At 37.8% G+C, this 125,529-nt stretch overlaps 1 protein-coding gene across 2 annotated transcripts; it reads right to left on the bottom strand.

Annotated features, from left to right (window-relative positions):
* Positions 1–3,998: 3,998 nt before the first annotated feature.
* Positions 3,999–85,200, bottom strand: LOC101746812 (lachesin). Of its 2 annotated transcripts, XM_012694114.4 has the most exons (9): positions 84,790–85,200; positions 66,817–67,115; positions 52,023–52,150; positions 50,048–50,233; positions 21,747–21,936; positions 13,131–13,262; positions 6,588–6,716; positions 5,953–6,123; positions 3,999–5,866 (listed from the first exon to the last, which is right to left on the bottom strand). In XM_012694114.4, the coding sequence occupies exons 2-9, from the start codon at positions 66,911–66,913 to the stop codon at positions 5,502–5,504; spliced, it is 1,398 nt and encodes a 465-aa protein (XP_012549568.1). In that variant the 5' UTR covers positions 66,914–67,115; positions 84,790–85,200; the 3' UTR covers positions 3,999–5,501. The 2 variants fall into 2 exon arrangements, with proteins under 2 accessions (XP_012549568.1, XP_062525074.1); XM_062669090.1 differs by lacking the exons at positions 66,817–67,115; positions 84,790–85,200 and adding an exon at positions 54,979–55,402.
* Positions 85,201–125,529: the final 40,329 nt, after the last annotated feature.

Raw genomic sequence — 125,529 nt, 5'->3', positions numbered from 1 at the left:
GCAAGCGAGAGCGCGCAACGAGCGAAAAAAAAAGGCACAATCGGCCTCCGCGTTCGGCAGCGTTCGACATCTGTCTCTCTCCTACTTGAGTGAGCGATACATCCTCGTGGACAGCTGCCATACAATAATACATGTTATCGTCAAGTGTGAAGTTCAATGAAAAGTGAATGTGGTGTCAATTGTCCATAAAAAATATGTATCAAACAAATAAAATTAAAATTTTCTTTTGAAAAATGAAACCATTCCATCAGTATTTTCTTATGATTTTGTCACGTTCAACTATCGTCAGTAAACCGACTTTACCGACAACCTATTTTTTTTTAAACAATATAGATAGTAGTTGGGGCCATTTTCGAATATCAACGAATAGAAACTTATTCGTTCGCGATCACGAAAACTGTTATGTATTCAAAACTTCGCGGTCCTCTCATGTTTCCAATCATTTCGTTACAAAATCAAACATTTGTATAAAACAAAACGAGTGCACGAAACTAATTAATCCAAGTCAATGTTTGTTTCCTTCATACCGTTAGCTGAATGCTTCAATGCCCAATTGAACTGTGCGAACTCGTACGATCCGAAATAAGATAATATGAGCTCAATTTACGAAAGGTGCAGGTACGAATAAGTTGCATTCGGACTGAGAGAGTGACATACCGGGGAGCTCTTCGGAGCGAGTGCCGGAATATTGATCAGCCGAATATCTCATACCGCAGTGCCAGATGCTCCCAGCAAAATTACTTTCGAATAAATCCGGTGAACTTGTTACAAGCGCGACGTTTCCTACTTCTCGTGCTGAATCGCAATGAAAATTATAATTAAGTTACGAATCGACGAGTGTGTCTTCGTTCAACTTAATAACTTATTCATAGCGAAATAAGAATCTTACGTCACGAAATGAGGTTCAGAATGTTCTTGTCACTAGATCTCGTTAGGGGAAATAATAAATTAGACAATCTATGACGCTTTCCTTTTAACAACTTAGGCGTTAAACCTTAAGTGAGAAGTCGAGAGTCACTTGTCACATTACGCCAAAAACATTATTTGAAGTGCCAACAATAACTCTTGAATTGAATTTAGAATCTGTCCGATAACCGATGGTCTAACGTATAATGCAGGCAAACATAAATAAATAAATAATAAATAAACATAAACCAAATTCTAAGTAATTTATTTAAAGATAGACAATAATTGGAAAATTCAATAAATGTGAAGTTCCTTATTAAGATAATGGTGAAGACACATCCTGTACTATGGTACAATATTAACATAAGCGGAAAACCGTTGCTTAAAACGGCTTAATATAAAAAAATCTAGTGAATTTAAACTTTAAATTATTTCGTGTGTATTTTATTGGCATAAAAACAAAATAAATTGTTTTTCTATAGTATGGTGATTGAAATGAAAAATAAAATTTCGTAACGATATACGGCATAACGATTCGTAATTAGATAGTGTGTGAGCTACGCTCATTTTTGTGATCCACTTGATATGAGGAAGTACATCGTAATTGACTGTGAAAATAACTTAAAATTCATGAATATCATCACAGCAACAGTATTAAGAACTAACCGTTCCATTACTATTAAAATTACACCTGAATTGAATATCAAAGCGAACTAGGTCAGTGACTTTACTCCGCATCCACATAAATCTTGCAGTTAGTATGTATGAATAATTGAACCGAACATTTGTTGGTTGTTTCTGTCTATTAGCTTATTTTCCAGGTTAGATTTTTCTACTAACATTTATGACCAGTTTAGTTTATGATCCACGAGATGTTAAGAAATTACTGTAGTTCATCACAATGTGATTCCCTCCGTTTTACAGTTAGGAGGACAAAGCCCTAATCATGGCTATCCTAAAACGTATCGATGCTTCATACCGGAAATAGACAGAAAAAGACGATGATACGAAACTACACTACCATCAAGGAGTTAAGAAGCAATTGTAGTACCTTGAAAATTCCATCGAGTGTTGCCATAATAAATTCGTTATCATGATAGATTATCTAGCCATAACAATCTATACGTACCGTTGGTCAAATTCAACGACCAGCGAACATTCCCAATATTACGCCGGACTCGAGGCAGCGTGAATCGGAAGCGCGACCTTCCGTCCTCTCGCTAGGATTGGTAAATTGGCAAACATTCCCACAACCAACAGCGTACACCACATTTAAAAAAATCATAAGTCTAATCTGTGCTACTTTGCAGTTCTGCTTGAAGTGTGTGGTTTTCATACCATAATAACAATATTAATTTTCTAAATTTTACATAAGAACGTAATCAATTCGATTAATAAAAATATCGGTAACCTAATATTTAAATTATAATACAATATTTTTTTTATTATCCTAGCGTTCCTAATCAGGATCAGGTCGAAGTGATAAAGTAATTTTGTCATTGGTCTGTGGTATGACTGCAAATTTAGGATGTCTTAAAGTCGTCGTGGCCTAAAGGATAAGATGTCTGGTGCATTGGTATGAAGCGATGCAACGATGTTCGAATCCCGCAGGCGGGTACCAATTTTTTTGATGAAATACATAGGTACTTAAGATATCCTCACGATTAACTTCCACGGTGAAGGAATAACACCGTGTAATAAACATCAAACTCGCAAAATTATAATTTGGGTAATTACTAGTGGTAGGACCTCTTGTGAGTCCGCACGTGTAGGTACAACTGCCCTGCCGATTTCTGCCGTGAAGCAGTAATGCGTCTCGGTTTGAAGGATGGAGCATCCGTTGTAACTATACTGAAATCTTATAACTTAAATCTCAAGGTGAGTGGCGGCATTAAAAAAAAGTTAACAATTACGCTGAAAATTTCCGATACATAGACACCGATACGTAAAAGATAAATACCTACACGCTAGTTAAAGCATATCAAGGATCTATTCAGTTCTGCACGAAATAGTTGCCCTTGTGCTGCCAAGGCTCCGTTGCAGTTAACCCTCAGCCACAGCCCACTGAGTTTCTCGCCGGATCTTTTCAGTGGGTCGCGTTTCCTATGCGGTGGTAGATCCTGCGAAGCACGGCTCTTGCTAGGGTTCGTGTTAGCAACGTCGTCAGGTTTGAGTCCCGTGAGCTCACCTACTAATGAAGGTACTACTAATTAACTACTTACTAATTAATTACTACTACTACTACTAACTAATTAAGGTTACGCTGAAATAGCCTCTCAAGGCTATCAGCTTAGGTAGCAAAAAAAACAGCTCCTTTGCAGCGCTCGGAATGCTGTCGGCGAACCCCACCACTCCTGGCTAAGCCCGTTCCACTATTACTTAGCATATTTATTGTACATCAAAACTACTATAATAAAGTTAATTTGGATTAAAAGTTTCAATATCGAGGTCGCTGGTATCAAGCAACAGCCATACATTCCCGAAGTTTCAACACAACTGGGTGAACGATGCAGGAACGCGTTGAAGGAGCAAACGAAGCAATTCTAATGTTAATTTTCATTGACGTGCCTAAGTTACGCAGTATCAAGATAATTTTGGATGCTTTTATAGCATCGAACTACCATCGATGTTACGGTGCAACCGTAAAATTTTGATTTGTGAACATTGTATATTTCAGGAGTTGATTCAAGCCGCTACCAGCTATTGAGAAATATTTTCAAACCTTATTACACCTTTTTGAATCTTATTTGTGTCTTCTGCTTCTTTGGCTAAAGGTTTCGTTTTGTCTTTTAAAGTTGAAAGTTGGGGAAAAATTGTTTTAATTTATAACATAATTCTGATGACGTTTATTTAAATAGTTGGATTTTATGAATATGCTACCTATTACCTTTCAAAACATTGCTTCTAAGATCTATCCAATGAACTAGCGAGAATATATTTTTTATTTTCAAAACTAAATGCTTCTAACTTCTAAATTTATTACTGCAGCTTATGCACAGGTGTGTAGTTATAATGCAGTGGTTTTTTCCACTAAATCGATTTTCTCAAAACGACATTTTCCTTTTTTGAGGACTTAAAATGAATGAACACTATAGATTACATTTTTTATTTTCAAATATCATAAAATGATATTAACATCTTATATTTAACATTGATAAATAATCGCCCACGTACTTCGAGTGATATATTAATTACATGGGTCTGATATTTACAAATACAGTATTAATCTTTACTATTTCATTATTTATTATCGATTAAATTTATTTTAATAAAACATTATTCGAATTAAAAATAACAAACCATATAGTGTTTGAAATTTAAAACAACTTTTACATTTACGAATCAAAGCTGTGAACAAATTTTAATAAAACTAACAAACGTTCAGCTGTCGCAACATTATTGTCATAATAACTATTCGATACGTCAAATACAATTTAATTTTTTTTTAATATTTACGAGACACGCAACATTACTCGTACATTTTCCGCACAATTTACAGTTTCATGCTTAAAATTTAATACGTCCTCTAAACATTCATAATACTACAATAAATTCTTTGACGTTACTTACAAAGTCTACTCTCACACATCATTCAGCATCATCCAAAAGGGACTATAATATATATTATATATTACCACAATTGAAACATATAAATTTTGAATGAGCCAAATTACATTTTAATACACTAACCGGAAGACATAAATTTATTAATAACGAGTATTATATCATATTTTTAAATCTAAATTTTGTCCAAGAAATTAATTACTTATATTTTTATGTTACATACGTTAATATATTATGTGTTAATTTATAATATAAATATTTTTTAAAAACGCTAGCATAAATTATTATTGTTGTCGATATTTAAAAAAAAAAAAACCATACAATATCGTATAAAAGAATCGTGGTTTTCCAAAATTCATTAATAAATCTCTACTACGCCTACATTTTTTTAAATTATTATTAAATTTCTAAACAACATTTTAATGCTTTATTTGTTCGTTGTAATTACTGTCATTGTAAACAGTATCCCAAATTGTATATCATATAGTATTGTCATTTCACTTGTAATAACGTCTCAATGACCCAACAAACTAATTTATTATACTTATGTATGTATATTGTTCGCTATCTTACGTCTAAAGTCTATTGTCTTTTCAATTTTATTGTCACATACAAATCTAACGTTTTCTAATTACCTCACATTATTAACAGTATAATATAATAAGCATCGTAAGTTTTAGTTTAATAATAATAATAATAATAATGTAATACAGGAAATATTTTTATTTCATCTAAGATAAACATTTTGAAATCAAAATTCGCATTAAATCTGATATGACAATATGATATTAATGTGAAATATTTTGTATATAAGTTATATGAAGATTAATCAGAAGACGGTTCGACATTTAGAGCCGCTACCGTTTTATTGTCTCGATTCACGTCATAAGGCCGATAAATGTTCTTCATAAACATTACATAACAATACCGTTAAAAACTTTACAACAACTTCAAAATAGTACAATATAAAATTCAACAGCCACATCTTTATTATATATAATTAAACAGCTGAATAATAAAACAAAGTGTGTCTATACGATGTGTTTTAGTAGAATGAATAATACGAGTGAAGTTAGTTTTTGTTTGTTAGCGCTGCTGTAGGAGATGTAATGTCGCGGAGAGCCGGTCGGTCGAGTCTTCTGTCTCTCGGTTCGTTGAGAGTAATCATTGTTAGTCGTGTTGGGAATGAAAACGTTGACGTTGTAAAAGTTGAAGGCGTTATTGAGCTCGACTTGCCGCGGATCCGCGTCCAGCGCGTTCTGGTTGGCGCGGTCATGCGGCTTCTTCACGTGGACCTTGGAGGGGCGGGTCGTCGACGCTGTGGTGGTGGACGGTCGCGTGGTCGTGGTCGTCGTGGTTGTTGTGCTCGTAGTTGTGGTCGTCTTCTGTGGTGTTTCTGGAAAATTAAAAGTTTATCGTTCAAAATCACTCGATAACTACTCTTAATATTTATTTTGAGCTGTTTAAACGAATTAAATTTACCTTTTAAATTAATAGCTCCATCTGCTCTTCCATATCCGTTGACAGCCGAGCACGTGTAGTCGCCGAAGTCATTCTTCTTAAGACGAGTTATAGTCAAGTTCATACGCAACGCGTACTCGTTCAATATCTCTTCGGATATAACGTATTTGGAGCTGTTCAAAAGTTTCCCACCTATGACAAAGTTTGTTATTTGTTTGAGAAAAGAATATCAGATTCTTTATTTTAGACTTTTTATTAGAATTTTTATATAATACTAGCTGTACCCGTCTGCTTCGTAGGACATCTTAAATTAACATTATTATTTCTCACCCCCACAAAGATTCTCATCACCAACGCCCCCTCAACTGGTGTAGGGAGTCCAACACTCATATAAATATTAGCCTATCCATTAAGTACATGTATTTTCTACATGGACACCAAGTTTCAAGTCAATCCGATGCATGGTTCAGTAGTCATAACGGAAAATCCGTAAAATCCACTGTAGATTTATATATTAGTATAGATATAGACATAGATGATAAGGATATAAAAGAAAAACCTAGTAATAAATTAGATTTATTGAAGCTAATACAAACGTGTTTACTTTAGATACCTTTTGGAATAAATCGGTGATTATAAACCGGAGCTATACGTACTGTTGTGTGATTTTCCTCTCTGCCATGTATTTAGAGATTTAGGAGACGACTCAACGTAGCACTGCAGCGTAACTTGCATGTCTGTTGATCTCAGCACAACTGGACTCGCCACCCGAACTATAGGTTCAACTGTACGCAAAGAATTAGAAAGCTTATGTGAGATTTACCACAAACACGATAACCACTGTCCGGATTCGATTCACGATTCAGAGCGTATTTTTTATAGATATCACTATTAAAAGATATATTTTCGAGAAAGATAGAAAGATATGTCATTGTTTGAGATCGAAGTGAATTTTTCTTGCCTTGCACGCTCGCGGACACACAAGAAAAGCCCTAACTTGGGGCGGATGACTTTTGTTATTGCTTATGTGGGTGGACGAGCTCACGGTCCACCCTATATTAAGTGGTTACTGGAGCCGATAGACATCTACAACGTAAATGCCGCCACCTATCTTGAGATATAAGTTCTAAGGTCTCAGTATAGTTACAGCGGGTGCCCCAACCTTCAAACCCAAACGCATTACTGCTTCACGGCAGAAATAGGCGGGGTGGTGGTACCTACCCGTGCGGACTCACAAGAAGTCCTACCACCAGTGATTACGCAAATTAGAATTTTGCGGGTTTGATTTCTATTACACGATGTTATTCCTTCACCGTGGAAGTCAATCGTGAACATTTGTTAAGTACATATTTCATTAGAAAAATTAGTACCCGCCTGAGAATCGAACACCGGTGCATCGCTGAACACGAATGCACCGGACGACTTATCCTTTAGGCCACGACGACTTTAATACCTTATAGATCATTCCGATAGAGGCACCCGTCACGTGCGGACGTGCTCATCGACCACTCGTTCGCCCGGTCTTTGTTCGCCCGGCTTTTGTTAGCCCGGCCATTGTTCGCGCGGCCTGTGATCGTGATACATCTGCCGACCAAGTGTTTTTCCTGGAAGCTTTTATTTGTTTCGTTTTAGTTATTTTTGTGTTCGTGATACATTTGCCGACAAAGTGGTTTCCTGCAAGTATTTATTTGTTTTGTTTCTTTTTGTTATTTCTGATTTGTTTTGCTTTTTCTTTGTCCTGTAGTAATCGCGCCGCATTGCCACCTGTGTTCAATAGAACCGCTCAGGTCCGAGAAGTTGGGGCCTCGCCGCAAGGCGAGTGTTTTCAAGACCCGGGGCCGCCCCACCTGGGTACACAGCGATCATGGACGCTGTATTCGCGGAATTCCTCCGACTTCACCACCCACAGCTCGCCTCAGAGTTTCTGGCCTTCAAGGCCAATCACACTGCGAGCCCTCTCGAGGACTCCGCCGCGCTCGCTGCTCCTGCGTCGCCTGTACCTGCGTGCAAAGCTTCTGCATTGAGCAACGCAGCCTCCGTCGTGCCTGCCGCTCCCGTGTCGCCTATACTGGCGAGTAAAGCTGCTGCGTCGTCCGCTGTGACCATCGTTTCAGCTGAGCGATCATCCGCGGCCTCCGTCGCGCCCTCTAAAACACCTACACTTGCTTGTAGGTCGCCTGCACCCGCCTCCTCGTGCTCCGACTCTGACTCGGACATGGAGGTTGACCTCGCCCCCGCCTCATCGACGGATGGATTCACCCTGGTACAGAAGGGTAAGAAGCGTGCCGCGGAGTCCCGAGCTCCCGCGGCCGCTAAAATTAGCAAAGCCGCGAACGCGTCGCGCCCCCGCCCTCAGACTCCCGTTGCGCCCCCAGCCCGTGCCACTCCGTCGCCGCGTCCGGTGGCACAAAATAAAACCCAGACCCCTCCCCCGGTTATCCTTCAGGAGAAGGCAGCTTGGGATCGAGTTTGCCTGGCCCTTAAGGCCAAAAATATAAATTTCACGTATGCCCGTAACCTCGCGAACGGCATTCAAATTAAGGTTCAAACACCCGACGACCATAGGGCCCTCTCTTCTTACCTCCGTAAGGAACGTATAAGTTTCCATACGTATACGCTCCAGGAGGACCGCGAACTCCGCGTTGTAATACGCGGAATCCCTAAAGAGTTAGATGTAGAGCTCGTCAAGGCCGATCTGTTAGAACAGGGCTTTCCAGTGAATTCTGTGCACCGTATGCACACCGGTCGCGGTAGGGAGCCATATAATATGGTTCTAGTCACCCTCGAGCCTACCCCCGAGGGTAAGAAAATCTTCAACACACAGGCCGTCTGTAGGCTCTCCGGTATCGCCGTCGAAGCCCCCCATAAAAAAGGCACTCCTAGCCAGTGCCATAACTGTCAACTGTACGGGCACTCTTCCCGTAACTGTCACGCGCGCCCCCGATGTGTTAAGTGTTTGGGCGATCACGCCACGGCCCTCTGCGCTCGCGACCAAAAAACCGCGACGGAACCGCCTAGCTGCGTCCTGTGTCAAACACAGGGTCACCCCGCAAATTACCGCGGATGCCCCCGAGCCCCGAAAATAAATCGCCGCGTCGCCCGCCAAAACCGCCTCCGAGCTTCCGGCCCAGACATCAAAGCCTCGGCACCCTCTGTGTCGCAGGCTAAGCCAGCGTTCGTTCCGGCGCCGGTGCCCAGTGTCTCGGCCTGGGCGAAACCGCTGCCGTATATGAACACGGCTACAATTCCCTCCTCCGCGATTCGTCCCGCCCCCGCGACTCGTCCCACCCCCGCGACTCGTCCCGCCCCCGCGACTCGTCCCTCTCCCGCGACTTGCCCTCCGACCGCGTCCGACAATCTCGCTTTAGCGATCGACTTCTTTCAGTCGATCAACTTTGAGCGCGTTAACGCTTTGGGCGACGCCATTCGCGCTGCCTCCACTGCACAACACTTTATCGCCGTTGTGCAAGAATACGCCGACGTATACGCGTCATTAAATACGTACGTCCTCCCCTCACTCCGCCGGTAATCAATGGCGTATATAAGTAGAGTAAAGCCCCTATCCGTAACGATAGGATTTTTTAACGCTTACGGTCTCGCAAATCAACGTAATCAGGTTTCTGACTTTTTGCGTGACCATCAAATTGATATATTTTTAGTGCAGGAGACCCTACTTAAGCCCGCGCGCCGTGACCCTAAAATCGCGAACTATAACATGGTCAGGAACGACAGGCTCTCTGCTCGTGGTGGTGGTACCGTCATTTACTATAGAAGAGCCCTGCATTGCGTCCCGCTCGATCCTCCCGCGCTCGCTAATATCGAAGCATCAGTGTGCCGAATCTCACTGACGGGACACGCGCCGATCGTTATCGCGTCCGTTTATCTTCCACCGGATAAGATCGTTCTAAGCAGTGATATCGAGGCGCTGCTCAGCATGGGGAGCTCTGTCATTCTGGCGGGCGACCTAAATTGTAAACACATCAGGTGGAACTCACACACCACAACCCCGAATGGCAGGCGGCTTGACGCGTTAGTCGATGATCTCGCCTTCGATATCGTCGCTCCGCTAACCCCGACTCACTACCCGCTAAATATCGCACATCGACCGGATATACTCGACATAGCGTTATTAAAAAACGTAACTCTGCGCTTACACTCGATCGAAGTCGTTTCAGAGTTAGATTCAGACCACCGTCCCGTCGTTATGAAGCTCGGTCGCGCTCCCGATTCCGTTCCCGTCACGAGGACTGTGGTGGATTGGCACACGCTGGGCGTCAGCCTGGCTGAATCTGATCCACCATCGCTCCCGTTTAGCCCGGACTCTACCCCGTCTCCTCAGGATACCGCTGAAGCCATAGACATCTTAACGTCACACATCACCTCGACATTAGATAGGTCATCGAAACAAGTTGTAGTGGAGGACTTCCTTCACCGCTTCAAATTGTCCGACGATATTAGGGAGCTCCTAAGAGCTAAGAACGCCTCAATACGCGCCTACGACAGGTATCCTACCGCGGAAAATCGTATTCGAATGCGTGCCCTACAACGCGACGTAAAGTCTCGCATCGCCGAAGTCCGAGATGCCAGATGGTCTGATTTCTTAGAAGGACTCGCGCCCTCCCAAAGGTCTTACTACCGCTTAGCTCGTACTCTCAAATCGGATACGGTAGTAACTATGCCCCCCCTCGTAGGCCCCTCAGGCCGACTCGCGGCGTTCGATGATGACGAAAAAGCAGAGCTGCTGGCCGATACATTGCAAACCCAGTGTACGCCCAGCACTCAATCCGTGGACCCTGTTCATGTAGAATTAGTAGACAGTGAGGTAGAACGCAGAGCCTCCTTGCCACCCTCGGATGCGTTACCACCCGTCACCCCGATGGAAGTTAAAGACTTGATCAAAGACCTACGTCCTCGCAAGGCTCCCGGTTCCGACGGTATATCCAACCGCGTTATTAAACTTCTACCCGTCCAACTCATCGTGATGTTGGCATCTATTTTCAATGCCGCTATGGCGAACTGTATCTTTCCCGCGGTGTGGAAAGAAGCGGACGTTATCGGCATACATAAACCCGGTAAACCAAAAAATCATCCGACGAGCTACCGCCCGATCAGCCTCCTCATGTCTCTAGGCAAACTGTATGAGCGTCTGCTCTACAAACGCCTCAGAGACTTCGTCTCATCCAAGGGCATTCTCATCGATGAACAATTCGGATTCCGTACAAATCACTCATGCGTTCAACAGGTGCACCGCCTCACGGAGCACATTCTTGTGGGGCTTAATCGACCAAAACCGTTATACACGGGAGCTCTCTTCTTCGACGTCGCAAAAGCGTTCGACAAAGTCTGGCACAATGGTTTGATTTTCAAACTATTCAACATGGGCGTGCCGGATAGTCTCGTGCTCATCATACGGGACTTCTTGTCGAACCGCTCTTTTCGATATCGAGTCGAGGGAACCCGCTCCTCCCCACGACCTCTCACAGCTGGAGTCCCGCAAGGCTCTGTCCTCTCACCCCTCCTATTTAGCTTATTCGTCAACGATATTCCCCGGTCGCCGCCGACCCATTTAGCTTTATTCGCCGACGACACGACTGTTTACTATTCTAGTAGAAATAAGTCCCTAATCGCGAAGAAGCTTCAGAGCGCAGCCCTAGCCCTAGGACAGTGGTTCCGAAAATGGCGCATAGACATCAACCCAGCGAAAAGTACTGCGGTGCTATTTCAGAGGGGAAGCTCCACACGGATTTCCTCCCGGATTAGGAGGAGGAATCTCACACCCCCGATTACTCTCTTTAGACAACCCATACCCTGGGCCAGGAAGGTCAAGTACCTGGGAGTCACCCTGGATGCATCCATGACATTCCGCCCACACATAAAAACAGTCCGCGACCGTGCCGCATTCATTCTCGGCAGACTCTATCCCATGATCTGTAAGCGGAGTAAAATGTCCCTTCGGAACAAGGTGACACTTTACAAAACTTGCATAAGGCCCGTCATGACTTACGCGAGTGTGGTGTTCGCTCACGCGGCCCGCACACACATAGACACCCTCCAATCCCTACAATCCCGCTTTTGCAGGTTAGCTGTCGGGGCTCCGTGGTTCGTGAGGAACGTTGACCTACACGACGACCTGGGCCTCGAATCAATTCGGAAATACATGAAGTCAGCGTCGGAACGATACTTCGATAAGGCTATGCGTCATGATAATCGCCTTATCGTTGCCGCCGCTGACTACTCCCCGAATCCTGATCATGCAGGAGCCAGTCACCGTCGACGCCCTAGACACGTCATTACGGATCCATCAGATCCAATAACCTTTGCATTAGATGCCTTCAGCTCTAATACTAGGGGCAGGCTTAGGGACCCCGGTAACCGTACTCGTCGAACTCGACAAAGAGGTCGACTTGCAACCTAACCCATGCATCAGCCCGCTGAGTTTCTCGCCGGATCTTCTCAGCGGGTCGCGATTCCGATCCGGTAGTAGATTCATTCGCGAAACAATTGCTCTTGAGTTGTTAGGTCTCCTTCGGAGGCGCTCGGGCAGTTGTTAGCAAATCCCACCCCTCTTGGCTGAGCCTTTGCTCGCCCACCTGTCATGGTGAAACTGGAAAGGCCTTCGGGCCACCAGTAATGCTTCAATCATAAAAAAAAAAAAAAAAAAAAAAAAAAAAAAAAAAAAAAAAAAAATACCTTATAAAGAATTATATTATTCAGTTAATCTCTTCATACATCTAATTTGTCAGTGAAGTTAATTCTTATAATCCCAGTTCACCTACGAAATCAATTTATAAACATGGCGAACTAAAGTTTTACGCTTTCCAAATTAAGTCCACTCAATTAAGGTGGAGCTTTAAAGCGAGGCAGTTCGGTTGAGGATATAAAGTTGGACAGTTTATTTCCTTGCACGGACAATAACTTCTCTCAATCGATTCCCCTACGAACAAATCGAACGCTACATTTTAGCGTTAACACGAAGCAAAAGTTTTCGTAACTTGCAGACTATAAATTCTCTCGTTTTATGAAGCACTCAGTCATTTCACATAGATGGCTGGCTTCATCAAAAAACCTACGAATAAAATCCTCGGGTGAATCTCAATTGTATTTCTATAGAAGGCGTGTTTTACGATCGCCAATACAACTCTAGATGAGTGAGCGCTTTCCAGTAGGATCGTAAATAAAAGAGTTTTTAGTTTACTCACAGAGTACGGTGACCTCGTAGCGGCGGCTCTTTGTAGGCGGAATGCCGTTGGCTGCGATACACAGATAGGTGCCCATGTCCGAACGCCGCAGGCCTTTCAGCACAAGAGTTGAACCAACATAGCTGTCCACCACTGGACAGACATATAATTTTTTTGTGATAAGGAGCTATGAAATTCTATAACAATAATAACTCTTTATTTGACACCACATGTAGTGAGTAAGCATATAAAACAAATAATAATAGGTGACACAAATTGGCGGCCTTATCGCTGAAAGCGATCTCTTCCAGGCAACCTTGCAAGGAGAGGAATAAGCAAACTAGCATGAACGGTGCTATATCTTAATAAAATTACATAAAAATATATACTTATATACACATGTGAAAAATAAATACAATACAAGATGGACTTCCATACGATACATTCACGATACAATCTATTTTAATAATTAAAAATAAAAAGTATTTAAATTAATAATTTTTAAGTTCCTTCGTATTTATTAACAATTATATAATTTAGGCGGATGGACCTACGTAAATACCGCTATATATCGCACATACGGTGCTATAAAGTCACGATCACAGCCCACTGAGTTTCTCGCCGGTTCTTCTCAGTGGGTCGCGTTTCCGATCCGGTGGTAGATTCTGCGAAGCACTGCTCTTCCTAGGGTCAGTGTTAGCAACTCTCCGGTTTGAGCCCCGCGAGCTCACCTACAAACGCTAGGGCGAAGCTGAAATAGCCTCTCAAGGCTATCAGCATAGGTAGGAAAAAAAAAAGTCACTTATGCAATTTTTGTTAACACTGAACTGAGTATGAGAAAATACATTTTTTAATAGTTATTAGTGAGCTCGTTTCAGATGTTTGCTTTTACTGATGAAGTTTAAAGTTGTAGTTTAAATATTATTTTATTTCTATAGTCTAGCAGAACTATATAAGAATTATTAACGTGTTGAATTTTCCAACGTTTCTCATAAAAATTACATAAATTAATTTGCATAAGTGACGTTATCGCACCGTATGTGCGATATTATGAGATATAAGATTGTAAAAGTACAACAGCTAACTTTTTAATCAATTCTTAAGAAATTAGTGATTAAGTTAGGATAAATGATAATAATACTCTTGCTATAGAAGGATGTTGAGAAGGTACAAGCAGTAGCTTGAAAATGTCGGGGCTGACTACCCGCTTCTGATTAGTAGCCGGATAGACCATTATTATCATCGAATCCTCTGACCTACTTTCTAATTCAAACGAAACTAACATTTAGTTTGAACAATTGATATTTCCAAACGTCGATTGTCTCTTATCAGTAATAGGTTTAAGTTCCGTTCTATGCAATTTAACACCAAAAAAGGACAACGTAAATACAGACTAAACAAGCAAATATATTCAGTCTTTGAAAAACTCTGTTAAACAACCTTTCTGTTTTTTACCAACCAAAAACCAATCGACTGGACCCGGAATTGTTTCATGGTAAGTAAAATACAGGTTTCTAGGTATTTGTGCATTTTTGAGTCCCAATTTGAATTGGTACAATTAGGTAATCAACAATGATGCTTCAGTGCGTTTTATTTGAAAAATAACTACGTAAGAGATGAAAGATAACTTTTCATTTGACATTTTAAAACTATTTGGGAACACACTTCAAAGGCTAAAAATCTAAAAACTCAATACATCAGGTCGGAGGATTACTTGGTGATAAAATAATACGTGTGCAGTCCACATGCGGTTCAAGTCTTCGGTATTATTGTATCTCATTCTCGCGCAGGCTAAATGCTATACTATGTTTAATATATGTATCTCTTTTTAGTGTCGTTTTTTTTGGTTCATAAAGTGTCAAATCAGAGCGGTGCTGACGTTTTCTTAACTGTTCAATAATGAGCCATGCCATTCATCCGATAATACTGGTACAAGTGTACTAGCCCGGACAACTTCTAACTGTTGATAGTAGCATCTCAATTACCTTCTCCCTGTCGTTGCTTTTCGGTCAATGTCCTTAATTATCGCCTGATTTTACTATCGGTAAGTATCCGTGTATTTCGATACGAAGGGTTAAACCTTAGGTCTTTTACATCATAATAATACTAAGGTTTCTTTCTCATATCTCAAAATGAGCCATGGCACTCACATTGGAATATGCGTAAGATCTAAACCACAGTAAAATACGTAATAAAATTTCAACTTCATAATGACAAATAAAAAATGAGTTGATTTTATATCATTATTTTTCACATAAGAAAACTTCGAAAAAACGAATTAACAAATTGAATACTACAATATATTTTTTTGTTTACTCGTTCACGTATTTTCAAATAACCTTTTCAATTTTACTAAATGTAACCTTTAGAAATTAGGTCTTCGAGTGCTTCAACAAAATGGAATTAGCCTGTTAACCAAAAACAGGCTTGGAAACGTTGGCTGCATTTAATGTTAGATTGTACACAACGACAGAACCACGCGAGGGGCCCACTGAAATAGTATGATTTATCGTCAGGAGAAAATTGGCGTTTACCCAATTGTGTAGACGCGGCTGATGGCTGATAAATAGGTTTTAGTTAACACAACTTTTTTTTGATAATGCATTATTTTTACGAAACGATTAGTCCTAAGTTACAATTAAATCGCTTTACTTGTAGCTTTTCTATTTTGTACACATCGCCTTCTTTATCGTGAGCATCGTGAGGTAATCGTTGAGTATTCAATTGTCGATATAGATCTCAAAACTCTTCAACATTTCCTTGTTTTTGTGGTTTTGGTCCAGTGGGCCACCAATTGCCGAGTTGGCTGCCAATTACCGATTCCATGTGTTCTGTCCTTGGCACAGGTGTCGCTGTTATTCCTTGATGATATCGCGCCATTATGCGATAACGAACACACAGGGGTTGAGAACATTGTCCTTTGCTTTTCTACTGAGTAATCACGGTTTCCGTTTTTAAAAGTGGGGCAACCGATAGATAAAATAGCGGCTGGACCTCATGCCTTAAGGTAGATGGACGTTGTGAAGTCTTTGTGCTCCGATAACCACTTAACACCAAGTGGGTCGTGACCTCGTCCACCTATCTTAGCAATAAGCTAGTATTTCCTAGCTATAAATTTTCTATGCAGTTCATTCAAAATTGTGCCCCGTGTAATTCCAAAAACTTCAATTAAGGCATTATGCTGAAGTTTGAAGTTCCAAGTGACATGGAGGCTGGAGGCTTGGAAAGCGAAACACAATCGGATACCGTAAATGGTCTAACTTACTCAACAAACTCCACGGTGGACTTATTCGGTGAGGAATTCCGTCCTTACAACCAAAGCACGTTACTGTTTAAATAACCACCAAAGATACCCGAGAAAATAGTTAATTCCTTCTAGATAAAGAAGCTATTAATAAAAATGTAGAGTAGCTTTTAATAAGACTTTAAAGCCACATTCAAACTTTGGGTTAGAGTGAACAAACAACAAATAATTGTACAATCCAGCCTTTGCTAGTCTTGTTATACTTTGATAGAGAATGTTTACCTTAGAAATACATTACCATTATAGGAACTTTCTTTTCTACACTTTTGACGGGCAAAATAAAACATTTACAACATCAAATACCACGTTAATCTAATAATCGTATCGTAATCGCATTAAGAGATATACAAAATAAATACACGTGTCAAAACGAATAAGAACATTGCTGTTCCCATTGTGTCAGGAAAGCTTATTGTATGAGCTGATAAAAAAAAACAATAGTAATCCGATTTTCATAAAAAATATAAAAGCTCGCAACCATGCTTAAGAAACTTTTTACGATATGATCTTTCTATCATACTTCATCTCATTTTTTATTTTTCTGATTTGCTTAAATAAGCTCACGACCTGTCTGGTGATAAAAGAAACCCATAGACGTCACAAACTGAATGCCACCAGCTACCTTGAATATGAGTTCCAATTGTATTATTACGTACGTATACGGTATTATTTCAACATCATTGAAGACCCATACGAACATTCCTTAGTTACGTTAATATCTGCACTATTTAATCCTGAACATAATTCAATACAATTCGAATATTGATAATAATTAATAATAAGAATTATAATATACCGAACGCCTTATTCTTTTGAGCACTTCAACTATGTAATAATTAAACAGTATGGGCGTGAAAAATAACGTTTAAATTAAATACTGGCTAGGATACGAAATGGATGCTCATGTTTTTATTTCTAAAGAAATAGAGCTTACAATTTCAAATGTTAAGAGGTTCTGGTAACCGTTTTAATCAGAAGATTCGGAATTGACAGATTTGTCCTACCCTTTTGAATATAGGACTATTTCGCCACAGATATTTATTATTTAGCCATAACACACTATTAATAAACATAAACATGTTAATACTCGTGAATAAGCGTACTAAACTATTTATATAGTTTTATTAACGTAAACTATGCTTTGTAATGGTCTAAGCAAAACGTCAAACAATTCACCGAGATCATAAATTAAAGTCGCGGCTAATTTAACAATTGCTGTCAAATTAAATTTAATGTTTATAATTTATCGCTTCACTAAAACACACGAGGCTCCTAAATATCAAGCGCAAATATAAGGATACGTACAGAGAGCGCTTAATATCGAAAGCGGGGCTTGTATGAAATTGTATTTTATTAACGGGTTATAAAGTTGCCTTGCGACATGTCGTTGGCAACTTGTTACGCCAGACGACGGCTGCGATTCAGCAATTCCCCTTTATTATTACGCCGAGACTAATTGTTTTCCGATTTCATTTCTCAGACAAATCATTTTCTACCACTAAACACATTTTAAATGAAAAATGTTTAGTTTCAAACTTGGTCCGAAGTCGATATTTAAATATTATTTTAAACAAATCAAAAAATATATTTTTCATATACATATAAATATAAAACGGAGTATTAGTATTATTATACTTGACAACATATTGCTAACAGATTTTTTCCTAGATTTTAACCTATTTTTTTAAAAAAAAAGAACAAACATAAGAGTTCCCAAACATTAGATATATTCATAATTTATTCACATACTATCCAGCTCTAGTATAACCGCTCTAGTATAACATAATATCCTAACATCTACTAACAACTATCCTGTTTAAAAATAATTTTGAAATAGAGTTCTTAGCGATAGGCAGCGATAAGATATATCTTTAGCATTTATAATATCTGCTTGTGACGTTAGCTACTAAGAATTAGCGTTACAAGTGTGAAAAATGTTCAATAAATATTTTGACGGTAATGTCACCAGTACGTATTGATGATTAAACAACTCATCCGATCGTAATTTCTCAGAATAACTCTTGAGGAACATTAGTCAAAATTAAGATTCTAAGCGCCCACGCGCATAACGCGCATTGTAATGTTTCAAAGAAGATGAACTTTGTTCTTAATGTCTTTTAATGAACTTTTATCGAAGAACCATTCGCGGTGAAATATAAATAACAGACTAATGCAACTGAATCGCTTGACGGCTGCCCTTAGGAGATAGTCTGACCGGTAGCTATAATAGAGAGTAGGATAAAACTAGTATAAACGCCACGATAACCACGATCATGATAATGACCCTTTTAATGTATGGTTACGTATACAAATTCAAACAACAAAGTTAGAGCCGAGCGCAGTGCAAGGGTCTTCCCTTTGTCGTTTCTTGTTTGAAATATTGAACTGAGAATTCAAAATTAAATTGGAAAATCGTAAAACGAAAGCCTGCAACAATTTGATCTTGATCATTACATTTTATTTACTTCGTTAGGCTAATTAATGATCCGTTCGCGATGTTTTATTAAGTGAGTTAATTAAGTTTGCTGACTCCGCTGTTCGCCTCGACGCCGCACTTCACGACACGACATACGTAATTAAATTATCCATTATTTTGCAATACAGTATAAAATCTAACACGCAAATTACCTTGGTACCTTGTCATTATTCATTTTTAATACGCTTTTATTAGCTTCAGACGTATGTATGTTAGTATGTAACGGAATCTTTGAACATGATTTTGACCCCCTTCAAAACGTCGGATTAACTCGTAATTTGGTATACTTACTAAGGACCGATGACAATTCAATATTTAAAAAAAATTCAAAAAAACTTGATATTCAACTAAAAAATGATAAATAAAAAATAGTTTAAAAAAAATACACAAAAAAGCGTGGAGTGCTTTTCAGGATATTATCAAAATAACCCTTCTACTCACATCTGTTCATAAAATATTTATAACTACTAATACCATGCACTCCACGTTTTTTTTACAATAAAATAATTTTTTCTTACACTATTTTTCATTCAAATTTATTAAAATTTATTTTCTAATTTTTAGTTGGATTTTCTATAAAAGCGTATTTTGTTAGTTTTTTTATATTTTGATTTTGTAGTGGCGACTGGATTTTCACTCCATTAAATACACATAAAGCTTCGTTTATTTCAAAGAAACCTCAGAAACTTCTTCAGACATTTACGCTAGCTCGATGTTTCCCCAACAGAAATAAAACGTATATTATAGAAAAAGGAAAACGTGAGGCTACTCGAATGGCAATTCTTATATATTTAGTGAAGCGTGTCTAACATGTCCAATTAATACAAAGGCAGAGCCGGCTCCGCCACTCTGTTAACTATTACAACCTCCCTCCGCTTACTGGGGACTGCCAGTCTTTTGTTTACGCTTAATGGCTTAAATAAAACGAGTCAAATTCGTAAAACACCGAAGCGAAAAGGTTTTAAATAGTCTGTAGGGAACAAGCAATTTTGTGCCTAACACACTCATATTATGGACGATTACGTACAAGATTTGATATTATCAAACACGTTATGTTTACGTGTGGGTTACTACGGCGAGGCCTTTAATTGTTTCAAACTCCCATGTCTTTTCGCCTTGCCTCTCGTCGGAGCCCTAAAACTCGGTCGTTATAGCAAACTATAAAGATAACAAACCTGTTAGAAGCGCGGTCTTCAGTAAGCCGTTCGTTTAATTTCCTGACCAAAACCCAGGCTACCATAATATTTTGTTTAAGTAGTAATTGAGTTCTTTGAACGCGATTTTCCACGGAAATGAATTTCAAGCATTATTCTCGTGCCAGTCACCGTTGCACAACCGACTTGAGACAAATAGCCTCGATTACAATCTTATTTGGAGAACAATCCATCTTTACTAAAGACTTTCGTGCGCTGTCTATCTCTGAAAATTCCGCTTTCGTTTTCTTTTATGATATGATATAACATTACAAAACAATAGTAATTTGTTTAAAAAATTATCTTAAAAATTGAAATTATAATTATAATTTTATTCAAATCTTAGTTTGATAATTTCTTCACACGAATATAAGTTTTTAAGGTGTTTCGGGAACAAAATTAAAGATTAAGTAGACTAGATATTCTGAAAATAGCTTTGCAATTAACAGAATTTTAAGAAAAATGTTATGACAATGTTATTATTAATTTACGGCATCTTTCCAATAATTATCGTTTTATTTATTTATTCTTAAGCAACACATAAATACCAGTTCTATTTAAGGAGTCTATGCAGCTGTATTTTTGATCATTATCACTGGCACAAGATGAAAAGGTGGTTTTAGCTTTTTATACAATTCGCAAAATAATGTATAAATGCTGATACGTATAATCAAGGGGAAACGTGCTCTCGGTCTCCTAGTTCTAAGTGGCTACCACAGTCCGTACATGTCATAATGTGCCCGTCTTTCATCTTAGATGATTCCGGTCATCGTTCTCGTCGAACCCGTCGCTTGCAACGAAGGGCTCTGCGAGTAAATTAACCCACAGACACAGCCCACTGAGTTTCTCGCCGAATCTTCTCAGTGGGTCGCGTTTCCGATCCGGTTGTAGATTCTGCGAAGCACGGCTCTTGCTAGGGCCAGTATTAGCAACAACGTTTGAGCCCCGTGAGCTCGCCCGGTTACGCTGAAGTGGTCTCTCAAGACCATCAGATTAGGTACGAAAAAAAAAATTTTTTTTTGATAATATGTGAACCTCAACTTTTTCGTAAATAACAAGAAATTCAGAAATATTAATTTTGCGTTCACTCTCATCGCTCAATCGAAACGCGTTTATTTCGAGCACAGAATTTCTTTCCAATATCCTAAGGCTATATCTTAATAAATCCTACAAAACTCCAATGTTTTAACCGCGCGGGCACCTGCTCTCGCTCCAGGCAGGCTTTGAATGCAAAATTAGTCTTGTTTCTTTTTTATCACTTAGTTGAATAGCGATGGGCTTCGAATAAAATTTATCGGAGAATTGACATCTTTTTTATTTTACTGTTTTCTAATAATCATCATTGTAGTTAAGAGCTAATGTTGAAAATTGCTTTAATAATCCGTTACAATAATTTGTCAAAACTAAATGTGTTATAATTTTTTATTATTTTATATGCTTTCTTGTTAGATGCAATTTTTATTTCAAATTATATTTTTGTTCGCGTGAACATAGTACATATACTATATTTTTTTTAAATTAAAACTAAGCTTTATTAACAATACACAAAATATTACAAATATTTTATCAATGATAACGTTATTTTCCGTCGAAACCTGTATCTCCTATAAAATGAACTTACTTTGACTCATTTTTTACCACTAAAAATAGCTTTTATCAATTACCTTTCAGTTCCTGTCCATTACTGTCACGCAGGATAATGTTCCTACCCAAGGTCCGCTTCCAAGATATGTTAGGTTCAGGCACCCCGGAAGCTGTACACCGCAGTTCCACCGACCCACCTTCAGGAGCACTTGCTTCCGATCCATCTTCATCGGCTATCTCTGGCGGTATCACCACTGAAAGATGACCCATCTGAAAGGAGTGCAATGTTAATAATACCACAATTAGGATTCCCTTAAAAAAATTTTTACGAAAGAATTTGTTTTACTAACACTTCAAGATTTTGTATTACTAACATTTCATATGGAATTTAATTCTGAAATAAAAAATTATTATTATTATTAATGCCGCAAATGGATACAGAGCATCGTGTCTCACTGGATGTTTCTTATCATCGGATTTTGGAACGAAGTTCCTTATGGAACGATACGGAGCGGTACCCTAACCGGGAAAAAACGTCCGTAACGTAAGATTTTTATTGTACTTTATTACGTACTGGTTAGTAAGGCACATAGTGTACGACTTAACTTTGTAATAACGTACAAAAAATAACCTTTTTTTTTATCATTCATTGACCACGATCTAAGAGCGTTCGTTTGTGCAATACACTAACTCTTATGCAAACAACCGTGAATGAAGTGTACCACAATAAGTTCACACGTTACCGAAAGACCGTGGGTTGATGCCAAACTTCCAGTTTTATTTTCTTAATACCTCGAATAGAATTTAAAATTAATATCTTTATAATAAGGAACACCACGACACCACACATCTTTTTTTTTTGTCTAAATGGCCTGCTAAAGTATTAAATGGTTACCGGATCCCTTTAACATCACAACGTGAATGCTGCGACCCATCTTAAGAGATGATAACACAGTCTCAGTGAACGACTGTCCCATCTTTTAAAATCGGTTCGTTTGACTGCTTCGCGGTAGAAATAGAGTGATGTTGGAACCTACCTGTGCGAGCGGCCTTTTTTTTTTTTTTTTTATTGCTTAGATGGGTGGACGAGCTCACAGCCCACCTGATGTTAAGTGGTTACTGGAGCCCATAGACATCTACAACGTAGACGCGCCACCCACCTTGAGATACAAGTTCTAAAGTCTCAGTATAGTTACAACGGCTACCCCACCCTTCAAACCGAAACGCATTACTGCTTCACGGCAGAAATAAGCAGGGCGGTGGTACCTATCCGCGCGGACTCACAAGAGGTCCTACCACCAGTAATTACGCAAATTATAATTTTGCGGGTTTGATTTTTATTACACGATGTTATTCCTTCACCGTGGAAGTCAATCGTGAACATTTGTTGAGTACATATTTCATTAGAAAAATTGGTACTCGCCTGCGGGATTCGAACACCGGTGCATCGCTTCAACACGAATGCACCGGACGTCTTATCCTTTAGGCCACGACGACGAAAATAAAATCACCCAAAGGACCTCTTGTGAGTCCGCATGGGTAGGTACCACCACCCCGCTTATTTCAGACATGAAGCAGTGACGCGTTTCGGTTTGAAGGGTGGAGCAGCCGTTGTAACTATACTGAGACCTTAGAACTCATATCTCAAGGTGGGTGGCGGCATTTATGTTGTAGATATTGATGGGCTCCGGTGACCACTTAAGACCAGGCAGACTCTGAGCTCGATCACCTATCTATGCAATAAAATAAAAGATGATCCAAGCTTTGATTGCACTATAAATGGACTCCCCTAACTCTTCAAACTAAATACATACATTCTGAACACAAATAGGCAGAACGATAACGCCTGCGCGTGCATTTATACTTGCTCGGAATCATGGTATCAAAGCCAAAGCATAAAATCATCACTCGTATTAAGGGATTCTCAGGGTGGCGGCGACAACTGAGACACTTTACATCCACACGAAATAATATATTGTCTTTAGTACACGTTACGGTGGGTAGAATACGAATGCAGAGATATGCTAAACGCCGGTATTTATACAATCATCTTGACCTATTTAATACAAACTTAGTAGGTAATATTTAAACATTGTTCATCTTAATTATTCTGCTGATTATTTACGTACAATTATTATTTAATAATATCGAATTATGTAACATAAATAACATTAAGGCTTATTGCGCCGTAAGGTTTATTGCGCCGGAACCTGTCAAGCGGAAGGCGCCAATAAAATATTATAAGTATAAAGAAATATGAATGAACTATTTACTTGATTATGAAATTACTAATTATATTATAAGACAATAATAAGTTCTATATATTTCCTAAGTTCGTAAATAATTTATTTTGCGAGGCCGGAAGTGTTGCTCGATAACACTCGATACAAGTATCAGAGGCGTTGCGCGTACAATGACGTCACGGACACTTCTTATACGTTTTTTTTTTATTGTCTTCGAAGACAGACGAAGTATGTCAATACTGTAAACATAATGAACAGTTCTTTCCACTAAATACTATTGTTTCGAATAATTATCTTTATTTTTCGCAATAATGAAATAACACTTTTTTTAAACATACGCTTCGTCAGATAGAGTTTAGAATTATTAATAGTATAATAAAGTATAATTAAATTTAACAGGATCACAAGACATAAATTTTAATTCAATTGTTTTGAAATCTCAGAAGTGACTATTCTACGATTATTTGTACGTAAATAGTACCAAAATCTAATATTTAAAAATATTTACTTGTAAAATTGACACAAAAATGTGTTCGGTTAATCCCCCTCCGCTCACGTACATTTAATAATTGTGGCGTCGGAAACGCACATTAATAATATGTCACATGAATTTTAATTAATAATTTAGGGAAACGTTCGAAGCTGTAATTAAATTACATAGTTCAAATTTTTGTTCTTTTTATTTGTCATGCATTGTCTTTTTCATTATCATAATCATTCACTATGATATTGAAGAAGATCATTCTTCATCTTCTTCATTAGGCTAATGATTCCTTTCAGTTTTAAGGGTACAATTACTGAACGGCTTACATATAGGTCAGTTAAGGTAGCCCTTTTTACGAAAAACATCGCAGGTATGTAAATCGTACACCAGACTTATTATTAAATGAACTATATATTTTTAAGACATCAAAGTATATTTACAAGTATATATATATTTACAAGACATCAAGAAATAGTATAATAATAAATAATCTCTAAATTTAAACACAAGCAGCGGTAGGCAGCGGCTTGGCTCTGCCCCTGGCATTGCTGAAGTCCATGGGCGACGCTAACCACTCACCATCAGGTGGGCCCTATTCTGGTCCAACTACAAGGGCAATAAAAAAAAACACAAGTCTAAAATAGATTTTCGAAATGTTGTATTGAGTTTTATAACTTCGAATATAGTATCGGGATTAAATCCAATATGAAACCGCAGATCTCTACGATGCTAACGTGACCACATGCTACGTGCCAGCTACGGGATACTAGCTCGTAGCAATCCGCTACAAATTGGTACACGGACTCAATTCATTCAAGTTAGTTAATATCTGCAGAAATGGAATGGCCAGCATTGTTACAAGCAGCTAACAGCTCTCAATAAGTATTACAAAATTTCAGATTGTTTGGTAAAAACATGGCAATTTTTATTTATATTAAGTACTTATTGTCTGAATATTGGATAAAATATATTTCAGCTATTGTTAGCGGCCAAGGGAATGATCAAATTGAATTAAGTTAATGATTCATTATTTATTATATTGTATGGTTTTAGTTTAGCTAGTTTGTTTTTCTCGTTATAATATAAAATATATTACTGGTGGTAGGACCTCTTGTGAGTCCGCGCGGGTAGGTACCACCGTCCTGCCTATTTCTGCCGTGAAGCAGTAATGCGTTTCGGTTTGAAAGGTGGGGCAGCCGTTATAACTATAGTGAGATCTTAGAACTTATATCTCAAGGTGGGTGGCGCATTTACGTTGTAGATGTCCATGGGCTCCAGTAACCACTTAACACCAGGTGGGCTGTGAGCTCATCCACCCATCTAAGTACGAAAGAAAAAATAAAGAAATATATATATAGCCTATTTAATAAACTATACACGTTAGGACATGACATGTCTACGAAACAAATAATGACTAAATTTTAGCTTACTTTAATAACCTGCCCTTTGAGCATGGAGAGATACCCTCAAATCTTTGTTCTCATTAGATTAAAGATATGAACGTATTTATCTGTTTGTTGTTATCTGTAGTCATTAATATAATTAGTATCACTTTAAACCTTATAAACCGAACGTTTTTTTCTAATCTAAGTTTTATTCCATTTCTTCAAATACAATATTTTACGACGGTAGACAGACGATAATTAAGCCGATTACAACTTTAGACACAATAACTCAAAGATATGTTTAAGAAACAAATGTTCATTGACAACTAGATTGATCTTTGTGTTTGTTTGTGGTTTGTTCATTTGTATGTATTTTAGTATTGCCTACCAGCTTTAGACTCATTTCTGCGTAAATAGATAGCTTGCAAGGCGTTTCTACCTAATAGTGAAATATATGTACCTATATATGTTAAGCAAATGTGTGTGATGTAGAAGAAAATTTAAATACGAATTAGCGACCATCGAAGCGTGAGCGGGATACAGAACTGAAATTAAACATGATATATAAATTTATAACATTTTCAGACTAATTTTTAAAAATTAAATTATTTTTAATCAAGAATGAAGAGGAGAAATCGTCTAGTACATTCCTCGCGAACTAGATACTTGCATCAACATTAACTAACATAAACAAAAACACTCATTACTAAACAATGCTAAATTAGGATATTGAACAATTCACCGTAACCATTCTAAAAGCTGGGCATTAATTTTTAAGGATATAATGCAACTAGTATTCGATTGATATTAATCAGGGACGTTACGACAACTGTCGGCTGAGCATAGACAAAGGAAAACACGGTCATTACATTGCTTTCTACAGGAAAACCAACCAACTTAACGTCTGCTATCGCCTCCGGGAGCCGAACCAACTATAAACTAGACACCCTCCAGCGCCACACCATAATCTGTACGGATTAAAGGACTTGTATTCGGAATGAATTTTGCTCGGAATGTGTATATTCAGACATTTTGTTCTTGAATTTTATTGTCGAGATTTAAAATGTTTCAGAATAAACTTTTGTTTTTATTTATTTCTTACTCTAAGCTTTTATAGTTTTAATAAACTGATGTGTAATAAAAGTAGAATGTTGATTAAATAATTAAATAATGATTAAATAATGTTGTCGATGTGATGTTTATTTGTCGAATTCACCAATTTCGATATTATATTTATATATTATATCTAACTTGTAGCATATTTATGAGAACCTTACACAAAAACATTAGACCGTAAATTAAACGCATTGTGTCTAAAATCCTTATCAGAATTAGTCTATTAGTAGTGAGCTGGTTCTTTCTAAATTTTCTTTTAAATTCTTTTAAATCTGAGTAATGTAAGAATCTATACTAATATTATAAAGAGGAAAGATTTGTTTGTTTGTTTGTTTCGAATAGGCTCCGAAACTACTGGACCGATTTGAAAAATTCTTTTTCCATTAGAAGCCGACATTGTCCCTGATGAACATAGGCTACTTTTTAAAAAAAAAAATTTAATTTATTTTTTTGGTTTCATGTGTTTTTTAATGTTTCCGAAGCGAAGCGAGGGCGGGTCGCTAGTATGCTTTAAAGTGAACTCAAAATTACCAACGCGACGTAACGGCAAAAATAAAATTCATTTATTAGGTCTAAGTGGTTTTACTAATGCAAAAGTTTATTTAAAAAAATACAGTTTTATTACTTTCACTGTTCATGATCCTTAAATTTAACGCAAAGACAGGAAGCTAAAATCCTTGAAACAACGAATATATTGTATACATACAATATAAAAACTTGTATTAAATTCATCAATCACAATAGATATTCCTGTCTATAAATCGTCTATAATATACTCGTACTGTATCAGAATGTTTGAGGCTTATTTTGTATATGCCCTGTTAACAATGTTATTTTCGACAAGTAAAAATCAAAGTAAATTAATGAAAAACCACGAAACTCTGCTTTTTTACTGGTGCTAGGACCTCTTGTGAGTCCGCACGGGTAGGTACCACCACCCCGCCTATTTCTGCCGTGAAGCAGTAATCCGTTTCGGTTTGAAGGGTGGGGCAGCCGTTGTAGCTATACGGAGACCTTAGAACTTATATCTCCAGGTGGCTGGCGCATTTACGTTGTAGATGTCTATGGGCTCCAGTAACCACTTTACACCAGGTGGGCTGTGAGCTCGTCCACCCATCTAAGCAAAAAAAAAATAACTAAAAACTATATTCCTCTAAATAATCAAGTCTAATCGATATAACCAACTCCACTTTACACACATACAGGAATACGCTTTACACACATACACACACAGGAAATAGGCATATTCTCGTAAGTGCATTGTTTGAATGTTGTGAACAATTTATTAACTAATTTAATGACCCTAACAGAACCAAAGTAACAGAAATGCCACAGCTTATGTAGACAGCTTAGTTTGTAACAATTTAAGAGGCAAAAGCGATAACCATAAATGTTATTTGAAGAACTTTTATTTGAAGAATTTTTAAACGAATTCCATTTATTACATTTGAAGTGTACAGCGATAATAGCAGAGTGCCCCGCTCCAGTCAACTGCTCGAGTCAAGGAAACAGTTAACTTTAACTACTTAGTTAACTAAATAGTAACGATGCGCCGACATCATCGAGGTAATTATTAAATAATAATAATAATAATAATAACAGTTAACTAACGGACATTAAAAATATTTATTCCTTATCATTTACTTGGCTAAGGCCCGTAAATAATAAAAACGTACCAGCGTCTGCTGAGGAAAAAAAGTAAAGAAAAACTATAATAATAATCATTTATTTCAGATCATATGTTTGTCCATATATGAAAATACAATTTGTAGAGACATATATTTATCCCGCCACATGTAGGCGATTCCATGTTAAGAACCCCCGCGTAACACTCGCACCTTGCCAACAACCTCCTAAGGGCACTGATCGATGGACTCAGCAGCACCAAGTCATCAGCGTAAATGCATCAGATAAATGTAGATCAAACCAATTCTATGCGATTCTAAGCCGTTACCCGATTGTGATGAAACTTGGTATTTGTTGACACTCTAGGGAAAGTTACTGTCCCAGTGCCATTAACGTGCAATAAGAGGCGATCGAGTATTTTAAAAAAAATCTAAGGTTTTCATTCAACTATCGAAAGTCATAACGGTGTGATCGGAGCATACATACTACATAGTACTTAACTATATTATTAGTATTATAGACACAAAACATAAAAAATGAACTGAGAATACTTTTTTTTAATCGATTTCTGCACTATATTTTGTTTAGAATATAAAATCTCAAACATTTGTTTAGTATAAATCCTCAAACCTCTTGGAACTTGCGACACATATTTGCATAATTCATGTGATACGGAACCTTCTCGAAGAATATACGTTCCAGCTCAAGCAAGAATGGAAAACGTTCAATTTTGTTCGTGTGTTCAATGCAGTGCCAAATCATTTTAACAGTTTTACTTTTGCTGCAGCTTACTTTTACTCTATATCTTTTGTGTTGAAACGATATTATAATGAAGTCCAAAGTAAAATAGTCGAGATAAAATAAAAATCCGGTATCTTTAAAATTTGTGGTATTCATTCAATTGTAATATGGCTACTTTACCGGTGGTAGAACCTCTTGCGAGTCCGTGCGGGTAGGTACCACCACCTTGCCTATTTCTGCCGTGAAGCAGTAATGCGTTTCGGTTTGAAGGGTAAGGCAGCCGTTGTAACTATACTTGAGACCTTAGAACTCATATCTCAAGATGGATGGCGCATTTACGTTGTAGATGTCTATGGGCTCCAGTAACCACTTAACACCAGATGGGCTGTGAGCTCGTCCAACGAACTAAGCAATGAAAAAAAAAAGCAATGAACTCTAAGGCATATTATGCCTTAGGATCTTAATGATAATTTCTCTAGGTATTTATATACAAATACAGATATGTGCCTCTGGCCTGCTAGATCTATTAGTATTCTTCTGACTCTCGCTTACAGTAGCAGTATCCTAATGTTTTTTTCCTACCAACTTAATTCATCGCTCAAGTATTGTAAACCTCACCTATTTTTTTTTATTGCTTAGATGGATGGACGACCTCACAGCCCACCTGATGTTAAGTGGTTACTGGAGCCCATAGACATCTACAACGTAAACGCGCCACCCACCTTGAGATATAAGTTCTGAGGTCTCAGTATAGTTACAACGGCTACCCCACCCTTCGAACCGAAACGCATTACTGCTTCACGGCGGAAATAGGCGGGGTGGTGGTTGGTACCTACCCGTGCGGACTCCCAAGCGGTCTTACCACCAGTGATTACGCAAATTATAATTTTGCGGGTTTTGATTTTTATTACACGATGTTATTCCTTCACCGTGGAAGTCAATCGTGAACATTTGTTAAGTACGTATTTCATTAGAAAAATTGGTACCCGCCTGCGGGATTCGAACACCCGTGCATCGCTTCATACGAATGCACCGGACGTCTTATCCTTTAAGCCACGACGACTTCAAATCTTTAAAATTGGTGGTCTTCATTCAATTGTAATATGGCTACTTTACTGGTGGTAGGACCTCTTGTGAGTCCGTGCGGGTAGGTACCACCACCTTGCCTATTTCTGCCGTGAAGCAGTAATGCGTTTCGGTTTGAAGGGTAAGGCAGCCGTTGTAACTATACTTGGGACCTTAGAACTCATATCTCAGGATGGATGGCGCATTTACGTTGTAGATGTCTATGGGCTCCAGTAACCACTTAACACCAGGTGGGCTGTGAGCTCGTCCAACAAACTAAGCAATGAAAAAAAAAGCAATGAACTCTAAGACATATTATGTCTTAGGATCTTAATGATAATTTCTCTAGGTATTTATATACGAATACAGATATGTGCATCTGGCCTGCTAGATCTATTAGTATTCTTCTGACTCTCGTTTACAGTAGTAGTATCCTAAAGTTTTTTCCTACTAACCCCTAGTTCATCGCTCAAGTATTGTAAACCTCACCTATTTTTTTTTATTGCTTAGATGGATGGACGACCTCACAGCCCACCTGATGTTAAGTGGTTACTGGAGCCCATAGACATCTACAACGTAAACGCGCCACCCACCTTGAGATATAAGTTCTGAGGTCTCAGTATAGTTACAACGGCTACCCCACCCTTCGAACCGAAACGCATTACTGCTTCACGGCGGAAATAGGTGTAGTGGTGGTACCTACCCGTGCGGACTCCCAAGAGGTCCTACTACCAGTGATTATGCAAATTAAAATTTTGCGGGTTTGGTTTTTATTACACGATGTTATTCCTTCACCGTGGAAGTCAATCGTGAACATTTCTTGAGTACGTATTTCATTAGAAAAATTGGTACCCGCCTGCGGGATTCGAACACCGGTGCATCGCTACATACGAATGCACCGGACGTTTTATCCTTTAGGCCACGACGACTACTATTTTGGAGCAAAACAATCTTACGTTCCGATTACAAAGAAATAAGTATTATTTTATACGATGAGATTATTTCATGTCTCATGTCGCATTCCCGTTTTGATGTATATGCACTCCAGTGACCACTCATCCACCATTTACTGCAAAAATAGTTACTAGATACGTGTGAATGAAAGTGGTTCTACTCGCAGAAGTCCCAGTTTCTACTGATTCATAGCCAAATAGACTTACAATCTATACTTAATATTATAAAGAGGAAAGATTTGTTTGTTTGTTTGTTTCGAATAGGCTCCGAAACTACTGGACCGATTTGAAAAATTCTTTTTCCATTAGAAGCCAACATTGTCCCTGATGAACATAGGCTACTTTTTTTTTATTTTTTTTTATTTTATTTTTTTGGTTTCATGTGTGTTTTAATGTTTCCGAAGCAAAGCGAGGGCAGGTCGCTAGTCTTAAATGATTAGACAAATGTAACTAGACGTCATTAATCTGTCACTCTTAAACGATGGTAATTAAAGAGATATATACGACATACGAATACAGTATGACAACTGTAAAACATCTACCTTTAGAGCGTTTAACACTATTACTTTTTTTTTTATTGCCCTTGTAGGCAGATGAGCAATCGGCCCACCTGATGGTGAGTGGTTACCGTCGCCCTTGGACTTCAGCAATGCTAGTAGCAGAGCCAAGCCGCTGCCTACCGCTTAATACTCTCCACAAGCCTCGTTTGAAGAAGGACATGTCATAGCGCTCGGGAAACACCGTGGAGGGGAGCTCATTCCATAGCCAGATGGTACGTGGCAAAAAAGACCTCTGGAAACGCACTGTGGATGACCGCAGTGGCTCCAGGTAGTATGGATGAACTCTACTCCTCTACTACTCTACTACGTTTCCCATCGTCAACTGACAATTTGCAGAAGACTTACACACATACCTACAAATCAGAAAAACTAAATATTTGCAGACGATGATACAACACATAGTTTCAAAAGTAGTAGAAAAACCTTTTCGTTTGATCATACCAAATATATTTACGTACAAAATTTAATACGATTTATTCTAGCAATTTATTCTACATGAGAAATGTATCGCATTTGTTGGTGTCCTTTCGTGCTTTAGCTAGGAATTTACAAGGAATCTTGCACATTCGCGTGCATTTTCTTATTTCCTCTTAACTTGCTTCGCTATGTCCAATAAATGTATGTTTCACATAATGTCTACTAGATTAAATCGTAAATCGAAATCTTAATAAATTACCAATCTGAACTATATTTTTTCCTTTTTTTTTTTTTATTCCTTAGATGGGTGGACGAGCTCACAGCCCACCTGGTGTTAAGTGGTTACTGGAGCCCATAGACATCCACAACGTAAATGCGCCACCCACCTTGAGATACAAGTTCTAAGGTCTCAAGTATAGTTACAACGGTTGCCCCACCTTTCAAACCGAAACGCATTACTGCTTCATGGCAGAAATAGGCAGGGTGGTGGTACCCACCCGCGCGGACTCACAAGAGGTCCTACCACCAGTAATTACGCAAATTATAATGAATCATATGAAACGAATCTACTTTTACTAATTTATCTATGAATTCTATATCATTTATTATAACAAATATATATTTTATATACTGCATGGCTTGGTGAATGATCTTGCGCTCCACCTGTTGTTATCTGGCTGCCGAAGACTAAAGACACCCTTTGAGTTCCATATCCTCCTCCTCTTTCAATCGATCGCTCATTGCTGAGAATCGTGATGCGCGCCCACCTGTGACCTTTTTTTATAATTTGTTGCCACTTATGTCGGTCAGTGGCGCAGTGAAGTGCGTGGCTCACTCTCTGGTCCTCGGTCCTCAATCATATATGCTGGGACACTTGGTCACTCCATCTTTTTTGGCTCCGACCTCTGGATCGTCTTTCATCCACTTTACCCATCACTATGAAGAGTTCCATATACGCCGTCTCAATTAAGGCAATATGGCTATCTCACCCTCACAAACCGGAACCGAAGACAATTATACTACAGAAATAAGTATGACAGTAGTATCTACGCGTGCGAACTCACTTTACACCTTTCGACCATACATACGAAACAATGAAATATTGTCTTTAATCATTTACAATAAATGAGAACTTAATCCAATTTAAAACGCATAATTATGAACTTACAATGCTATGCCTTTGAAAGTGACAAATATAAAGAGAAATAACATTTACGGTTCATACAAGACATATTTCATATTATTAATGTACCGGCACATCACGTTAATCTGTTTAAGCCACGGACGAGGACCCATAATTTCGGACAAAATAAGCGAAAACATTCTACTTAGGTACGACGAGTTCAGCATGAGTAAAGTAAAGTATATTTGAAGAAGAAAAACGTGCGTGGTTGGAAAACTCCCCGTCATGAATAAAGTTCTATATTATCAAAACGGTAAGCATTATCAAATTTCTTAAATTGATGAGTAGATTTAAAATACTCTGTATAAATCATTTAATTAGGTACGTATGTACTGATTACGCAAAATTAATATTTTTATGATTCAATTCTTGTTACATGATGCTATTATTACTTAATTGTGGAAGTCATTCGGGAACATAGGTTTAATACATTTTACATTAGAAAAATTGATACCTACATGCATGATTTGAACACCGACATTGTCGCATCACTCAATACGAGCATACTAGGCATCTTATCCTTTAGGCCATGACGACATCAACTTGAGGTCTAAGTCACAATTGTATATTCTTCAAACACATTACTGTTTCCCGATAGAAAAAAGCAGCATAGTGGACAGAGAAATGTCGGAATTTAACTTAATACGTGACCATTTTTATCATGCAAAGCGCATTAAGGACTTTCGTTAAAAAATCAATAATTATTGGTGGGAGGGCAATTTGTGAGTCAACATTCAAGTTGTGATAACCACTTAACAATAGGTGGTGTCTTCTATCATACGTCAATCGGGTGCAACATAAAAAGTACAACTTTACAACGAAGATTCGCAACGCTAGTAATATCGCATATACGACTTAACTTGTTGTCAAGCGACGTGCGTATCTGTAACCGTTTGATTTCTATTCTATTCGTATCACGACGTGAGTGATGTTATAATAAAAATGACGTCGCGACTTTTAAGCAAGTCACGTTTTAGTTTTCGCATCACGATAGAGTCGGCGGTTAGATTGGCCTCGAGGAAACGCCAAACATCAACAGGTAAGTGAGTCATTTGTTTTCTTGGCTGATATATATCTTCTGAGTTGAGGCCCGACGTGGAACCGGTCCGAATGAGATCACGACAAGGAACTGCGAAACGTAGGAGAGTGCCCATTTTTTCACGCGTACATGAGTAATTCACTCTATAATAATACGAAATGACTGCAGACTGTGCACGTTTTATGATATGATTACTTGCATATAAAAGTCAAAGCGCTCTTTGGCCTCATATGAGTTTGATATTTCATCTGATCTACACACAAATTGCGAAAGTTATGACTCATAAAATATTTTTAAATGTTTGTCCACACTTTAATGAAAATTCCTTGTTTAATATTTCAGTAAAACGTTTAAAATTCTCCCGATATTATGTATTATATATTATTACACACATAAGCATATTTTATTTATTCAAAATTTTAACTTTGGGAGGGCAACGAGATCCGCGAATTGTATTAATTGCGTAATTACTCGGAATAGAGCATACTCTAGGCTCGCTTGACTAGATATAACGGTGCCTAATTCAACAAGAAAAAGTGAATGTTATTGCTTAAATAGGACAATCTCTATTTCACAAAATCACGACTTTCTACTAAACGATTTTCTCGCTGTTATATGTGTGGACAATGATAATTTGAATACTCACGAATCAAGACCGTAAAGAAATGAATCAACTTATTTTGCGGTGGCAATGATCCAAATAAATAAGATGCGTTGAAGCAATTATTTAAAAGTTACGGCCGCCCGGCTTGCAGCCGCCATGATGGACGATTCCCAACAGTTTATTGCCTATTTTTTCAGCCGCTTGACCCTTCGTCGTTGGTTTTTCGGGTGACCGAATTTACGACTCAAAATGTAACGTACTTAGTACAGACGAATTGGTCGTAAAGAATGTACACATACACAAGAATTTATTCGTCCAAACAAAATATTATAAAGTAAGAATGAAACACAAAGATAGGGACACTATAAAAAAATTGATATATGTATTTTGAGACCGCTTTCATGATATTCAGAAGCAGTGACAAACCCTTATGAAAAGTCAAACACTTTCAAGCCGCACCTGTAGCCTCACACAACAAAAGAATGCTGAGTAACGCCTGACGATTTTTCGGTTAAGGAATAATTCACTTGTTGATTCTGCTCTCTAGCCTTCCACTTACTTTCTTTTATGTTTTATTTATTTTACTTCGAACAATCTCGGAATTATCTTCTAACCGTCATTGATACAAATCCACGTTCCAGCATATTTATTCCGGAGTGTGCTCTTGAAAAGTTTGTTCCGTAACAAATCCTAGCCAATAGAAAAGCTACGTCCAATGTTCCACTGAATATTTCCGCTAGCGTTCAGATAATCTTCTAAGTACCATAAATCCAATATAGGAAGATAAACTGTGGCACAAAATTTAGGTATCCCTTTAATTCCGTTTAAAGCTTCGACTTTGTAGCGTTACAAAGATGAAATAATTACGTTGGAGCCAAAACGGATTCCTAATTTACAGCCTAGAGGTGAATTGCTAAAGGCAGTCTAACGAATTCCTCGGAGCGTTGTCTAGTAAGCGTTAAGAACGAGTTTTAGTTGCGACGCCGCAGCAACTATGTGTCGAAGAATGTGTTTATGGTGCCAAGAATGGAGCTCCTTAGTAGCCGGAGCGAACCTCCTCGGTTCAACGCCTCGCTGGCATTTACCTAGCGAGGTAATGTCTTTATTCGCGATACTCCAAATATTTTAGCGAGCAACCATTCAAACTATTTCATTGCATTATAAATTATGTGGATAATATAAATTTTGCCGAAATGTTAAAGACGAATTAAGGTAGTATTTATTTCTTATCTATTAAACAACTATTTTGGTCAACACCTTTTATTACTTAGATGGGTGGACTAGCACACGGCCCACTGGCTGCTAATTAGCGATTCACATACATATCAACAACGTAAGCCGCCACCCGACTTGAGATATGAGTTCTACTAAGTCACAGCTTTACAGAACAACGAATGTCCCCACTTTTGAAATCCAAATACATTACTACTTCACGGCAAAAATAGACAAGGTGGTGGTACCTGTGCGTGCGAGCTCACATAACGCCCTGCCACCAGTAATTACGCAAATTTATAATCGGATTACCTTTTGAAATTATAATTGGAAATTTGAGTTACCAAAATACATATAAATACAAGCTTTGGCAATACAAGATTCAGATAAATCATCTTCATTCGAAATCCTCAACTGACCACATAAATAAAATGCGCAGTAGTTATCTGTTGAACATTGAGCTGCCGTTATGAAAATTCTTCAAATATCATTCTATGGTAGATAGCGGAGCAATTTATTATAAACTTTAGAATTGCAAGGATTCTTTTACTCTTCGTTTTTCATTAGAAGTTATGAGAAATATTTTCATCGAGTTTCATTTGAGAAAGAGAAACGAATACTTAGAGAAGTATTTTACCGGAGCTTATAAACGATAACATACGTTTTCTAACATCATATTTGTGTTTACCTATGAAATTGCTGTTTGGAACACAAAAAGTTAAAGCTACTTTTATTTTATTTTTATTTCTATCAATCTAAACATGCACCGAAGTATCAGCAAGGTATACTTTTTTATTTATTGCTTAGATGTGTGGACAGCCCTGGTGTTAAGTAGTTACTGGAGCCCATAGACATCTACCACGTAAACGCCGCCACCCACCTTGAGATAGGAGTTCTAAGGTATCAGAATAGTTACAACGGCTGCCCCACTCTTCATACCGAAACCCTACTGCTTCACAGCAGAAATAGGCGGGGTGGTGGTACCTACCCGTGCGGAATCACAAGAGGTCCTACCACCAGTAACGGGTGTACCTTATCCACCACCTTAACCACATAAGCGCGTTCGACGCGGTGGCGATAAACCAGTTCGAGCAGCACCCACTTATCAAGGTCATTTACTCTGCCAATCTGACGCCAATGAGCCAATATTGTTTTGGTGTAAACGCTAAAAGCTACGGCTAACTGAACGGTAATATAAGTATAAATATGTTTGAGAAAAGCTACCGGATATCTTCTAGCAAACGTTAAAATCAATTAAATACTAAAATCGAATTTATTGGTTGTTGTTTTTCTTATGCATTGACGGAAAAAAAGGCTCACGGCCTACATGTTATTAAGAGGTTATCCGAACCTATAGAGATCACAACGCAAATGCCCCTTGAGAACTGAGGTCAAAGTCTCCACTCTTCAAAGCAGTACACATCACTGAAGAAATAGACAGGGTAGTGGTAAAAACTAGTGCAAGTTACTATTTAACATTTGGGTATGGATCTCATAATTAAGTTTGTTAAAAAATAACGAATTAAACTTATAGATTTTGTATCTTATCTTATCTTCTCTATATATAAAAATGAATTGCTGATCGTTAGTCTCACTAAAACTCGAGAACGGCTGGACCGATTTGGCTAATTTTGGTCTCAAATTATTTTTATCCAGAGCAGTCCAGAGAAGGTTTAAAAGGTAGATAAATATGAAAATGCTCGGATTGAAATAAAAATAACGAGTTTGTTTTTCCTTTGATGTGTCCCCCGTCGGATGGATTCCTTTTGTTTGTTTTAAGTTTATTTTATACGAAAGATTAGGTACTTTATTTATCGATTGAGGTACTACGAAGTCTGTCGGGTCGGCTAGTCTAAAATGAAACAATTGAATCGAATTTCAACCAACATTACCACAACAGCTGCGGGACACGAGGACTGTGTTTTATGAGTTTTATTTTTAAGTGGTTTTATCGTTTCGACTCGCTTGAATTTAATAACAATAGGAGTCTTATATACGGCAGAGAACGGGTCTAAAGCTGTAAACATTTCGCAAACGGTACTTTAATCCCGGTCATAAAAGTAATCCGCTCATAAAGTTACGCGACGATGGACATAAGGGATGGGATTTTCTCGCACAAAGATTCCGAAGTAATTAAGATAAAATACCATAGTCTTTTTGTGTGTGACCGTTACACTGCCGGATTACACCGTTCATATGCCGAGTTAATCCCGGAGTTTGCAATAAAGCTCCTAAAGTATTTGTGCTCCAAGCGAAATTACCCATATTGAAAATACCCTTCGGTGCTAACAGCCGAATGGTTATTTATACCAGCGTGATCCACTGCTGTTTTCCGTGCATAAAACGCGCGTAACAACCTAAAATCTGAATCCCTCGTAGGAATAAGGGCAAACGAAAGACTACTCAGATTGATGCAACCTTAAATGCAAGAACCTTAAGAATTGTTAAGAGATTGATTGACAATAACTTTGCTTTTTTCATGCAAAACATTGGACATTAGACGATTTGAACCAGCGCCGTCCCAAGTTTAATGATAAAAAATGTTTCTTTGCGCATTTAATCTTCAATGTGTCGAAATACGATCGCACTGAGAGTAGAAAAAGGGTTAGGGTTACAAAAAAGGCGGTCGTCCATCACCGCCTCTGTCAACGAGGCTCGCCATCAATGCCGCAAAAACAATTAGTAGGTCAATATTTATTTGATTGCCCGAAACCGGCTTGGAATGAATGATGACCGTCGTATCGTTTATTAATCTATTTCATTAAAATAAATAATAATTGTCGATAACGTTTTGTAACGATGCATTTTATTTAGATTAAAAACATTTAAATAATGAGCCTTTATGTGTTACAGTGGCTTGATGACATTTATAATATGGGGCAGTATTGTCAAGTAACGGAATTAATTTGGCGAAAACCAGCATGGCGCTAGCAATAATTTCAGATAGTTTTGCACAAGTTCTTTTTTTTTTATTGCTTAATTGAGTGGACGAGCTCACAGCCCACCTGGTGTTAAGTGGTTACTGGAGCCCATAGACATCTACGATGTAAATGCGCCACCCACCTTGAGATATAACTTCTAAGGTCTCAAGAATAGTCACAACGGCTGCCCCACCCTTCAAACCGCAACGCATTACTGCTTCACGGCAGAAATAGGCAGGGTGGTGGTACCTACCCGCGCGGACTCACAAGCGGTCCTACCGCCAGTAACTATATTAAGGGATGTTAGGAAACAGATAGCCACGCACTTATTCTGAAGATCAAATTTACACAAGGAGTCCTACAAAACGACAAAATACAAACGAGCTTTTTGCTGTCGACCCTGGTATTACCGACCTAAGCAAATACTTATCTACGGGGCCGATTGAGCAGTCTTGCTCTAATCAACAAACAGTTTTTACATGAACTATTACGACTCTTTGTTGGAATTTTGGTTTTTAAATGAATTACATATTATATTATTTCATTCTGCTGTTAGTCGAGTTGATTACCCTTTTTTTATTGCCTTTGTAGGCAGACGAGCATACAGCCCATCAGATGGTGAGGGGTTACAGTCGCCCATGGACTTCAGCAATGCTAGTAATGGATTAGATACATTCATACCGTGCAATTAAATTTTGTCGAGGTCGATTTTACAAAAAAATTCGACCAGATTAAATTTATTTCACTACTTTTTTTAATAGATGATGAACGAAATCACGTCCCAATTCGTCTTAAGTGGTTACCGCAGCCCGTAGACATAATACACACCACGACACCATAGTACGCCAAATCGTAGACTAATTTTAAAGTTAAGAACGATTTCTGTTCTTTGGTTAGGTTATTAAAAGAGTGATTAAAAAAAAATTACAGAATTCATGCTCAAAACAAAATCGTATCAGACCAAAAACATTAATCTTAATAGTTCAATCTATTTATGCATTGTGAATTTATAAATAAAGCTAATGACGTAACAGCGATCGGAAAATTTTCTTTTCCTCCTGAAATTACTAAACAGTCTCATGTTTAGAGGAATAAAGTAACGATCAATATCGCAAATCCTTATTCCAGGCTATCCCAACTCTGGAGAATTACAGCAGCTCTCAAAGTCCCCGACATTTGGAAAGTTGTTTCTGTCGCGCATGAAGATGTCACGCCAGAATTCCCCGGCTTTTTGGCGAACGTGCATTCCACGAGAGGAATTCCACCGCGGCCCGGGCATTGTGGCGTTACACCGCAAAGGTAAACTAAACGTGTTTGTCCAATACCTGAATTACATTTGTGAATTTCATTCGCAAAGAAATTTATCGAGGGCAGCAGATACTTTGATCTCTTGCTCGAAACAGATGCCTATCTAGATGTGTCTGGTCACGATGGATTAAAAGAGAGTAAATAATACGTCCATTCAGTTTCAGGGTCCGGTTTATTGTGTAAAAGATGTATTTAGTTACAAGACAGTAAGACAGTAGTGCTGAAGAAGCACTTTAAATAAGGCTGTATACATACTTGAGTGTTTACACACTATACTAGTGTCAGTTTATTATAGTAATCGCTATCGCTTGCTTCTAAGCGAGCAACATTTTCTATCATCGGTCTTTTCGCTTCCACCGCAGAAAGCCCTACAGCCGAACAGATGGTGAATGATTATCGTCACTAATGCAAGTCAGCAAAGCCAGGGCAAAAACACAAAAAACCGTCTATGGAACTTCTATAGAACCTTCCCTAACCTCATTTGCAAAAGCAACTTTTGAAGCACTTTACTATTACTATTTGAAGTCGTCGTTCGTGGCCTAAGGGATAAGACGTCCGGTGCATTCGTGTTGAGCGATGCACCGATGTTCGAATCCCAGGCTGGTACCAATTTTTCTAATGAATTACGCACTCAACAAATGTTCACGATTGACTTCCACGGTGAAGGAATAACATCGTGTAATAAAAATGAAACCCGCAAAATTATAATTTGCGTAATTACTGGTGGTAGGACATCTTGTGAGTCCGCGCGGGTAGGTACCACCACCCTTCCTATTTCCACGGTGAAGCAGTAATGCGTTTCGGTTTGAAGGGCGGGGCAGCCGTTGTAACTATACTGAGGTCTTTGAACTTATATCTCAAAGGGGGTGGCGCATTTACGTTGTAGATGTCTATGGGCTCCAGTAACCACTTAGTACCAGGTGGGCTGTGAGCTCGTCCATTCATCTAAGCAATAAAAAATAAATAAATGAAAAACTTAGAAGGGAAGTTATCTTTCAAAACCAAATGGTACTCAAGAAAAATGCCTCTGAAAACGAATAGTACTACTATGTGAGTGGTGCGATAATAATAGGAAGATAACGGCATCAATTGTATTAATTGTGAAACTTCCCGTAGTAGGATCATTAAAAATCATAGATAGAATCAATGCGCTTTGATTATTTAGTATTAGTAGTACTATTCATCCCATTCCACGAAGCCCTTCGTGCGGCCAATGACCGGAGGCGCTTTCAAAGAGTAAAATCTTGCCCAAATATGATGGTCACGACCCTCAACAGTGAGGAAACAACGCAAGGAGGAGGTACTACTCAAGCAAGTTCCAAACAGCATTCATGACTACCGAATTATTTTCAAACTTCATTATAATGGGAGTCACACGGTATTATTTCCTGGTGATACGACGCAATCACTGACTCTGTTAAATCAGTTCGGATATGTAAAATTGTATGTATTATTATATGTATTTGACTAAATTAAAATAATTAATTAAATAAATAAACGAAATAAAATTAATAATTGACCAGCCCTACGCGTTATTCTCTATTGGCTTGAAGATTCAAACTTTAAATGGCCATTTAAGCCTATAAGCGAGCTCAGAGATGTAAATCTAGCTGAACTTTAAATTTGGCGCTTACTATATTATTATATAGAAATTCATTGACTGTTATTATCAGCTATTCGAGTTCTGATAAGCTTGCAAATATAGATGTACTTGCAAATATAGATGTAGAATTATACAATTAGGGGTATGATTGTTAGGATAACTATTTCTACATATGCTATTTCTAAAATCATACCAGGCTGAAATAACACTTAAAAAATTTTTTATTGTCTTTGTAGGCAGACGAGCGTACGGCCCACCTGATGGTGAGCGGTTACCGTCGCCCATGGACTTTAGCAATGCCAGGGGCAGAGCCAAGCCGCTGCCTACCGCTTTGTAAGAAATACGGACAAAAATACAATTACATCCTCAGATTTTACTTTTAAAATAAATTAAATACTTTTAAAATGTTTGTGATTTCAATACGTTATTTAAAAAACATCATGCTGCCGCAAAACCAGTTCTTCATTTAAACAAATCAGTTCAATGAAATTCAAAGTCACAAACAACACCGAGATCGAGCTTAAGAATTGACTTAGTATTGTGAACAGAATTTGTGGATACTTGCTTAAGAAGCCAGTGTAGATCTTATTTACTGTACGTTATTCGTTCGCGACTCGGAAACGAGAGAAGCCTTCTAAGCCAGTAGATAAATTCGGATCCGTATGATTATTTTTATCCGAATACGTTTTCCTTTGTAATATTCTATTCGTTCTTTGTACAGAGCTTACACGAGCCTCCTTACGACGCATTATACTATTACTGCGATGTTTTATTTTGTAATTTAATTTTTTTTACTGTGTATTCTAAAAAATCGCTCATATTAGAGGCAGACTATCTATACACGCCCTGGCTGAAATGTTTCAAGAAAGTTATCATGAAGCGCTACAGAAACACAAAGAATGAGGCGCGAATAAGCAATCCAAAATTCCAAAAAAATAATTCAATGTACTGTTAATTTGACTATGCGGTTTCAAGTGATAATATTGAACTCTGCTTTTATATAACAACAGAGGCACTCGTAATATTGAATTTAAAATAATAGCAGTATTCAATTTAAGAAGTATTAAATAATTAAACACGTATGCATAACAAACAGTATAGGATAGTTCAAGAACTGAGCACGCTACATCAATAAATTGCAGTTAAAAAGAAATCGCACTGAACTTTATATTTACATTAACAACTAACTTCTGATTATACGTGATGTTTCACTGAACTATCATCTTAAGTATCACTGGTTTAGTGATGCTTAACCTATTGCTTTAACCCACTTTATTGATTCCTCAATTAAATCTTCCCAATATCTAATATATAAAATTCTCGTGTCACAGTTTTCGTTGCCATACTCCTCCGAAACGGCTTGACCGATTTTGATGAAATTTTTTGTGCTTATCCGGTATCTATGAGAATCAGCCAACATCTGTTTTTCATCCCCCTAAATGTTAGGGGTAGTCCACCCCTAAATTTTTATTTTTTATTTTTAGACAAAGAAATTTATTTCTATTTTTTTATGATACAACATACAAAAATACATACAATCCTCAATTTTCACCCTTCTACGATCAACCCTTATTTTTTAATAGCCATTTTAGTAATTTAATCATTTTTCCTCTCCGGTCGAAAACTGATCAATCGTCATTTAATTAGTTATCCCCGCCAGATGTCTACAGGTGTCACTTCTCACCCTGTAAACAGCATGGAGTAGGGGTGTTACCTCTACAGTTTTCGGCTATTATTAGTGTTTATGCTTCAAGCGTAGTAGTTAAACATTTTTAGTTCATCGCCTTGCATGTCAGATGGAAAATCTACAAAAAAAATCCCTAAAGATTTCACTAACGATACAATCACAAATGTCGACGGATATCCAATATATCGTCGAAGGAATACACATAATGGTGGACAATCATTTATTAAAAACATCAGCAACACAGACATTGATATTGACAATCGTTGGGTCGTGCCATATTCGCCCCTGCTGAGCAAAACATACAATGTTCATATTATTTATTACATAATATTAATCTCTTAATGCTGCAGCGTGAACAATATTTTTTGTTAGCCCGTCTTTGGCTAATACAAACAAACTTGATGGTTTACCCACTCGAGAGCATACAACGTATAATTGTCCGTGTGAAAAACATGGTGTGCTCAAATCTAAGCCACAAACAGACATTGTTTGGCCTTGGGATTTATTAATAGTCATTGCAAATGGCAATCTAATCGGAAATTGAATACGCTTAAATTGCATTGACACATCTGTGGGTATAATAGGTATTCGTGCTATCAATATATTTTCACCTCGAAACTTGCCATTTAAAATGGTGCCTTCGATAACTTTTTTCATTAATTTTTAATAACTAATCGCGTACCGTTGCATAGCCGTGGCGGGTTCAAATTACGAAGCAAAATAATTGGAGATCCAACCTTCAATTGTAAGTTATGTGGTGGCATGCCTGGCAAATCCAGTGAGTTCAAAAACTCTGTTGGAAAATTTACAGCTTCAGTGTTATCGCAAACTGTATCAATAGATTTATATGATACCAAGTCCCCTGGCAATAACTGTTGTATCTTCAGATTTAAAATGTCAACATCCACATTTTTTGCAGCTAACATTGCTCTTTCTGCAAGCCACGCGAGATTTATGTAATTCGTGTGTACATCGGGAAATATTTGTTCAATGAGAGCATTTTGCGAATCAATGATAGTGCAGAAATCATTCGCTAATTTTATGTATACAGTTTCAGCTATAGTGACTTTTCCATCGCCGATATCTAAGAGTTGTTTTGAGAATGTTTCAGCGGATGGATCTTGAAGCATTTGAACGCGCGTATTTACTTTCAGCTGTAATATTTCAACATTACGCCACAATGTCGATGATTTTAAGCAGGCGTTGATTTCATCAGCGTATGTTGAACGTGGAATGACGGGAAGTGTTTGTCTGAAGTCACCTGAAAGGACTAACAGAGTGTCATCAAATAGTTTGTCGTTGTTTTTAATATCTTTCAATGTCCTGTTCAAGGCCTCAAGCGAATGTTTGTGTGCCATGGTACATTCATATTTTCCACTCTAAACACCGCCATGTCACTGCCTTTATGGACATACTTGCAAATGTATTTGATGCTCTTCACAGAACTGCAGAACTCAACATTAATATGAACATTGTATGTTTTGCTCAGCAGGGGCGAATATGGCACGACCCAACGATTGTCAATATCAATGTCTGTGTTGCTGATGTTTTTAATAAATGATTGTCCACCATTATGTGTATTCCTTCGACGATATATTGGATATCCGTCGACATTTGTGATTGTATCGTTAGTGAAATCTTTAGGGATTTTTTTTGTAGATTTTCCATCTGACATGCAAGGCGATGAACTAAAAATGTTTAACTACTACGCTTGAAGCATAAACACTAATAATAGCCGAAAACTGTAGAGGTAACACCCCTACTCCATGCTGTTTACAGGGTGAGAAGTGACACCTGTAGACATCTGGCGGGGATAACTAATTAAATGACGATTGATCAGTTTTCGACCGGAGAGGAAAAATGATTAAATTACTAAAATGGCTATTAAAAAATAAGGGTTGATCGTAGAAGGGTGAAAATTGAGGATTGTATGTATTTTTGTATGTTGTATCATAAAAAAATAGAAATAAATTTCTTTGTCTAAAAATAAAAAATAAAAATTTAGGGGTGGACTACCCCTAACATTTAGGGGGATGAAAAACAGATGTTGGCTGATTCTCATAGATACCGGATAAGCACAAAAAATTTCATCAAAATCGGTCAAGCCGTTTCGGAGGAGTATGGCAACGAAAACTGTGACACGAGAATTTTATATATTAGATTATTACTTTTAATAAATTAAAACAATTAATGTTCGGTGTTTTGTTATTTTTAAACAACATTCCCTCATCGTTCACAGCGCTCCAGGCCTTTTTCACTCATATTCCACATCCTTATACACTTCCAATAAGTTAGTATTTTTTTTTTTTTCTACACTAGAAATTCTCTAGAAATATTATATATGGCAAGACAACGTTTGCCGGGTCAGCTAGTAACGTTATAAATTTAAGTATGAAGTTAAATTATTGCTTGATTTTGTAAATCTATTCCCTAATTCAGATTGTAACCCCAATGCAATGATGATGTGGCATTAACTACGATTTTAGTGAGTCGTAGACGTGATTACAACTTTTTCGGTTTAATCTCGCGTTATTATAACCACCAAAACTGTACAGTATTCGAAAGGTCGAATTTTTTTTTTACTGCCCTTGTAGGCAGACGAGCATATAGCCTACCTGATAGTGAGTGGTTACCGTCCCTCATGGACATCAGCAATGCCAGGGGCAGAGCCAAACCGCTGCCCACCGTTAACTAATATAATAATCAAAGGAAATTATATGATGAGAAAAAATTAACGTGAGATTATACCGTAAAAATTTAATTCATTTATAAAATCATAGTGTAAGTTATAAAAAATGCCTATGCCCTTGCAGATTTTACATAAAAATAAAATTCACAACATCTAACTGATACTAACACTATTGAGTAACATATCAACGTCTACAGCATAATCGACGATAGAGATTGATAGAGACTGCTACGAGGGATATGAAAGCGCAGTCGTTTTTGAATCTGTGCCAAAATTGTTACATTAATATCCCATAGACATCACGGAATATTCAATGTACAGATATACAAGAATTTAATAGTATAGAATAGTATTGGAATAGGTAAGAGGATAATAGTTTTGAATATTATTGAAATAGATACAAGAATATAAGACGTAAATGACTGATGAAAAATTTAGGGTAATCTACAAAAAATATTACACTAAAACATGAGAAAAATTGGGATGTACCTGAAAATTATGAGACCAAAAAAAATACAACGTAAAACCCTTCTGAAACAATGCCGATGTTCGCCGACACGATGTACAGATTACGCAAAATAACAGAGCACACACACACACAGTGGCACCCAAAGGCCAGAGACCCAGGTAGGCATTATAATAACATTGTATCAAAGTTGTTTCGCGAACGGCATGTCGGAGTCTCGTCTTTGAACAAATTTCTCCCGTCGCGTTGACATGTTTCAGATGAGGTTACATCTTTGTTTGCGTTTAGTTTGAATAACAATTTCCCGTTCGTCAAAAGTCGCTCAACATGTGTTATTTATTCAAACTAGAACGATCCAACAAAATAATGTCGGCGTCATCGTTTTCCTTGTTTGAATTGGAGAGTTTGAAAAAGTGAAGCGTTGATAAAACTCATTTAATTGAATTACGAAGAACTTAATATAAACATAGCGTTTTTGAACACAGATGGTTAATGGCAATAAATCACACACGGTCATCCGGCCCTAAATTAGGATTCTCTGTGTTATGACAGATGGCAAATTATCTTTGCTATATAATGCTTGGTCCTATCTGGTATCTTATAGTGTATCTGGAACTGGAATAGGTAAATCAAACGCATCTACAGTTACACATATCAAATAAAGAAATCTAAAAGAAAAACGTTTCATAGTCTGATTTTTATAAAAAAAATGACAATGCAAGAAATACGATCACATAATTTAGCTGGTGAAACATTTGGCTCGTGAAATCGGGTGCAGGTCTGCAAGCCTCGGTCGATTGCATAAATTTTAATATTAGAGACGTTACTGCTCAATATCAAAAGCTGGCCAACGGGTTTTGGCTTTTATAGAACATGTAAAATCAAATATAAGTTGGTTAAACAAATTTTAGAAGGGTTAAGGTTAGCCGTTCTTTGAATATAAGTATCCGTAGTGACGATCAATTAAGTTCTGGCCTATTGACATGCATCAGTTCTTTTTACAAAGTTTTAATGATAGCCATAGCTAGGATAGGATTTTGTTGTTGAAAATAAATACACCCTTTATTTACTTATTCATAAAATAATGTCATGTAAGTTAATAAACAAACACAATATAATTGTTAAATAAAATTTTAATTCACGACTTTCAAACGGTACTAAATAGAAGACGATTCAATATTTATTGTTTACACAATCGAATTTATCAAACAAATCGAACGGAAACAAAAAGCCACATTAAATACTATGGGTCCTACTATGTTTTCAGACTGAATAAACATACGGGCGGCGTCCAAACCGAGTCAACGACACGGAAACTGATTGTAATTACCGTCCATAGATAAGCAATGATACCCTAATTAAATGGAGTAATGTGAACCATGTTCAACAACCTATTTACTGTACTATACCTACCTACGAATATAGACACATTCCGTTTTGAACTTTGATGAATACTACTTACATCATCTATACTTCTATATCTATACTAATATTATAAAGAGGAAAGATTTGTTTGTTTGTTTGTATTGAATAGGCCTCGAAACTACTGAACCGATTTGAAAAATTCTATCACTGTTTGGAAGTTAAACTATTCCCGAGTGACATAGGCTATAAACATTTTTTGAAAAAAAAAAAAAAAATAGCGATCCTTACTAAAACTCCAATAAATCCAAGGTGTAAAAAAATTACCTAAAATATTCTTTACATCGCGTGCCCTGCGAAAACTATTTATGATAGAATAAAATAATATACTACGACTTTGTAGAACACATTATTATTTACAAAAAGTGTCGCGACAGCATATGTTTAATTATTATAGTTATGCCGCAATAAGTGTTCTTTTATTTGAAAAAATAAAACAACGTCAAATATCGTTGAGATTTTTGTTAAAGACCCGTGCGGAGCCGGAGCGGGCCGCTAGTAATTAATTGTATTGCTTTAACTGAACTAGTTTTGAAATTTTTATATGATATTACCTATTTAATGCATAATATGTTCGTGTCATAATAAATATGTTCATGTCATATACATTTTGATGTTCTTATGCTACGAAAATAGTAGTACAAATTAGTTATTGTGAGTAATTAATTATACTAGGTAAAAGGTTTCATTTGTAAATACCAAAATTTCTTTTTTAGGAATTTTAGGTTATACTAAGATGATAGGTTTTTTATTCATAAAATTCACAAAGATAATTGATTCTTCTATTTAATTTTAAAACAAATATTGCAGTTTTCATAAATAACAGCAGATTTATTTTATTTAACATTACTGTCCAGTAACGGTGCTCGGGATGAGATATTATGCTTTATCTTAGAATTTTCATATTCCGTACTAAACATATTCTGCTTCGATATTTCCATTACAAGACAAAAAAAAGCTTGCCTTATTTTCGCCTATTGATCAATTGTCTCCATTGTACCTAATACCTCAAGAGAAAACTTAAAGTGATACAAAATTTTATGGAAAGGACAACGCTCGAAGTTTCACTATACTTTTAAAAGAGAAATGAGAAGGTTCGAAAAAAAACTATTGCAGAAACATATCGGTGACATAGAAGGAATAAAATTAAAATATCAACTGCGAGTTTATGAAGCTGATCCCACGACCCAATAGATCACAGAGCTTACAGACTTACCTTCAAGGAGACCAGTATTCAACAGTGAACAATTTTCGGCTAGTGATAATCTATCTATCTATCTATATATATATTAAAATGAATTGCTGTTCGTTCGTTCGCTCGCTAAAACTCGAGAACGGCTGGACCGATTTGGCTAATTTTGGTCTTGAATTATTTCTGGAAGTCCAGAGAAGGTTTAAAAGGTAAATCAATATAAAAATGCTCGGAATTAAATAAAAATGTCAATTTTGTTTTTCCTTTGATGTGTCCCCCATTGGACCGATTTCTTTTGTTTGTTTTAAGTTTATTTTATACAAAAGTAATTCTTTTTAGTACAAAGTTTTTACAAAAGTAAGTCTTTTATTTATCGATTGAGGCACTACGAAGTCTGCCGGGTCAGCTAGTCGATAATAAAAAATTACACCTAACCATCAACAAATCGATAAAACAGCCACTTACCTGACTCATCATTGGATCAGTGTTAATCTGACACATGTAGGTACCAGAGTCTTTGGGCTCCACATTGCTGATATACAACTTCCAAGTGTTGTGCCCGTTGTGTGTAACTGACAGTCGCGGGTTCAGTGTCACCATGTGTGTGTGGATCGCCAGAATCGTCTTCGTGTCCGATTTTATCCAGGCCACCTGTATAGTCCCAAGCTTTTATTGTCCAAAGAGATCTCCAACAAAGTACTCGCTGATATCTATGCACTATTACTACTGATTGAAAGAGAGCACGTGTTAAATGCGATTAAAATATTTGAGGACTGTTTAATTTTTTTAAAACGATCCTTTCCCAACTCTAATAAAAGTAAATAAAATCTTTAGAAGTAAACTAAATGCAGGTTTACCTAAGAATACTTATGAACTTCTTCAGTTGAATGGTACAAGGAAAACTTTACCACAAAACACGGAGAGTTCACAAAGTCGCGGTACAAGATTACGTAAACTACCCACCGTTATCCGTTAAGATAAATCGTCCCATTATTAGAATAACAAACATTTTAATTCTCTTATCGACTTTATCCTCGAACAATACTTCGTTTATGAAAATAGCAACATGATTTTCTACGTATTTCACTAATTAACTCATCGAATCGAATCTTATAATAATCTTATACCTTTAAACGAGCAATTCTTGTATATTAATATAGGTATATGTATATAATCGGAATCTCGTAAAACGGCTCCAACGATTTTCATAAAATGTTGTATCCAGGGGATTTTGGGGGCGATAAATCGATCTAGCTACGATTTATTTTCAGAAAATGTTGTTTTATTCGTGTTTTCAATAATCAACTCTTCCCGACATCTATTAGCGAATAATAATACTATTTTTGTTAATTGAGGGCAACCAACTGCTTTAAAGAAACAACAAGATGGCGTTATTAAAAAAAAACGAGCAAAGCTCGGTCATCATCTATGTTAATATACTTGTTAATAAACTCGATGAGATTTATGTCATTTATTTTTTTGGACATGAGCTTTCCTGTGAAACACAAAACCAGCTATTTATATAACACATATTTTCACCCTACTACTGCAATATGTTTCAATTTATTGGGTACTTAACCATAATAGAAGCTCTACTCACAAGCAATTCTAAGCTACGTATATTTAGCAAAAACTAGATATTTTTTTTAAGATTACATATCGAGGAGTAAAAGGCTATCTGGTTTAAGCGACATTTTTGCAACATTACAGAAGAGGCATTTAAAGTTTAAAATTTGGAAAATATATTATAACAAAAAAACTTCTTCAGCTATTTCAATGGAGTAAGCTTAATTGAAATTAAATTAAAAACATTGAATCGTTGATGCTAATACCAAATAAAACGTACATTTAAAAAAACAAAAAAAATACGCTTTTATAGAAAAACCAACTAAAAAATTGAAAATAAATTTTAATTAATTTGTGTGTAAAAATTAAAATGAGTGGAAAAAAAATGATTTGTTTTGTAAAAAAAAAGCGTGGGGTGCATGGTATCAGTAGTTATAAATATTTTATGAACAGATATGAGTAGAAGGGTTATTTTGATAATATTTTATAGTTCGGTTTTCTATAAAAGCGTATTTTTTTAGTTTTTTTAAACTATTATTTATTTTTCATTTTTTAGTTGAGTTTCAATTTTTTCAAAATATTTTTTTCAATATTGTATTGTCGTCGGTCCTTAATAAGTATGCCAAATTTCGAGTTAATCCGACGTTTTGAAGGGGCTCAAAATCATGTTCAAAGATTCCGTTACATACTAACATACATACGTCTGAAGCTAATAAAAGCGTATTAACAAATATGAATGTCGCGTATTAAGCGAAATGTCGCTTGAACCAAATAATCTTTCACCAAGCGAAATACATATTTTGTATTGTTATTAAGGTAAAAATAGGAAAACGCTGTCTCGTAATATAAAAATACCAATGTAATTGTCGCGTACCTTATAAGTTCCCAAATGATTAACGGTGCAAGTGAAATGAACATCTCTCCCTTGTGCTACGGTCAGATTTTCTAAGGGCGACAGAAATTCTGGCTCCGGCTCGTTATATCCTGACCCTTGTAGTTGACCTTGAACAAAAAACGTTTCATACTTACAAACATCATTTACAATCGTGTGGTTTTTTTTATGATTAAAAGATTACTGGTGGCCCGGAGGCCTTTCTAGTTTCACCAGGATAGGTGGGCGAACAAAAGCTCAGCCAGGAGGGGTGGGATTTGCTAACAACTGCCCGAGCGCCTACGGAAGGAGACCTATTAACTCAAGAGCAATTGCTTCGCGAATGAATCTACTACCAGATCGGAATCGCGACCCGCTGAGAAGATCCGGCGAAAGGAATAATAGAGGAGACATTTACTCTTGAATCCAACGATTGAAAAAAACAATTTGTTCAATTATTTTTAAAGTTCAACCTCACATTTGTATGTCCTCATTGAGTTTTCAGAGCATATTCATCCATTCTTCTTTAGAGTATCCTTATTTACTTAATTCTGCTTTATTAATGCTTAGGGTTTTTTTATTGCCCTTGGAGGCACACGAGCATACAGTCAACCCACTTGATGGTGAGTGATAAGTGGAGGGGAACTGATTGAAAAGCAAGATGGTACGCGGCAAAAACGATATCTGGAAGCGCACTGTGGATGAACGCAGTGGCTCCAGGTAGTATGGTGAACTCTACTCCGGTGGCGGGCGGTGCGATAGGAAAAACGAAATGATGGAATAATCATTGATATCGAGTCAAAACAAAGTATTGTACTCTCTTAAAATCAGAAGCACGACTTGCAGAAAAGCAATTAAGCAATTATGTGTTCCAGCTTTAAAAATGGCACAGCTGTAATGGAATACAACTGAGACTTCAACCTTATACCCGCGGGTGGGTGGCAACATTAACATTTTGATATCTATGGACTTCGGCAATTATTTTACACGAGGAAGACCGTCAGTTCAATAACACCGGAATGCAATTTAAAAAAATACATATGTGGTGTCGTGGGCGTGGGACACCGGATAGTAACGAAGTTCCTATAAAAATATTAATTTTAAGTTCCATTCGAAGTATAAAGAAAATAATTACTCGGGCATACATTTTTTATTATGATTTTTTTATTGATAAAAATAAAAATAATCGCAAGGGTCAACCACTCCACAGTGCAATGGAGCAGCCTCGCCGTGGTGGAACCGCCTGCGTGATCACGGTATCCCCTACGCCAGGTAAATATGATCTAGCAAGAGAAATACGAGAACATCTATCAACTGTGTAACATCTCGTCACCGCGATTCAGGAATTGTTGAATTTACGTGCAGCGACACCTGTTGATAACAAACTAAACAGAAGAAATCTTACGTTACGGACGTTTTTTCCCGGTTAGGGTACCCCTCCGCATCGTCCCATAAGGAACTTCGTTCCAAAAACTTCAAATATTAGGTTAAGTAAGTAGTTTCTTAGTCCACATTTTCCCAACTCAACTATTAGTAGCTTATCGTTTTGGCCTTCTTAAATATTTACTTAATAATCGTACACCCACGAGCCGTAATGTAAAGTTTATGTATACTGTTAACGCGAGAGTGTAGGCGTCTTGTAACTATACAAAAGGCTTGTGCCATTGTAAAGTAAATATAACTCACAATTCAGTACACCACATTGAGCTCACGTCTTTTATTCGTATTAACACGTGATATATTGCTTACCGTAAATAATTCGTATGAAAGGAGTATGTATCACATAATAACTTTATTCACTTGCCAATTTTCGACTTTAATTAAACGTAATAACTATACAATCAAAGTAAAGAAGCTAAGTTAGCTTTTTCATTATAGGTTCTGGGATTTATTACATTCAAGTCTTAAGTTTAGTTCGAAATTTATATCGACGCTTGAAAGGCAAATGTCACTAAGCGACAAAAACTGCTTTGTACATAAACGATAGGCAATAACCATATTCGATGCGCAAAAAAAATATATTTCTAGGTCTATTAAAATCATTTCAGTCCTACAGCTGCTAGCTAGATTCGTTAAAATATTTTTTTTTCAGGTATTTCAACTTTAAATTAGTCTACTGTAAAGTTCACGCATTGTCGCTTAGTCACGTTTGCCTTTCAAGCGTCGATATATTCTTTTATCTAGTCTTAGTTCATGCAGTAGTACGGTGTAACTTTATTTTTACGTAAAACAATAATTACAGCTACTCTTCTTTTATACATATAAATGCGTCTAATTCAAATATTTAGTACTGTTAAATTGGTTGGTACCGGTTTCTTGGTTATTATTGGTGCGTAGCAATCGTGCAGTCTAAATTGCATTTTAGCAAGGTAGTCGTCTCAATGTCAATAAAACTTTCACCTTATCCTATTGGAAGATAGCTTAATATCCTGTGCATCATGAGCTTATTCTGCCTATTAAAATAAAATAAAATCGTTCAATACAGTACTTTTAATACCAAACGAATAACTTTCGCCACTTTGTTAATCTTCTAATTAATGTATTATTAAATGTAAAACTATTTTTAACATTTTTATGTTATGGTATGGTATGGTTTGTAAGTCCGTTCCATTTTACGTTCTTTGAGTTTTACTATAATTGTCATAAAGTCATACTTAGAGCATACGATCTGAAAGTCAATAAATCTCATTGTTAAAGATTATTTTACTTAAGATCGCCTTTGAGGAGGTAACTGTTATTTTTTTAACAATATTTCCCTCCTGGTCGATAAAAGTATAAAATTAGATCTTCTCAGTAGGCGATAATTAAGATGTTCCCTTGGCATTGCCATGAAGTGACAGTAAGAAATTACTATCAGGTCAACTATTGAATGAAAGAAAACCGATTATTTGGTGATTTTACTTGTAATTTCAACGCATTGATAAGAAACAATTCAATTAATATCAAAAAGCAAACTTGCATTTTTTGCGCATATCCAGAACAATTAATTAGCAACCGACCAGGATTCTCCCAATCAACAATTCAGTTGTATCAATGGTCGAATCAGCATTATTTGCCACAGTAGCCAAATACAATCAGAAGAAATACAGGTCGAATCGGCATTTCAAATTGCTTTAAATTGGGTCAGGCCGGCACAAACAAAAATGTAAAATTGCCGAGGTCTGATGCTTAAGGTAATCGATTTGCTTTTATAAAGTGTCATATTACCAATGTAGTGAAATCTATATATTAATACGTGAAGCAAAAACTTTGTATCCCTTTTTACGAAAATTGCGAGGACGGAGGACTATGAAATTTTCCACACTTATACAGAATATAAAGAAGAAGTGCACAATGCTAATACTTTTTCAAAATAATGCACAAAAGATACATTAAATCAATAAAGAAATCATTACACACACTACATACCATGTATTTGACGCACACACGCATGCATACTATTTATTGTCCAACTTTTGTTCTTGACGTCTGTTGTCAAATTGAGAATAGATTAAATATTGTTTTTCTTTATTAATATTTTTTTATAGTGTAGCCTTGGCGAAATTTGTGATTATAAAAGTTTAAAATACAATCATAATAGTGTACAAACTTACAATTCCAAATAATTATAGTCGAATTTCGACTTTTTTTTTTTTTTTTTTTTTTTTTTTTTTTTTTTTTTTTTTTTTTTTTTTTTTTTTTTTTTTTTTTTTTTTTTTTTTTTTTTTATGATTGAAAGTTTACTGGTGGCCCGAAGGCCTTTCCAGTTTCACCAGGACAGGTGGGCGAGCAAAGGCTCAGCCAAGAGGGGTGGGATTTGCTAACAACTGCCCGAGCGCCTCCGAAGGAGACCTAACAACTCAAGAGCAATTGTTTCGCGAATGAATCTACTACCGGATCGGAATCGCGACCCGCTGAGAAGATCCGGCGAGAAACTCAGCGGGCTGATGCATGGGTTAGGTTGCACGTCGACCTCTTTGTCGAGTTCGACGAGTACGGTTACCGGGGTCCCTAAGCCTGCCCCTAGTATTAGAGCTGAAGGCATCTAATGCAAAGGTTATTGGATCTGATGGATCCGTAAGGACGTGTCTAGGGCGTCGACGGTGACTGGCTCCTGCATGATCAGGATTCGGGGAGTAGTCAGCGGCGGCAACGATAAGGCGATTATCATGACGCATAGCCTTATCGAAGTATCGTTCCGACGCTGACTTCATGTATTTCCGAATTGATTCGAGGCCCAGGTCGTCGTGTAGGTCAACGTTCCTCACGAACCACGGAGCCCCGACAGCTAACCTGCAAAAGCGGGATTGTAGGGATTGGAGGGTGTCTATGTGTGTGCGGGCCGCGTGAGCGAACACCACACTCGCGTAAGTCATGACGGGCCTTATGCAAGTTTTGTAAAGTGTCACCTTGTTCCGAAGGGACATTTTACTCCGCTTACAGATCATGGGGTAGAGTCTACCGAGAATAAACGCGGCACGGTCACGGACTGATTTTATATGCGGGCGGAATGTCATCGATGCATCCAGGGTAACGCCCAGGTACTTGACCTTCCTGGCCCAGGGTATGGGTTGTCTAAAGAGAGTAATCGGGGGTGTGAGATTCCTCCTCCTAATCCGGGAGGAAATCCGTGTGGAGCTTCCCCTCTGAAATAGCACCGCAGTACTTTTCGCTGGGTTGATGTCTATGCGCCATTTTCGGAACCACTGTCCTAGGGCTAGGGCTGCGCTCTGAAGCTTCTTCGCGATTAGGGACTTATTTCTACTAGAATAGTAAACAGTCGTGTCGTCGGCGAATAAAGCTAAATGGGTCGGCGGCGACCGGGGAATATCGTTGACGAATAAGCTAAATAGGAGGGGTGAGAGGACAGAGCCTTGCGGGACTCCAGCTGTGAGAGGTCGTGGGGAGGAGCGGGTTCCCTCGACTCGATATCGAAAAGAGCGGTTCGACAAGAAGTCCCGTATGATGAGCACGAGACTATCCGGCACGCCCATGTTGAATAGTTTGAAAATCAAACCATTGTGCCAGACTTTGTCGAACGCTTTTGCGACGTCGAAGAAGAGAGCTCCCGTGTATAACGGTTTTGGTCGATTAAGCCCCACAAGAATGTGCTCCGTGAGGCGGTGCACCTGTTGAACGCATGAGTGATTTGTACGGAATCCGAATTGTTCATCGATAAGAATGCCCTTGGATGAGACGAAGTCTCTGAGGCGTTTGTAGAGCAGACGCTCATACAGTTTGCCTAGAGACATGAGGAGGCTAATCGGGCGGTAGCTCGTCGGATCATTTTTTGGTTTACCGGGTTTATGTATGCCGATAACGTCCGCTTCTTTCCACACCGCGGGAAAGATACAGTTCGCCATAGCGGCATTGAAAATAGATGCCAACATCACGATGAGTTGGACGGGTAGAAGTTTAATAACGCGGTTGGATATACCGTCGGAACCGGGAGCCTTGCGAGGACGTAGGTCTTTGATCAAGTCTTTAACTTCCATCGGGGTAACGGGTGGTAACGCATCAGAGGGTGGCAAGGAGGCTCTGCGTTCTACCTCACTGTCTACTAATTCTACATGAACAGGGTCCACGGATTGAGTGCTGGGCGTGCACTGGGTTTGCAATGTATCGGCCAGCAGCTCTGCTTTTTCGTCATCATCGAACGCCGCGAGTCGGCCTGAGGGGTCTACGAGGGGGGGCATAGTTACTACCGTATCCGATTTAAGAGTACGAGCTAAGCGGTAGTAAGACCTTTGGGAGGGCGCGAGTCCTTCTAAGAAATCAGACCATCTGGCGAATTTCGACTACTGCGGGACCTCTAGTACGAACTAAATACTTGACATTTCTAGTGTCCAAAAATTCTTAATTGACTGAATTTCGCCTCTGTAACAACGTTTACGTTCCATATAAATAATATTATTTTGGTCGTTATTATTTACATACGAAACTTTGTATTTCTATCACTGTACATGGTAATTATCAGAACTGAAATTTCAACCGTACTGTGTCAAAGTGGACGCCAGAGCACACGTAGTAATATCTGCGACGGACCGTAAGCTGATCTGTCTATCTATCATCATACAATTCACTTGAAACGTTCACCTCATGTCGCAAAGTGGGTGACGACATTCATATTGTGATGTCTTTAAGCTTTGAAAACCAGTTAATACCAGATACATCTTGAGCTCGTCCACCGTGTACTAGTGTGTGTAATATGACTTTGAAATATTGAAGCAATAAACACTCTCTATTTCAGATATTCGTACGATACCAATTTCGACCTCTACCGATTAGGACGTGAATGGCATAGACCGGCGCATAAAAAGGGTCACACTAAATGTCCCGTACCGTGACGTCAAAACGATTAATGACATCGCGCGAGATTTCAGAACACCGAACATTTTCATTCAATTCAGTTAATGTGGGAGATGAAATGAATTTTTCCGCTTTTCCCACTGACCGCGTAAAGGATGAATACATTGATGCATGGGCCGACCGCAATTTTGTAAAATTAATCAAAACCCGTGACCCTATATACGGACTAGAAGATGTGGCGATTCTTTTAATAATTCATAATCTACCTATTTCATCTTAAGCCTATTAGCATATTAGCACATGTCAAAAACATATATTTCTACTGCAATTTCAATTCGTTTCAAGAATAGAATATATGTACATATTCTTTTTATTTTTTATTCCTTAGATTGGTGGACGAGCTCACAGACCACCTGGTGTTAAGTGGTTACTGGAGCCCATAGACATCTACAACGTAAATGCGCCACCCACCTTGAGATATAAGTTCTAAGGTCTCAAGTAATAGTTACAACGGCTGGCCCACCCTTCAAGCCGAAACGCATTACTGCTTCACGGCAGAAATAGGCAGGGCGGTGGTACCTACCCGCGCGGACTCACAAGTCCTACCACCAGTACATAAGTAAAATAATAACTGATAATATATCTTAAACTGCGATTTCAATTCGTTTGAAGATTAAAATATACATAAGTAAAATAATAGCTCGTAATTTACCATAAAGACTCATTTTCTTAGAAAGATTGGTAACTTCGTGCGAGATTTCAATTAACAAAATCACATCGCGCGATGCTTACGCGTATCTTATCCTATAGATCGCAACGACACGGAAACCTTTCACTGTTATAAAAACATCCCTATTCTAATTTGCTGTCAACAAGTATATTTTTTTCTTCAGCACTGATATCCTTTTGATAATATTATAGAAGAGAGGCGATATCAGAAGGATTTTTTTTTTCCGTTGGAGGAAAACTGGAGCGTACAGAAATAGCAATGTGAATGCTGCCACCTATCTCGATATCTACACGTGCTGCTTTACATAAATCCTTACCGCTACAAACACCAACTGGGCATCACAGTATGCTAGTGTAATACTTACTCACAGAACACTACTGCCCATTCTCCAGTGAATCCCTTAGTCTCCTCACATGACCCACTCAATGAAAAAGTTACGTAGCCCACACCACACAGCAATCATTACAAAGCTTATTAATCTTTTTAAAAATTAACATTCCTTGAGCACTTTTATATGCTTGCTAAGATATTGAAAACTTTCATGAAAATGCAACAAACTTTTGACGATAAACGTCACATTCAATCCAATTAAACAATGTTCACAGAAAAATGAATGTATTAAAATTCATAACGTAATAAAACAAAAGCCTTCAGTATAATGAATGCCTCAAATTAAGCTCATTGCGGCAACGGAGCCGGTTCTGCGGTTCACCAACTGTTTTCATTATCATCAACAAATAATATTAAATAAATAACGTGAATAACGTGAATTCTTGTACGAGTATTATTGAATACCTACACGGTAAGTTTTGCATTTAGTCATCCAATTGGTTTATATGTTCAATTTTGAATTACTCAATAAAAAAAAATATCATACGTTTTTTTTTTATTGCATAGATGCATGAACGAACTCACGGCCAACCTGGTATTAAGTGGTTGCTGGAGCCCAAAACTTAATCATACGTTTTTTTTTCTTGCTTAGATGCATGGACGAACTCACGGTCAACCTGGTATTACGTAGTTACTGGAGCCCATAAACGTCTACAACGTAAATGTCTCCACCTACCTTGAGATATGAGTTCTGAGGTCTCAGTATAGTAAAAAGGCTGCTCCAGCCTTCAAACCGAGACGCATTACTGCTTCACGGCAGAAATAGGGAAGATGGTGGTACCTACCCGTGCGGACTCACAAGACGTCCTGCCTCCAGTAATTAAGCAAATTATAGTTACGAACTATAATATTATCATAAGTAGTTGTTAGTTACTTGTATTGCTTCCTGAATATATCACGACCACCATAGTAACTACATATTTCTTCTGCGAATCATAGTTTCTATCACAGTCATTATTTTACATCGTGCCACATAATTGATTCTTGATTAAATTACATGACTCGAACCTATCTTAAAATTTAATTGTTTTTATTTTGTTTCAAGCAAATCATTCAAATATCACATTTGGTACTCTTGGTAAATAAATGAAAATCAAATCTATGAAGACCGGTTTAGTTGAAGGATAAATAGCGAAAATAAACAATGGCTGCAAGGGCTTTCGTGTCACCGCTTCATGCGCCTCAGCCCGTCTGTGTCAAACGAAAATTAATAGCTCCCAGATACGCCACGTTCATTAGCTGTCGCTTCGTGAACAATAATTTTAATCGAATATCGACAAACCTGAATTTCGAACGCTTTTCGAATAAGATTTACAAATAGCGAAAATAATAATCTCAGATCGTTTTATAATAAATTTTTATATTATTTTATAATATATATATACGTTTTATAATAAATTTACTGGTGGTAGGACCTCTTGTGAGTCTGCACGGGTAGGTACCACCACCCTGCCTATTTCTGCCGTGAAGCAGTAATGCGTTTCGGTTTGAAGGGTGGGGCAGCCGTTGTAACTATAATTGAGACCTTAGAACTTATATCTCTAGGTGGGTGGCGCATTTACGTTGTAGATGTCTATGGGCTGCAGTAACCACTTAACACCAGGTGGGCTGTGAGCTCGTCCACCCATCTAAGCAATAAAAAAATAAAAAAAACGTTTTTTCGTTGAAAACGATGTGTTAATTAGAATAAGTATTTCGATAGTCATCATCTTGTAGGGTGTTTTTGAAAACTGATATTTATCTGAAATTTTCAGTAACAGCAGCGAACGTTGTGCTCCCGGTCAAGTTATTATCATCGTTCTTTTTCACTATTGTCCTAAAGTAATTATGCTTTCTAGCCATTTTTTATTACATTTCTATAGTATTCATCGGTACGCAATGAATAGAAAGGATCTTAATCTTCTATGCGATAAGTGGAAGGTCTATAATACAACCATGTACTTGCTGAATAAAAAAATTGTATTCAATTTAAACTAAGCCTAAAATAATCCTCTCACCTAAAGTTACAAAACGCATTTTAGGCTAATATGAAAAAAAAAACCGCAATAAGTTTGGACTATCAAACTATTAAGGTATATTAATATGAAACCTATCTCAAGACAGGCAAAATAATAACTCCAGGACCATCGCATCCTTCCGAGTACATTTTTGAGATCTGAGGAGAAGCTGGTGATACTGAGATTACTGATGGTAGGACCTCATGTGAGTCCGCACTGGGAAAGTTCCAACACCGCGCCTATTTCTGCCGTGAAGCAGTAATGCGTTTCGGCTTGAAGGGTGGGGCATCCGTTGTAACTATACTGAGACCTTACAACTTATATCTCAAGGTGGGTGGCGCATTTACGTTGTAAATGTATGTGGGCTCCAGTAGCCAGTTAACACCAGGTGGGCTGTGAGCTTATCCACCCATCTAAGCAATAAAAAAACCCTTTTGATTGTAATAAAAATTGTATCCCTAACTTTGTATTAAAACTTATCAAGAAAATACGAATAGAGCGACATGAAGATACGTAATACACATCAGTTTCCTGATGAATAAAACGAAGTAGAATAAAAAAAACTAAACTTCTCGACGTTGGATCCTTTTCTCTAGTCTAGCTTAAGAATTCCCAACACTTCAGTTTGGAATTTGTTTCATTGATTCTATTCTTCTATTCTATATATTATGTATCTTACTAACACATAAATTGTTACGTTACGATGAGGCTTCACACTAAATTACTTGTATAATTAATATCACAGTACGTGTCGCGAGATTATAGGATTTAATTACACAGAGTATTTCACAGCTATCGAGCTCTATAATTACATTCTGACGGAACAGCGTCGAATTCACCGCGTACCGACACCAATTTCCATACAATCAATCCGATGATTAACTGTACTACAATTTCGGCTTTGGAGACAGTTTGATGAAGTAAATATTATGTTCTTTGTTTAGTATTTTAGTTGGCTGATTAATAACTGTATCAAATTGAGAGTATATTAATCGATCAATTCTTAAGAAAATAGATTGCTGTGTTGCCACTATTACTACTATTATTTTGTGGCCATTTGCCGTATTAGACTATGCCATCAATATAGTATCATCTTTATTGATTACCGTTAATGAGCTGATAAGCTTCCTGCCTACCTGTTTTTTGAAGTTATACTTCTTTAGGCGCGTTATGAAAAATTGATGAGAGTGAAATTTTACGATGCGCGCGCACCGTAACACAAAATTAACAGAATGAAGTTGCCCACTAAATCGCTCATTACAATACGACCGACGTAACTTGGCGAGTCTGAATATAGCCGCAGGTGAACTTTCCGAACCGTACCGAGAATTACCGAATTTATACGATGTCAAGAAAAGGGATGTCCAATATGCATGTTTGAGGATGTTGTTTAATCAATATTTTTTCAAATTGATTAAAAAAAAAAATTGCATAAAAAAAATATATAACTTCTTACGCGCGTACATAAGTACACGCACCCTTTTTTTAAGAATTGGCTCCAACGCCTTGGGCGTTGATTTTGCCAATGTTGAAGTCGAAGAAATAGTGCTCCAAGGTACCCTCATCTTATCCAAACTGACAAAGAGAATGGTCTCGGACTCTAATTTTGGCAAGAAAAACTGGGGAGCTAACATGGCCAAGTCTAAGACGGATAATAGCAATAGACAAATAGACAATTTTTATAATAATGTTAATGTTGCAATTACATTATCAGGTCAATTCTTTTCATTTCCTATCCTTCAACAAAAACGCAAATTACCCAGTGCAAATATCCAGTCAGACACTTTCCTGGGTATTTTCTCGGCATTTGAACAAGTAAGCCTCGGTATTAGTATTTTTTAATTATTAATATTATAAGTGGCCCAAAATTAAAACACAATTATGGCTGTAACTCAACGTGATCATTAAAAAAAAAACTAAAATTAAACTATACAATAGATCAAGTTGATTTACACCGATTGGCAACTCAAGTAGCCGATCCAAATAATACGAATACATTCACAACAATCAAAAATTTCCAGAACAAAGCAACTAGCATTATTTATTTAAGGAGAATGTAAAAGAATGCGTAATTATAACGCTCGGCACGCAGGCCGCGTGAGCTTTTAAACAATTAAAAGAAAGGATGTATAGTGTTTTCAATTAAACTCGGAATCCAGTGGGGTTCTTACGTCTGGTACATGAGGGAATCTGGAGCGACGTTAGTTTAAACTACAAACCGTTTCAGTACACTGCGGTTGAACTGTAACAATAGGAGGTCAACTATTCTGCATAATGTAATCACGTTGAAGCATCACAAGTATTTTAACTAAATAACATTTCAATTTGTTATAATTGTTTACTATTTAGTATCTGGGAAATGGTTATTGAAATGTCGGTCAATGAAGCTCACTACTAGGAAAAATATAGACGTAAATGGATAAAAACAATGAGAAGACTACAAAAAAGATATGATCCTCAAGTAAAGCGAACGACTAAGAAGAAATACCTCTAGTAATCTCTATCAAAGATGAAAAGCTCTCAGTTGAAATTAGGGCAATAGAAATTACAAATCGTTAATAAAAGTCTGCTTTAGAGCAGTTATTTTGTTAACAGATGTTGAACATGGAACCGAAAGCAAATACAAAAACGAAACGTCGGAAATGCAGCTTGACTGACGCAAACATTAAGGTCTGTCAGTAAAACAAATTGAGTGAATTCCTTCTACAAATGTATGTGAACATTCTCGAATACTTGAAAAATAAGCAATTCTTGATTTTAAAATAACACTTAAATATAAGTGTTATTTGCTTAAATACAGACATACACTAAGCTTCCAATACATAGCGTTTTAAACTCTAATGTAACTATATAATAGATAACTGTTTGTATTATATATCTAGATAATAGACACTGCAAAAACCTAAGCAGATTCAAATGGTTTATTTTCTAGATTACGACCTTTGTAATTTATTTTAAACTAGCTGACTCGGCAGACTTCGTAGTGCCTCAATCGATAAATAAGACATAAACTTTTGTATAAAATAAACTTAAAACAAACAAAAGGAATCCGTCCGACGGGAGGGACATCAAAAGAAAAACAAAATTGTTATTTTTATTTAAGTAATTCCGAGCATTTTTATATTTTAAACCTTCTCTGGACTTCCACAAGTAATTTAAGACCAAAATTAGCCAAATCAGTCCAGCCGTTCCCGAGTTTTATCGAGACTAACGAACAGCAATTAATTTTTATATATATACATAGATATTTTTTTATTGTATCGTTTACAGCTAAAATCACCGCTATAATTCACATTAAAAATTATAAGAATGATCGATAGAAAAGTTACGTAATCCAAAATATTAAATTTACGTAATCTGAAAATATGTATATCTGTCATTACTAGTGGTCCCGCAGTAGTCGAAATTCGACTATAATTAATTGAAATTATAAGTTTTAACATTATTATGGTCCTATTGTTACAGATTTCGCCAAGACTACACTATAGGCAAATATTCGTAATATTAAAGATAAACTATACTAACCTCTTTTCAATTTTACTACAGACTTTAAGCAATAACAAAAGTATGACAATACTTCAGTGCAATAAACAAAGAGTATATGTGTGTGTGTCAAATACATGGTAGTGTGTGTAATGTTTTCTTTATTGATTTAATGTATCTTATATGCATAATTTTTAAAAAATATTAGCATTGTGCACTTCTTCTCTATATTCTCTATAAGTGTGGAAAATTTCATACTCCTCCACCCGCACAATTTTCGTATAAAGAGATACAAGGTTTTTGCTTCACGTATTAATATATAGATACTGCGAAACCGTCGTGTTTACGTTTGGCCACTGACATTTGCAAACATTTTAATGTGTCCGAATTAGTTCGTCCGGAGGCAGGAAGAGAAAATTAATGCTTTCAAAGAGGCACGGAATGCTGGATATTAAGCTTTTCATCAAGCTCCCCATTAACGTCCAGGGCTTATTACTACTCGGCTTTCAGTTCGAAAACTTACCGCTGCCTTTAATTTACTAAGCCTTTACCGCGACATCGCGTCGTGAACTGTATTCAGAGCTCTATGCATTTTTGGGCAAAGTGACAATTCATGCTTTTTTTTGTATTTAAACTTATATAATGTAACATCAGAAGATAATGCCGCAGTTTATATGACAAGGACTACAAAGGAGTAAAATGTTATTCAGACAAAATTCCTTAAAACTGTAGTCGAGATATTCACCGCCTTTATTTTCTTTGGTGATCATTGAGTTATTAATTAATGAAATATAAAGTGACAATTTTTATTATAAATTCTTTAAAAATAAAATTGTATTATAATATAGAAGATATCCTACCATAAATATCAATCCCTCGAAACAATATGAGTTGAAGTATAGTGACCGTTTTTCAATAACGTACAGAAAACTTTATCTATTATATTTCCTTTCTGTAAGTTTTTAAGGACAAAACTTACACTCGCTAAACCGTAATTAAAGATTACGATTAAGTGTTAACTATTAGATAAATACTTTTTTTTTAAATTCATAATTCAATCTATACCTAATTAATACGTGAAGGAAAAACTTTGTATACCTTTTTACGAAAATTGCGCCGACGGAGGAATATGAAATTTTCCACACTTATAGAGAATATAGAGAAGAAGTGCAGAATGCTATTTTTTTTTTAAATAATACATAAAAGATACATTAAGTCAATAAAGAAAACATTACACACACTACATACATACACACGCATGCATACTATTTATTTATTTTCAAACTTTTGTTCTTGACATCTGTGGTCAAATTGAGAGTAGATTAAATATTGTTTGTCTTTATTAATATTTTTCTATAGTGTAGTCTTGGCGAAATTCGTGATTATAGAAGTATAATGGTCTTTGAAAATAGAATCATAATAGTGTACAAACTTACAATTTCAATAGTAGTAGGCCCACTAGTATTAATAATTAGATGAGTCTAAGCTCCAAATGAGGCCTAATTGAATTAAGTTTTCAATGAAAAAGATAATGCGCAGTAGTTATTCAGTTTTAAGTAGGTAGTCTTAATTTATAATACAACTTTCGTTTATATACTCGGATCTCTATCCGTAATAATTCGATCTCATATCGTTACCTTATACTCTTATATATTATACTCTTATAGCTTATATATTATACTCTTATAACGTAACGATATGAGATCGAATTATTCACTATATTGTACAACACTTGCCAATAGTACAAACTCCGTAAAGCATAACTAATTCAGGTAGAAACAGATAAGATTGTGATATCAGCCCATGCGGGATCATAGCTCATAATACATACAATCATTGGAATAACACTGCAAGTCTGAATCTGTGAATCAGAAAACTCGGAAACTGCGTTATAAAAACTGTTTCTCACCTGCGACAATAGTGAGCAAAGCAAATGTTGACACTAGAGGTAGTCCGCCGGTTTCCATGGAAACGGCTTTGGTGCGTCTCGGTATATCGCTCAGCATGACGTCACGGGACACGATTATAAATGCTGCCCAGTCTCACATTGCCTTCTTGAAAATTCTTCTCTTTGCTCTTTTGCAAGACTTTTAAATAAATTTAAATAGCATTGTTTCCTCCTCTGCGCTTCAGGTTTTTTTTTATGTAAAGGCTATTGTTAATTATAATAATCTCTTGCTTTTCCTTCGATGTTGCTATTCAATGAATCTGAAACAAACCAACGGATGAGGGTTTAGGAGAAGTTTAATAATAATAAAACAGGTGCACTAACAATACTGCAGTGGGCTGTACGAGAGTGGATGTGTGCAGCACATGGTAGTTTTTTATTAGAGCAGTTTCCGCGGCACAGCGTGCGCAAACTGAGATAAAACAGGAATGATTGCCGCTCTGTCGCGATATTGTTTCAAGTGTTTTGTTCCATTCTGTTGGCTTCTCGGTGTTTTGCTCGTCGCGCCCGAACGGCGAACTCTTCCATAAAAACTATTCAACTGACTAAGCACTTTATAACGTGTTGAGAGATCGACCTTACAAAAAAGTGACAATAAAGTCAAGAAAACTTCTTAACGAACACTATTATTATCGGGACGCTTTTCACCTACGATCACACTCTCTCTTGCATTTGGGCACAACAATTTAAGAACTTTTTTTTTATTGCTTAGATGGGTGGACGATCTCACAGTCCGCCTGGTGTTAAGTGGTTTCTAGAGCCCATGGACATCTACAACGTAAATGCGCCACCTACCTTGAGATATAAGTTCTAAGATCTCAGTATAGTAACAACGGCTGCCCCACCTTTCAAACCGAAACGCAATACTGCTTCATGGCAGAAATAGGCAGGGCGGTGGTACCTACCCGCGCGGACTCACAAGAGGTCCTACCACCAGTAAAACTGCGATAAAAAAACACCAGTACACCAGTAAAAAAGGAACTGCGCGAATAATTAGGTACGGATTGTTCTAGACAATAAGTGTCATAAACTAAGGCAAATAGACATTGAACGAGTATAAGTATTGTTCTAGAGCAAGAACAGAATAGTTCGCCTCGGGGAGTTTTCGACTCCATCAATTGAAACATGGTCTCTGACGACGACGGCATTGGCGGCGTCTTTGCCGTGAGAACGAGCGCCGCGACAATAAACAATACAAACAACCCTGGCCTGCGTTTGACACCAGCCCGTTCGGAGTGGATTAGACCGTTCTACAGGGAGTTCGGCAGCATTTAGGGATCGTAATAGCCTTCCGCCGTGACCTGTTTTAGTTGCGACAAATAGAGATTTACGGGATTGCCGCCCGGGGATTTTACTGAGGTCTCTTTTCTATGTAATAAAACTGAATAGTGTTTGCTCTGCGGTTGTTTTATTCTCTGTAGATATCGCACCATTCCAATTTCGAAACGTTCAACATTTAATATTGGCGAGTTTTCATAACGTCAGAGTCATCCGACTGTCAATCGATTGTAGCCTTCTATCGCTCGACAGATACGGACAAAGTTTCCAACAATTTATTGCCGCTTGAAATATTATCGAAAAAATTACTGACAACTAGTGTAATATGTGTATGAGATATATATTCCGATGAGACGCCATTGTTATTGAGTAAAAATGTATTAAAGTGAAATCTGCGTAAACGATATCACAAAACATAATTAGGTTCCGTCCGAAGTCGGGAATTCGGAGCTAATCGTATCATACCTCATATTAGGAGCGAGTCGCCCTTAACCCTTGATATCGCTGAGCCGAAGCCCCATTTACGACATTCCTTTGCTTTATAATTTGACAAAGACGCCACGTTTTGTTATCGCACGAGTGGCACGCAGCCGATACGAGTTTTAGCAAGCCCCTACTGTTGCTCCTATTGTCGTGTTTACATTGTCTATGCTCATTTCGAAATTCCGATTATAACGCGAACCCGAAATCGCTTTCGCGTAATAATATGGTATTTCTCGAGTCGCTAACTTATCTCCATGCAGGCATTGAACGTGCCTAAATAAATATTGTGGCTTTCATTCTCGGTGCACGATAATATGACTGAACAAGGTTTTCTGCTTTTGTTTAACTTTGTTCGCAGTTTCGAGTTTCTTTGTTGAGGATTTAAGTTCGGAAAAGTTTCGTAAGCAAGTTCGGTTCGCTACAACGGAAAAAAACTAAGATTATGAAGCTCGGGACTCAAATGAAAAGTTTATATTATTTTTTTAACTTCTACAGCTAGTAGATTATTTATTGAAGAAAGCTGCACTGCTATTGCTACTTTTATAATAGTTTTATAACTAAGCAAAGGATCTTTAATGGTGGTAGGACGTCTTATGAGTCCGCATGGGTAGTTACCATCTCTCTGCCTATTTCTGCCATGAAGCAGTAATGCGTTTCGGTTTGAAGGGCGGGGCAGCCGTTGTAACTATACTGAGACCTTAGAACTTATATCTCAAGGTGGGTGGCGCACTTACATTGTAGATGTCCATGGGCTCCAGTAACCACTTAACACCGTGTGGGCTGTGAGCTCGTCCACCAATCTAAGCAATAAATTAAAAAAAAAACATAAAAAATGATTCGATAATAAAAAAAATTATAACGAAGAACGCGTTCGACCTTTGCATTCTACAAATCTCGATTCGCAATTAAAAAAGTTAAATTGTCCGGTTAATTGCCGTCATTGCGGTGGACGGCGTCTGCTTATTATTCAGGATTCTTCCCTAAAATCTGATGAAAAATTTCGCCGAGGAACCGGTTGGTAAATCACAATAAGTAATTAGCTTATCTGTCGTCGTCACGCGGGTGCTCGGCAACGGGGCGGGGGTCGAAGCCGGCGGGTTCATGTCTTACGTTAAGCTCTCAGTATTAATCTTGACTCTGCTTAATAAACGAAGTGAAGAATTTGGATTAAATAAATCACGGCACGTGGATCCGTCGCCGACATTCAACTGTTTGTGTTCAATACGTCATTCTGACGCAATTAGGGTCGATCTTAAAAAAAAAAAGTACAGTACCAAATTTCAAGTGACAAATTTGTATTTTTTATAATTGAAGGAAACACAGCATCGAATGTATTTAATAGAAATAGTATGTTTGAAAATAATTCTTATATATTATAAAACATAAGCGAATTAAAATACAAAACGTTACTAGATAAAAAAACATTTTATTACATTACATTCTTTGTGGGCAAAAACTTCGGTCGTTACCAGTGCTTCTTCTAAATTAGGCTTTAATTAAGTAGCAAATCCTTTTTGTAACTTTGTAAAGAAATCTTATTGTTCTGTCAAAAACACGTCAAAAACGACTTTGGTTTTAAAAGCGTGAACAATCTAAAGATCAATGAGCTGAAATATTTTCTTTAATTGTCTAAGTTCCATTGTATTTGCTCACTCACACAGAAAAAACTTTCGATAGAAAACATTTATAGGAACATGTGGATTAGTATAATATTTGTATATACTGATATATAGTATCATTCGTTAATCTTTTAATTTAAGCTTAAATGAATTATCTACTTTTTTCTTAAGTTTGTGACTACTGGTTGCCCTGAGCCACGCAAGAGCTACCCCGCAAAACCGACTACCGACTAAACCCCATCGAGCCCCACCACTCCGACTCCACGAAACCCACGGTACCGCATAGTGCGCGCCGAAGGCTCGCCGTCGCCGGTACCCATCCTGATAATAGGACGGCACTCCATCCCCGGGAAAATCCTGCAGGACGTCGTCTCGGAGACACAACGTGAGCGGTGCACAGGAGCCACCTTGCGCCACCTCACCACCGGACCGACAGCCAAGTACCGGGCACCCCCGCACCCGGCACCCGACAGCCCCTACAGGAGATGAACGGGAGCTTCGCGCCCGTGCCGCTCACTCCGCCTTCTTCGCTGAGAAGCCGAAGAGGGATCCCACTCCCTTTCGCGCTCCTCAGCCTCACGGAACGCCATGACCAGGTCGCAAAACCTGATCATAGCCTCCCAAGAAAGGGCCCCTATGCCTGCTCCTACCGCTAGAGGTGCACACCTCTAATGAGAATGATAGAATTTATTAATAAGATTACGCTATCGGATTTGGATACACTACATGTCTTCTGAGGATAAATTATCTAGATCTATTCTATTTTCATATAAGAACTTAGGATGACCAGTCTTTTTTTTGTAATCATGATTCAATAGGAACATGTGTTTTGGAACTACAGTTAAAAGAATTAGAAAGTAAGGCACTTTAAAATGACTGACGCTTACACACTGATCATTCAATGCCTTCATGAGCATATTAATATTGGATTACAAATATTACTCAAGTTTATGAGGAAACTACTACACTAACCACTTGCGCTTTAGGGAAACGGTATGTTTTAACTTTTTTAGTTACAGCAACTAAAATTCCCTGTTCGAGCCTCGGATGAAACAAGTCAACTGAGGCAGGCGGGAAGCAAGATGATGCGTTTCGCATCGCTCCTCACTTTCGTAACCCCAACAGATAAGGAACCGGCTGTCGTTGTCAGCACGACTGTCGGCGCTCTGTTGACGGACTATCCGGAGCCCTCCTTAAAATAGATTGTCACGACCACTTAATCTCACATAAAATAATAAAAAAAAAGAATAGAATATATAACAAAACAATTTACCGATCTATGAACAATTAATATTTAAAAAGTGTTTTAACAATGAATGTTCACACATATTAATTATATATATATCTTAATATAGGAGAGAAATAAGCTAACTCAAAAACAACTATAATAACTATTCAGAATATTATGATAATATTCTTTCTTTAAGCTTGGATTGAAATTCTTTGGGTATAGTATATCTTACAAGTTCCAACGTGTCAACGACAAATATTTAATTTATTCTGATAAATTATATTTTTCTGTTTGAAGTTAATAGGGACACCAACTTAATATCAGCACACATAAGGTTCGTTTACCCATTGTACGGTTTCGTGGAAATGTGTTTGAAAACTAATAATATCTTGAAAATGTAATTAAGTAGCCAATATTAATCTATATACATTCTTCGTAAACTAAAATAATATCGGGAAATTGTCGAACTAAAACACGATCCCTCGGAATTCGTCAGTCATGGAAGTGCAGTCCAAATATTGGATCACCACTTGATCCATGATGTCATCTAGGCTCGGAACAAATTCAATTCCATTTGTGAAATTTAAGTTCGCAAACAAGAATACATATTTGTCACGGACTGTTTTATGTTTCAATCTGAAACTCAATACTACCGAAAGTGAATTGTGTTAAAGTTGAAAATTGATTAAAGTTGACAATATGAGCTAATATTTTTAAACGAATGGATCATTAACAACATAGCGCATCCTTGTTAGCATTTAGAATATCGTCGCTGTTAAACTAAAATCTGCTATGTGCAAAAACTCTATTTTGAATTACGAGTAAAAACATTTTCGTATAAAATTTTATATGAATATGATTTTTTAAGAACTATATCAAATGAAAGCTATAGATAAATATGATAGCTGTAGACACATATCAGTATTTTTTTGTACGGTAGATAGGGCTGTGAACTATACAAAAAGCTCAAAAAGTAAAAATCTCAAAAAGTGCACATAGCAGATTTTGGTTTGACAACGACAATATGCTGTTTCACATTTTTTATATTTATCGAGACGTCTACCTTTTGTCTCATGATGGATTTCTTAACTTGCAATATTTTTAAGTCAAATACTGAAAGCTAAATTAAAAACACTTCCTCTTATCTTTATTACTTATTACAATTGAACGTCACGGAGATCCACTTGATGCTTATAACAGAACCGGTCAACATAGCGAACCTTGGAGAATGTTTGTGACCAGCATTAGGGTTAATGAATAGAAGAATAAGCTCACGACACAGCCCGTGATTACCGATGTCCATAAACATCGCAACGTCAACTGGAATGCATGACCAGTTCGCACCAGAAACAGATAGGACCGTGATGATTCCTTCCCGTATGAACTCACACTACGGTCATGCCAGTATTTATGCAGATTTCTAATTTTGGCAGACTTTATTTTTCTTGGTCCGTGTAAATCCTTCATTGTCATTTAGGATGCTACTTAGTGTTAAGAGTTAATCTCTAGAGTCGCAACCGATAACATGTATTTTCATATTTATGTGAAATTCCGACAGATTTCGCTGCGACTTAGCCTTGGTGTCGAAGTGTTGACAAGTTGAGTGGCGGTAATCACGTTGTGATGCTTATGGGTTTAAGTAACCATTCAATACCAGGTCGACAGTGATCTAGTCCGTTCATCTACAATAAGCAACTTTTCTTAACACCGACGCTTGCTGCGAGCTTGTACTATAAATGTGACTGTCGCTATGTTAAAACACCGTTTTAGTACCTAAATTTACGTGCCAGGAGCTTTTAAAAATATATTCGTAAGTATAAAGTAGTTCAATAAATTCTAATAAATACGAATCACATAAGTTCATACATAGCAATACTCGTATAATAAATTTATTATCCAGCCCTATTTCGATATTATATAAATTAGTAGAGTGAAATAAAATATCTACATGAGCATACAAAGAGAATTTTCGCTAATGAATCTATTGAACGAAATATTCATCGTAATTATTTTGTGAGCCAACGTCGTATCTAATCTAAAACAATGATGTCGTTACATATCAATATTCGTCCATCTAAAAAGGTTGTACTTAAATGTATAAGATAGTTAAAATAGCGTATGTCATTGTGAAAATAAAAATAAGTACTACAACTACATTTTCAGTGTGGAAAATTCTGATTTATGTAACTCATTATACCTCTGTTAGTTGATAGGTTTTATGCCAAAATTGTACCTTTAATTCCAACGAAAACTCCATTCGGGTAATGGTAGAACGTACCTCTCCGTGCGGATGTAGGTTTTTAGTGCCTTTGGAGGCAGACGCGCTTAGGATCCATCTGATGTTCAGTGAACACCATCCCTCATAGACGAAGGGAACGGAGTGGAACCACTGCATACTACTAATCAATGCGTCTCAACAATTTTAACTATATCTAAATTGTAGAGCACACAATCTAATTATATACGTTAAATTAACCGGAAATCATAATAACATTTATTTAAATGATAAATTAATTGAAATCGGGTCTCATTGGTATTTGTGGAATGTCGGAAAGGGTTCAAGTGGTTCCCGCAGTATTACGTAGATCGATGATAGAATGAATTCCAACTAAATATATTGAGTATTATCGGACACGGAATTTGGTTTAGCGGAACTTCATACCGCATCCGAAAACCATCCATCCAAATGAAGCTTGTTTACTGATTCTATTGCTCCCAATATTCCAGGTCTTGACGGCCTGTTTGTTGCATATACGGGTACGACACAGTCCTTATACGAGTCTCTCCACATAGGTTCGTATATGTAGACGGCTTGGAGATATTGGGTCTGTGAAGGGTATTGGCCACCTCGTTTTATTATCTGTTGACACTGTATCTGTCCCCAACGCAACAGACTAAATTACCGTACCCCGTATTGTCAAAATCCCCTATATTATTTTCGTTCACTGATTTGTTCGCGAAATTGAATTTATTTTGAGCATTTTTTTTTCGTTAATAACGTACCTTTTCAGCAGTACACTTTTTTGTTTAAGGAAATTCTTTATTATAATCAGAATAATATCTCCTCGATTCGGATTCAACAAACTTGTTCGCTGTGAATCAATGAATTGAAATTTATCTGCGTGTAAAATTGAATTTCAAAGATATTGTAGATCTAATTTACTAAGGAGACTTTTTATTGAGCGTCTTCTAAGAATATTGAATCAATTCGAAGCATTTCATTGTTTTTATCGTTCGGGACGGAATCGAGTACACGTTTGGTTGTTATCTAATATACAGAAGGGGCGGGCTTGTGCCGCCGCCGACGGGGACATCCTATTGGGACATATATTGGAAAATCTTTATGTTATTATTTACGCGGCGAGGAATTTCGCGCCGCTAATACCCGTCGCGTTATACATTTTATTAAAGTTTTTATTACAAAATACCAACCATACTTGATGCCCTTGGCTTAAGAATTCGACTTATCAGTAAATATTTACGTACACCACCGAGGTAGGTACATATCCCTTCAGCAAGAATTTTCGTATTCGAAAATCTCATTAAAATATCATGTTCGACAAGAACCCTTCGTTCGAATAGGATTAGCGTCGAACAGATCAATTATTTGTATTCGGTTTGCCCGTTATTGTTTGTAATACTTAATTTTCTTTTCATTCGTTTGCACTCTTGGCAGAGTGGTCGTGGTCATCAATTTGGGTAGTGGTGCGCTTCACAAGAGACTTCCGTTCTTTCATTTAATTTTAATGTTCACAAAAATTTACATAATATGTATATTTAAAATTATTATAATGAGATATAAAATCTTTATAGGTTAGCTTTAAATTAGACAAACTAAAACTTTTTGAAACGCTATATTTATTTATGTAATCACTGCAACAAACTAAACAGGATATCAAAGTGCTAATAAAAAATATTTGATTCTTCACGTATTGGGTACCAATATATCTATACCTAGTCAGGTCCAGGTTTTGTAGGCGTCCACCGCTTCTTCAGGTGATGAAAATCTCTGTCCACGCAATTTATTCTTTATTTTAGGGAAAGTATAGAAATCATTAGGGCTTAGGTCGGGGCTGTACGGCGGATGGTCTAATAATTCTATGTTTTCTTGCTCTAAAAACTCTTTTGTTCTGTGCGCGGTGTGAGAACTCGCATTGTCGTGATGGAGGATGATGCGGCGGTTGCAGTTCTCTTTACGGAGTTCAGAAACGACCTGTAGCAAACAAATGCTAGCATACCATTCTGCATTAACCGTTCTTTGTCCCTCAAGAGGAATAGTCGTAACATGGCCGGTTTTGGAGACAAACGTGGCCACCATTTTTTTTGTAACACTCCGTGAACGAACAATTTTTGTTGGCTTTAACTCATTTTCGAACACCCAAACTCGTGACTGGTTTTTTGTTTCGGGTTCGTACGCGTATATCCAGGCTTCGTCACCTGATACAATGTTGTATACAGCATTTGAGGATCCTGCGTGGAATCTTTCGAGAGTTCTGACGCACCAAGTAACGCGAGCCGCTTTTTGCTCTTCACAGAGCGAATGCGGTATCCATCGGGAAAACAACTTTTTTACACCTAATTGTTCATGCAAGATTCTTTGTATTTGACTCATGCCAATGTCTGAAGTTGCCTGAATTTCGCGGTATGTCACATGTCGATCTTCCTCAATCAGCTTACGCACACATCAACGTTTTCTTGGGTGACTGCAGTTTTTAGACGACCTTGACGGGGATCATCACTGAGCTTGACACGTCCACGTTGAAACTCAGCAAACCAGCGATAAATTGTGGTTTTGGATGGGGCTTCATCACCAAATGCAGAAATCATCCGGTCAACACACTGTTTTTGTGTTAAACCACTTCGAAAGTCATAATAAATCATCGCTCTTGAATTTTCTCGAGTCATTTCCATTTTCTCAACGACTAAACAAGTTTGACAAAACCTCGTGACAAGACCGAGAATCTTTTTTTAAATAAATAAATGGTATTCGATTTTTAAAACCAAGGAGTTTTCAATTAAAAAGATTTTAATATGACAGGAACAGTGGAAATATTCCATTCCCGATACTTTTAGTGCAGCCCTCGTATATATAAAAATGAATTGCTGTTCGTTAGTTTCGCTAAAACTCATCAACGGCTGGACGGACCGATTTGGCTAATTTTGGTCTTAAATTATTGGTGAGAGTCCAGAGAAGGTTTAAAAGGTAGATAAATATGAAAATGCTCGGAATTTAATAAAAATTACAATTTTGTTTCCTTTTGTTTGTTTTAAGTTTATTTTATACAAAAGTTTAGGTCTTTTGTTTATCGATTGAGGCACTACGAAGTCTGCCGGGTCACAATGATAAAAATACAGCAATCTACATTGCTAAAAATGCAGTACTTTATGTTTGTTTGTATGTTTGTTGTATTTAAAAAGGCAATACTTTATTCAATTTCGTTGCTTTTCTTTTAACCAGTAGTTTTATTCACTGATGAAATTTCAAATTCGTGAGGAATCCTTCTCAGACAGCAACGGTATGCAGCCGTAAAATTATCTTGAAATGAGAGATTTTCCCAAAATACTGTAATTAGAAATTCCGAGTTTGAATCGTATTTTATCCAACACCTCTTTCGTAATCAGCTACCGAGGGTGAGTCCGCAGCCGTCGGAAATTGCGCTAGGTTTCCGATAAAACCTTTCGAAGTTAACCGCGCCGATGCTAGAATTTGCATCTGCGGGATTTTGACAAACGCAACTCTGCGCTTGGCTCAACGAGTGCCCTGTTTCGGCTAATTTGACGAAGTCGATGCCGCTCCTGAGAATATTGTGACCTAGATTATAGTATAGTATAAGATAGTATTAATAAGCTGTGTAATAGTAATAATTTTATGGCATTCTTGGATTCAATTTTTAGCTGGTGGTAGGACCTCTTGTGAGTCCGCACGGGTAGGTACCACCACCCCGCCTGTTTCCACCGTGAAACAGTAATGCGTTTCGGTTTGAAGGGTGGGGGTAGCCGTTGTAACTATACTGAGACCTTAGAACTTATATCTCAAGGTGGGTGGCGCATTTACATTGTAGATGTCTATCGGCTCCAGTAACCACTTAACACCAGGTGGGCTGTGAGCTCGTCCACCCATCTAAGCAATAAATTATCAAAATCCATGAACACCACAACGTTTTCGTAATAAATCAAATGTGTTCGTATATTTTATGAACTTGAAACTAGATATATTTCGCAAATTCTATGATTATGTAAACATATCTGCGATCTGAGTATTTATATATTAATTCATAAAATATTGGCAAATAAGAAATTGATATATCCATGGAACCTTTAAGGTAGCGTCCATTTCTGACTCAACAAGGGATCGTTGACTTCATTTCGTGCCGTCCTATTTTGACGTTACTAAACAAAATCTTTCAATAGAGATAGAAAAGTGAGATCGACTCAAGTAAACATACAATATATAAAATTTACATAAAGATCAGGAACACAAGAACTCAGACAACCATACATCCACATGTTCTGGGGCAAAACTAGAAGGTTTTTCACTCTCTGATGTATATTTTTATTCAATCCATAAACCAGTTAACGATCTCATGGCTCGTCTGGATTTAAGTTGTTTACAGATTATCTTGTAATAATATCATAATAATATCAACTAATTGGGAGTTCTGAGGAAAGTATTGTAATGTATTATAGATTGAAATTAAGATCTGTAATAATTAAATATTTTCTTCAAATCAGCTTAAAAGGAACGGCAGCCAACTTATGTAACTGATTTAAGGCTTATTAAACTCAGGTCAACGACCCTAAAAAATTGGAAACCGCCCCTTAGTTCACGAATTAAAGCCCCGACGAGGCAATTATTGGAATTCCAAAATTATTAACGAAAAAGCCGTTTATGACCGTAATGCACGACCGCTCTGAACAACTATTAATTTAAATTTAATTTTCGATAATTTTTCTGTAATAATTTCGCCTTTCTCAACTTGCTATGCTTTGTATTAAAATATTTATGGATGATTACGAGTAGGTAGTTATAATTGGAGGAAGTAACATTATAAAAATACATAGTTTATTTGAATGAATATATTATCCAATAATTCATAAACTGGATGCGCTTTGGACACAATGCAGAACTATTTTTGAACTCCCTTCGGCAGTGCTAAAAACCGGACGGACCGGTTAAAAAAAAATTAAGCCAGTTATCAACTAAAACACGCACTTTCTCATTGGGTATATTCACTACCCTTACGGAAGATTTTGGGAACTTCAAAATATTGTGGCGTTTCGAGCATACCATGCTTTCTAAAAAAAACCATTAAAAAAACGTGTGCACTCGGGAACTGCCGCGGTAAAGCTATTGCATAGCATTTTTATCAACTTATGCAATTATAATTAGACAATGATAATTTAATATTAAAACAATAATAAAACAAGACCACGCTATATTAAACATTAATAAAAGCAAAACCTTAACTGTCTCCTTCACACTCATAAGCTAGACTGCGCGAGAGAGAGATGAGCAGACTTTTCATGATGCGCATGCAGTGTGACGTCACGCCACGCGCTTATTCACAAACACTACACAGGCGCAACGTGTGCATGTGTTGAACGCGAGCTACATGGTAGGCGGAGTGAGGGGTGTAAGGATTTTTTCGTTACGGAATTTCATGACTCGGTCGCCGCGTTCAAGGCCCGTGATAAAAGCTATGCAATAGCTTAATAACCAAGCGTAACATAACGTTTGCTAAGAAACTTACGTTTCTTTACCTTAGTACCTTTTCAAGAATCGCATCGTGATATACTTTGGCTGATGCCTATTTATTTGAAGCCGTATTTAGTACCCACATTGTTCCTTGCTGACTGACTGTGAAACTTTTGTAGCGCTTTTAACACAAACACGGTCATCCTGCTTATCAGATCATTTACGATTTGCAAAAACCGAAGTAAGTACAGAATTAATATATTACTCAACAGTACAATATATCTTATAAACATTTTTTCTGTGAATTCCCTCGCGTTCCTTCTAAGAAGTTTTTTTATATTTTACCAGCCATTTACCAGCGAATTCAAAAAACAAGGATGTTCTCGATTCGACTTTTTTTTTACCTCTGTCTATTTTCTACATGAACTCATTTTATTATTATTTGAAAGCTGGTGCTTCTCATGTGGTCCCATTTAAATTTGATCAAGATCTGCCCTGTAGTTTTTCGAACTATCCTTAGCAGTGACATCAATTGACTTCGACTACATTGATGATATTCTTATTTTATTTTGTTGAAGCCATTTTTAGAACAAAGTTCCTTATCGGACGATGCGGAGAGTAACCTTAACCAGGAAAAAACGTCCGTAACGTAAGATTTTTATTACTAATGCACACAATGTACGACTTAACTTTGTAATAACGTCGAAATTAGTAATGCGCACAGTGTACGACTTAACTTTGTAATAGCGTACAAAAAATAACATATTTTTTTATCATTCATTGACCACGATCTCAGAGCGTTCGGTTGCGCAATACACTAACTCATTATGCAAACAACCGTGAATGAAGTGTACCACAATAAGTTCGCACGTTACCGAATGACTGTGGGCTGTTGCGAAACCTCCAGTTTTACATTCTTTATACCTCGAATAGAACTTAAAATTAATATTTTTATAATAAGGAACTTCTTTCCTATCCGATGTCCCACGACACCACGCATCTTTGTTTTTGTTGTATTATCTAATTGTTGGTTAAGTAAAAAATAGTGCGTATGTAGTAAGCTACAAAGTTTATCTCATCTTTTATGTCACGCAACATGCTTCAGCGTGCTAAATGCATTCCCATCGATGGAACCTTTTGATTTCGGACAGGGTCGCTTCGAAATCTTTCCTTCGTTGATCTGACTTTGACCATTTTCTATAAAAAATACCATGTAGAAAGACTTTTATTGTTCTGTTTCAAACTTAAGACGTTTTATTACCTGACAATGGCTTGATACACATACTATATTTGATAAAAGGGTTTTTTTTAGAAAAATGCTATAACTACTTAGGGCGATTTTATCTCATAATTCATAATTTCTTTATCATTTTAATCCATTTTAATATCCAAAAAAAAACCTATGAAGTCATCGTAGCCTAAAAGATAAGACAAATTTACATTCGTATCAAGCCATGCGACTGTGCCGGTGTTCGAATCCCGCAGGCGGGTACTAATTTTTCTGATGCTTTACGTACTTAACAAATGTGCACGACTGACTTTCACTGAGTAGCAAACATATTGTAAAAAAAAAAAAACTGGAAATAGGGGGTCTTGTAAACCTGCACGAGTAAGCTCTACCACCCTGCCTACATCTGCTATGCAGCAGTAATAATGCGTTTCAATTTGAAGGGTGGGGCAGCCGATAAACGTCATTTACGTTGTTGTCTAGGTTCCAATGACCATTTAACAGTAGGTGGGACGTAAACTCGTCCACCCGTATTAGCAATAAATATATATATATACTGTTTTAATTGTACCAATATTTACGGCCTAATTTTCAAAACGAAACTAAAGTTAATTTTTTTTTTTTTTTTTTTTATGATTGAACGATTACTGGTGGCCCGGGGGCCTTTCCAGTTTCACCAGGACAGGTGGGCGAGCAATGGCTCAGCCAGGAGAGGTGGGATTTGCTAACAGCTACCCGAGCGCCTTTTTTTTTTTTTTTTTTTTTTTATGATTGAAGGATTACTGGTGGCCCGGAGGCCTTTCCAGTTTCACCAGGACAGGTGGGCGAGCAAAGGCTCAGCCAGGAGGGGTGGGAATTGCTAACAGCTACCCGAGCGCCTCCGAAGGAGACCTAACAGCTCAAGAGCAGCTGCTTCGCGAATGAATCTACTACCGGATCGGAATCGCGACCCGCTGAGAAGATCCGGCGAGAAACTCAGCGAGCTGATTCATGGGTTAGGTTGCACGGCGAACTCTTTGTCGAGTTCGACGAGTACGGTTACCGAGGTCCCTAAGCCTGCTCCTAGAGCTGAAGGCGTCTAGTGCGAAGGTTATTGGATCTGATGGATCCGTAAGGACGTGTCCCGAGCGCCTCCGAAGGAGACCTAACAGCTCAAGAGTAGCTGCTTCGGGAATGAATCTACTACCGGATCGGAATCGCGACCCGCTGAGAAGATCCGGCGAGAAACTCAGCGAGCTGATTCATGGGTTAGGTTGCACGGCGAACTCTTTGTCGAGTTCGACGAGTACGGTTACCGAGGTCCCTAAGCCTGCTCCTAGTGTTAGAGCTGAAGGCGTCTAATGCAAAGGTTATTGGATCTGATGGATCCGTAAGGACGTGTCTAGGGCGTCGACGGTGACTGGCTCCTGCGTGATCAGGATTCGGGGAGTAGTCAGCGGCGGCAACGATAAGGCGATTATCATGACGCATAGCCTTATCGAAGTACCGTTCCGACGCTGACTTCATGTATTTCTGGATAGATTCGAGGCCCAGGTCGTCGTGTAGGTCAACGTTCCTCACGAACCACGGAGCTCCGACGGCTAACCTGCAAAAGCGGGATTGTAAAGATTGGAGGGTGTCTTTGTGTGTGCGGGCCGCGTGAGCGAACACCACACTCGCGTAAGTCATGACGGGCCTAATGCAAGTTTTGTAAAGTGTCACCTTGTTCCGAAGGGACATTTTACTCCGCTTACAGATCATGGGGTAGAGTCTACCGAGAATAAACGCGGCACGGTCACGGACTGATTTTATATGCGGGCGGAATGTCATCGATGCATCCAGGGTAACGCCCAGGTACTTGACCTTCCTGGCCCAGGGTATGGGTTGTCTAAAGAGAGTAATCGGTGGTGAGAGTTAATTTCAGTAAAGTAGTGAAATACTAGATCTTCATTAAATTTGAAAAATAATAAATAATTATCCTCTTAATATACAACAATTAATAATAACCAGCCACGATAATTCCTTCAAGTAAATTTACTTAGTATTTTAGTTCGACTGTCGTGCTTATTTCTCTTTAATTACGAATTCACTTAACAATGGCGCTCAATAACCGTTTATTTCCACTAATAGCAAATGAAACTGATTTAAGAGCTGTTGCCTCTAAATTACGCTGGACAATGAAATTAACATCGTACTCTTGAACTTTATAACGAGGGGATGGTAAAAATTGTCAACCACTTTCATGACCGACCGTACCTAAATGATGTAGTAAAAGTTAACGATTGGCGCTGTCAATTCCGTAATATCTATTTAAAGCTAGTCATTTGTAGGTAATTGTCGTTGCCATTCGCTTAAAGCTGTCCACGGCTGTGTTCAATGTTACAAAATGCGTTCAGATTTTTTTTGCTTAGATGGGTGGACGACCTGACAGCACGCCTGGTGTTATGTAGTTACTGGAGCCTATAGACATCTACAACGTAAATGCCGCCACCCACCTTGACATATGAGTTCTAAGGTCTCAGTTAGTTACAACAGCTGCCCCATCCTTCAAACCGAAACGCATTACTGCTTCACGGCAGAAACGGCATTGGTTGTCGATGTATTAAGTTTTCTTTCTTATTTATTCTTATGTGGTTAGCGAAGCCAAAGACACAAGTTCCAAGTCAGAACAATTTTGTAGCAATGTCTATTTATTGTTAGCGAGATGAACATGCACCCAGCTCACAGGTAAGTAAGTAATCATATATAAATTTATCTATATTATTATTATTAAATGATCCTATCGTATCGTAGAAATTGTTCTTGAACGTACCCGAAAAATATTTAATTCAGTAAATGGCTACATGTCTCAAGATCCAAACTATGATATAGTCACACTACTTGATATGAGTAGAGATACAAATTAGAGCGCGGACGCATGTAATTGATTCCTTCATTCTCGTCGAATGGTTTGCCACCACGGATTGGTATGGAATATAGAGCTCATCCCCAATACGAATAATAAAAACTTTAAGTAGAGGATTAATCAGATCTCGATCTCAGATCCCATCTAGCTTTATGCGATATTTCAACCTATAAACGTCACTTTTTTTTTCTTCCTATGCTGATAGCCGTGAGAGGCTATATCAGCTTTACTCTAACGTGTAGGTGAGTTCTCGGGGCTCAAACTGGAGGTGTTGCTAACACCGACCCTAGCAAGAGGAGTGCTTCGCAGAATATACCATTTGAAACGCCACCCACTGAGAAGATCCGGCGAGAAACTCAGTGGGCTGTGAATGGCTATACCTTGAGACTAGAGGTCCCATGCATTAAAGTTACAACTATCGGTCATGTTATCATTTAAACTTGAATGCATGATTGTTACGAATTTAAAATGGGTAGGCAGATTTATCCCTAAAAAAAAAAGGGCTTCGTAGATGGTTAACCAGCTCACGGGGCTCGCCCGGTATTTAGTAGTTAACGGAGCCCATAGAAATCATAAAGGAAAAGCCGAAACCCAGGCGGAGACAAAAGACTGAAGTTCCAATCCTAGTAAAACGCCAAAAATAAAATTACTGTGGTTTGTTGGGGCCTTTTATTTTACAATAATGTAATTACTTTACTGTAGGATTCACTCAACACGCTCTAGGTGGTACATAATGAAGTCGAAAAATTGATGCAAAGCTCACTTAATATTATTAATACATATTTTTCTTACGTTACTTAGGCAACCAAACATTCAATTCTAAACCTTTGAATTAACTATAGCTACAACATATCCTATTAACTATAATTATGAGATATAAGAATTAACTATAGTAGCTATAACATAGTTCAGTATCTAATGTAGAGCTACAATAATAAGATATAAGATTATAAGATGTAATAATTAACTATAGTAGCTATAGCGTGGTTCAATACCTAACGTAGTAAGTCAAAAACTAGAAGTACTTGTAGACCGGAAACAATTATACATCAATATTATTGCTATAAAAAAGTTAGTCATGCAATTTTTCAAATGCGATAATGGACTTCCAATTTCTTTAAAATTTAATTAATTGAATTTTTAAAGTAATGTCGGTGAGAACGATCCCAAAAAACAAACAAAATGTCAAATACTAATATACTACATTACCAAATATTAATAGTTTGTCAAACTATTTCAGACAAGGTACCTACAACACTTTTGTTTACAACTAAAAGTTGGAAGTGCTGTTAAAAGTTTACAATTATTTCCATTCGGTTACTTATTTATGTATAAAAAATTCTCTTATGTTTTTTATACCAAATAAAGGTGCTACTACTAATCTAAAAAGAAATCAAAAGTATTTAAATTTACATAAAAGAAAAAAAAGTTCGTGAACTAATTTTTTTATGTTGAAAACCAAAAGAAAACAAAGTAGTAATGAAAACTTATTAAGAAACAATTGCATGCACTTACCTCCAGTGCAACGGACATCGTAGACCACGACCACCCGCGCGTTTATTTGTTGCAGCAAGAGAAGCGCGAGGGAGACAGCGAGAAAATCTCCTCAACTTTATAAAGGAGCGCTCGGAACGGAGCGCAGCGCGAGCCGCGGGAACCGGCGATTCATTAAGAACAAGCGTGGAGGCTGCGGCGGGCTCGTCCCGCGCCCCCTCGCCCGCGACAGCCGCGCATGCCCCCGTCGCAACTCCCAATAGCGGCCCTGTTGCTTCTGACGGCCGCGCAATCTCAAAACGTAAACGTTATGAATACGTTTAAATCGCCGCTGAATTTCCTGACAATCGCGATCGTCTACGTTTAGATTAGGACAACTTTTACGGAGGCGACCGACGCCGTATTGTGTTTACGAGAAACAACAGTAGCCGTCTGCTCGTGACGTACGCTTTGATTCGGGGTTTTGTTATTTGAAAACTTTCAAGCGAAATTTTATCTAATTTAATTTAAAACTGATCAGAATCTTCTTTTATGTCGTTAATTCGCTAAAATTTCGCTGTCACGATCGGAATAAAATAATGCAATAAAAATGTAAAAAAAAAAATTGTTGTATTATATAAATTCCATTAATCACCGTATACTTGAAAAACATAAAACCCGTATTCTGTCTGATCTCTTTACCCGTTGAACCTCCATCAGATTCGTACAAGCTAAATCTAAATCCCTTTAAATACATTGCCCAGATATTTATCGTAGGGCTAATAGCTTTAGTTAAGCCGGAGACCAGAACCCAACAATTACTAACGTATTTTCTGCATATAATTTAAAAGACAAAATTATACCACGATACTGTGGCACTGGGGTCATAATGTAAGCCTCATATAAGCGATAGCAGCTATTGTTGTTAATTGTTATTATTATTATCTTTTTTACAGTTGAAACAACGATACAATCTCTACTATACTACGATGGGCTCTAAAGAATCATTTAAAAAATTCGTAGTTTTCAATTCTAAGCCTGCCGCTATCTTTTTATAAAGAAAAATAATCAGATGAATGTAAGCCTCTGAACATTCCAGGATTCTTTTGAAAAAAGATTTTCCAGAGATAAAGACAAACGTGTCTACAAAAATGACGCCACAAAATAAACAATTCAAAAGAATTCTTAACAAATTAAATCTTCGAAAAGATAAGACATCAAAAGCACCTGCGTAATTGCATCTCAGAAAGAATACTCACATTCAATTATCAAGTCTCATTCTGAGACTTGTAAATACAATAAATCTTAAAAGGTCCAAACGTAAATTTGTATTTCATTTTACAGTTAATTGTTGAAAATTATTTTCGTCTTAAAATCGCATTGGTACATTGTATCATTGGTACATGTACCACAACTTACACTATTATAATTTATGATACTAAAACTTCTGGTTTTTAGAGAAATACTTAATCAGCAATGAAGACGTTGTCAGTCAGTATATGACATTTTCAGTTGATTATCAGAGCTTTTGATTGAAATTAATTTCTTACATCTCAAACGAAAAAGCCAAATTTATTAGAATAAGCGAAGTCATAATTACTATAAAAGCAAAAAACGCCCAATTTACTTTGGACTCAGGGTGTTAAAGTAAACGAAGCGAACTAAACACATTAGAAGGGTCAGCTATAAGCACAGGTGTGTAAAATCAAATATAGACACACATGCATAAATAGCTGTTGGGTCGAAACACATTCACTTAATCCTTTGTAGCTTTACAAACTAAAAGGTAACCATGCGAATTTGAATCTAGTAGATGAATAGCATTTCCGAAGTACCGTTTCTATTCATTCTTTTGTAGAAGACACTTTCCATAAGAATAGGAATATGCAGCGAAAGCCTCCGTATATATTTGGGACGTTCGGGCCTGGCTCCCACAAAAACGTAAATTCGTAGGTAATACGGGCAAGTGCTTTAACGTAAAGCAGTATAGACCGCCACATATTTAGATCAACATTGAGCTCTAGGAACTCCGCTCGGGCACAAAGCCTCGCAGATACTCTATCTACTCGCTTCCGATGAACCGTTATGTCTTTATGATTGTTATTCGTACTTTGTTACCTCTGGAATTCAATGTCTTATCAAACGATCGATTCCTTTGAACAAATTGCTCAGGAACTCGATTGTGCGCAACACATTTCATAATCGAAAATTAATTCTGAGAACAGTTTCTCTAGTACGAATAGACAATTAAACTGAAGTTCAATATGCATAAAGCCATTAAGGGCGGAAAAGCTTGCAGCCATCATTTTCTGCTGGAATGTGAAAGGGCACATTGAAAAGGGGACCAATAAAATATGCAGATTTGACTGCGGTCGTATTTTTCTCGGTGTAATCTGCATTATTCAGGCTTTGTCACGAACTTCGACAGTTTAACAGCGTTTATCTCTCGCCTTGCAAATTGAGCTACGACTTTAAGACAAACGGGAGTCACTTTCATTATCATAATGGACCTCGGCCGATTCTTTGTCGGTGAGCCAAGGATGGATTCACGCTGACACTTTTACTACGGATAGATCCTTCTCTTTAGCCCGGCTCCACCTCATTTCTCTTTTGTACCTTTGTCATTCATATTGCGTTACCTAAACAAACCCATGTTTTCCGAGGTAAATTACCTCTGAAATTGAATTTTGAAAACATGATGTATTACTAAATTACTTTTTTTAAACCAAAATCGGATCTTTATAATTACAATATTTTGTTTATTGCATTTATGGACGTTCGAGTTCAACCCAACTCGTGTTAAATTGTTAAAGGTCTTAGAAAATTATCGCAACGGTAATAGCGTTGCCCACCCTAAATCATAAGGTCGTAGTCTCAATTTCATTGGCCCATAAGGACTGTTCTACCCATCACTGGAAGCGGAACAGGGTCGTAGTACTCCCCCATGTGCGTGTACATTACGACATATCAACAGTATGACCATATCACCAAATGCATTATCAAAGTTGTAGACTTTAAAACTAATTATTTTAAGTTTAAATTATAAAATATATTCTCGTCATCACTATTTAAAATAAGCTTTAATTAAATTCTGAACCTACAAAATATAGAGTCGGTCAAGATCCCAAAAAAAAATCCATACAAAAAAGGTTTTCGAAACATCTAGATATACGATCTAACACTTCTGAAATTGTCGAGAAATGTGGATACCATCGCATTTAACTTCATTTCATAGCGGCCGTATTATCGACATTTAAGTAGTAATAGAACAGGCTCCGGCTTCTAACGGCATGGGCACGGCGAGTGTCCACTAGACCAAAACTAATCGCTGATAGAGTGGTACGCGCTTGCCAACGATTTGGCCATTGATTCACTACCAGACCCGATATATCATAGCTAAATGTAACATTTATATGTCGCGAGATTTAGCGTTTAAGTGTGTTGTACTTCGCACGTCTAACAGAAATGGTAACATGCAATGTAAAATGTAGATCTCCTGGAATCAACAACAAAGCTAATTCTTGAAAACCACTGGAGCAGAAGACGTCTACGTGCCAAGAAGACAACTGATTAGAGTCAATCATTACAAAGGAATGAATAGTGAACAAATGTAACAAAGGAAATTAAATTTATTTGATATTATCTTTCAAACTCTTTGAAAACTCTGCAAGAAATACTATTAACAATGAAATACAATACGTTTTGTTTTTAGCAGTATTCTTTATGTCTTAAATTATTTTGATCGAATATAATATTATATTTATTCACTTTATAAATTACAATGCCAAAGTAGCGTTAACAGCGGGTTTTTTTTTCTTTTTAAATTTAAGTACTTAGTTTACTATTACTTTAAATAGTTTTTTTTTTTATCACATAACTTAAGATGTACGATAACTCAACAGAAGTGTGTATAAGATAAACAATTCATGAATTTGAGAGTAGAGTGTGTATTATAAAGTTACAGTTATATTCACCTTTTACATAGGGCTTCTAGTGTGTAATAAAAGCAATCATTGTAATATGTACCTTCGTTCAAACGCTTGTATAGACAGTCGGATAGCTACAACTCCAAGACAATTAATATTCCTTTACCTTATTTTTTACGGTCACTACATAAATATGTATAATAAGTACATCAATTTACAAATATAAACATAATTGTAATTGATTCAGGAGTCATCGGCTAATCAATCCGTTTGTGCAGCTTGCCAAATACGGTCTATATTTTTCTCCTGTACATATTCTACACTAGACTACTTAGCGCTGTTCCGGGTTATAGACACTTCACATTCTACTAGCGTTAATGCTTGCAGACGACTACACAAATTTTATGTAATTGATAAAAGCTAACGAATAGTCACTATCCACTTTTATAGTCTCCTTGATGTATCTTATTTGCCTACTGCAGAGGTTAAATAAAAAAAATGTAGTACCACAAATGTGTTCGACAAGACAAACAGAATTATCAACTGTAATTAAATAAGTAATAACCGAAGACCGGGTAAAGTGGAGGGGCTTAAGCTGGAAAGCGGACATTGCCACTAGACCGGGAAAACTCTAGGAATAAGAAGAATGAAATAAGAAATAAACATATTTTTAAAGGAACGCCAAAATGGTTCACGCGCAAGTTTGACTTTAAAAGTATCAAACGAACTGAAGATCAAAATTATACATAAAATTACTCCCTCACAGAGAATAAGGTTTAACGTAGAAGCCAATCGAAATTCTGCAGCCTAATGAAAACACGAGTGAAATGACTAAAAAACTTTGAATCTCAGATTTGTAACAAAAAATGTGACAAGTCATCAAATCTACATATTTTATTAGTCTCCCTCGCCTAAGACCCTCCGTCGTCGAGTCCGCCCTAGTGACGTTATTATAATTTCCACTTAAAACATATCGATACTAAATAAACCATTCAATATTTTGAAAGATCTAAAAGCTAACATCTTCGTTTGTAAAACTTCTAATTTGAATTAAAATAGTCATTCAAAATAGCGTACGATAAGTTTTGTTCAAAATCTCCACAGATCAGGTAGATAGTTTACTGAACTCCTTTACCGTAAACAAGGACCCGTCATAAAATATCGATAATCGCGGTGTAAATGACAGTGGAGCAGCCCGATATTACAGTACTTTGGAATAGGTATCATCTGGGGTCGACTCTACTACGGTGCTGTGACGCTTCATAAAGAACACTTTTATACTCAAGCCTTTATTTATGACGCCCTTTCACTTTTTGGTTTCGTTTTATTATCTGATATAACAGACTTTATGTCATTGAATTTCCAATACAAACGGGCTTGTAGAGTTTGAGGTTTGCCCTCAATTATTAAAATAGTCTGAAGCCTACATCTGTTTTGATCTAATTTCAAATCTTCAAAAATTATAAACTATCTTAAATTAGACACAATTTCAGTTTGATTCTAATTAAAAAAACATAACACTAATTCTACAACCAAGTATTTAGAGGTAAAAAAAAACGAGGACCTCAACAATAAAGATTATCTTGCTAAGCCGAGAGAATTAAAGAGTTGCTATATATTATTCAAATTGAGAACGGCTGGTTCTTTTACTGCGGAGTGGCGGTTGCGAGGTACATCGCTCCGCACTTCGGGACGTGACCGAGCGGGAGTCGTCCCAAACTTCAAGGATATCACAAGTTACTGGATTAGACTTTTTTTCTTTTTTTTTTATTGCTTAGATAGGATGACGAGCTCACAGCCCACCTGGTGTTAAGTGGTTACCGGAGCCCATAGACATCTGCAACGTAAAATGCGCCACCCACCTTGAGATATAAGTTCTAAGGTCTCAAGTATAGTTACAATGTGCCCCACCCTTCAAACCGAAACGCATTACAGCTTCACGGCAGAAATAGGCAGGGCGGTGGTATCTACCCGCGCGGACTCACAAGAGGTCCTACCACCAGTAATTACGCAAATTATAATTTTGCGGGTTTGATTTTTATTACACGATGTTATTATGGTGTGGATTCGGAGAGGCCTATGTCCAGCAGTGGACGACTGTGGGCTGTTGATGATGATGATGATGATGATGATGATGATGTTATTCCTTCACCGTGGAAGTCAATCGTGAACATTTGTTGAGTACGTATTTCATTAAAAAAATTGGTACCCGCCTGAGATTCGAACACCGGTGCATCGCTCAACACGAATGCACCGGACGTCGTATTCTTTAGGCCACGACGACTGTCTTAAAAATAAGAAAATTTGCTAAAAAACCACTTACATTACTTTAAAAGAACGGCCGAAAAAATCATCGGCTATACAGTCAAACAAAAAAACTAAATTAAATATGAATTTTCCCATACCGAATAAATACAACTCTATTTTTCTTTGAACGTACTGCCTCTGTCACTTTCATGCAAGTGTTGACAACAGTTTCATACGATGAAATGCAATAAGCCATGCACAAAATCGTAGAAAACAGACAAACATTATTGGCAAAGGTACAAAACACACCCAGCACTATTTTAGCACTCATCTACGAAATGTAAATAATATAGCTATAGTTGAGTCGATGAATTATTTTATTTCATATTATTTCGTATTTAAAAAATATTCATTAGCTGTTTCACAAGAGAACTCTGTTCATCTCATTCCATTCTCTTTAGGTCGAATTTTACATTCAGTGAAAATAACATTATATACCAGAACGTTTTCTATACATATAGGTACCTAAAAATCTAAAACTGCTCACAGAATTGACATACAAATTTAAACTTCATAAATTTCCAAATGAGTATGTTGGATTAAAATTTGAAACATTCAAAACCACTTTATCTGAAAACAATTTGCTACACCTATTTAACGCTAAACATAAATTGTTTATTACAATAGTTGTAAAATGCTTTGCTTAGACCTGCTTGTCTGTTTCAATAATACTAATTTAAATCAATCCTTCTATTTCTGACGTAGTAGTCATATTTGATAGGAAGACGTTATACAGATGTAACTGATGCTGATTATATTTTACAAAAATATCTGAAGGTGGATGACTATTTGCTTATGATTGGCGGTAGTTACTCAACATTATGAGGAATATGTGTTCATTTATGTCAATACTACCACTTGATAACATTACAAATTTTATTTTTGTAAATAGAAGACTATACTAATACATCAAATCAATGTATAATGGACGTTCAATGTAATAAATACTCGCAAAGTATTTATAAAGTCGCTCCACTTTATATTTATGTATACCAAACCTTAAGTTTTCTTTAGGTGATACCAAATTATTTGATTAGGATCTATACTGTCCTCGTACCCTTGTCAAAAAATACCCCCGCGATTTCGATCCCGTGACATTTCTCTTATTGGTCGTAATGAATGTAACGGAGGCTCGTATTTTTGGTAACATACAAGTTGACCTTGTCATAAAGTGTAAATAAGCGGTGGGAAAGTTTAGCGTTCGCAATTCACAAGTTGTACCCCATTGCGGCAACTTAGATGAACCCCGAGGCGATACTAAGTTTCGGCACGTATATTGGGACTAGAATGGATGTTTGATGAATACGAATACTAGTTACATGTCGACAACTTAGAAGTTCCTTTGAGTCGAAACGAGACAATTCAACAAACTCTCAGTAACCAGACGTTTGCAACACGGATACTCGGAATTAAACTATGCGACGTTTAATTTAGAAGTTGAAAAAGTAGTTTTCATTTAGTGAATGTATAATCGGGGCGTCGAAATTGGTCGCTGAATTCTGTTGAGCTACGGTTCGATATGGATTTTGTTAGACTCTATTGGAAGAGAGAACAGTAATTTTTTTTTAAATGGAGTTAGTTTTTCGATAAAAATGTTTTCGAGATTTTTTCATGATTACAATCATAAAAATAACGATCGTTTGTTTGTTTATTTATGCTGTGTATAATAAAGAATACTCTCTCTTGTTTATTTATGTTGTGTATAATAAAGAATACACTCTCTTTTCTCTTACCGTTTGTAGAAAAAAAAAACTGTTCGATCCAATCTTAGATATATAATCATTAATCTACAATAACATAGATAATTGCAATATTTCACGGACTAGCGTCGTCACAATTTTCAAACAAATAAATTGCCTATAACTTAAGCCGTTTTTTTTATTTAAAACTAAATTTTACGCATTAATGTGCCGGTGCGAACAAAAATCTATGGCAGTAACTGGCGAACGACGACAGTCATCCGACAGGCCCCAACCGAAGTACCCATTAACGCGCCTTCCGCGTCGGCTACGTTATGCGACGCGACACGATGTACTGCCATAGTTTTGAACCTAATTCAGTAATATAGCTAGCTGGCGATAGAGTTTATTTGAAGGTACACCATTATCCTTAATACAGTCGTAATACATACAGTATTAGTAAGTCGTTGTAGCCTAAAAGATATGACGTCCGGTGCATTCGTGTTGAGCGATGCACCATTCGAATCCCAGGCAGGTACCAATTTTCCTAATGAAATACGTACTCAACAAATGTTCACGATTGACTTCCACGGTGAAGGAATAACATCGTGTAACAAAAATTAAACCCGCAAAATTATAATTTGCGTAATTACTGGTGGTAGGACCTAGAGTCCGTGCGGGTAGATACCACCTTGCCTATTTCTGCCGTGAAGCAGTAATGCGTTTTGGTTTGAAGGGTGGGGCAGCCGTTGGAACTATTATTAGCATTTTTTAAAAAACACTACTATTATCGTAACTATTAATTGCGGTTAATTAAGTGATTGCTATCAATTACGGATTTTCTAAAATTCCAACAGAGAATATGAAGACATTGATAGAGAGCGTGATAAATACTGTCGGAGAACAAGGAAGAATAAAAACCTGCGAAGCAGAATCAGCTTCTTGGTCACTACGACTATATGCAGTTTTCGCTCTCATAGTTCTTTGCAGTGTTCACTTTAGTCGTGCAAATTAATTATGTGCATGGCTTAAGCCAATTTTTCCTTTGACATCTTTTGACGCATTATTTAAGGCATCCACAGCTGTGACCATTTTTCTCGGTCAGCAGCCACTCCTGTCTAAGCGCAACCTGATACCGCCTTTATTTTATAAATTAAACAAAATTAAATGATAAAGCTGGTAATTTTCAGACTTCATTTTGCAAATCTACAAGATCTTTTTGCCTAGGGCCCAGTTTCATCACGCATGCCTGCGCATTAGAGAAGACAATTTCACACAATAGAAGACAATATACACTGGATTACCTGTAGAGGCCTGAACGTCGAACAAAATGGCTTCCACTCTTAACGTTCGCCTTGATTGTCGTATATTATTAACAAAGAAGTGAACTTAAACCACAAAGAACTTCGTATAATATTACGTCGCTATTCAAATATAAGGTTCATAAACTACACATATATACCGGGAACCGACCTTATCAACGAAGCTACCAAAATGTATATCGCATACCCGAAAATAATATGTGCAACTACAAAGCAAATACATTAAAGCTAATGAAAATAGTTGATGCTACGAGCTGTAGCGAGGTCTTGGAAATTTCATATTCAGTTGAAATCGTTTTGAATTTGTATCATTCAGCCGAAATTCGTTAGTAACGTTATTGAAATAAGCTGATTGAAATCTCGGTTATTCCCAATCAAAACTACCTACACAATATTGCTTTATTATTGATCATAAAAGAGGATTATTAATTAATTTACAACGTAATTATCAAAGCTGAAGTTTCAAACTGTATTTGCCGTCATAGGACGTTAAATAATGACGGAATGTGGTTTCATTTATACACCTGTTCATTTGTTCATTTGTCGCAATACCATACAAGTGAGACTTGACCTCATGTCTCAAGATGAGTGGCAGTATCCATGTTGTGATTTTATAAGATTCGGTAACCACTTATCGCTAAGTGTATCGTGAGTACTTTCACCCAAGTACTGAAACAAAAATAAAAAGTTTCAAAACAGAACTCAAATTTTGTTCGGTTCATACCAATCTATTTATCTTTGCGGTTCAACGGTTATATCGACGAATATAAGAAAAACATCACTTGGCCCCGAATAAAAGCGTGTATCGCGAACTTCCGAACCGATCCAATTTACTTACACAGCTTTAATCATACGAGAAATTCATGCCTTCTCTTTGCTACTTGATCCATATACTCGGGCAACGTGAAACCTCGTTCCGAAAAATAACATATCCAACCCTGATTTTATTTAGATTGAATCGAAGGAAAAACTTCAGATGCACAAAAATATATGTTACGTATGTAATTTTATTTTTGTTATTATCAACTATTTAACTGTGAAATAAGTATGTGGTGATATTGAGAATAAAAAAAAAACAATAATTATTGTTTGGATGACCTGGCCATGATCAACATTATTTACTGTTTATTTCACACTATCCCACTCGTCAAAGCGGAAGTCATGATTACTTCGAGATAAGAGTATTATTAAATTATAGAATATAGAAATATAAAATAATATTATAAAGTTATCTTAACATTTGGTTTTTTTTTTCAAATCACAAACGTCCACTGCTGTATAAAAGCCTCTGCCAAGGTTCGCCACAATAACCGGTCCCACGCAATCTGCATCCAGCGGATTCCCGCGACTTTTAGCAGGTCGACAGTCCACCTCGTGGGAGACCTGCCCATGCTGCACTTTCCTGTGCGTGGTCGTCATACGTGAACTTTTCGGCCCCACCAGCCATCTGTGCTACGAGCAATATACCCTACCCACTGTCATTTCAATCTTGAAATCCTTCGGGCTATGTCAGTTACCTTGGTTCTTCTGCGAATCTCCTCATTCCTGATTCGATTTTGCAGGTAAACAAACTCCAAGCATTGCGCTCTCTCTCCGTTGCTCTTTGAGTGACTTTGAGCTTTCTGATAAAGCCCATTGTCAGTGACACGTTTCGCGGCCGTATGTCATTACCGACAACAGACACTGGGCATAGGCTTTTGCCCAGAGACATTTCGGTACAAATACCGAAAGGGTGAGAAGATTTTGCGCAGCTTCCCGAACTCTGCCATCCTAGATGGATTCGACGGATTAATCTATTTCTCGAAGTTGGACCTACTACCTAATTAGACAATTTGTCACAGGTAAACGTACTCGTCTACAGCTTTGAAATTAAGCTTCCAATCATTACTGGAGTGGGCACTACATGGGCATTCGACATAATTTTTGTTTTGTCTAAGCTCATACTAAGGCCCACCTGGACAGAAGCTTTACTAAAATTGTAGAGCATTTTACTCAGGTCCTCCAAGGTCTCAGCCATAATCACGATAGCGCCAGCAAATCGAATATTTTTTACTTTTGTATTCATTAACTTTCACATACTCATGTGTCAATGAGTACTGATTATCACTCTTAATTGTTATGTTTCTTTTCGTAATCGTCATCGTTTAATTAATCCTATTAAAAACAAAGCTATATCTCAACTTAAAACAAACATATTCGTGATTCTAGATAGAAAATATGTTCGCTACATATTATCCAGATCTTCGTATTACTTTTCGTCGACAAAATACTGTATCCCAAAAATAGAAGTCGCGGATGTTCTGTGAGCGCAGGAAATTGAAACAAACATTGCAATCCCCGCTATCGAACATTCCTCATGTACACATTAAAATTTGTTCCGTGTGTGCTACGTACCTACATCTCAGTGTCTTGGAATTTAGGACTTACGAGCTTTTTACTACCAACGAAAAATCTTGGCTCTTTTTTAACTTTCAGTCAGTGCTAGTGAGAAAACGAACTTCCATACATCTACTGTCGAGTAGTTATTGAGAAAATTAGACACGTGTATTCTGGTTACCACACCAAACTAAACGCGTAATTAGCGCACAAGATTATGATACCTATCTGGGCTTACAATATGCTACATCCAATAATTTTGTGTATAGTAGCTAGTCACAGTCGCTCAGGGGTATCGTAAATACCGGTGGTACAACATAAGGACAGCCTATTGACCTACTTCAAAAATCAATTTTCAAAGAATAGCATAAGGGGATTAAAAGGATTGACGTTTTCAATCACAAATGAAGTTATAATAAATAGGCGAGCGCAGAGAGATGCGTCGCTGCACCGTAGAACTTTCGAGATATATCGGCGACATTCGCAAACAAAGCGACGCTGCCACAATAGGTACCACTTGTACAACAACCGCTCTCTCATATTTACGACTGTCCACAACCGTGCATCGCATTTTCATCCCTATGCAAACGTGATAATGTATGAAAAATTGACTCACTCTATTTGCATCTGCATTATTGTGCGGTAGCTTCTCGCTCGTGCTACACGCGTCGTCCCAAGAGATAAGAACACGTCATAAAAGAGCACCCGCCGAAACTTTGCCTTAATTTCAGTATTTTCCATTTTGTAATCGTGCCGTTTTTAACAGGAAACGGTTAGTTTGAATATCTTTGTTTCTACTTTCACGATCGCATGTAGGCTTGATAATTACTGAGAAAATGAGATATTTGCGTATGTATAGAATTACAATAATATTTATTATAATCATAAATATTTAATTATAAAACGATAAATAAATAATTATAAAAAACAGAAAAAATCAAATACAAAAAAATGCATAAAATGTGATGTTTTACTTTTGCATAATTGAATATCTAAATTTTATTGTAAAGGTTTCTAATAATAAAGTCATAGAACCAATGACGGATAAAGTAAAATAAATACATAAAAAAGAACCCAATACGTTCCTCCCTTTGGCACATGCAAATGGATACAGTACGAGAAATATAACCCAAGGATGGACGTCAGACAGGCAGCTGATTTTAAAACTCTTTCCAAATACCTATCCAGCACGATACATGAGAACATGATGCAACGATCCACCTATTGTGGGATAAGTTTACGAAGCAGAAGAGCGTTTCCTATTGTTTCATCAATTTTACAACACTTAAAAAACGATAAATGTTATTGATAGTTGTAGATTAATAATAAACTGTCACGAAGTCATATTACATGAAAACTATGAAACATGTGCAATTATGAACAAGAAACTTTCAATTTCCACAATATACATAGCTACATACATTACAAAACGAAATCTTATATACATACATATTATATTATACGAGTATGTGCGATACACAAAACAAGACGGATCTAACCGCGTGCGGTTAAATACGAAAGAGCGGAGTGTTGTACGCTGCGAAGTTTAACCGGCGGCGCCCGACGCGTATCAGTATTGCTTCCAACATATACGAGCAATGTTTGCTGAAGGAGATTGCAATATTATGTACCAATCTCCAGCCATTCCGACCGGGATACCGATTTGCACAAGTCGGCAACGAGAATATTACCCCATTCAGGTTTTAGCAGCTATTGTGATGTAAAGCCAGTCAGATGCATTCAATTTGAACCGACATAGGGCGGTGGTTGACTTTTGTTAAATTGTATTTTTAAGCTATTGCATAGCTTCTATCGCGGGCCTTGAGCACGGCGACTGAATCAAGAAATTCCGTAACTAAAATAACCTGACACCCCCACTACGCCTACTATGTAGCTCGCGTTCAACACATTCTTACGTTGCGCTTGTGTAGTGTTTGTGAATAAGCGCGCGCCGTAACGGCGCACTGCCGCATGCACATCATGAAAAGTCTGCCCATCTCTCCCTCGCGCGATCTAGGTTATGAGTGTGAAGGGGACAGTTAATGTTTTGCTTTTGTTAATTTTTATAAATATAGCATGGTCTAATTTTATTGTTGTTTTAATATTAAATTATTATTATCGATTTATAATTGCATAAGTTGTTAAAAAATAGCTTTACCGCGGCAGTCTCCGAGTGCCACACGTGTTTTTTTTGCTGTAAATATGCCGTTGATCTCACGGCGTACCGTATATTAAGCGGTCGCCGGAGTCCATAGACAAAGTGAATTCCGTTCAAATGTTTTGCATAACGACTGTCCCATCTGTGTATGACGCGCTACTCGTGCGTGCCTACAATAGGCCCTACCAAAATGCGAGTTTGAGTCGCAGTTTACTGGTAAAGTACTCGAAGAATATTTACTCTTCAAGAGATTTTGTGTACATATTACATAGTACAGGGTATTTTAGGGGCGTTATTAACTTACTACATCGACAAAAGGATACTATTTGATATTTCTAGATGTAGTGAACATCGTGCACATATGTACATACGTATCATACTAAATATATACGTATCGTTTCAAACTAAACACCGCGCTTTGTTGCACATTGTATTTAAACCAAGCTATCCTGTGGCCAAAAATATTGAACAATTCTCTTGAGAAACATATCTAAAACTCAAGTAGTACAGTTGAAACATCTTAAGTTCATACATATAATGTTATTCCGATATTCCCAAACCACGCTCCGTTTTTGAATTACTACTAGAACTCGATGACTGGCCGCGACTACACTTACCACTTAGTATAAGGCTTACCGTGGTTTTTTTTAAATTTACATATAAGTAATAGGGCTCCTACAATGATCGAAACTCAACCTAAATCAAAATTTAGATGAATTTTCTCTAGTTTGACATATTAAAACACCATTAATTTTTATCACTTAAAAAAGTTTAACAGAGGAGAAGAGAGAGAGAGAAATGGTAATTGACATGTTTTTTCTGCTTCTTTATATACATAGATATCATTTTTTTGTTGAGACATCGCATCACTACAATTATTTTCCTTTCTTTCCACTATCACGATGACTGTCAAGTTCATTGTCCTTGTTCGGGAAAGCTGCAGTATGAGCGAACCTAAACGACATGACAAACGGGTTCGCGACCCCAAGTGTAGTAGAGATTTACTAGGGCGTTGTGTTGCGATAACTACCTCTGTTTACACTACATTTAACTTGCGAAGTGACTTGGATGCGCGACTTACAAACGTCCTGCAAATGTAGAGAAAAACTGATTGTGCAATTTCGGACGTATTAAGAAGATAATAGATTTCACCTATGTGCAGGAGACAAAAAATGATATTATTCGTATCAACATAGATTAATGAACAGTAAACATTGTTGTTGTGAGTACTCTGAGGAATTGTTTGAGATGATTCCTTCATTTCGTTTTTACCATCGCACCGCCCGCCACCGGAGTAGAATTTATCCAAACTACCTGGAGCCACTGCGTTCATCCACCGTGTGTTTATAGAGATATTTTTTGCCACAAACCATCCAGTTTTGGAATGAGCTCCCCCCCCACGGTGTTTCACAAGCTTTATGACATGTCCTTCTTCAAAACAAGGCTTGTGGAGAGGACTTAATGATGAGCAGCGGCTTGGCTCTGCCCCTGGGGTTGTTGAAGTCCATGGACAGCGGTAACTACACACCATCAGTTTTCCCGTATGCTTGTCTGTCTACACAGGCAATAAAAAATCATAAAAATAATTTTCAGACAATCCATAGGTCAGCAAAAATAAGCCTATTGTTCAAAGAATATATGGAAGTTTAGGGTATTTAAGCAAATTAAATTTAATGTCCCTTTTGTTTCCTAGAAGTGTCATTAATTAAAATTAAACAGGCCATGAGAATTCACGTGCATTTTTAAATATATAAAATAATTAAATTAATAACATAAACAGGAAAGGCATATATAATTTTATTGTTGTGAGCTGAAGTGTGGTTAAGATTGCTCAATGTTAGATGCATCTACAAAACTATTTACATTATTTATGTACAGTGCAATGTGTATATAAGTTGCACGCACCTAAAAGTAAAATAACCTTACTACATATTACTAGTAGCAAAAATTTTCTGCATCACAAATATTATATAAATCTACTATTTTACATACAAACGAATTTCGGCAACCATACATCACGTACGTACACACAAAGTTGAAACTTGAAGTTAACTACGGAAGTTATCAAAGTTACACACCCGAACAAATATGAGGTCGTGTTGTCAACAACATTATTTCCATACAATGTATATTGAGATCGAAATGGGATTCTAGACATGACGCGATATTATTAATGTACACATAAATGATATGAACAACCGTTAAAAATATAATTAGGATTTAACACACAGTGGATCACAGAATTCCCTGGTAGATTGGATCGCTCATCTAGAGCAATATAAAACGACTTACATTTCAAAATCACTTTACAATTATTTACAAAATTAACATTTGAGATTTCAAAAAAATAATTGAAGCCGTAAATAGATCCACTACAAACGTTCTAAGATATAAACCATAAACGTAATTAAAATACAACCATGGACAAACTTAAAGGAACGTAAAGCGTTTTAAAAACTAAAGATTGTGTGACGATTTAGTTTTTTAATTTAAATTTTGCTTAACATTATTTGTTCATATAAATTGAAGAAGCCGGATGTTGCGTTGTGGTAATGAGCGTGGAGTGTATTTATTGTTTTGAAACATTTATATGACAATTTTTTCTAATGAAATACGTGCTCAACAAATGTTCACGATTGACTTCCACGGTGAAGGAATAACATCGTGTAATTAAAAATGAAAACCGCAAAATTATAATTTGCGTAATTACTGGTGGTAGGAGCTTTTGTGAGTCCGCGCGGCAGGGTACCATCACCCTGTCTATTTCTGCCGTGAAGCAGTAATAATGCGTTTCGGTTTTAAGGGTGGGGCAGCCGTCGTAACTATACTTGAGACCTTAGAACTTATATCTCAAGGTGGGTAGCGCATTTACGTCGTAGATGTCTATGGGCTCCAGTAACCACTTAACACCAGGTGGGCTGTGAGCTCATCCGCGCACCTAAGCAATAAAAAAACATATTTAAGACTTAATATAAGGAAAATATAAAATTGATGCGTTGCTCTTGTCGACTGGATTTGAAAGAGAAAAAGTGTCATGGCGGACGTGCCTCGCTGACATTTTGACGTTCAGAAATTGGACACCGGAAAACCAAAATTAACAGACATCGAAACTAAGAAGCATCAACAATAAAATAAAAATACTTTTGTAATCAGCATTTATCTACTTTTTTCTACTATTCCTTAGAAAAGGCTATAACTAAGAATTTAGTGTTGCCCTCTTTAAATGTCAGAACTGCTTCCAGTCTCCTCGGCATATTCCTAATTAAGATAAGAATAAAATCTTGAAAGATCCATCATTGCTGTAATGTTTTTAATACCGCTCCCATTACAGGTAACAGGATTTATCTTCCAATACGAAACACGATTTATATCAATACACGACTCAAATCAAACCAAATCACACTCCCAAAGGCCCGGTTCAAATAACAATTTTAATTGAATGCACCAGTTTAGTATACGCACGCTTATACCGAACCGCTTATACTGCGATGTAAGTGCAATCGTCATTATTAACTACATACATTTGGTTGTGCACCTTGCCTGTTACAAAGCTTTGACCTACCGAACAAACAAGCGATGGACGCAATAAGCCCGCAATTTCAGTTGGACGCTCGACAAATTTGCCAACCGAAATGAAGTCCCAACTATAGTGCAGCGGACCGCTGTCAACAGACCACGTTTTATTACACACTCGTATCATTGAATTTGGCTGTTCCGTGCCTTGTCTAGACGGCACATCCAATGCACAATATTCAATTACACAGCGCGTCTAAATTTAGAATCACATAGATATTTATTTATTGATGTAAAAGAAATCGGAAAAACTTTTTACCTAATCATTGAAGACCAATTGAATAAAAAACTTACAAACGAATGAAGTTAATCATTACTTAAATTGTTCACTGATTGTAACAGTGGCGTACCTAAGGGGGGGGCGGTGGGTGCGGTCCGCACCGGGCGGCACTTACCCTGGGGCGGCATTTTAGCATTTACTTTTAGTTGTATAAAGAAATTTATTCATTTCATATTTATTTTCTTTCTTGAATAATCAATGATTATTACGATTATTATAAGTTTAATATTTGATTTATATAAATTATGATTAACTATATGATTTCGAATATTATTCATCGGTGTATATAAATGCATATTAGTGTAAATTTTGAATTCTAATTCAAGAACAAGGTAATAATTTGATTTTATTGTATTCATTAAAATTCTTTGAATTCGTAAAAGTATCTTTTCGATTTTGTTCGGCAATTTTTCCTAACTAAAATTTTTTAATATCAGTTTATAAATGTCATTTCTTTTGAAAAGTTTATATGATTACTTTGAAGTAATATATCAATATTTTTTTATTCATCGATTTTTCTTTTGAAAAACAGGGCCGGCGGAAGGCGGTCTGCTAGGTCTGCAAAGCATTAGGGCGCCGGCATAAGAACTGTCTTTTTCAAACAACAAAATCTAAACGAGACAAAACAAAAATACTGATGATGTTACAATTTCAGAACTCGCAAATAGATAAATATTCTCAGTCCGTTTTGAAGAATTGTATTTGGATTGATAAATTGCTTATAAACCATTTTGTTCATTAGCGATTCAATCTTTTAACAGTGAAGAGTGAAACAAATTATTAGGGTGCAAGTGCATTTCGAGAATTTATAATTGTTAAGCATATTTTATTACGTATTGTAGATATAGATGTTATTCAGCGAAGTAAAATGACTTTGCCGTTTTCTATACATAATATACTATTTATTTCGACAAGTTATACTTTTATTATATATCCCTAGGATGAAACGAGTAAAAGAAAGCGGTGCGTCATTTAGAAAGAAAAGAAAGAAAAGGGAGGAAATACAGATTAAAAACACTGGAGCACTACTCAAATACATCTCTCATAAGCCAACTTCTAGTTCTTTTAGTATTGTTGCCTCAAATACGGGTGAAGAAGCAGCGCTCGAAGGCGAAAAAACATTATCCAATGTTGTTCAAGAGGAAAGACCTGCTTCACACACTGGCGAAGAAGTAGAAAGTTTATCAAATCCTGATGAAGAATCTGCTGCACAAATTATTCTGTCTGTTTCTATGAAAGATATTGGATTATGGCCTAACAAATTTGACGACAATACAAGAGTATTTCTGGTACGTCAAGGTCCCTTTTTAATTCAAAATTTAGATGCCGACTTCAGCGAAGGAATAAAACGTTCTAATAATACAAGCAAAGCCAAAGGTGAAACAAGAAAACTGAGTCAGGACTGGTTTTTTTAAAATTTTGCCTAATGGCGAAAAGCTCTTAAGATCGTGGATGGTATATTCACCATCAAAGAAAAGTATTTATTGTTTCTGCTGCAAACTGTTTGATAATCTTTGTCAAGCAGGTTTTAATACGGAAAATGGTTTTAACAAATGGTGGAAACTTAATCCTAAAATTAGTCAACATGAGGTTAGTCCGCTGCACATCCGATCATATTACAAATGGAAGGAATTAGAAATAAGACTTGGAAGTGGAGCAACTATTGACAAACTACAACAACAGAATAAAGAAATAAAAATGGAAGGAAATTCTAACAAGAATACTTGATATAATTAGATTCTTAGCAAAACAAAATTTGGCATTTTGAGGGCATCGTGAAAGTGTTCATTCGGAAAACATCGATTTACTGGAAAATAGAGGAAATTTTCTCGAGGTTGTTGACTTATTGGCTAAGTACGACCCAGTATTACGAGAACATGTAATAAAAATTAAGATGGGTAATAAATATAGTCTCTCTTATTTGTCGCCGAAGATTCAGAACGAATTCATAGAGCTATTGGGAGGCGCAGTCAGAAAACAATTATGGATCAAATAAAGCAGGCTAAATACTTTTGTATTATATTTGATAGCACTCCTGACATTTCACACAAAGATCAAACCAGTCAAATTTTAGATATGTAGTTATTGAAGGTAGCGAAGTTAAAGTTGTAGAATCGTTTATTGACTTTGTAGAAACTAAAGGAAAAACTGCTGTTGAAATCACAGATATGATTTTAACGAAATTAGAAAATGACAGTTTAGATATAAAAAATTGCAGAGGACAGGCTACGATAATGCTGCCGTCATGGCAGGAAAGCACAGCGGTGTTCAAACTCGCATTAAATAAATAAATCCAAATGCAGAATTTGTAGCATGTACAAATCATTCCTTAAACCTGGCATGTTTGCACGCAGCTTCTACAGCTATCAATTCCATCACATTTTTTGGAACTATCGAACAGTTGTTTTCGTTGTTTTCTTCTTCCACTCATAGATGGAATGTTTTACTTTCGGTCACTGGTCAAGGTGTTAAACGTAGTGTAGAAACTCGCTGGAGCGCTAGAGCTGCCGCGGTAACTATAGTAAAAAAACATTTTTTTTACATTTTAAGCGCTTTGGAAAATTGACATCTGAAGAAGAAAATAGTAAAACGCGATCAGATGCTGGAGTATTACTCAATTCTATGCAATCTTTTTCTTTTCTATGTTACCTTCATTTATGGGAATCAGTTCTTTTGGAAATTAATGACGCTCAAAAATACCTGCAAATAAACGGGTTAAATGTCCACCAATGCCATATAAAACTAAATTCTTTGCAAACACATTTAATGGAACAAAGAGATACGCTAGTACAAAACGCTGTTATAGCTGCCAAAACAATTTGTGAAGAGATGGAAATATCGACTGAGCGTCGAGTTAGAAGGAGAAAAAATATGAGTGGGGAAAATTCGCAAGACGTGGGGCTATCCTTAGAAGAAGAAGTACGAAGAGAAATGTTTTCATCTATGGACAGAATTATAAAGGAAATAAAAGAACGCTTCGATCAATTGCATGGTCTTGTAAGAAAATATTCGTGTATAATACCGTGTAACCTACTAAATGAAGAATTTGAATGTCAAATAAATAATTTGATCGACATTGATAAAGAACAGTTCCATATTGAAAGAAAAAGGATCCAGGTTTTTATGGCTGTATCTACACTAAAAGAAGAGGTAAAACATTGGAAAAACGGGGTGAAGGGCCCTCTTGACCTGCTAAAATTTATTCAGCAGTATAGGTTGGAAAATTCTGTTCCCAACATTGTAATTTTGTTAAGAATTTTTTTAACAATTTCAATCAGTGTCGCTAGTTGCGAAAGAAGCTTCTCAAAATTGAAGTCGATAAAAAATTATCTTCGTTCTACAATGAGTCAATCAAGATCTTGCAATATTGTCAATAGAACAAGAAATTACAAATAATATAAATTTTGAGAGCATTATACACGATTTTTCTAGTATGAAAGCTAGAAGAGTAGATATTATATAAATATGTTTACGAGTGCATACAAATAAGTCTAAAAAAATTTACTCTGTGTATTAATTAATATTGATTAAATAACTTAATAATTTATTTATGTCTATTAATTTATAAAAACCACTATTTGATTGACTTATAATAGAAAGGGCGGCAGACTGGAGATCGCCCCGGGCGGCAAAAGTTCTAGGTACGCCACTGGATTGTAAGCGTCTATTAGATGTAAATTTTTGCATAAAATATTGCTCGAATGGCTGTTCTTTCTATTTGAATTAATAATAAATAAATTTAAACTGCGTCTGTTATTCCAACAGAGAGTATAAAGTTTAACTATTGCTGGTGGTACAGTATATTGTAAGCTTGCAAAGGTACCAGTCTGCCATTTTTGTCTCTATGAATTCATGCTGTGCGCTTTAAAATGTTAGGGCAGTAGTTCTATAACACAATTCAGACTAAAAAATGCTCCTGTATAGCCTATACGGATACTATGCCTATACGGATTCTCATATTTATGAAAAAATTTAGAAATTTTAATTACAGGAGTAGTATAAATGTTGGAATGTAAACGGTAGAAAGCATCTGTGCACATACCTAGCTCACTTGTTCAGTGGAACATTAATTATCCGGTCGCTTGACCGGGTAGTGCCGGGTGACCCTTGCTTTCTAACGCGTTGATAATAGTTGATATTACTACTAATTTTTTTTTATCCATTTACATTATCTTTAAGTATCTTTCGGCTTGTGAGTTGTATCTGTTTGAAATTAACATCCAATATCATAATTTAAAATATATAACGTTCTCATTCATAAAGTTACGAACTAACCGAAGCACAAAAGTTAACAATCTGGAAAAGAAAGAACATCTTTATTCGAATTTCGAAACACGTCTGTATTATTTAAAAGTAATTAAAACTCTCGAGCAATTTCCAGTAACGATCAGTAATAAAAGTCTTTTTTATTATTTTTGTACTAAATAAAATTAAAATTGTCCTACGTGTCATTTATAAACTCGATCGGCTGAGCTCAACTTCGTGGATTACGTTCGACACATTAGTGGCAAGGTTTAGGAACTGGTTGGAAATTTTTCAATAGGCGAAGCGGCAGCGGTTCGTCCATGCATAGATTTTTTTTAATTGATATATTTAAATTGTAAAATATGATTTATTTATTTATTATTTTATTATAGATTTATAAAAAATAGATCCAATAAAAAATAGTTACTACCTACTGAGTGTGTCTGCAGTAAGTATTCAGCAATTTCCGCCGACTAGATAAAATTATTTTGCGTAATTTCACAAACTATATTCAATTAGTACAAAGGACCAAACATACGTATTGTTTAAGCCAATTCAACTCAAGGACATCACTCACGTTCCCACATCGTAACTAGAGACTCCTCTGGACGGGGTACTTACCGTGTCATTTATGAAATAAATCGTTTATAATCAAGTGCCGTGACGTCGTCAACAACTGTCTGCGGCTCGACATGTAATTTCCCGACCGTCAATTATCAAGAGAGAAGCTCGCGGTCGAGACCCTACTGTCAAGACGATAACACCTTATTATGAAGTGCTTGTTAAATTCCCGAAATTTACAACTTGTTTTACGAACGAGCCCGACTTTTGAGTAAGTTTGAGCTTTCGTTTACTCTAAAAGTGACTAAATGTTATGACGAAGGATTACGCTTAGTACTTGGATTTTGGAGAAGGCTCACTTTGTTTCAATGCGTTAATAATTTTAAACTTCTGTTTGAAACTCGTGTAAAGTTTCGTTACACATTACTTATTAATTTATATTTTCCTCGAGGCATTTAGATTAAATTGAATGAATTTATTCTAAATGTAATGAAATGCGAATTAAAATTAATCGGTTCGCTTATAATTGTTCCTCAAAATTCATGTTTATGCTTCCGTTCGTTGTTCCATTGAGATGTCTATGATGTACGATCATCCCTTGACATCTTATCTATACTAATAAATCTATATAAATCTACAGTGGTTTTTACGGATGTTCCGTTATAACTACTGGACCATGCATCCGATTGACTTGAAACTTGGTATCCATGTAGAAAATACATGTTCTTAATGGATAGGCTAATATTTATATGAGTGCTGGGCCCCCTAATAATTATGACAATAATGTTAATTTTAAATGCCCAGCGAAGCGCGCAAGTACGGCTAGTAAAAATATAAAAATGTAAGTATTTTAATAATGCTAGCATAAAAACCTGAACACGTTGAAATACTGCTCTTGTGCATCCACTTAAATAGTTTTCGTCTGTTGATTACTGGATAATCAATTGTTAGCCACTCCACATCCGGCTGCACCGGAACTATGATGAGACACCAGATAAATAGAATAGGACGTTAGCTTCTACGAGAGTTATGAGCGCTTTGTGCATATGAGTAATCCGTTTAATTTATATTATATTATGAATAAAATTGAAGTAAATATGATTTGACAAACAGTTTTCTATTTTAAACTAGCTGACCCGGCAGACTTCGTAGTGCCTCAATCGATAGATAAAAGACCTAAACTTTTGTATAATATAAAACAAACAAACGGAATCCGTCCGACGGGGGACACATCAAAGGAAAAACAAAATTGTAATTTTTATTTAATTCCGAGCAATTCTACCTTTGAAACCTTCTCTGGGCTTCCACGAATAATTCAAGACCAAAATTAGCCAAATCGGTCCAATCGTTCTTGAGTTTTAGCGAGACTAACGAACAGCAATTCATTTATATACTTAAAATACTTAAAAAGTATTATATTTCACGTTTCGCTATCGTTAATTTAACGTTCAACAAAAACATGACAAACACAGTGATTCAATTCATATCACTAATAACATCGTTTTGATCTGCACTTTATCTGAAATATCGAATGATTAACTTACATACTAATTCAATGGTTTTAATTTCATGACTTATAAAACAATTGATGCATTTATATAATATTTTATTCCAGATTTTATGAATTTAAATCCGACGTAAAGTCGAGTGTCCTTACTCAGAAGACCGAAACATGACACCAACAAATCAGTTAGACCTTATCTTTCAATCCGTACCCGAAGGAACTTAACCCGAATGATTTCCGAGTCATTAACTCACCCCCGCCGGTCCTAAGCAAGATAGACAACATCTGACTTAGATCCGTATCGTGTGAACTCCGTGGGCTACAGATTAACTATCGCTGATCTCGCCGTTACACTGAAACGTAGTTATCAACCGCGGACGCGAAGAAATCGTGCCATCTCCGAATAACGCTGGATTAGTCGACTCCAATCAAACTAAACAAACCCCCCAATAGTATTTCTATTCTGTATCTTGATCTGCGGAGTTTCGTGAGCATCGGGATTATTCTCTATCCAGACAAGACGAAGTTATGGTCTCGTTACCTCGAATGACTCCTAAAGCGGCGCTTAAGATTACGTCGGTTAAGGCGCCTTGGAACTACCGCTACAGAACTGTCTCTTTAACATCTGAATGCACATTACATTGTTCCGATAACACTTAAAGATATAACATCATTTTAGATGCCATTTACTTCAGTGTAATGAAACCTACGAGTATTTTTTTTATTGCTTAGATGGGTGGACGAGCTCACAGCCCACCAGGTGTTAAGTGGTTACTGGAGCCCATAGACATTTACAACGCAAATGGGTCCCCCACCCTGAGATATAAGTTCTAAGGTCTCAGTATAGTTACAACGGCTGCCCCACCCTTCAAACCGAAACGCATTGCTGCTTCACGGCAGAAATATTCAGGGCGGTGGTACCTACCCGCGCGGACACACTAGAGGTCCTACCACCAGTAATTACGCAAATTATAATTTTGCGGGTTTGATTTTTATTACACGATGTTATTCCTTCACCGTGGAAGTAAATCGTGAACATTTGTTGAGTACGTATTTCGTTACAAAAATTGGTACCCGCCTGCGGGATTCGAACACCGGTGCATCACTAGATACGAATGCACCGGACTTCTTATCCTTTAGGCCACGACGACTTGAACAAATCTGACTATTGAGGAAACAATTGGAATATCTTTAAAAAATTGTAACAGCAATGAAATAATGAAATAGTACCGCCCTGCCTATTTATGATGCGACACAAGTTTAAAGCCTAGAATTATCACAATTCGTGTTAATAGTCTGCATTCGATATTGAAATCACAAAAAAAATTATATGTCGCTGCTTTAACGCAGTTGCAATCAAAGTTCTTTTTTTTTCATATCACAAAATTGCACGTTATGAATGTTATCAAAAAAGTATCAAGTATCTAACAATTTAGAAATCAAATAACAGCGAGGATATATCTTAACTTTGTCTACGACCTACAAAACCACCAAAATACAGGGATTCCCCTCTTAAAAATAGATAAACAACTGAACACGTATTTATCTTAACCTAATTAATAACTGCACTAAGCTTGAAAGCATCCTTCGCCTTCCTCGTAAATATTTTAAAAGGATCAAGAAAAAATATCAGTCGTCTACTATTCATCTTGTTGGGACGCTATCTGTGCAGCACTGCAACTCTCCGCATTCCTTGAAGGTAATTAATTTTCTTTCCGACCCCCATTTATTACATCATCTTGAACGAACCAAGACGAGCCTTCAGTCTTCACGTTATTTCAGAAAACAAACGACTTTACAGCCTAGCCATTATCTCGAATGATCCGCTTTTTAATCATTGAACTACACATTAGGCTTAGTATTGGAATTAGCTTAAAATAGCTTCTGTTCTTCTTATTCCGTTCTTCTTCTTCTGTTCTTCTTCTTCTTAAAATAATTCTTTCTGCCATGACTTTTTAAAAATAAAGATAGACAATACTTCCTATTTTTTTTAAGTATTTTCTCATTCCACGCAGTCATCGTGTATTGATGAATCAGACCTAATGTAGTCGTGTCGTGTAATGCAATTATGTTGGAACACAAATCCAGCAGGCAAGTTTAGATTATACCGGTTAACGGTATCCAGGTTATAATGGCCATGAAATCCAGTAACTACCTCTCAACAAGTCAGCAAGAGCTCGTCTGTCCTTCTAATGCAAGTGTTTTATGCAAATAATAGGTTCCAGACGAAGTAAAATAAAAATTTATAGGAACAATGTATTTTTTTACGAGTGGCCACGTTTTGCGTCCTGGTGGCGCGTCGCTATTGTCTCACAGACGCAATCGACACATAACCTCCTATTAAATGCTCACTTAAAATCTAAGGATACTATAGTGAAACAATAATTAAAATGTAATAGAACCAGCAAAAGAAATGGCTTAACTATTATTTTTAATAATTCTGACACTAAACGTTTACTTTCGCAATGTCTTCACAGATTAATGATCTTCAATATAATATAGGGTTTACTAAACTGACATGGGCCAACGAAATATCGAAAGCGTTGAAACAAGCCCACCTAACTTTCGTAACGCTTAGTCAGCTCGTCCTTAGAACAAAGAGATTATTTGTGAAAACATGACGGCGTCTTACAAACAAACGCCTTATTCGATGTAAAGTTATTAAAGACTGAAGAAATTTGGAAGAGCGTACACATTCCTTGGTCTGAAGTTTTACTGATAAAGGTTTCAAGCTGCTACTAACAAAGAGTTTATATAATACTTTAAATATACGCTGCAAGTTCACATACATCACTATCAGGTTCAGTGTCTTCAGATTTAAGAGTCGCTGCAATTAAAATAACATCAATGAAGCGTTTCATAAAAAATAAACTGTATTTTATAAACGCGAGTAAATTAAAAAGTTTTGTATCCCGATTCTGTATTGTTATTGCCTAATGGTTTGCATAAGGGTGAATAGTACGCAGCGTTTAATGGTATTTGGCCTATTAAGAGTTTGAGGAGGTACAAAGCTCGCAGTTGTAGGATCTCTCGTCTTGAAACTTGAACCGCGGATCAAACTTTCTACGCGAGACAGGAAACTTGACTCAAATGATAAGATTAAAATATTACATCGGCCTCAGAAACTCACAGATATACCGCTTAAGGAACAATAGTTACAAATGTAATGTCGACACTTCAACCGTAATAACATGATAAGTTATTAGGAAGACGTAAATTTACCATTAAGCTTTGCACTGTAAGTCCTTTTGAACTTTAACTAACTTTTGATTGCATACATTCGAACAGAATAATTTTCGTAATTCTAAGCTTTTGAGATGCTTCTTTTCTCAAAATAGTTTAACTATTAAAAATTTAGTCTAAGTAGGAAAACAATTTTCAATTATATCTCCGAGTCGCTACTACTCGCGACCACGAAAATCTAATAAAATATTATTTAACCTAGAACCGCCAGTAAATTTACAAGCGAAAATAAAAGTGTGCCGAATAAAAGTAAATTCGGAATAAACGTCAAAAATTTAATCGTAAATGTGACGATAAAATAAGCATCCAGTGTCTTTTCCGTAAGTAACGCATCTACTCGTTGTCAAGTGATTCTGGCGCAGTTCAATTTTCTGGCCTGTTTGTGACGCGAAGCAGTTATTCCTGAAGCAGTTATGCCTGAAGGTGGCAGTGACTTGGTTCTGTCCTTGGCATTGCTGACGTCCATGAGCGATGGTAACCACTCACCATGAGCCGTATGACCGTCTGCCTAATAAGGCATAAAAAAAAAGATAAAACAGCCGCTTTTAAAAACCATTCAGACTTCGATCTCATGTATCAAGTTCGGTGACATTCACTTTGTGACGGCTATGGGCCCCGAAAATCATTTAATACCAGAGGGGTTATGATCTATTAATCCAATCGTCGTCTTTGTAGATAGATACGTTATGCGGAATAAGGGAAAAAAGTAAATATTTTGTTGTTTCTATAGAACCGTAACCTATAATCATATAATTTTTAATATAAAAACTTAACACAAACAAGGGTGAGTAAATAATACGATAATGTATGAACTGTGCTACAGTACATCTGAAACTGTAATTCAAATAAAAAAATAAACCTTTAACACGAAAAAGTTTCAATTACGTGGAACATTTTCTAGCTTGGTAAACCATTAGCTTCATCAAGCATAACGGGACATAGAAATTTCGAGTGTAATAATACTAATTTGTGTACGTTTGCAGTGGTAGGCGTAAGAGTGTGGCTGAAGGCAGGCGGCGCGAACCCCGGGGCGTTCATCTAATGAGCATCCTGTTCCTCACAATGTACCGAGATGATATTCCGCGGTGGCCCGACGACTATTATTATATTCAGCCAAGCTAGCGCCGTGGGGTTATACGTGCAACGCTAGTATTTTAACATTACTTTTTCAAAAAATATATGCTCCAAGAATTATTATTATTAAATTATTATTGCGTAAGGTTCAATAACGGAATTAATATCTATAACAATTAATGGCCAATAAGTGCTTCAATAGTTCAATCCTAGGCAATTATTCCATATTGCGGGAAGCAGAACACAGTCGAAAGATTATAATATTTGGAATAAAACAGCCGCTATGTCAATCCAAAAATGGATTTAATCTTGCAAGCAAGTTTAAAGTAGGGTAGGCAGTGAGTTTTTTTTTTGGGTTGGAAAGATGGCCATTATTCCCGAGACCTTGCCACTAGGCTAGAACGGCTAGAACGGGCGAACTTAAAGGTTCAGCAGGGAGAGGGAGAGACGGTAGGCTTCTCTGTCCGTCTTATCTTATACAAACTAAAACCAATTTACTGACTCAGAAATGAATTTGATTCACGTCGTATAGTCAGAATCACGATCCAATCAAATAGAAAACAAAGCAATCAACGAAATGTAATCGTATATGTGCTCAAATTTTGATTTTTCGCAGCATCCACTACCTCTAAAACCATTAACCAATGTCAGTCTATTTGAAAACCAAAGTTACCTAAAGTTAATTAATAGGACTTACGAGTTAATAGGTATAAACCGTAACGACACTTTGCATACGTCTCCAATTTAAACCGGTTCGGTGGCACGGTTTGACGCAATCCGACCTAATCTCGGCTTACGGGAGATCACACGAAACGTTACCGTCGGTCTGATAACGTTTTCCATTTGCTACAATACGAATGATATTTTTTCCGTGACGATATTAAAAATATACTCGTCCTCATATCAGAAAGCTAGGCTATTGATAAATTCTTGTACTTCATTCGTACGGTCAGCATTACATGTATTAAGAAATATATGTAAAATTTGAATTCGTAACTAAAATAAATTACTTATAAATCCAATTCTTACTACGATTTTTAGTTTAATTTAATTTAATACGCCACTGGATCAGAACCAGCCTACCAAGTCGAAACCAACCGCTTGCTCTTATACAGCAGCTTCGTAGAACTGCTTCCATGCAACGCGCTAGAGTAAAGGTAGCGTGCCGCGCGGCCTCTTCCCCTTAGGTCGCCCCGTAACCTTCACCGAGAGGGCCCCCGGATCGGCAGCGACAGATCGGTGCGGAGAGGGATGAGCTCTCCCTCTCTCGTTCCGCCGCCTCCTTCTGCAAGATGGTGGATTCGCAGAAATCGATCATCGCCTTCCAGCACTCATCGCTGCCGAGCATCGTAGCCTTGACCGTCAACAACGACAAGTTCGGTCCTGTTTACGAAACGAGAAGACGGCACTGCCCCAGCCATGCAGGACAGTGTGTGAGTGTGTGCTCGGCCATGTCCTCGTCGCAGCCACAGTGTTGGCACTCCATTTTTCCCGCCTGGCAACGCGGTGCAGTTGCAAGCACCCAGAGCTAGTGAGCACTTGCGTCAACCGCAAGGTGAGACGCCCTCGGACGCGATTCACCCGACGAAGCTAGAAGACCGAGCGCACCGCCTCAGCGGTTCAAAGACCGACTGATGGGTTGGCTAAAGAATAAGATCACGCCTCCAGTATGGACCGCCGAGATTGAAGCCTCCGCGCTCTAATCGCCCCTTCACCTGGACGTGGCTCCCCTTGTCGTGGAGATCGCATTGCCACGCATAATTGGCAAAGAGCGCCTCCGCCTCCAGGTCCAGGGCGGGTGTCCCGACTATAACACGCGTCGCCTCGAAGGAAAAACATGATGGACTTCGCAACCCGCACGGTGAATCCTTGGATAGCTAAAATATTCGTCTGCATAAACAATACTTATCCATAGACACGTTTATTTATTTATTTAATCTGAGATCAGTTTTACTTTTTTAATTGGATAGAGGTCAGGCGATTTAACTTTGATCTTAAACAGTCACTGTAGCGCATATTTTGTTGTATAAGCTGGAAGAAAAGCTATAGAGCCGATCGTCATCAGCAAGATGAAAGACAAAAAGGACAAAGTCGAATGCTCTGAACAGATTATATTCGCTCATACTCTACTCTGAAACAGATAATGCCAAGCATACGCCTGATTAATGTAATATCTGAAATAAACAAATCTCTAGAATGACCTCTGTGAACATTATAGTAAAACAACGCGAGAGGCCGATCCCATATACAATATGGATGGTACCGGCGCTCAATTTGGTCCAATTAATAACCCATTCATAAGATGAAGAATGTGAAGGTACTACCGACATTCTGAATACGTAAATACGTTCCTGCTATCAGGAAATGCAGAGTTCTTTAAATTTTATTTTATATAAACTTCAATGAACCCGTTGCTCAGTCATCAAATAGGTATTGAATAGGTATTGAATGTGCGTCTACATTGAATAACAATAACTTAACTCAAAACATTTTTCATTGAAATCTAACATGGGCAGACCAAAACAGCCCACCCAATATGAAGCGATTACCGGAGGCATTAAAAACCAACTGACATAAAGTCGCCAGTATCCACCTCAATTAAAGTCAGTTCACGATCGCACCGCTCTCATTCTCATAATTTTGCGGCTCCTTTGTAGTTAAGTGACACTTCACAAAACTTACAAACGTACATCCAATCATAACTTAGCCCCAGTATGGTATTTGTTCACGCGATACCTCACACACAGACTTCCCTCAAATCTAGTAATCCTAATTTTTTGGATTAGCTATTGGATGTGGACCTTCGCTATCTAGGTCTCTGCCCATCCGTTAGCATATTACGAAGCTAGCACCGGTTGGCCGGAAAAGAACGACGCATCATGCTAACTAAAGTAAATAAATAGGACAAAGCTCCTATTTATTTTTTCTTCTGGTGCTTCTACACTACCGGAGGTTAATAGTCAATAATGCGAACTTAAACAAAAGGTGTCTCTATATTTATAAAAATGAATTGCTGTTCGTTAGTCTCGCTAAAACTCGAGAACGGCTGGCCCGATTTGGCTAATTTTGGTCTTGAATTATTTGTGAAGTCCAGAGAAGGTTTAAAAGGTAGATAAATATGAAAATGTTGGGAATTAAATAAAAATAACAATGTTGTTTCCCTTTGATGTGTCCCCCGTCGGACGGATTCCTTTTGTTTGTTTTAAGTTTATTTTAATACAAAAGTTTAGGTATTTTATTTATCGATTGAGGCAATACGAAGTCTGCTGGGTCGGCTAGTTAAAAATAAAAATAGTATTTTTATTAAGCTACTTTTTAATGTTTTCATAAAAAAACAACCGAACTCAAACCAGTTCATAAATAAAAAACTATTCACAATAACGCTGAAAACGCAATTGAAAACGTTATGAAAGTTATATGACATTTATTTTCGGAACTTTTGTGAGCACCACTTATCACCTTATTGTTCTCATGAACGGTCGGAGTTTTTTTAAATGATAATTATTCTTGATCTTAGATTATCTTATATGTGTATTTCTACAGGGGCTATTTAATATGAAACATTATTACGCTCTAATTTTTTGTGGAATGTGAAACAACGTTCAAAATATTTCGCAACTTTTTCTCACTTTCAGTTCAATGTTTCAGTTCTGGTGCTTACATTTAAATTTAGAACCAGGTGAAGATTCATTTAAATTCAAGATTAAATATGAGCAGTAATCTATGCCAACGATTCGCTATGAAATTTAAAAAAAAAACATTTAGAGATCAGTAACATTTTTTTAGAAAATCTTCAGCGCTTTGTCTTTTTTGCCGTGAGTTTGATCAATTAAACACTTTTAGTTAACTTTATTACATACATGACTACATACTATACTATAATATACTAGTAAACAAGATAATAGTATAAATAAGCATAAAATACCACCATTCAGACAACCAGAAATGGTCAGACTGCCCACAATAACGTCCAACCAAAGTTACTTTTTAAATCAGTGTTGATTCTGGGAAGCGGAGTGCCAGTAAAAGAGGCCAATAGATGAATGAAAAATAAAATAAAACTTTTTCTCCCAACTTCGCTCCGAGTGTCAACTAAAGTTCAACAGTCGAGAGTAAAGAACGAAGAAAATAGAAGAGTTCCACAAAAAGGCAGCATTGACAATTTTCAACTTTGTTACGTTTAGATAAGCCATGTTGTACATGAATACACAAAATATATTTAGCGAACTACTGGTTGCAGGAAGTATTGTGTAGATACTGTGGTAATATTTTGAAAGGTACATGGTACATAATGGCATGATTGACTTGAATTTTGCAACTTTTTTTCTCCTTACCGTTGTATGCAGATGAGCATACAGACTACCTGATAATGAGTAGCCACCGTCGTTCGTGGACATCGATAATACTAGTGCATAACCAAAAGGTTGACAGACCCCTTTATTTACTATCATTAAAAAATCAATCTCGTAAAAATTATAATTTGCTCAATTACCATACAATTGAAATATTTATATGTATACTTCAAGTTTCAAGGTATGTAGCACTATTCATGTGGTGATGTCTGTAAGCTTCGCCAACAACTAAACACCAGCATACCAAACACATGTTTTGACTATTATGATTTGTAATTACACTGATTGTGTTCCGATTAGTCACAACCTATCCTTTAAATTAGCTTTCTCAGAGCCCGTATCAAGAAGGCAGAGACCCCTGCTCAACATTGGGATAAAAGGTAACCCTATATTCAAACACCGGATTCAATGTATATTATTGAGTGTATTATGTAACTTGGCACAGTGTATTGAGTGCATTATTTTATATGTTTAATACACTAAAAACAATACTAGTCAAGCCATAACAAAAGAATCCTACCTATTAAAATTGTTTTTAATTTATAATTTACAGAATTTCAATGAATATAAGTCACAGAGAAGGAAACAAATTTACATAAAAAACGGTTCTGAAACTAGTCCGGGAGTCGATTTTATCGCCGAGAGTGAGGCAGCAAACAGATCGGCGGGCGGCTTTCACGGCGGAGTGCCGCTAAGCGCGACCATTCCATGGAGTAATCCGCACTAGGAGAAGCATTAGCGCCGCCCGTCGCTGCCATCGTGTTGCATCGCGCTCTTACAGCGACACTTTATCTCCTTAAATAAGCTCATTTGAATGCATTCTTTTAAATCTATTTTAAACTAAACCAGTTTGAATTTCAACAGTTATTTTGTCACAAACAATTGTTTAGTGAAAAAACAAACTGATCATATATAAGCACTGAAATGCAATTCACTATGATTTTTGAAATATTTAGTCAAAATAATAAAAATAAAATGAAAACAAACTAATCTGTTTTAAAAGAAATCGGATACGGTACCGCTGTTTCAGAGACGGCAGGCGACGATAAGCAGCGTCGTTTCGCAGCATAATCCTCTCACTGAAGAGGCATTATCCTACCAGGGAGACCAGCGCCCGACTACGGATAAGCACCTGCATTGTGTTGCAAGTGTTCACGTTTTCAAGAGATTTCGTGACTCGCGACTCAAGTAACATCAAATTTGCGATGGAGATATTTTCGATTTCGCCTTTTGTTCTCTTTCATTGCAGATCAAGTCAAGTCAATTAATAAAGATTCCCGGTTTAATATTATTAAAAAAAAAACTAGGTAATACTAAGTATTAATCTAGATAGTACTAGGCGTGCCTTACTTTACGACGTTAATTTTTTGTTCAGAAAAAATGAAGTACATTTTATTTTCGCGAGAAAAGGATTCGTTTGTGTCACTCTCTCATCCATAAACTACAAATCGATTTGTAATCTACAATTTTGTTTATTAAAAAATATCTCGAAGTAGCGCACACACTGTCGCTTTTATTATTGCAGATATACCTGACGTGGCCCGGATCATGTCATTTACTATAATGAAAGCATCGTATGTGCTAATCAAGGTTTTATTACTGGTGGTAGGACCTCTTATGAGTCCGCACGGGTAGGTACCACCGCCCCGCCTATTTCTGCCGTGAAGCAGTAATGCGTTTCGGTTTGAAGGGTGGGGCAGCCGTTGTGACTATACTGAGACCTTAGAACTATATCTCAAGGTGTGTGGCGCATTTACGTTGTAGATGTCTATGGGCTCCAGTAATCACTTAACATCAGGTGGGCTGTGAGCTCGTCCACACATCTAAGCAATAAAAAAAAAAAAAAAAAAAAAAAGGTTATAAAGTATATTTGTGCGAAATGTTTTCAAAATCCGTTTCGTCATTTTTGGCTAATTGAGTATCAAACATCCAAACAAATAAACTTCCACATGATAAAATTAGTATATAATATTAAAGCAGTGTAACTCACTCATTTTTCTATTCACCCTAGTATATTTTAGTGGATGTCGTGCTTACTTGTCGTTCTATAAAGTTTAAATTTTTTGAAATCGCAACTTAAGGAAAGGTAACTACTGAAGTCCTTCCGTGTCGCACGAGATCATGGACTCCGCTCTCAAGAAGATTTATAATAGTGTCATATTACATGTATTGCAAAAATCGCTACTGGATCACATTTTCGATCCAGATTTGTTGTATGATATTATATTGTCGTCAAGCGGTAGTCATATCAACGGTTTCACAGAAGATGTTTAAACACCAAATAAATAGACAATACTTATTTGTCTATTCAACGTTAGCATCGTAATGAACATGAGTTCTTTCATCTCTATCATAGATTTTCAGACGACGTCACAATTAGCCTGGCGGATGAAGGAGCTCATAAACCCTACAGAATAAATGTTAACGGCATCCCATTTTAAGATATAGAATCGAAGTCTAAATTGTATAGCAGACAATCTGAAAGTTGGAACGCTTGAGTAGGTGCATAAAATAGCCAGGATCTACCCGTGCGAGCTAACAATACGCCCCAACAGAAAAGTATGGTAAAAGGTAAATTGGTATGTTGTATGCTGGTATGGTTAGTTTTTTGTGTGTGTTTTCGAAGCCTTTCACGATTTGGGCGATTCCGATCCAAGCACTCGCCGCGTGCTGACGTGCTCATTGTTCGTTCGATCGCCCGACCTCGGTTCGTGGCACATCTGGCGTCCAAGTGTTTTCTCGGAAGTTACTACCTGTGCTAATTGCGTCGCACCGCCGTTTGTGAACGGGCGGACCCCTAAATTCCTGGAATTCGTTCGGCAACTTAGTGGCCCGTTTGTAAGCGGACGGTTGTGTGCCGTAATTAATCGTGATTATTACAATATTGGGGCCTCGCCGTAAGGCGAGTGTGTTTAAAGTCCCGGGGTAGCCCCCCCTGGGCACGTGATAGTTACAATGGACTCCACGATCGATCTGTTCGCGGAATTCCTCCGTCTGAGGTACCCGACATTATCGGCCGAATTTTTTGAATTTAAGGCCAATCACGCCGCGAACTCAGAAGCGGTCTCCGTCGCGCCCGCCGCTCCCGTGTCTCCAATACTCGCGAGCAAAGCTCCCGCGTCGATCGCTGCGGTCTCGGTTCCAGCCCTGCACTCATCCGCAGCACACGTCGCGTCCACGCGTTCATCCGCGGCCTCCGTCGCGCCCGCGCCGTCCTCTGCCCCCGAGCGATTGTCCGTGGCCTCCGTCGCGACCGTCAACCCCGCGCCCTCTAAAACGCCCGCCTGCGAGTCGCCCGCGTCCTCCTCTTCATCCGACTCGGAGTCGGACATGGAGGTCGATCCTTCCCCCGCCCCCTCGACTGATGGATTCACAGTAGTCCAAAAAGGTAAGAGGCGCGCTGCGGAAGCCCGAGCTCCCGCGGCCGCCAAAGTAAGCAGAGCCACGAACGCGTCGCGCCTCCGTCCACCGACCCCCGTTGCTCCCCCTGCCCGTGCTACACCGTCGCCGCGTCCGGTAGTACAAAAGAAAATCCAAACCCCTCCCCCGGTAATCCTTCAAGAGAAGGCAGCCTGGGAACGAGTTTCCCTGGCCCTTAAGGCCAAAAATATTAATTTCACGAATGCCCGTAACCTCGCGAACGGCATTCAAATTAAGGTTCAAACACCCGACGACCATAGGGCCCTCTCTTATTACCTCCGTAAGGAGCGTATAAGTTTCCATACGTATACGCTCCAGGAGGAGCGCGAACTTCGTGCCGTCATACGTGGCATCCCTAAAGAGTTGGATGCCGAACTCGTCAAGGCCGACCTTCTGGAACAAGGCCTACCAGTAAATTCAGTGCACCGCATGCACACCGGCCGCGGTAGGGAGCCATATAATATGGTTCTAGTCGCCCTCCAGCCTACCCCCGAGGGTAAGCAAATTTTTAACATACGGACCGTCTGTAGGCTCTCCGGTATCGCCGTCGAAGCCCCCCATAAAAAAGGCACTCCTAGCCAGTGCCATAACTGTCAACTGTACGGGCACTCTTCCCGTAACTGTCACGCGCGCCCCCGATGCGTCAAGTGTTTAGGCGATCACGCTACGGCCCTATGCACTCGCGATCAAAAAACCGCGACGGAACCGCCTAGCTGCGTCCTGTGTCGAACACAGGGTCACCCCGCAAATTACCGCGGATGCCCCCGAGCCCCGAAAATAAATCGCCGCGTCGCCCGCCAAAACCGCCTCCGAGCTTCTCACCCAGACATCAAAGCCTCGGCACCCTCTGTGTCGCAGGCTAAGCCAGCGTTCGTTCCGGCGCCGGTGCCCAGTGGTTCGGCCTGGGTGAAACCGCTGCCGTACACGAACACGGCTACAACTCCCTCCTCCGCGATTCGTCCCGCCCCCGCGACTCGTCCCGCCCCCGCGATACGCCCCTCCCCCGCGAATTGCCCTCCGACAGCGTCCGACAATCTCGCTCTAGCGATCGACTTCTTTCAATCGATTAACTTTGAGCGCGTTAACGCTTTAGGTGACGCCATCCGCGCCGCCTCCACTGCACAGCACTTCATCGCCGTTGTGCAAGAATACGCCGACGTATACGCGTCGTTAAATACGTACGTCCTCCCCTCACTCCGCCGGTAATCAATGGCGTACAAAAGTAGGTTGAAACCCCTATCCGTAACGATAGGATTTTTTAACGCATACGGTCTCGCAAATCAACGTGATCAGGTTTGTGATTTTTTGCGTGACCATCAAATTGACATATTTTTAGTACAGGAGACTCTACTTAAGCCCGCGCGCCGCGACCCTAAAATCGCGAACTATAACATGGTTAGGAACGACAGGCTCACTGCTCGTGGTGGTGGTACCGTCATCTACTACAGAAGAGCCTTGCACTGCATCCCGCTCGATCCCCCCGCGCTCGTTAACATCGAAGCATCAGTGTGCCGAATCTCACTGACGGGACACGCGCCGATCGTTATCGCGTCCGTTTATCTTCCACCGGATAAGATTGTTCTAAGCAGTGATATCGAGGCGCTGCTCAGCATGGGAAGCTCTGTCATTCTGGCGGGCGACCTAAATTGTAAACACATCAGGTGGAACTCTCACACCACAACCCCTAATGGCAGGCGGCTCGACGCGTTAGTCGATGATCTCGCCTTCGATATCATCGCTCCGCTAACCCCGACTCACTACCCGCTAAATATCGCGCATCGGCCGGATATACTCGACATAGCGTTATTAAAAAACGTAACTCTGCGCTTACACTCGATCGAAGTAGTTTCAGAGTTAGATTCAGACCACCGTCCCGTCGTTATGAAGCTCGGTCGCTCTCCCGATTCCGTTCCCGTCACGAGGACTGTGGTGGATTGGCACACGCTGGACATCAGCCTGGCTGAATCTGATCCACCATCGCTCCCGTTTAGCCCGGACTCTACCCCGTCTCCTCAGGATACCGCTGAAGCCATAGACATCTTAACGTCACACATCACCTCGACATTAGATAGGTCATCGAAACAAGTTGTAGCGGAGGACTTCCTTCACCGCTTCAAATTGTCCGACGATATTAGGGAACTCCTTAGAGCTAAGAACGCCTCGATACGCGCCTACGACAGGTATCCTACCGCGGAAAATCGTATTCGAATGCGTGCCCTACAACGCGACGTAAAGTCTCGCATCGCCGAAGTCCGAGATGCCAGATGGTCTGATTTCTTAGAAGGACTCGCGCCCTCCCAAAGGTCTTACTACCGCTTAGCTCGTACTCTCAAATCGGATACGGTAGTAACTATGCCCCCCCTCGTAGGCCCCTCAGGCCGACTCGCGGCGTTCGATGATGACGAAAAAGCAGAGCTGCTGGCCGATACATTGCAAACCCAGTGCACGCCCAGCACTCAATCCGTGGACCCTGTTCATGTAGAATTAGTAGACAGTGAGGTAGAACGCAGAGCCTCCTTGCCACCCTCGGATGCGTTACCACCCGTCACCCCAATGGAAGTTAAAGACCTGATCAAAGACCTACGTCCTCGCAAGGCTCCCGGTTCCGACGGTATATCTAACCGCGTTATTAAACTTCTACCCATCCAACTCATCGTGATGTTGGCATCTATTTTCAATGCCGCTATGGCGAACTGTATCTTTCCCGCGGTGTGGAAAGAAGCGGACGTTATCGGCATACATAAACCCGGTAAACCAAAAAATAATCCGACGAGTTACCGCCCGATTAGCCTCCTCATGTCTCTGGGCAAACTGTATGAGCGTCTGCTCTACAAACGCCTCAAAGACTTCGTCTCAGCAAAGGGCATTCTCATCGATGAACAATTCGGATTCCGTGCAAATCACTCATGCGTACAACAGGTGCACCGCCTCACGGAGCACATTCTTGTAGGACTTAACCGACCAAAACCGATCTACACGGGAGCCCTCTTCTTCGACGTCGCAAAAGCGTTCGACAAAGTCTGGCACAACGGTTTGATTTTCAAACTTTTCAACATGGGCGTACCGGACAGTCTCGTGCTCATCATACGAGACTTCTTGTCTAACCGCTCTTTTCGATATCGAGTAGAGGGAACCCGCTCCTCCCCGCGACCACTCACGGCTGGAGTCCCGCAAGGCTCCGTTCTCTCTCCGCTCCTATTTAGTTTATTTATTAACGATATTCCCCGGTCGCCGCCGACCCAGCTAGCCTTATTCGCTGACGACACAACCGTTTACTACTCAAGTAGAAACAAGTCCCTAATCGCGAGTAAGCTCCAGAATGCAGCGTTAACCCTCGGACAGTGGTTCCGAAAATGGCGCATAGACATCAACCCAGCGAAAAGCACAGCAGTGTTATTTCAAAGGGGAAACTCACCGCTTATTTCCTCCCGCATTAGGAGGAGAAATATCACACCCCCGATCACCCTCTTCGGCCTACCTATACCTTGGGCTAGGAAGGTCAAGTACCTGGGAGTCACCCTGGATGCATCCATGACATTCCGCCCGCATATAAAAACAGTCCGCGATCGTGCCGCATTTATTCTCGGCAGACTCTATCCCATGATCTGTAAGCGGAGTAAAATGTCCCTTCGGAACAAGGTGACACTTTACAAAACTTGCATAAGGCCCGTCATGACTTACGCGAGTGTGGTGTTCGCTCACGCGGCCCGCACACACATAGACACCCTCCAATCCCTACAATCCCGCTTTTGCAGGTTAGCCGTCGGGGCTCCGTGGTTCGTGAGGAACGTCGACCTACACGACGACCTGGGCCTCGAATCGATCCGCAAACACATGAAGTCAGTGTCGGAACGTTACTTCGATAAGGCTATGCGTCATGATAATCGCCTTATCGTTGCCGCCGCTGACTACTCCCCGAATCCTGATCACGCAGGAGCAAGTCACCGTCGTCGCCCTAGACACGTCCTTACGGATCCATCAGATCCAATAACTCTTGCATTAGATACCTTCAGCTCTAACACTAGGAGCAGGCTGAGGAGCCCCGGTAACCGTACTCGTCGAACTCGACAAAGAGGTCGACGTGCAGCCTAACCCATGCATCAGCCCGCTGAGTTTCTCGCCGGATCTTCTCAGTGGGTCGCGATTCCGATCCGGTAGTAGATTCATTCGCGAAGCAACTGCTCTTGAGTTGTTAGGTCTCCTTCGGAGGCGCTCGGGCAGTTGTTAGCAAATCCCACCCGTCTTGGCTGAGCCTTTGCTCGCCCACCTGTCCTGGTGAAGCTGGAAAGGCCTCCGGGCCACCAGTAATATCTCAATCATAAAAAAAAAAAAAAAAAAAAAACGATTTGGGTTGGGATCGTGCTATTCTAGGCTGACACCACATAGCCTTTTCTAATAAATACCTTATCAAACGATAATAGTCTTCCTAGAAAAGCTTTTAGCAAATCTGCAGAAAATACAAGATTTTTTTTTAATTTCCCGTGAGCTCTCTCGAGACAAAATGGCATTGGTTAATGTCAACACTTATAAATTATTTAAAATAAAACGAGCGGCTAAAACAAATTATTTTGAAATCGGAAGTACTAGTTGCCTATTCAAGTTATTGTCCGGTTGGTCAACAATACGTTACTAGTAAAAACCGTTTCCCAGTCATTTCCGTAAAAGCCGGCCATTGTCTCTTTGGATCTTTCCCAAATAACTAACAAAACGACCAATATAAAGACAAAAAGCCACTAGACGTTGATGACGACCATTGAAAACA

This window comes from Bombyx mori, chromosome 6, assembly GCF_030269925.1.
Source record: "Bombyx mori chromosome 6, ASM3026992v2".
NCBI classification, from domain to species: Eukaryota; Metazoa; Arthropoda; class Insecta; order Lepidoptera; family Bombycidae; genus Bombyx; species Bombyx mori.
Note: the sequence above shows the minus strand (reverse complement) of the source record. Positions and strands in the feature narration are given on the sequence as shown.

Bases quoted from the DNA above. Each gene is read 5' to 3' on its own strand.
- LOC101746812 (XM_012694114.4), bottom strand. From the start codon at position 66,913: ATGCTGAGCGATATACCGAGACGCACCAAAGCCGTTTCCATGGAAACC. The intron at 21,937-50,047 runs GTAAGTGGCTGT...CACTCCTTTCAG, and splicing joins CTGATCCAATGATGAGTCAG to ATGGGTCATCTTTCAGTGGT. The intron at 6,124-6,587 runs GTACGTATAGCT...ACTTTGTCATAG, and splicing joins GAGAGGAAAATCACACAACA to GTGGGAAACTTTTGAACAGC.